This window comes from Sipha flava, unplaced genomic scaffold (assembly GCF_003268045.1).
Source record: "Sipha flava isolate LNK unplaced genomic scaffold, YSA_version1 250_pilon_pilon, whole genome shotgun sequence".
NCBI classification, from domain to species: domain Eukaryota; kingdom Metazoa; phylum Arthropoda; class Insecta; order Hemiptera; family Aphididae; genus Sipha; species Sipha flava.
The window spans coordinates 293,397-411,663 of NW_020272902.1; the positions used below are offsets into that span (position 1 = coordinate 293,397).

Sequence of the window (118,267 nt, forward strand, 5' to 3'; positions counted from 1 at the left end):
TTCTATTATTATTCTTTATTACTTACAAAGCTTAGTTAGCACTCCTCACTCAAGAAATATACATTAATGGTAAATATTTTTTGCAGATAATAAAAATATACTTCAACAAAAAATTTATAAAAATACTCTTCTATTTTTGTCATGTATGGTCTTGAGCAAATTTTTGAATAACATCTTCATAGCTTAATACTGTAGTAACATCAGCTTTTATTCTTAATCATAAAATTACTAATGCAGATAGCTTTTCTTCTTAGCTATGTTGGATAATAATAATTCATTATCATTAAATAAAATAGACACCAACAAGTATTAGAAGATTTAGCTAATTAAGCATTTAAGTTTTTTTTTTTTTTTTGTATTATATAGCTATAGAAAGCTATATTTAATTAGAAATTACTATAATATATTAAATAAGCAATTGATATCAGGACATGAAAATAGGGAAATAAATACAATAATAATAATAATAATAATAATAATAATAATAATAGTTATTAACTCTATACTAACATATAATTAGGTTTGCTATTCATTTAATTAAGTAACTACATTTTTTAGTGATTCTTACTAAACAACTAATTTGATTTGTGTATCAAGAATCAACTTTTTTCTTCTTTTTTTTTCGAGATTCCTATATGGCGGGGCTAACATTTCTTCAGCCTGACTGAACTTAAAATTTGATTTCACAGGGTTAGAAAGTCAGCACAAACGCGGGACCAAGTAGAACAAACGGCACTAACGTAGCACAATTGAATGAAATAAATAAATATTTTGGGAGGTGGTTTAGGTTGTAAATTTTTATAATAATATAATATATATAACAATTTTACTATATAAAAACATATTCAATTATTTTCTTGAATTTTGGGAGGGATTTGAATCCTTAAAACCCTCTTTGTGTACGCGCCTGGCCACAGGTGTAGTTTAACAGATAATTATTTGCATTTTTATTTATACATTCTCTTTATATATAAAAAATAATATTATTCATATATAATATTATATCAATTTTACTGGGGCTTATGTTGATAACATAGTTATACAATAATTGAAGGGTGGAAATGCAAAATGTGATATTGCCAAAAACCAAAATGTTCACAAATCTAGGAAAACTGTAACATATTTCTAAATATCTAATTGTAAACATTGTTTTTAATGCTTTAAAAATGTCGTGTCAGACCAAAACGTGATATTACCGGCAATAATTGACGTAAATATAAATTTATAATAAATAGTATAAATAATAAAAAAAAATTTAGGTAAAACGGTTTATTATAGAAAATATACGATAAAATACCCATTCGAACAACACTTTATTCATATGCTCCGATGGTATGTGGTACAGACCATGGATGAACCTAATATAATTAAATACTAATAATTTAATTATTAATTTACACTGTCTAGTGAATGGGTTGAATTGTAGGTGCCACCAGGATTTTTAATTGTTGGGATTTGGGTATAAGGGGCATGAGACACAAAACTTTAATTGGGCCACGTATATTTCAGTTACCTACACCATAATAATTAAAAAAAAAAAAACTGTGTAGTTTCATTTTTTTAAATGTTTTCTTTCGAAAATCAAGTGTTAAGGTACCTCCAGACTTTAAATGCTTTTGGGATCTTTAGGAATCTTTTCGACATTTCCCAACGTTACATAATATGCATTGTAACTGTAAAATGTTCTATGTCTTTAAATATGTATATTATACTTAAACAAAAATATACACACACGCGCACACTTAATAGATACTTATGTATATAAAAAGACATATTATCAAACAAAAAGAACATGTATTTTATTATATATATATATATATTTAATTTTTACTGTTTTTTAAAATATATTAAATTTTTTTAAAATAACTTAATAGCTTATAGTGCCTTATATCTTCAAAATTATTTTGTTAATTAAATTGCACAGATCTGTTCTAAATTAATTTTTTGAACACGCCTTCTGTAAACAGGTAAATAATAATTAATATCATTTATTAATTAATAGCAGTTAAGTACTTTGTGTGCACTACTTTGAGTATTCGAGTAAAAAAAAAATGAATTTATTCAATAAATTACTTGGTACTATCTATATGTGACATATTCAGTTGATTAATTATCTCGAAAAATATAAATATGAACCATTAAAATAATAAGCAATGATAGGTAAATTCTCAACTATAAAATATGGTATTATTATTAACCATTATTTTCACGTCAACTCAATTAATTTAAAAATAAAAATAAATAAAATTACAAAACATATGTAATAACCCAACATATATTCTTCTTATCAACAGCTTAGCGGTCCATGTAGGTCCATCGCTGCCACCATTATCTCATTCCATCGGATCCCATCTTTGGCATCTTACATTTTTACGTTTTCATGAATCATTTTAAGATGAAGCATAAATATTTATATATATATATATATATATATATATTTTAAGATAACGCAACTTATATATCCAAATTAATTAAAATTGGATAAATAATTGCAATCATATTTATTTATTTGATAATTAATATTTAATGTGTACCTTATACACAATACGCATACTTTAAATTATTATGTAGTTATATTTTAATAGAACCAGAAAGTACGTACCTACATTAAAATAAGATATATACGGATACATTATTGTTTGGAGATTATAAAGAAGTGGGTATGACATGTTTATACACAATTTACAACTATAATTTGAAATTTCGTGTAGGGGTACGACCCACGTTAGTAACGTAGGGTAGAAGTCAGCATTCAAGGTTATCAAACACCGTTGTTACATTTTTCTTAAAAATTATTAAATTTTTAAATTTTTTATTAAATATATATAGCTATTGCTTTGGCGCCATGATCTTATATAAATTATAAATATATTAACCATTAACTATTAATGGGTATACATTTAAAAAAAATGGAGTATATATGTCAAAGTCTGTCACGTTCATTGTTTATAGGGTACTATGACTAAAATGTGTACGTGCAGTTCTGGGCAATATTTACTATTTAAATAGTGTTGTTATACTGTTTTGTTGTTATTACAATCAAAATAAATGTACACAATATGTTAACAATATTATGTACATATAAATAGGATACGTGTTTTAGGACTATCTATATAGTACAATAATTATTGTATATTATTCAATATTAAAAGTTTTTGATACCGTCGGAAAACGTCGCACTAAGAAAAGGATAAGCTTCGATGTCAAAGGTTTTCGGCGAATTTGAAAGTTTGAAATAATGAGATGGAAGATTTAGTAGGGTGAAATCGGCTAGACTTGTACAGTATACTAATGTGAACAAATTATTTTAATATTATCTTGCGTTAAACATTAAATTTGATACGATGAGCAGACGCTATGTTGGTGGTGGTACGTTCTACATGGAGGCAACGGTGCACGGTGCGGCCAGCAGTTGGAAAGCAGGTTGGTGGCACTGAGATGGAAAGTTTATTTTTAAGCCAATCATATAAGCGTTTCGTTTTGACAATAGCCCATTAGTTTGGTTCTCACTGCCGTCGACCGAAGGTCAGTGGATATTCGTCCGCAGTAGTCGAACTGTATTCTGGTATGCGATTTACGATAATTGTTGCTCCCGTGATGCTCCCGTCGTCACCGTCGTGTGTTCGCCGATGACGTCCGCCGTAGTCGGCCACCGACGACCATTCGCGTTTTGCACGCGCCACAATCGTGCCGTCACCGCCGGCGCCTGTGCCTGTGCCGTCGTCAACGCGTCGCGTTAGATCGATACAATAATTTACGCGCAGAGAGAGAGCGCGATCGCCGTGTACACGGCCATCGTCTTCGTCTTGTTTTTTTCAGCGCTCCGCGGCAAGTTACGCCCGTAAGCGCGAGCTGTGGTCTCTAGAATAATCGCCGAACAGTTCGGTAAGTAGTAAACACGGTTTTTCCCTCGGGGCACCCGTTTGCGCGTTGACGATAATATTACGCAGAGGGGGCACCAGCGCGTCGAACCCTCCGTCTCGGTTGTTGCTGTTCGCTGGGCTGCTAGGGCCGCGATGACCCAGTTTTCGTCAACGGGGCTCGTCTGCGCGGCGAGTCGTCGGGAAAGCTAGTCGCGGGACTTATTATCATGTCCTATTTACGACGTATACCTACGTGTGTGTGTGTTTGTGTGTGTTGCGTATGTGCGTGCGTGTGTGTGTGTGTGTGTGTAATTACATTGTACCAGTGGGCCCGTGATAACGGCGAAGGAAGTAGTGATAACGACGGCGATGGGCCTAAACGACGAAGTCGCCGTCTCAATAACAGTATGTGACGACCCCCGGCCGCTCCGCGTGGGGAGGGGGGTTACGTTCTCGTTCTTCTCGAGTTCGCGTGTTCTACATCTTTGTTTTCTCTAGGTTTGCCGTGTTTATACTATTATTGCGAAATGCATATCTTTGCGATATAAGGGTTTTCTAAGTTTTTTTTTATTATTATTATTATTATTCGTGTTCCTCTTCGTCCTGCAATCGATATCCGTCTGGATGTATACAACACCGCTACACCTAAACAACACCGTCGTGTGCGTGCGCGTATGTGGGTGTATGTGTGTGAGCATTTGAATTCAACTGTAAGCGAATTCCCCATCGTCCCAGCGATATCATGATTAAATTACTAACCGACCCCTATATATTTTACCCCCTTCCCTCGTTCTTATCTTTGTTGTTTTCTCCATTTATATGCCACTTCTGCTGTTGAATCTTTCGCCGACGAGTATTTATAATATTATTTTCGCATTTGTCACGTAAGACGTGATTTGTTTATGTAGTTTTTCGTCCGTTTCCCCTCCATCACCCGGGTCCTCCTTAGATTCTGTTCAGTTATTAGTTTTCTTGTCAATTTTCTGCGATATTTAAATGAGAGAAGAGATTTTGTTGGTTATCTTTTTCACATAATTCTGGACAACTTCGTATTGTTTGTTACCATTTTGTGTTTGATTGTACACATTCTTCGATGACCTTGGTGACACTGAAATCAAATTTAAGTACCATATTTCAGTAAATTTGGGCAACTGCATATACATTAACTTCGAGTTTTGTGTATTATTTATTTTGATGCATTATCAAATACTTAGGAAAATCATTGATTTTGTATTTATGGTAATCATTCTTAACAAAAATGTTTTAAAATTATATTGTACTTAATTTAACACCTATGTATGTATTCCCTTATAGACTTTATGTTTCATTAGGGTTTTTATTATTTATACCATCTAAAATTGATTACTTACAGATATTTTAAATTTTTGACATTGAAATATTGGTCCCAGTTAATACATTTATGTTATGTATATAGGAAGTTCTTTTTCAATTGCATATTGGATTTATAGTAAAATAATATGAGTGGAGTTTTGTTTAGATTATCTTGTTTTTATTTTTATTAATGGTTTGGGTGTATTCTATTTCTTGCAAAGTAGTCATAAAAGGAGTAAATATTTATTATTGTTACTAATATAATTACACAAATTAATATAGGTTGATTTTATTATCAGGGATAAATGTATGTACATTTTTGTTTGGTAATATTATAATACTAAAAATATCTAAATTAGAAAAAAAAAGGCACTTAAATAAGTTTTTAATTAAAAATATATTGTGTATAAATAATCTATTATTAAGTAGTTATGTAGATATTTTATTATTAAAACATTACTGTAGGTGATTTTAAACTTTTAATACAATAATTAACTATTTGTCTGATTTTTACCACTAAGATATATTGTTGTTTATTTCAAAATATTCTCAAAATTGATATTTTAAATAACATTAATCATTATTTTATCAGCACTTCTTATTTTATCAAAAAAAAAAAAAAAAAAGTTTGTAATATTTGTAATAAGTATATTTTCCTCAATAATTTCTAAATTAAATATTTAAATGTGTGCAAAATACATAATAGTTATTTCTAATTGTTTATAATTTTTCATTGAAAATTTGTTCTAAACTTTATATGTTTAATTTTTCAGGAATCTAGCCTCTTATATAGCAGGCTGATTGCATTTACTTCATACGCTAGCTGAATGATTCTTAAATTAATGGATCAAAGAGGTATTAAGGATTTATATCCCATAGTTTTGTATGTAAATGGATAATTTTAACATACCATTGCTGAAGTTGAGTGAAATGGATAATAGCAATAATTGTTTTATCAGTGATCCATCTCTATTTTCCCACTTGGAAATAGACCAAGATCATGAATATCTAAAACAGTTCTTATTGGATCAAGATAAAACTACACCTCATCAACCTCTACATGTTCCAAACTATGATCCATTATCATACAATAATATGTTACATCCTAACAATAACATAATGCAAGATGCATATCGGAACAGACTTGATTCAAACCAGTCATTGAGTCAAAGTTTTAACAAAGATAACTCAAACTTCATGAATGATTCTTATGGTGGCTACACAGTACTAACACCAAATCCTTCACCAATGGCTTTTAATTACAATCCTCAGTCATTAAGTACAAACTTTAATTCAGTGGACACCACAAGTTCATCGATTCTACCACTACCTGGCTTTGATCCTACTACCATTTCAAATCATGTAGATACCTTCATGCCTTCAGTTACTACAGGGCCATCAACGATGCCAGACTTTAATAATAGGCAAATAAGAAATGATCAGTATTCTCCTGGTATATCTCCAACTATAGCTAGTTTTCCTACACCCGCTAGTGTATCTGATAGTCCTGGTGCTGGAGCCTTAAGTGCATCACCTATGTGTAATGGTGAGAATTCTAGTTTAAGTGACAGTGTTATTAGTCCTGCTACTACTCAAAGAACTGGTAGTGAGCGATCTGTAGAAACAAATCCACGATCAATTGAAAGTGTATCAAGTGATCTATGTTCACCAAGAGTTGATTTAGAATCTTTAATTATACAACCTCCACCCACTGCAGTCATTACCAATGGAGAGTTACACAAGACTACAGTTGTTCCACCCAAAATAAAACCAAAACCTATAGTTGCCAACGGTGTTACACTTACAAAATCCGGAAAACCTCGCAAACGACGTTCAGCTCCAAAAGAAAAACCAGTTAAACCTAAGAAACCTCCAGTAGGTTCAATATATCAAAGTGAAATTGCTGAAAATGGCGGTATTAAATTAAAAATATCATTAACTGCAATGCCACAAAAGAAAAAACGAAAAAGTAGAAAGAAATCTGATGATAGTAAAATTATGCAATGTGATGAGCCAATTGAACAAAGTTCTTGGGGTGATCGGTTACCAGAACCTATACTATTTGAAATCTTTCGTTTAGCAACTAAAGATGAAGGATGCATTCCATTTCTTGTCAGGTAATAAAATTAAAATAAATAATTTAATTAAACTTTGAATATGTTTAATAATATCTCAATTTATAAATCATTTGTATGTTCTAGGGTGTCTCAAGTATGTAGGCTTTGGCGTATTGTTGCCTCTGACCCCTTACTTTGGACTAATATTGATTTAGCTGGACGATGGGTTTCCAAAAATCCTATCAGAAATGATATTAATTTTAGATGGCTTTGTGAAAATCGACTTGCCAAAGTTCAGGAACTCAATTTAGGTAAATATTATAAATTGTATTAAATTAATGTGGTATTTAAATTTTAAATTATAAATATTTAGGTGGTTGGCAGTTTACTGGTATTCCAGCTATACTAGATAGAATTAGTACCTCTTGCTTGGATCTACGAGGACTGAGTTTAACAGGCTGGGAAGGTTTAAGTTTAAATAATGTTAGGTTTCTTGTCACTAATTGTCACAAACTAGAACGAATAGATTTATCAGGAATAAATGTAAGATTTTTATTTTAAAACAAGTAATTAATATTTATATAATTTTAATAAACTTATGTATTTATTTAGGCTCAACATAGCAGTGGTAAAAGTGGAGTTTGTTTAAACTCTCTAATGTTCCTGACACAACACATGGGTCAAAGGTTGACACACTTGAATTTAGCTGATAATCGGCTTTCGGGGATTACACAATTAGTCAATTCTTTAGCTGTAAGTTAGATTTATTTTAAAATTTATTTGAAAAACTCTCAGTTATAGTATTTAAAAAACTCCTTTAGTTTGCATAAATGTTCCATTTATTTTTCCTTTTCTGGTTAAAATAATTAATATACATAGTGTATTATGAATATTATAATCGTCATCAGTATTAAAAGCATTTGATAAATTTGATATTATATTAACTTATAGTTGATATTTTCAAGAAGATAGTCTGAAATAACCATTTAGGGTGATATAACTTTTCATAAATAAAAGTAATGTAAATGGCTTCTTTCCCAAAACATAAAAGTTAAAATCTTTAAATATGCTTGTCATGCAATTGACTTGAAATTATCCTTAGAGTTAATTATTATTTAATAATTATGAAATTAATAAATAAATAAATTAATTAATTGTATGACAGTATAATTATTAGATTTAAATTTTAAAATACTCTTGATTATAATAAAAAATTAGAATTTCTTTTGTTTAATTGCATAATGTACATTTTTGTTTAAGTTGTTTATAATTTATTATATATATATTTATTTTATTTCTTATATATATATTTATTTTATTTCAGACTTACTGCCCTAATCTTCAATCTCTAGATTTGACTAATGTCAGAATGGTTGGTAATACTGGACACCTTCATATTGAACGATTACAAGGAGGTTGTCCAAAATTACGTGTATTAAGAATGATCACTAGCCAATTGTGTCTTAGTAATGTTCCATTAAATGAACAAGCCTTATCCCCGGGTTTTCCATGTTTGGAAGAACTATGTGTTGCTACAATATCTAATGATCTAAATGCTTCTGGACAACCATTTATTGATGATCAAGCTCTTGAGAGAATTCTTAAAACATCACATAAATTATGTGTACTTGATGTTAGAGGATGTTCTAGAGTGACAGATTCAAGTTTAGTGAGGGTTCCTGCTTGGGATTTAACTCACTTATATTTATCAGGTAATTATTTACTATTAATAATAAAATATTATTTAGCTTCTTATTTTTCTTGATATTATTAATATTTTAATATTAATTTGTTTTTATTTTTATCAAGGATCATATGTTACTCGAGTAAGTGATTCTGGCCTTGATCTGATATGCAAAAAGTGGAGTCATAGTCTTGTGGAAATTGATCTTTCTTGGTCAATTAACACTAAAACACTTGATGCAGCTGTTCTTGCTCTTTCAGAACAAGGAGAAAAATCTATGCTTAGGTACTTTATAATTTTTGTAATTAGTTAATTTTTTATATAACTAGTAATTGTATTTTTTGTATAAATATGAAATCTTATTTATTTTTAGAAAAATGGATCTTACTGGTTCTTCTATTAGTCTTGAACCAGTAAAGGCTGTGTTAAATAACTGTCCTCTTCTCAGTTCTTTGAACTTGGCATCCTGTCGAGGTTTACCAAGAGGCATTAAAAGGCTGTACAAAGGTCATTCATTGGCTGAATTACGAGCACAGCTTAATCATAAACCTGATTCATCTCAAGAATCTGAAGATGGAGGTTAGGGTTAACTTTTAAGGTACCTTCCATTTCTTTTTTACTGTTTTTTTTTTTTTTTTTTTTATTACTTTTTTATGTGTTATGTTTAAACAGTCAAGAGATTGTTGTTCAATGTGATAGTTATAAATTTACTTTTTTTTTATTATTATTATTAATATTAATTATTCTGCCGATACATTAAGTAATAGTACAAATTTTTAATAATTTATTTCATTTTCAATTTTCTTCCTTCAAGAAAAAAATAATACCAGATATCAAAATTGTGTTCTGATATTTTATTTGTATGGCCCACTGAAATTTTATATCATGTTATAGATTGGAATCCAAAATCATTAAATATATGTATGTATATATATATATATATAGTTTATTTACATGTTCTTATATATATATATATATATTTCTAAAAAATAAATCAATTACGATATTGTCTAAAAAGCTATCTAATCAATTTTATCTGTATAAAAATTAAGTTTTCCTAATATTTGTAATTAGTATTACAGATTGAGTCTCTATGTTTGATATATTAGGTAGCTCTACACAATATCATAAATTATTATTTTTACGTGGCTAGACAAAAATTTGAAGTATATTTATATATAATATATACATTTATATTTTCATGTGGTTTTAGCATAATTGTACTAATTGGGGAGGTTCGCATAATAAATATTATAAAAGTAATGCAACACAAATGTTTGAATATTTCTCTTATAGATTTTTTAAATGAGAAAGTTATAAACATTCAAATTCTATTCTTTACATAAGACTTCATTGCATAATTGCATACAGCAATTGTATTTCTTTTTTTTTTTTTTGATGAATTTATTAAATCAATAAATTAACAGTTAAATTATATTCCTTGAAAATGAGTCATATTCATAATATATACTCCAAAATGTTTAATATTATTAATATTGTTTTATATAACTTCTAAGCTTGGATCATTGATAGATTAATTCAGTTGAAATGCATGTGCCAAGTGTATTATTGTGTATTGAATACATGTTAATTAGTTTTTTATGATTATTGTCTGATATATTTAAGGCTTAAGATGGCAATAGCATTCCTATGGGTTTTAAGACATTTACCTTCTACTATTATTTAAAAAAAGTAAAATAGAGTTAATAATTTTAATTTAAAAATGATTATTTTTAACTTATTAATATATTTTTATAAATAAAAAAAAAATTGTTTTCTGAAGTCTCACCTTTTTAACTAGTTAGCTAATATCTTTAAAAGAAAATAAAAATCCTGAAACTCTTAACTATGCATTATTTTCTAAGCTAGCTATATAGTCAGTTTTACTATTGATATTTATATTATTTTTGTAAATATTTCCGAATATTTTTCATAAGTTACCTTTATTTATTATATTATTTTTAGTGCTTCTGTTTTAATTTGCCTGAATATAAAAAGTAAAGTTATTTCTCAAACCCTTTCTAAAGCAAATTTATTACATTTTTCTAAGTTACGTGGTTTTAAATTATGAAATATTAAAGTTAATACATTTTATTTCGGATAGTTTTTTTTTTTTTTTTTGAGAATAACCTCATACATTTGTTTATGTTCTTTCTAAATGCATTTTAAATAAATTATCATAAATATGTAAATATTGACAAATAAATAAAATTCTGAAGGTTCTCATTTTTTTTTTTATTATAACTTATATTTCTGCATTTTTCCTCCCCAAATAAGTATATATTTTACGCTTACTAACCACTACTAACATTTATATATTGTTTAGCCATAGGTACCCATTGCATTTTACAAATATTTAATAACTACGCATAAAACTAAATTTTATATTTATTTAACATTTTAATATAACAGAATGTTAAAGATTTAGTGTGTCCAACTATGATTTTATCAAATTCAGTCTTTTTATTATTTTTGTATTAATTAATTAATAATTAGAATTTTTTTTTTTTTTTGTATTAATCAATATTACAAAAATTATTCTCACTTTTAACATCATACAATTATATTTATCTTAATATTTTGTATTTCGTTAATGCGCAAAACAGACTAAATATTTGTACGGATATACAGTGTTAAATTTTTTTTTACATTAAAACTCATTGGACAGAATTCATGTATGATAATAAAATATTGTATTATTTCTACCAATTGCCAATATTTTGTTAGGGTTATTAAAACATCGAACATTTTTGTAGTCATTTTTGTTATTGTTTAATTCATAAAATCTTTAACTGTAAATCTTGTATAATTATTAATCTTCAAAATGCTGTCTTTTGTTATAATAAAAACTAAATATGTAATTTAATATTGTTAGAAAATTATATTTTCAAGTCTAGAATTTTTATTTCTTTAATTTAAAATTATAACCACATTTACGTTTGGGGCCAAATCATTTTCTTATTTTTTATTTTCTTCACTGTACTCTGGTAAATAAAAAATGAAATCCTTAATTATTTAATTTCTTCTCTAAATGCCACTAAATTTGTATAAATTTATGTTTTGTTTGTCTGTTAAGATAGTTGAATTATGTTGTTTTTTATTATTATTATTATTATTATTATTATTATTATTATTATCTTTAATTTAATTTTCTATAATATATCTTATTACTGCTGTATATAATAAAGAATGTTCTAATATAGATTATTATATTTTGTCCATAAAAGTGTAAAATATATATTGTTGAGACTGTAAAGAGGTATGTAAATGTATTGTTTATACATATGAATATAATTTTAAAATTTAAATAAACACTTGGATTATCAAAAATCGTTTAACATAATGGTTTTCACATATTTTCATCTATATTCCAATCATTTGCATCAACTGCCATTGCTTATAAACATGTAGGTATGTTTCAAAATGAATATTGGTTGTGGTTATTTTATATTTGAAACTGCTAAAAGACGATATTTATCCCGGTGAAGAAATGTGAAACACACATCCTGTTTATTTGAAAAGATTTACTTAATTTAAAATGCAATGCTAAAGAATCAAAATAAAATTATTATATGATATTCTGTGTGCTCTGTATTGATATGTTTATAAATTACAAAAAAGTTCTTTATCCATCATCATTTTTACAATGTATGCTATAAATAATTAACATAGAATTTTGTGCTTCTTTTTAAAAGATAAAATAATTTTAAATTTGATGAAAGAAAAACATTATATTTTCTATTAACTAATTTTTGTAGGAAGTATAAATATTTTATTCTTATAAATATGAATGACTAAGATAGTTCAAGACAGCAGTATTGTTGATTCGGTGATTGTATACAAGTGGAAACCATTATGTTTTATAAATTTTGTAAAACAATGTGTTGTATTGTTAGGTTAAAAATATCATTAGGATTTTATGTTGTTAATATTTTGAAAATCCAACCTTTTTTTGGCTTATGAAAACTAATGTTTTTTTTTATGTATAAATAGAAATTAGCATCAATTTTTTTTCTGCTACGTTAGAACTATTATGACATTAATTTTGTGAAAAAAGTCGCTCTCTATTGAAAAATTGTTATTTGGATTTATAATATAATTATAATTAATTAAATTATTTGGTAAATTATTTATATGTATACCATTTGAAAAAGGAAAAATATGATTTTTGTCTAAAGCGTTAAATGGTATGTAAAACACTGACTATCATTCAGTAAAATTTATAATTTATGAAAGATGCTTATTTTTACTATCATTAAAAATAGAAGCAAGGATAAATTTCTTTTCATTATAAATTAATAAGTATATTTATGAAAACAATACATTTTATATAACATGTGAAATTCGAAATAGATTGAAAATAATCATTTAGCAATTTGAAAAAAGTTTATAAACTAAATTAATTTTTTGGCTAAACAACTTAAGTGGATCGGTGAAGTGCAGTTATTTTAGTCAAAACATACCCATCTTTTGACCATCCTACCAATTGACCTAATAATGCGAAAATATTTCTGAAAACTAATTTGAATTCTTTATTGCGTCTACTGAGATTGATCAGTCCACTTTTCCCAATTTCACCCCCCTAAAAACTATAATTTAATTTGTATATTTTGAAATTTTTGAATTTTGAAAAGTTAATTAATCAGAATTCTTAAAATGTAGACTTACCGATCTTAAGTAAACATAATAATGAATTCAAATTTGTTTTTAGAAATATTTTCGCATATTTAGGTGGATCGGTAGGATGACTAAAAAGTACATAGTTTTTAGTCAAATATAACACACGTTCTGAATCGTTCGCGCGCGCGACGATGCAGCATTGACTTGTACGGCGCGAAAACGTTCCTCCACCACTACCATTCCACCGCAAATATCGCATGTCACCGTCTGCGACGGATTACTTAGAAATACTAATAGGCTATTCAAGGTACTGGACAATTATAAGTATCTTATATATATATTAGTATATTAATAATTTGGTATGAATTAAAAATAAAGAAATATAAAATAAAAGATTGTTCTGAATAATTTATTCATTTGAGCTTCGCTTCACACAAACAAGTCACTACTAAAGTTGTTTCACTAATGAAAAATATTAAGACGTGTTTCCGTTCTTAGATAGTTTTTATACGCTGCACATGAATTGCGTCCCAACGTAAAAACATTAATTTCCTTCCCATTTCATACAGACTTAGAATTGTCGATAGCAAATTATGACTATCGGTAGGTTAAAAATATTGATTTTTATCGTTGTTATGCAATTATATATAAGTAAAATGAAATGTGAAGATTTAAATTATAGGAATGTAATATAATAATTAAAATAAACAGTAGTAAAGAAATTTATAATTATAAAATTAAAAAATTAAAAAACTGATATATAATCAGAAAATTGCTGTACTTTTTCATCTTCGGGTAAAATTGATACAATTTGATACAATTCCGTCCGTAAAACGATCCTCCACTTCATCTGATATTAAAAATGGAAGACCAAAAAAATATTTTAAGAAAATACTAATATCTGAATTTGTTTCCGTATTCTTGACTTAAACCAACCTTTTGAATTTTCCTCCACCAACTATGACCTAAATGAAACCTCCTTTCATTTGAATTAACGGCCAAACTTTTTTTTTTTTGTATTTTTAAGCTAGAGAATTGTACAATCTGTAAAATTACGGTTTATAATAAGCATAAGTGATAAGGGAGTTAGTATAGAAAAGACAAATAGTGGGTAAATTAACAGACAAGTCGAATAATTACTATTATTTACATCGATTCAGACGGAGGATTTGAGTGAAGAGACCATCCATTGATGGGACTTCATGACATGTTGTGGTGGGGGTTAGTCTAAAAGTAGATCACGACACCATGTTTGTTTTAGACGCCTTCTGGGGTCACCAGGAATAGCGGGAGAAGATAGTTTCGAAATCAAGGGGTTACGATGATTCTGTAGATTTGAGTACATACGTTTGTAAAAAGTTTTGGCAACGTTTTTTACTGTTTGGATGGATAGTATCATTAGAAAGTATCATTAGAGACATAAAATGGGGCTTTAGTTATTTGTCGTAGGCATTTGGATTGGAAAGATTGAATTTTGGTAATATTGGAAGGTTTGGCGGCACCCCATAATTGGATGCCATATGTCCATATTGGTTTGAGGAGTAACTTGTATGATAGAAGTTTATTTTTAAGGTTAACATGTTTTGATGTTAAGAGAAAATGTAATTGTCGAGAACGATTGTTTAGAGCAAGCCGTTTGGTGTGGATATGTGTTACCTAGGTTAGCCGGCGGTCTAGATGAATACGGCCAAATTAAAATTATAATATGCTTTAAAGCACGTTCATCATACATGTAATCGTTTAAACAAACCCGGACGCAATTCATATGGTAAATTAGATAAGGCCGGACGCAATTCGTGTACTCGCTTATCAATTTTTTTATTTCGGGACGCAATTCGTGTGTAGCCTTTTTATAAAGTGTGACTTTTTTTATTGATAATAATTTTGGTAAAATGGGAAATAAAAAATTAAGGTTACTCAAATTTAAAGAAATGGGGGAAATGTTTCATCAATTGTAAATTGGCAAAAATATCACATAAAATATACTGTAAATTAATAGAATAAATTAGTTTTTTTATCATTACTAGGGCCCGGAAGTTCATGAACGTAAAAACCATCAAAATATGCATGCAAATAAGCGCATATGCTTAAAATCATTAAAATATGCTCTAAATATGCATTTTATTTTATTTTGGCAAAGTTTTTATTATGCCATATTTTTCAACAAATAAATTTTGAAATATAGGTATTCAAAGTCTGACATTATCATAAAATTTAGTAAAAATTTATACAATTTAATAAAAAAAAAATAAATAACACACTGTAGTACAATAAAATATGCTGTAAAATGTAATTTTATTTTAATATATATATATATACATATCTTTTTAAAAAATCTCAAAATATATGAAAATATAAACACTAAAATTTAATTTTTGAACACTTGATTGTGATTCAAATTTTTTAATAAAATGAATACCTACAGCGTTTATTATTATAATATTTAACCCATTATACTTTAAAATAGAAAACTCGTATTTTTATAATAAATATTCAAATTTTTAAAGATTAAAACAGTGAAATTGAAAAATAACAAAATGTTGACGAGTAAAGAAATGTAGAATTAGTGTTATAGAAATAATGTAGAATAGACGGTGTACGATCATAATACAAAATGTGGAAGGCAGAAAATTATGTACGTATTGTTATTTTATGCGTAATGATTATTAATAATATATAATATATATAATAATAATATAATTATATATATATTATAACATATATAATATATAATAATAATAATAAGTGCGGATTTGTATGCACTTAAAAGTATCGAAATATGCCATATAATATGCAGTAAAAATCATGAAAATATGCAAAAAATATGCAAGAATTTTTTATTTATTTAAAATTTATAATTCAACTTAAAAAAATTAATTACTTAAATACTTAATACAAAAAAATTTAGGGAATTTTCTGAACTTAATTTATTTTCAAAATTTTATTTATTATTAAAATAAATAATCGTATGCATTTCAAGTTTATCTTCTGTAAAGCTGTGTCGTTTATCGGTTAACATATTTTTAAAGACTGAAAACGAACCCTCGATGTCAACCGAAGTTATTGGGACATATTTGAAGCAAGTGGTATGTCGATAATCGACTGACACAACAAGAGCGATTAAGTTTACGTTGTAATCGATTATTTATTTTTAATTTTTCTAGTTGACAAAATATTATTTTATACATTTTTTTTTAAATTTTCATTTCAATATGCAATAAATTTTGAATTTTGCCAAAATATGTAAAAATATGCAATAATCTCTAAATATGCAGAAATATGCAAAAAAAAAAAATTCACCATTAGCTTCAAATTATGACGATTCGTGGAGATAACTGACAAAAATCCAAAAATATTGAAACGAAAAAAAATATGCCATTGCATAGAAATCCGCGCTCTAATTATTATAGTGTATTACTATACATTTTTGTAGTTATTTGTAAATTAGCAGATGAGAAGTAAAGCGGGTATTACATGGTGTAGACGTGTAGTTCGGGACATGTACACATACTAATAACATTCACTGCACAGTCATAAGTAGGCTTAGGGACTTATAGCTCTAAAAAATACACAAATATGCATGCAAATATGCTTCTAAAATCATTAAAATATGCATTTATCTGCATTAAAAAAAAAAAAAATGATCACATAGTACACAAAATAAAACGTGTTCATCGGATGTAAATGTATCTTTAAACTCCGAAATAAAACTTTGTAGTCGGCTACTCATAGATTGTTGTACTTTCGGCATTACACAATGTTATAAAATATACGCGTACGACGTTTTACGTATGATTCGATGTTGTGTGGTTGCGAGATGCAAAAACAACGACGAATAATAACAATGCCGTAGCAACCAAACATTGCGTCCAGGACGAAACTTCAAAATGCGCCCTTACGTATTTTCAATTTGAAAATATTACGCTTATTAGATATTATTTTCGATGATTTTTTTGATTATAATATGAAGGCTGTTAAAGATTTTGTAAACAAAATATACGACATTGACCGTTGTAATTCTTAACATTAAACGCAAGATTTTCATTTTTGCGTTCTCTCAGGAATTGTGCCCGGGGCACCTCTCTCCACCCCCTAGCTACGGTCCTGGATAATAATCAACTGAACTGGACACTAAACAAATAATTTATTATTCTATATCAACTATTATCTTTATCGACATCCGGTCGATATCTAGCGGGTTATACGGTTGATACAGGTTTATAGTAGTATTTATACTTACACGAAAATTATAACAAGATATGAGAGGTAAATTGCAGATAGCCAGTGGCGGATCCAGGGGGGGCACAGGGGCACGTGCCCCTCCTGTCAAGTGGGATCTAAAAAAAATGACAGGGAAAATTTTTATATTTTTATAGCTTTCATAAATGTTTTATTTGAATAATTTTTTTATATGTACACTATTATTTAAATAATTTGAACTTGACATTAGTAAATATCTTAGTATAACTCTACGGTCTTTACTAGTTACTTTTAATATCGTATTTTTCTATTGTCGGACTCCGAAACTCCCAGCATATCACCATGCGTCGGACTGCCGGTGTTACCGCTTTTTTTCGATTGTTATAATTTAAAAATAAATTTTACAAGAATGATTATTGTGCCCCCCTGTCAAAATATTCTAGATCTGCCGCTGCAGATAGCATATTACTGGAAGTATTAAGTCCTCTTCACATATTTTTTTTCGATAGGTTGAAATATGTATTCATAGTTTTTAATTATAAATTTGGAAAATTTGTCAAAATATGCAAAATAAGAATAAACATTTTAAAATATGCACTCTCCTGCAAAATCTATAAAATATGCAAAAATATGCACATTCAAATTTTAGATCAGATATCATGGCACCGAGAAACGAATTTATTTCACACTCTGCTATATTTAACAATAATTAAAAAAAGGATGCAAATGCTAGAAGTCCTTAAGCCTAGTCATAAGTCACGCACGCACGCACTTAAAATTTACCTATACCCAACTTCTTAAATATACACCACCACCGATCCCCTTAATACATATTTTATTTATTTAAATTCATAATTTATTTAGTGTAATAATTTACAGTCGTAGCTATAGATGGGGGAAGGGGAGCATATGTCTCTAATAACTGAAAGGCTTTACAATTGTTTAAAACTTCAAGGAATAAATAAATAAATAAATAAATAGTTTATAAATTGAAATAAATAAATAAATCCATAATCTAGAGTATATATATATGTTATATATATATTATACATATATATTTATTTACGAGTATAAACCATTTATTAATTTTGGTTGTATTCTATTATTTAAATGCAATTTGTCAATTTTAAATCAGTGATTTGTTTTTAAAATAAAATTATATTTTTATAGAATTGGCAATTTTTACAAATTATAATTTACCAAAAATATTTATTAAGTATTATTACTTTCTTTAAATATCTACCTACTACCTACTTTTTACTATATTTATACATATTTGATCCAATTTTTACTCCTCTATCTATAACAGGCATATTAATTGTCAGTCCTTAACTATTTATGTTATTTATTAATTTTGTATCTTAGTGGGTCACACACAGTGGCACACACTCAAAAATGAATAGGGGTAGCATATTGAATGGAAAAATAACACCCATCCACTAAATCACTTTCAAAAACAGACCCGCGGGGGTTTCGCCCCCACACCCCCCTAACTAGAATTCTCTAAACTTGTTCAAGATTTAATAATAAAGTATTGAATGTTAATAAAATAAAATACAGGTTCTCGGTAGCTATTAGTTTTTATTGATTATTGTAAGTCTTAATAATTATGCACACTTGGAGTTAACATCAAACTTAAATTAATATAATAAAGCTTTTTGCAATAAGCTACTATTATTTGCAAATTTATTAATTACAGTATCTGTGTCAATTTTAATATCATTTTCACATGATAGTAACATTAAATTTTCTAATTGACTTTCACACATGTATGAAGTTTGTTTTTAATAATTGTCAATTTAGAAAACGTTCTTTCGGGTGTAGAACTAGCAACCGGTAATGTTACAGCAATTTTCAAAGCTATACTTAAGACAAGAAATACAGACTGCAATCTACTTATTTTAACTACCTTCAATACAGTAGATAAACTGCATTCATTTAAAGGCAGCTTGGTGAAAGAAACATTTTTTAACTGGTCTTGAGTATCCTGACAATCCTGGGGCCAGGAGGACCACCCACCCACCCAATTTTTCAGGGGTAGCAGCTGCTACCCATGAACCCTCCAGTGTGCGCCACTGGTCACACAAGTATATCTATTAAATAATATGCATTAATGCAGTTTATCCTTAGCTGGTTAATCATACATATAATATATATTGAGATGGGATGGTCTTGAAAGGCTTTTTTAACCATAGAAGAAGAAAAAGGTTAATCATACATTTTACAGTTGTACAAGTACCTACTTTGTTTAATAATTTATATACCTACTTCAAACTCAGTCATAGGTATAAAACAATTGTTACGAATGTACTCATACTATACTGTAATAATCATAGAGTGAGAATATAGTATACTAGCTGTCTCGACACGGCGTTGCCCGCGTATTAGTTGGTTTTTTAGCATTTTCGTAGGCCATGTATTAGTGTTATTATGTATGAGAAAATTTAAAAGTAATAGGTAAAGTATCTAAAAGTTGAAATTAAGTACAAACCAAAATATATATTTTCTGAATTTACATTTTATTCATCTTATATTAAATTATTGTTTGTAATCAGTGACCTACTTACAAAAAATACTATATACATTAAAAACATACAAAAATAAATTAAATTATTAAAACTAAAAATTATCTAAGTACTACTTTGTGTACAACATTCCTGGTTAACCTATCTTTCGCTAACACGAAGAGATTTGATGGTTTTCCTACACGTGAGCAGGCAACATATAGCTGTCCATGTGAGAAACATGTGTTTTCCACATCCAAACCGCAAATAGACATTGTTTGGCCTTGAGATTTATTTATAGTCATCGCAAAAGCTAAACAAATCGAAAATTGGAGCCTTTTAAACGGTATTGAAGATTCCGACGCTATCAGTGGAATACGTGGCAACAGGGCGATATCTCCTTTAAATTTTCCCGACAAAATTGTTGCTTCAAGAATATTTTCGGTCATTTTTTTATGACTAAACGTGTACCGTTACATAATTGAGGTGGGTTTAAATTACGTAGAAGAATAATTGGTGAACCAATTTTCAATTGAAGGTTGTGTGGTGGCATTCTTGGCAAATCCAGAGAATTCAAAAATTCAGTTGGAAAGTTTACGATTTCGTTTTCATCAATAACTGTGTCGATTGATTTAAAAGACATCAAATCACCGGGCAAAATCTGTTGTATATGGAAGTTAATTTCGTTCACATCAACATTTCTTGCTGCCAAAATAGCACGATTACAGAGCCAATTGTGATCTAAATAATAATTCAATATATCCGGAAAGACACTCTCAATTAGTTCATTTCTCGTTTCAACAACAGTGCAGAAAATATCTGGTAATTTTATGTATTGTGTATTTTGATGCAACTCAATTTCACCATTTCCAATATCCAGCAATTGTTTAGAAAATACTTGTGCTGTTGGATCATTTTGCAATTGTACTCGCATATTCATAGTCAGTCGAAGTGTCTCAACACTTGTCCATAAAAACGATTGTTTTAAGCATGCGTTGATCTCATCGGCAAAAGTAGAGTGAGGAATAACTGGTAAAGTCTGCCGGAAATCACCGGACAGTAGTAAAACAGTACCACCGAAAAGTTTATGGTTAAGATTTTAACTTTTGTTTAAACACACGTGTAACGATATCGTGACGATGTATTGATTGTTGGCCTGGTAATAACAAACTTTTTATTTCTTCCCAATTTGGATTACACGTAAATGTAACAAACAAATCAGGTCGACCGTAATGACGTACATAAGTCATCGCATCTTGTATGTATTCCTGCATGCTCCGTGGACTGCCGATGTAGCTTGAAGGTAAAATACATGCAGTTCCGATGTCATTGGCGTTTAAATTTTCATCGATGTTTCCGGTGATAGAAATACACCGAAATACACCATGCAATTATACACATTTATTAAAAAGTTAATTAAAATATTTAAAATATTAAAAAATTTGAAAAAAAACTATCCTATATTTTAAGTTGGACCAAATTACACACGGTGTAAAACATTTCATCAAAATCGGTCCAGTAGTTTCGGAGATTATCGCGAACATACATCGTGACACGAAATTTTTATATATATAGATAGTAGGTATGTAGTAATAATATAATATTTTCACATGGCAAATAACCAAAGCCAATAGTAACATACATACAGAGATGGAACTAGGAATAATTATGCCCGGGTAAAATGTTAAAATTACGCCCTATCCATAGACTAATAAACAAATAAATTGTGTTCTTATAATCAATATACAATCGTACTTATTGAATTTTAACCTAATATCAGTATTTAACGAAGTTAAAAATATCAAATTAGTTGTAAATAATTACGAAAATTACACCCTCTAAAATGTTACGCCCGGGGATGAATCCCCGTCTTCCACCCCATAGTTCCGGCCCTGCATACATATAATCAGTGGCGCACACAGAATTTTTTTTTTCGGAGAGGGGTCAAGGTAAAAATATAACACATTTTACAATTAATAAAATTATGCAAATCTTTTATATGTTTTGACTTAGATAATAGCATTGATAATAGAATAGACTATTCTATAATCAATGATACTAGGTATTCAATACAAGCTCTTCATATTTCAAACTTTTTGTAAACCAACTTTTATTTGTAAATTTTAACCTAGACATCGGAGAAAATTTCAGTGGTGGGGGGGTTACAACTCCTTAACTCCCCCCCCCTTGCGTGTGCCACTGCATATAATATAGATAATATAGAGCTACTCTGTCGTTTTATATGTGCTTTATGCGCAGCCTGTAGTGCGATTTTGTACTAATAATAATAGCACCTCTAGTGGCTTAATTAACATTAATTGTAATTTTTATAGTTTCATTATTAATTTCGTTTTAAAACATTATTATTTTAATATTGACTATTTTACAATATATTGAGATTTCAAACATCATAAATATTACAATACAATTAATAAAATGTTTCTTACAGCATGATATAAAGATAAATTCTGTATGTTTTGTATTAATAAAATAATAGAATATCTGAATAATTATAAAACAAAGTAAACAATACAATTTATATAATTTTTCACTTATATCAAATATGATACATGATATTTATGATCTAAGGTTTTTCACAACATACCATTATTATTATTGGTCATATATTTTACAGTTCATTTTACACGGGCAAAGTAATAAAATATACATTAATAATATAATAAAGTGTACAATGTTTTACCTATAGATTTTAACACATTTTATGGATACATCAATACATTGAAATTAGTTTTCAAAGTGTTAGTATTATAATACCCAGGAATGGCGAGAGGGTGGGTAGGGAGGACGAGAGACCCGGAGCCCGTACGTCCGATAAGGCCCGTCGTTTCAGCATTGTACATAATGTTTTTGTTGTACAAGTGGTCTTGGTTGGTGCATCTTAGTCAAACAATTGCAAAGAGAAGGGGGTCGGAACCCCCGCAACCCCGGGGCCCTCAGAAGTTCTTGTCGGCCCTGATAATACATACTTTAAAACAATATACATATGTATTACCTATATAACTTACAAATATAAGTAAAAAAAAAAAAAAAAATGAAATTTCATATGATAAATGATTGAGAGGAAATATTATAATAATTGTTTATTAATTTTAATTACATTTTTTCTGGTTCTATGTATTTTGTAATATTCACTGGTTATTTTTTTGGATTGAATCATTAGTTATGATTAGGGCTCGGATTTCCATGCATTTGCATCTTTTTTTTTTGGGATGTCTTACGCGATGCTTTCCAAGCTATAAATTTGTTTCAGGTACTCCGTGTTCTACCCACCAACATTTTTCAGCGGATTTTATATTTTTTAGAGTATTTTTTGACGTTTTTAATGCATTTTTTATATTTTAAGACATTTTTGACCTATTTTTAGAATTTTTAGAATTTTTAGAAAAATATACCAGACAAATCTACTTTAAGAAAAAATTACGTTTGTCAAATGTATGAAAACACACTTATAAAAATTAGGCAGTATATACAAAATAAAAATATTTGGATCTCTCTAGACGAAACAACTGATGTAGAGGGGCGTTACGTAACAAACGTTATACAGTACTCTTTCGTTAACACGAACTCGGTTAACACAAATTATTGGATAATGCGAACCGGTTTTTCGATCCCAAGAAAGGCTCTATGTATATGTATACTATAAGATAGGGTTTTTTTTTATTTCCTCGGTTTATACAAATTATTTCGGTTAACACGAAACTCGAACGAATTTTACTTACCATATTGTCGTTTTGTTGATTAACACGAACAGAAAAATGTCAATATGTATCTATTTTCGTTTTATTATGCCTTGACTCTGATCAACCATGTGTAAAATAGAATATTTTATAAGCGATGAGGGCAATGGCTGTATCGTGGAATGATGTAACTGCAACAACGATCAGTAATTGTTTTAAAAAAGCCTGGAACATTTAAAACGACGCAAACTTAACCCTGAAATATACATTGAGGATGTACAAATATTAGATGACGAAGATTGGAATACATTGTTAGGTTTAACTTCTGATGAAAATGCTCAAACTTTTTCAAGTTTTATACTAATGGATAATGATCTCAAGGTCTGCGATGAAAATGCTAGAGATGATGAAAACTCCAAAATCTCAGATCAAGAAATTGAACCTACAGAACCTCCAGTGGATAAACCTTGTCGAGCTGATGTGTTGGCAGCCTTTGATACACTCGTCAAATTTTCCCAAACCAGTGCAGAGTTAGGTTGCAAATTCGATGACCAGTTGAACAGCATCAGAAAACAGTGACTAAAAAACTATCAAGTTATATTCACCCAGAAACTCATCACTGACTTTTTTAAACCAACGTGTGTTTTTAATTAATAAAAAATTTTTTTTGAAAAAATGTATTAAAAATATTTGTTTATATGTAGTATGTACCAAAGTAATGTACATTTATATTTTGAAGATTACATAAATAAAAAAAAAAATTTATTTGAGCGTAAAATAACGTATTAGATTTAACCTTCTCTGATAATACGAACAAATTCGTGTTAAACGTATCGGTGTACACAAATTTTTTTAACACGAACAGGTTATTTTGTGGTCCCGTTGGCTTCGTGTTAACGAGGGAGTGTGGTAGTTAGAACTTTAGAATTAGATACGCCCAGAAAAGTATTTTTACTAAATAGCAATGTTTTAGAAAAGCGAACCATAGTACAATCGCGAAATTATTTTATAGATCTCTTTTAATTTTGTGGCCATTAAGAATAAAACATGACATGGTATTACTTTTTTTGGTTGATGTATTTCCATACATGGTCAAGGCTGGACAATCTTTAAATTCCTTGTATTCTAAAATGATTCATGTTACTGGTGTGGCGCATGTTTTACTCGAATATCAGAAGAAATCCAGGATCAATTTTCCGAAGTTTATCAGTTAATTTCAAATGTAAAGGAAATTTTCTTAAAAGTGCCATCCAGAGTGGATACATTTAAAACTATGGTTTCTGGTATTTCTTTACCCTCTCAACTTATAGTGCCATGATGGGGTACATGGTTAACTGTAGCATTATATTATTGTGAGCACTTTCCGATTATTCAAGCAGTTATAAACAAATTCGATAAAGAAGATGCAATTTCAATTGTCAACAATTACTTAGTGAAGGTATTTTAAAGAATAAATTAATATACATTAAATCAAATTTTAGTAGCCTTCCAGTTGCAATAACTAAACTAGAAACATCAGGATTAGCATTAACAGAGTCTATAAATGTTGTAGTTACGATTAAAAATATTATAAAAAAATCACCAAGTCAAATTGGAAAAAATGTAAATTTAAAATTTGACAACGTTTTAAATAAAAATAAAGGCTTTAATCAAATAAAAATAATATGTCAAATAGATATTAATTCAGAAGACTTAACACCTAACGATATGACGTTTTTCAAGTATGCTCCTATCATTTCAGTTGATGTTGAGAGGTCATTTTCAGTATATAAGAACATATTGGTAAACAACCGTCGATCATTAAAATTCCAAAACTTAAAAGAAATACTAATCGTACAGTGCAATTCAAATATGTAATTTAATTTTTAATTCAATTTTTGATTTTAATTTACTTTTATTTTTTGTAGTGTAATGTAAATTAAATTTCATTTTTTACTCATTTTTTAATAATAATTTGAATTTATTAATAAATTATGCATTTTTTGATATTTTTAGGACATTTTTTAGAGTTTTTAGTTTATAAATGCATTTTTTGAAACAGCATTTTTTTGATATTTTCAGGGCATTTAAATCCGAGCCCTAGTTATGATACTAACGCCTCTTAAAAGTTTATTGATATTTTTAATGTATGAAATATTAAAAAAAAAAATTCATAATTTTATCCTTAGTATTTTGTTTTAAATTGGGAATTTTACAGTTTAGTTAAATGGCCAAGTTCCATTTATTACATAGTTGATGTAGGTACTTTATGGTTGCAATCAAACATAGATTGATGAAGTGATAAAATTAATTTGTGGACACTTTAATATTGAATTAATATTTTTTTAAATTTGTCTCATTTAAATTATATATCCAGGGATCATACTTGCTTCTGAAATGTCAAAACTTCTCCTCAATTGATAAAACTATTATTTGATTGCCACTGATTTTTTATTAAATTTAACATGACCATCTTCTATTCAAGCAACTTTTTCAGATTTATTTTATTTAGAATAACATATTTAGTCGATTCCTTCAAGGTTTACATAAAAAAATTATAATTTTATTGAAGACATCATGATTCATGAGTTATCAACAAATGTTTTGAGATATTTTAGAAAGATATGTGGAAATTCAGCAAGAGGTTAAATATTAATAATATAAAATTCATGGTGCTGTATGTTATTGATTCAAAAACAAGTAATACTATTATTTTTACCAAGAAACTGTAAAGTATTTACGAACATAATTACAGCTTTTTATTGAAAAACGTCTATGCTTGAATTGAACAAAAAACACTTTTTATTGATTATTATTTCATTTTGACTTGTTTAAAACTTTTTCAACAATTATATTCAATGATTGCTTTGTTATAATAAACATTTTGGATAGTATGGATATTGATATAATTGGTTCATGAGACCAAGGCATTATTTTAATCAATGGTCCAAAATGAATTCAAGTAAGTTTTAGCTGCCGAAATATTTTCTATTTTCTTAGGTTTAAACTTTTTATCTAATCGAACTGAAATGTCTAGTTTTATCTTGCTGCTGAATCCGAATTCAAACATTTCAATTTGACGCGAAAAAACAAACTGCATTGTACTATCAGTTTTCTAACAGTTGGTGACACTGTTGCATCAATGATAACACTCATTGATAGCATACGCTATGCCGAAGAATTTTAAATATCCTTAGTCATTGCTTGACGCGAAAAACGTAATTGTTTTTGAGTTTTGTGCTTTTTTTTTCCTGTAATAAGTCGAAAGTCTTACCGAACATCGCGATAATCATGTCCGGAGGTTACGATAGAGCGATCACGGTGTTCTCACCTGATGGTCATCTTTTACAAGTGGAATACGCTCAGGAAGCAGTGCGCAAGGGATGCACGGCCATAGGCGTGTTGGGAAAGGACTGCGTCGTGCTCGGCGTGGAAAAGAAATCGATTGCCATGTTGCAGGAAGAACGGACCGTGCGCAAGATTTGCCCGTTGGACTCGCACATAGTTATGGCTTTCGCCGGATTGACGGCTGATGCACGGGTCATCATCAATCGGGCGCAAATGGAATGTCAGTCGCAGTACCTCACACTCGGTGAGACCGTTACAACCGAGTATATCACCCGTTTCGTTGCGTCTATCAAGCAGAAGTACACCCAGAGCAATGGTCGTCGCCCGTTTGGTATATCATGTTTGATTGCTGGGTTCGACAATGATGGCACACCGCACCTGTTTCAGTCCGAGCCGTCGGGCATATACTATGAGTGGAAGGCCAATGCCACTGGGCGTAACTGCAAATTGGTCAAAGAATTCTTACAGGTATTAATATAAAAGATTTTATCGTTGTACAGTAGTTTATATTTGTGTCAGTTGTAAGATATCTCTTGTTCACTTAAACAAAGCAATGTATTATTCAACAATTTGATTATAATTTACCATTTACTGTTCAACTTATCAACTATAGTACTATGTTGATTTGTTACAGGATAATTATAATGATGAAGCTGTTAGCACTGAACAGGGTACTATCAAATTAGCAGTTAGAGCATTACTAGAAGTTGTTCAATCTGGCCAAAAAAATATAGAATTGGTAGTTTTGAAAAATAATGAAAAAATGAGAATGTTAGATCCAGCATCTCTTGAAGAAATGGTTAATGTTATAGAAGCAGAAAAAGAAGCTTTAGAAAAAGAAAAAAACAAGCAAAAAGATAAACAATAAAATTATTTAATAAGTCTGGTGAATTTTGAATAAATAAATAATTTTTTTTTGTACCTATATTATTTATATAAGTAAAAATAATTTTATTAATATGGAGAAATAAATAAATAAAAATCTCAATATGGTAAACGTTTTTTTTTTGTAAAAAGTAAATTCTGTTGACAAAACATTTTTGTACGAGTTGTAACTGTTCAAGGTTACTTACTGTGTGTGATTACACTTTGTATTTATACTTGTTCTGTACTAACAATATGAACAAGTATAATATAAACTACATTATTTACATTTTAACTTGTAATTATAGTTATTTTTTTTTTTTTAATAATTATAAATTTTTAATATATTTCAATGTTATTTTATACATTTAAATCGTAAAGCGTACAATAAAAGAATTAGACAACGATTGCATTAAAATAGTAAGTTTCTTGCTATGCAAAACATGTGTGCAGTAAAGTATAAATCTTGATAATTTTAAGTAGCTTCATTACTTCAATTCAACTTTATTTGATTTTCATTTGTTATAATCAACAGTAATTGAAAATATTCTAAAATTAAAGAAAAATTGGTTTTCAAAATAATGTTATCTGTTGTGTAAAATATATTTAGTAGCATTTTAAGTTTTCTTGTACTATTGTATACTTTTTGTAGGAAAATATATTTAAAAAAATTGTAAAAAATTATCAAACACATATTTTCCACTTTAAATTTAGTGATATGACAATAACTATGATATTTGTGTTATACAACTGTATTAATTCTAAGATAAAAATAGAACTTGGTATTAAAAGAATGTTAAAAATTAGAACAATACACTAGTAAGAAGTAAAATTTCTTCTATTTATTATATAAACTATTATTTACAATCAACGAGTTAAAAAAATATACTGGTTTGGTTCTACCATAAAAGTGATGGGATTTTATTTCTAATGATTTTCACATGGAAAAAAAAATCTAATTATATTAATAATTTTATTTTAACGAATGTTTAAATTTAATTTAACCATAAAGAAATTGATTAATTACATAAGATTATGATAAATTAAATTAATGATATTCAGTTTAATTACTCAACCTCAATCAAAGTTTTATTATTTCATGTTATTGTAATTAATAATTATTATAAAGTAAACAAGTATTTAAACATTTTCTAAATAACTGAAGATTAAATTGATTAAACAATAATAAACAAGAAATAATGGCAGAAACTCACTTTACTACTAGTCCCTTCCTTTTTACATTTCTAGATCTGCAAATATATGATTACCAATTTACAATATCCAGCCGTGAGTGCCTAATTGTTATTCAATTGATTAGAAAATAAATAGATACAATATTATAGTTCCAAATCTAGTGAAACGAAAATAAACATTTAATTATTAATCAGCATAGATTATGTATAATTATGATGTGGATTGTACGTCGTACATTTGTATTATAGAAAGTTATAAAGTTAATATTAGTTTAGTTGGTATTGACAGCAGACTGATGTTTTCAAATATAAGTAATTACTAACTACAAATGCAATAAATATAAATGTTAGAAATACATAATTAAAAATATTTTTATTGAATGTGAATCGTAAACAGTAGTTAAAAAACAGATGGAAGAAATATATGCTTTTGAAATGCAGTGTTGGTGAAAGACACAAACAATTTCTTCAAAGGAATGAAAAAAATATCAATATAGGAGTTAATCGTGAAGGAAAGAATGAAATGGATTGAATCTCATTAGAAATGGTACAAGGATAACTGCTATAATTGAAGGGAAGACCAAATAGTCATACAAATAGTCAACTATTTTAAAATATATCTGAATGTGCATATAATGAATGCATGCAAATGATTTGTTGAATTGAATTATTACTATATCTTTTAATTTATCAAATATTAAATGTCACCTACTGGATCTGAAAATATTTTTAAAACGGCTAAATGATCGTTCCACATCTACCTACATCGGTTGATTAAAGCATATTTGAAGCGCATAATATCAAAAGGCAATAATTCCAAATTTTTAGAAGGGTGTCTACCACTCATTATATCATTGATTGATTTAAAATCAAAATAGCCTGGAACTTTCTTCTGTAACAGCATGCGTTTTCTTTTCTACAACATCTCCTATTGGTCCGTTTACGAGTTTTCATTTTGCAATCGTTGATTCGACAATTTGCATATTATCATTTGAGGACATATTTCTGTTTCTTATTTTGTAAATGTATGTGCAATAAAACTAAAATTCACTGAGATGAAAATAAAATTAGTTTTTAATGTTTAATTTTGCATAATATTTTGAGCTTAGAAGTAACTGGATCTAAATTTGAAATAATTTCTTGTACTTTTATACAAAGAAGATTTATGAATGATGAAATGATAAAATATGTTTAAAAATATTTATTAATTAGTGAAATATGTAAAAATATGTAAAATAAAAGTAGCATCATATTAATACGAATGATTTAATTCATGAACATTACTTATCGAATCTTAAATATCTTGTTTTAATAAAAATATGTATTTACATATAAATCCGTTCCCTATATATGAGTTTGTATTCAATTCTTTTAAATTTTAGAAAACAATTGCATACTTTATATGTTTGTATTAGTACAATTAATGATGGAATTAATATTAGTTGTAACATGAATTTTAACTAATAATTGAATGGGCTTTATCATACTAAGACACACAAATTAGTATAAATTATTGAAAAAAAGGGTATCTAGGAGTGTCATTTTTCATACACAGGATACAAAATAAAAACATAATACTCTAACATTGTTACAGATAGTTTAAAAAAATAAATAAATAAAACTTCACAGTTTGATTATTAAAAAAAAAACCTCTAAATATATTTCATATAATTATACAATACTTCTATTAAACTGTTATATTATAATGTACAATAAAAATTATGTATAAACTTAAAACAAAGTGTCATACATATTTACAAATTATATTTTTTTAGATTAACTGCGCAAAAGAGAAAAATGGAAAAATTTGTAGCAGTGATATAAGAGTGAAAGTAGTGGTTAATTAAAATAATATAATATTATCATCATTAATTTTTTATACATAATTCCATTTATGAAAAAATGTTTATTTGTATACATTTATTTTTGTATAAAATAGTATTATTTTAGATTTGATAAAATAATAAATAAATTAGAAATATTTATATTTAAATTATAAAAATTTCACACACTTATATCAGTATTAAGTAAATAATAATATTAAACTTACAATATATACAATTTGTGTATACATGATGTGGACAATAGAAAATGTTTTCATGGGATTATTATTATTTGAAGTTGACCACTGATATTTTTTATGTTATTTAAATTTCATAGCATAATTATAAAATATATATATTTATATTAAAGTCAACTACAAATTTAATTGAGAGCATTCAAAAAAATTGATTTAGTTCATTCAGTTTTGACAAAACATAAAGTTACAATTACGGAAGAATTTGACATTTTGAAAATGATATGTGTCAATATGTGAATAAATACATAATTAATTCCTATTTAATACAATTAAAGGGTAAAAAAAGTATTTAAATAAACTAAAATTTTTAATAAATTGAAAATATTCTAATTCTTTATTCGTTTTTATGGCACTGAGCTAACCTATGTGCAAACTTCATTTTGAAGAATACGACGGAGGTAGCATAGAGGTTGTAATTTTAATGATGGTTGGTGATAACACTATAATAAAATAATAATTTGGCATTAAGTAAAAAGCAATATGTTTTGAATGTTCAAAAATTAAAATAAAACCAGTATTATATTATCATTTGATAAATTTTGAAAAATATTAGTTTAATAAACTAAATATTATTTGTTATAAAGAGACATAGTACTATATCTATTAATACAAATAAACTTGATATGAGATTCTAATTATCTTTATACAGAAATCAAAGAATCCGTATAAATAAAACAACAACAGTTATTGAATAAGACATGTAAATCATGATTAAAGTTTCTAGTATATAATAGAACTATAGACTAGTACTAATAACATGTTGATGGATGGTATTGATCATTTTATTTATAGCACACATTCGGGTAATTTGTGAGATTGCTTCATTAATTAAATTTCAAATACAAATTATAAACACTATTTTATGATAAGACTTATTCAAAATTTGTGTTGAACATGTTCAGGTCTTCAAATGAAGCAGCAGCTGCACTTTGATCAAGCATTTGCATCATCATATCAGACAGTTCTTGCGGGTGGCCACTGTGCGGATGTGGTGGTACATTGTTTGCTACAGCAGTGGCTCCAGTTGCTCCAGCTTGCCAACCCCACATTCCTTAAAGGAATTAAACCAATTTCAAGTATACAATTTAGAACATTTTTATTTACAATAGAAATAGCAATACATTTATTATTAAATAAATGATTAAATGTGTACCAAGAATTAAAAGTATAACTACACTAAAAAGTTAATGCATTAGAGAGCCTAACCTGCTACCTACAGACTTTTTATAATAGACCTACAGTTTAGTCGGCTTATTATTATTATTATTATGAAGAGCGCACATTATAACAATTTGAAATTGCTTGACTGCTTATACAGTATGATTCTAGGGGTAAGTTTAGGGGAGGGCAGGTGTTCAGGTCAGCTGATCCATAGTTAATATTTATTAATAAAATTTGATTCTTAATGATTTCTTACATTTCTTAAATGTGTCAACTATAGGTTGAAATTAATACTAGATTAGAACAAACGTTAATATTTTCAATGATAATTATAAATTAACTCAAAAACAAATATTATATGATAAAGTTGTTTTTTTGTTACAAGGTATACATTTATAATCCAATTTCAGCCCTAATAGTGGTCTCTTCATCCATAGTTCTTTAACTGTAGATCGCCCTTGTATGACGCTTTTTTCCCACTTGCACACATATCAATTCATAAGATGACCGAATCAATCGATAGATTCAAATTGATATGGGAAGGCACTGTATGTCATTATTTCTTGAAACGTACCAAACTAGCAAAATTGTCAAGAGTAATTGACCGACTGTAGGCAGGTCTATGTAGTCATCACCAATAAGACTATTTAATTAGTTCAGTGTGTGGATTAGCAGCCCAACCCAGCTAAATTATTGGCTGATAAAAAGTCTATAATTTATGGGACTCTCTTAAAATATAAATTAAATTTTACCAGGAGATGCAGTGGCTGGGGATGGGTTGTGATAGGTTGTCTGCCTAGCGCCTCCACTTAATTGTGTATATGTTGGACCTGATGGTGAACGGGACGGACTCATTTCTTGACTGTATTGATAACCTTCAGTGACCGGCTAAACAAATAAATTTATTGAATTATTATCTAATAACTAAAAAAAAAAAATGTTACGAGGAAAATTCTGTTATATTTTTTACTTGACGCAATGTCCATGCAGTTTGTGCAGGCGTTGGACTTGACTTCGTAAGACGATTGATTAATGGGGATTGCACTTGGCTTTGAGTCCCTTGATTAGGCGAGTGGTAGCTAATGGGTGACGCATTTGTTTCATAAGTGTTAAAAACATTTTGAGTGCTATTTGGTCTTTGCGCAGTGTTATTGGCTATACAAAAAAATTATTAAGATTGTTAAAAAAAAAAAAAAAAAAATGATATGAAATTACTTACGTATCATATGTTGATTTGGTGTTGGAGCAGCAGTGATCATTGCATGTGCTTGATAAGGTGGTGCCGCAACATGATCCCTTCTTTGAACTGTATAATCTAAACCAGGTGCTTGTTGTTGGTAAACAGATTCAGTGGACGGATTGCTGATATTGACTCCACTTTCTGACGGAGAATGCATTGAAGATCTATTGTAATACAAAATAAAAAGTTATGATTTAATAATATATTAATTAGATTAAATAAAACTTACTTAGCAGTTGAATTGGTGCACACAATATATTCAATATCATCAGTATATGGATTTAAGAAAGCAAAAGCATTTGTTCTCAGCCAAATCCAGTCATGATTTTTACCTCGAAATCGATACATCACAGACATCATTTGGCCTTTCATTTTTAAAACTGTGAAATTATAAAATAAATTATTAAATTCTAACAATAATTGTTATTATGTAAAAACAAAAATGATTGTTTTTAAAATAAAATTTAACCTTGTTCAAAACTCTCTTTCATGTGTGTTTGGTCTTCAGGATGAAAGAACTCGTAACATGAATTGCTTAAAAGATCTTGTGGCTTATATCCAAGTATATGTATTACACGTTGGTCAACAAATGTAAATTTACCATCCATAGAATGTCTTGATATAAATTCTAGAAAAATATTTTGTATTAAATACTAGGTATATTAAAATATTAATGTATAAAGTGTTATACCAGCATTACTAGATCCCGCTAAATCAGTAGTGTTTGGTATGGAAGTAACTTGTAGTCGTCCAATAGCAACCAAGCAACAGTGGGTGCCATCTTCTTCAACAGCTCGTTCAATTTGGACTCCTAAATAAATAACACGTTAAGATTAAATCACAAACTATATAGATGAGAGTTTATGATTATAAACGGTAAGTGTCATCGAGGTGATAAGACGACAGATCGACATCATACCAGATAATGGATGATCAAACTGACCGGTTGGAGGCCAGTTCTTTATGTAGCCAGTGCAGTGGATAACAGCGAATTCATTGCCATCACGCGTTGGTCCTAATGTATTACGTTGTTTGAGGCGTTGATGTAGATTATGCCCTGATATACTAGCCATCATACCACCACTATTACCGATTTTCATTCGGCATATGAATCCACGACGAGAACCCATACACAGTCTCATTGAAGCTATAGTATGAAAATATGTAAGCATGATTTTTTATATACTACTAATTGACTAATATTTTTGGCATACATTGATGACCTTCTTTTTTCACGGTGCCTGTTTTCAAATCTAATATACGCCCTGAATTTTGAGGTTCTTGCGTAGATAGCTGTTCTCGCACTTTTTCTACATCTTCTAGATGTAAGTGGTCAAACATACTCGTGCCTAACCAGTCAGTCTACAATAATTATTAGTAATAATATTTTATTAAAATGCTTAAAGATAAAAACGATAAATTCATACTTGAGAGTAATTTAATACTGGCGCAACTGAGTCAGAAACGTAAATAACTCTACCAGTATCACATGTGACAACAAATAGAAAACCATCGGCAGCTTCCAGTATTAAGTGCTTTAATTCTTGATCCGTCAAAAAGCTAGGTTTGTATGTGCCGTCATTGTTTGTGTTACCAGTCCCTGTAATTTTCATATCAAAATCTAGATGAAATGTTGGAAAACTATTATCAAGCAAGTAAAACAGTCTAAGGCACATTTTTGCATTTTATAAGTTTTTAATACACTAAAAATCTAAATAATCAAATAGCTAAAAACAAAACCGATCAATCAAAAATAATAAATTTGTTAATCAAAAAATAAATTAATACTTTTTTTTTTTGTAAAATTACATAATTATTTATTCATTATAAAATTTTAATATTTTATTTGAATGCTATATAATACTATATGTAGAAAATATAGTATATATTTATTATATTAGTTTTAATTAATAATACATTGAAATTTGACCCAATCCGTATTTGAAGTAATTATAAATAGACTTCGCATAGGACATACTAAATTAACACACGGATACATCATGGCAGCAGAAAAACAACCCAGATGTAATACATGCGGAACTGAACTCACAATTAACCATATTTTCATAGAACGCCTCCAGTACATAGATAAACTAAAAATTCTCAACATCCTCAACACTCTAGACGCAGAATTAGAATAGGATACACACACACACCATCAACCAAGTCTTAGTATTCTTAAAAAAATGTAATTTATACAACTCAATATATATATATATATAAAAAAAAAAAAATGTAAATTAAAATGTAACTAATGGCCTATGTTGTCGAGTTAAATTTAAGATTAAAAAAAAAAAAAAAAAAATATTTATATTATACATTAATATATTAATATAAATATTTCAATATTATTAAAAATTTTGATTTCTAAACATAATATAAATTAAATCTTAAGTTTTATTTTTTTAAATCAGACTTAAAATTGGCAATGCGCAATAGAAAAAAATTTATCATTCACATCTCGCCCATAAAATAAAATAAAAGTACGTCAAAAACCGAAGGGTGAAACAGGAAATTGACAATGAACGTGACAATAAACAATGGAGTTATGCCGCCAGCGGGCAGACATAACGCTTAACCAGGTGAATATTAAATATTATTATTATACATTATTTCTAGCATAATAGTAATAATAGTCATAATAATAATATATTATTATAATAACTGGCTTTGACTTGACCGGGTTCCAAACAAACGTATTCCACCTATAATGCGACAATACTCATTCTCGTCATCCGCATACTGTTCGTATATTTGAATACAATTGGTTTTGTACCTACTCAGTATTTGAGGCAGATCCCCGTTATTATATTAAAAACGATGGCAAAGAAAAAAAGAAAATTCAATCCATTCAAGGTATTGAGTGAAAAATAATCATTGACCATAATAAAGCGAAGATAAACAAGATCAGTAAATACAAAATGATTTTATAGCAACTACTTATAATAGTTATGTCCACTGCATTATTTCCACAAACTGATACAAGAAAAATAATTATTATATTACATAAGAGTTAAATGTGTACTTGAATATTAACGGTAGTTCACAATGAAGACATAAATCGATTTATAAGTTTGTAAAGCAATGAATCTCGAATAAAACAATCGTTTAAAATATATATAACCGTAAATTACTTTTAATATATCAGTTTAGTTATCGGAGACTAAATAATACATTAACTAAGTTAACTTAAGTTTGCAAAGTCAACAGTTTATTTTATTACTTGTATGTCATATCACCGTGACGATTTACGTTGATGAAATAAAAAACTGCCAACAAGACATAAGTAAACTATTCGGGTACAATAACATAATTTTTGTTTTTACTAAGGTGATAATATTTTTTTCTAGAAATTAATATGCATGTATATATATAATAGGAAATAGGAATCAAAGGAAAGGGAAAAATAATTTAAGTACAGAGAAAAAGAAAAATGAAGATGTTTCATAATGTAATTCATGGCGGTCTTCGTCGTGATTCGGGGTATTAGATAGATTATGATAAAGCACACATACAATGTCCTGCGGAAGGAAATACATTAAAAAGGAAACACGCATCCTGCGACAAAGCATTCACGTCCAAGATAAATTTGCGAGTTCTCACGCGCCCTTTCAGAGGGTTATCATATAGAAGGGTAGAAGTAGAGATATGACATATATATATATATATATATATAAGAGTAATATGATACTTCCTATAAATAATTTGAAAATTAAATAAATACATGTAAAAATAAATAAAGTAATATTTTAATACCTACAATTTTTTTAAAAAATTTAAACAAATATAATACTGAAAATAAATAATGATGCATTTTTGAGAAATAAATTAAATTTATATTAAATTAATGTTAATGAATCATTGTAATTCAAATATTTGTAATAAAATCTCTAAAAGACTTGAATGGATAATTATTATTATAGTGTAAAATATATTTAACATTCTAGTATAAATTTAATGTAATTAGCAAAGTGCTATCGAGGCCGAGCAGGACTACCTTTCCAAGGTAAGAAATCTATACTAACCCTTGTCCACAATTGTTCAAATACGAATTACATCCAATTAAGTCTGTCTATTGGCAGTCGATAGAGCACCACGTTATCACTTTGTTGTTATTACTTTATTTCAATATAGTAAAAAATATATGTTAAGTAATATTTTTAAGTTTCAATAATTTTACTGAAGAAACTTATTAGTAGTACTATTCAATTTGTATAATTTTCTTTGGATTTACGATGAGGTCCATTTATACATTCATAATAAACATGCAGTTTAATTAAAAGGGACAGCTCATGAATTGAATTGGCAATTCTCCATGTTCAAGTGAAAACATGTACTCACAATTTTTTCGGCATAATTTATTGTTAGTATTTCATATTTTTAAATGATTTTAACCGCTATTTACAAATATACACATTTTTATATTAATTACCTGCATAGTTTATTGATTATTGATTTGGCTACAACAAAACTAAATTTTTTTGGGAACCTAATTCCAATAAATTTCTCGAGAATGATTTAAAATCATTTGTTTCCCCTTGAGTGGAAGTTTTATTAACTATGGATGATTTTTCTAAAACTTTTTTAAAAAAAAATATTAGTTTATATAAGTTGGGGACAAAAAGAAATATGTATATATAATAATAACTAAATATCCCATTAATATTATTTAGTCCGCAATAGAACATAAACTATAAAATTGAACAAACATTGGAAACATTTCATACAGGTGGTTTCAAAATAATTATATATTTAGATTTAATAGTTCGTTAATGTTATAAACTTCGTAATATGAATCAATAACTTTACTTTGTTTAATGTAGAATTTCTAATTTAAATTTATAGATTTCGTTTTTTAATTATAAATCTATGAGTATTATTTATATACTTAGATAATACATTTTGAGTAATAACAACTAAATGATAATGTGGTGCTCTAATCGATTGCGAGTAGCAAGAATTAAGATATACTGGTCTGATATAACGAGTCTATATTAACAATTACGCTAGAAGAAATCAAAGTGACTCACCAAAATAACTGTTGAAAAGTACATTTAGTGCTTGTTATCATATTAGTGACAATTTATACAAGTAGATAGACATCAATTTATTTACAAAAAAAATTGTTTATAATTTTATAAAATAATACATCGTTAAGATTTTTTTATTTTTTGAATCTAAAATAATTTTTTTCTGGATTCAAAATAATATTATTTCTGAATAGTTTATATAGTTGTATGTTCTTATTAATTACTGATATATTTTATCATTAAATGTTAATTTTATCTACTCGCAGCGCTGTAAGACATTTGCAATTAAAAAGTCGGTTTAAATTTTTATTATCATCGGTCTTTGAGTATCCAATATATATGACTAAGTATATCTTAATTCGTGGCGAATAAACAGACCCCCCAATTGATACTTGATATTTTTTGATACTAATTAAATGATAAGAGAGATCGAAATTGTATGCGTTTGCATGTTCATACTGATTGTAAGCACTTATACGAGGGTTTGAAATGCCGCCGGTTCAGACCTAACAGAGATCAATTTTTTTCGTAAATGCATATAATGTGCATATTTTTACAGTCTAAGTAAATAATTCAATTTTTTCTTGTTTTTATTTTGAAAAATTTGAATTTTTAATTACAGACGAAAAAAATTACTGTCATCATATGGTATTGTTTTATCTTATAGAGTTCGATAGTGTCAATAAACTGTTTTCTGACAAATTAAATTACTTTAAGTTTTGTCAATTTTAGCATTAATTTATTGGCTACACTATAAATTTGAAAAGTATTAATAGTGATATACTGATATTAATTCGCAACATTTCATGTATCAGTGTATCACTATCACATAAATATATTTATTTATATATTGTAATGATGATTTTTTTAAATTTAAATAATTTGATTATTAATATTTAGATGTCAAAAGGTACAACACTTCTATATAATTGTGTTAAGTTTTATTTTTTTAAATTGTTTTAAAAATATAAAATTATGGTTTTTTTTTTTTATTTCAATATTTTGTTGATTATATAAAAGTATAAAGTAATATACATTTATGATTTGAGTATATTTTTCAATTATTTGTCCATATTAATGCATATTTCGACCCTTTAGCTTTGTATATTTGCATCATATTTTTCACATTTTTAGTGCATATAACTCCTATTTATACTTATCATACAACACAACTTGTACGGGGGAGAGGGGAACTAGTAATCAAGGTTTATTTGCCAAAAGAGTTCCTTAAAGATAAATTTTAAAATGTATTTTTCTAATTGCTTTTTTATTGTACAAATAATTATAAATATATTTTTGTTTAAATTCATATAATTTTATATTTTGAATACATACCCCTAAGACTTTTCATATGGTTAACTGCCATTCGAAGAATGGTGAGTTTGTCTGGTTTCCGAGCTAAAGATTGACATGCCGGCACCATATCTGAAAGTTCAGTGATATACGCTGTCATCTTGTTCCGCCGCCGCCTTTCGATTTCGCAATGATTCTCCCTACAGTGATTTCACATGGAAAAAAAATCGCAAGATATACATAAATCGCCTAAAACATGTTCTTAATACTATAGTTTTTTTTTTATTTTTTTAATACTAATACTTAATACTATAGTTTTTTTTTATTTTTTTCAACATTTAGAAGTTACTAAAAATATAAATCATTATATTTATAATAGAACGTCGATTACTATTGTTGGACAGCCGTATATATTACGTAGCATATGAAGGAAAACAATTAATCGTAATTGACTTATGGGTTTCGTCTATTATCTATTATTATCAGTACCATAACAACAAAATATTGTGCCAGGAACGAAACTTCAAAATGTGCCCTCAAGCATTTTTAATTTAAAAGTACTATTATTATGAGATATTATTTTCAACAGTTATTATTAGGACATTGAAGTTTTTGCAAATAAAATATACAACACTGACCGTTGAAATTTTTAACATAATATTGAAATTTTTCATTTTTGCGCCCATCCAGGAATTGCACCTGGGGCATTGGGATCTCATCCTATCATTATGGCCTAAATTAGTATTTAATATTAATTTTTGATCTTCGGTATATATTATATTATTCTTTGAACTAAAAAAAAAAATGGTTAACAAAAGTTGTTGTAATATGGATATTTACAAAGTATTTTGAGAAGATTGAAAATACCTCCCAAGAAACATTTCTGATCTTATAAGTTTTTTTTATAGACATTTCGGTGCAGATTTATTATCTAACCAAAAGTTTGATCACAGAAATATATAAATATGAGTGCATAAATATCACTATTTAATTAGTATATTTCTTACTTAATCCAGAATCTGAAATTCGAAAGTTTAGATTTGAACAACTTTAAAAATTGTGATAACATTCGGCTTGGCCAAAAATAATGAATGTTTTTTGAATGTATTTATTTTTTAAAATTGAAATCCATAGTTAAAGAATCAAAATAGAATATTTAATAGTGTAGGTACATTGGTAACAGTAATTTTATTATATATTTGATAATTTTACATTTAAATTTATAAAATTGTTATGAATGACTCTTGTTCTGCAATAGCTGAAATGTAAATGAATTAAAATAATATTGTAACCGAATCAAAATAATAAATGTATTCTTATACAGTCAACCTATGGATTGATGTTAATTTTTCAATAGGCTCAATATATTTTACTATAAATATTTAAGTTTTAATATTTAATATGGTATAAATTGTCTGTGCATGAGCTAGTTTCATAATTGGACATTTTAATTAAGTGTTAAAATGAAAACGACAATAATTTACAATTATCGAGAATAGATTAAATCAAAGTTCATTGTATACCTAAACGATATATTTTATTATTTTTATAGATATTACAATATTCGACATGCCTAATAAGAATCACATTTTTTTTTTAATAATATAAATCATGTATAGATAGGATTTCATAATATTAGAAAAAGATAAGTTAGGTATTTTATAAGATAATAAAAAAATACTATTTAATAAAAATAATTGTTCCAACATAAGTTATTATTATAAGTTGTTATATTATACATACTTTACAAAAAAGTTATATTCAATTTTAAAGCTTTTATTTTAAAAAAAAGGTGTCACTAATCCCTGTACGGTTCAAAGTATATCTAACTTTCTGGGCATCTAATTGAGAACCGTTATCAGACGTATGACGTTATTAAGTTACTAGTAACATTCTAAAGTAACCAAACCAAAACGATAAAAATAAGTGTGCACGAGAAAAGAAAAAAAATATTAAAACGTGCAACATACGTAATGGATACCTAAAACATTCGAACAAGCAGTAACGGAAGGTTCACTCACTATTTATAAAATAAAATGTGAAATTGATTGAAAACTCGATCAATATCTTAGCATAAATAAAAGTAGTTGATTATATGATTTTAAAACCCATATAATATTATATTAAATAGATTTAAATAAATATAAAAAATAAGAGGTTAAATCAAAATTTGATATTATCTTTAACAATTCCTTTGGTCTCTCCACGAGTTTTTCTATATAATATGTATATAATATAATGCAATCAAAATATATATCAAAATATATAGCTTATATATAATCAAAATATTGAGGGTTTGATAAATAATTTAGGTTTATATAATATATTACAGTTATTTATCGATACATGCTAGAAAAATAATGTAAATTGGCATAAAATTAAGCGATTTAAAATTGTAAGACTAATTAGAAATAAATTAAATAAATAATTTATATTTAATTAAAATAAACTTATATGAAACGTTGAATAACCAATGTATTTTTAGAATTGAGTAGTTCTGTTTCATCATTATTATTAATCATTAGCAACGTTATGTTAATTTATCTTTGAAGTTACAGTTATCTATGAAGTTATGCATATATTGTTGTATTCCTTAAAGTTGTTTTTTAAAGTAATTATTGAAAAAAAAAAGTTAGAAAATGGTTTTAAATTTAACAATATTGTTATATGTTATCGTTTAAAACTTATAACTTCTGTAAAATATATCAGTTTATATTATGAATAACGAAATAAATGAGACATGGTAATATTGTTAAAAATAAAAATAGGTTGTATTAATAAACTAGATTACCCACTACATTTTTGATTAATTTAGTATCATATTGTAATTTAAACACATAATATAAGAAATGTATACGTGCAAAAAATACGGAAAGAACATTTAATCTTGAGATAAATGAGATAACAAATAAAGTTGAAATATGTAAACATGCATTTATGTAATTAGCTTATTGTAAAAATGAATGTTAGAAGGGTTACTTTATTATTATTTCAAATGCTAATACTTAAAAAATATCAACGATTGGTAAATTTAAAATATTGTTTTTAACTTGGCACGCAAGACAATGAGTAAGTGGTAAATATTGTATTTTTTTTGTTGTTATTTATTTTAGCTGATAAAAATACTGACATATTGTTTTAGTAACTTATAATTTAGAAACTTCTTTTTGTGTTTATTATCATCATACGAATTATCTATTATTTTAATATAACAATACATAATATGTAATATTATAGTACATTATACGTGTATACAATAAACATAAATATACTCTCATAAATTATTAACTGATCTTAGTTTATTATCAATTGTAGTGATTTGCAACATATTTTACATGGTTACCCATAAAGAAGTTATATCCTTAAAATGAATATGTATTATACATCTATAGGTCATCTTCAAGAAAGTAATTATTAATAAACTAAGTTGTAAAAAATGTAACGAACACATTTCTCTCATCACATTTTGAATTTGAATAATATGACTTTTATTTCTCAAAATTAGATTCATCTATATATTTATCACATGTGTGTAATAAATTTAATGCAAATAAGGAGAAACAACATGCATGAGTGCGTATAGCACAGATATCCGTTCAGTGATAACACTGTGTGCGTATTATCTACCCCGAGTACCCGTTTATTACAGTTTTCGCGTATACCCCAAGACATCGCGAGCGTGGTCAAGTGTGTGTGTGTGATAGTGGCGCGCGCCTGTACGTGTGTGAGTGTGTATCACGGTGAAAGGTTATTTATATAATAATATCATATCGTTGAAGCGGCGGCCGCCAACCTATGATGGGTGTGGGAGTGGGGTGGCTGTTGCGCGATGATCTCGCCCAGGAAAATCGTGACAAGCATCCGGTAGGCGGCGTGCGACGGGCGGGATGCGCGCCTTATTCTCACGGCTATATGCACAAGCAGCTTATATTAACTGTTGTATGTGAGTGTGTAGTTGTATGTGTGTGTGTGTGTGTGTGTGTGTGTGTGTGTAGGCATGTGCCTTGTTGTATAGTTCGCCACGGGGGTCACTCAACTCTCCTCTCTAAACTGTACTCTTGAATTGGCGCTCCGGTTTTTCTTGTTCTAATGTGTTTCGGTTAGAAATATTGAAAATATAAACATATACGCATACATACGTAAGTGGACAATATTTATTTAATATAGTCAATACGGAAGGGTGGGTGGTAGAATAGAAAATTGTTAATGACTGCGAAATTATTACGAAAGTTGAATAATAATTTCAAGAGATACTTTCACAAATCGTGCACCCTCCGCATGCATATACACATGTATGTTTGTATATAAACTCGGAGGAAGTTCAACGAATAAACTTGGGGCTGTTTTTAATGAATACTGTAGCAGAAGTAGGCGGTGAGGAGGAAAAGTTTTGGGTGTGCACGTGTACAATCACGTCTTTATTAGCAGTCTCCGTTCTCGAATAATATAACGAATTAACCTTCTTGTTGGAGTTTTGTGCAAAAGTGCCTTAAAAGACTAAACATAATATACAAAATGTTTAAGTTTGCATTGCTAAGAAAACTGATATTTTAAGAAGAATATTATTTAACATACTGTCAGTGCCGTGCCTAGTAAAATTAGCGACCAGTGCAAAGAATCATTTTTAACGCCCCCACCCCCTACATAAGAATAATCTATGTAATTTATATATAACTACTACTAAATGAATAAAAGAAATAATCAACAACTAAAGAACAATATAAGAAATATAGCTCAAACTGTATAGGAAGAACACAACATATAAATAATAACCTATCATACTAAACCGGTATAATTTATTTACAAATCGAATTTATTGGTTGCACAAAAAACAACTTAACTTTAAATAATAGCCGATGAAAAATAATTAGGTGCAATTTCTGCGTTTATGAACTATGATGTAAACACTATCAAAGATGCCATCTATTAGATGGGTTCAAAATAAAACCGTACAACTCGTTCAAGTCGACATTAATTTATGTTATTAATGTTATGAAATTAATAATATCAAGTAACAATAATAGAGTATACATGTTAAGGTACATGTTAAGACACACTATTCACACGCCACGAGTTAACACGCCGCAAATTATAAACCGCTTGTTAACCTATCAATTTTTAAGCATTTTTAATCAGTTTTGTGATCATATTTATTCCCACTCAATTCCACGCCACGCGTTTTAAACAATTTTGAAAAACGTGTGACGTGTGAAGAACAACAAAGTTAACTACATCATTTGTCATTTATCATTCCCACTGATTTAAGTACATTAAAATATGACATAAATTAATTATATAATTATATAATATTAATATATATGTTTATATATTTTGTATTTTATTCTTCCTCACTAATTTGTGAATTTTAAAATGTCTTCTTAAAATAAAGAAAATTTGATGATGTTTTTTCTTCGGACTAAAGACCAAAACGTTAGGAAAGCATACATTTTATATATTTTATTATACGTGTTATCCCTCGCATTGTATATAATGTGCACAGTATCATATAACACGTATTATCACGGCGTGGCGTGTTAATAGTGCGTATCTACTTTTATAACCTTTATATTATTGTTAATTTGTAATCGAAGGCGTCATAATTTAAGGGAAAAATAAATACCAATACTAAAAATAAACTACCAACATCGCCGATCAACAATGTTAATTATGCTGACTACGCATCGATACCATGGCGTTGATATAGTAAATATAGTAGAATTCGTTAAGACGCTCTCCAAGGGACCAGTTACAAATAGCGTCTTAAGCGGGAAATGATATTACGGGGGAACAAAATGATGTCAAAATCAAGAGACTCTTAAAAATGAGCGTATTAGCCGGGAAATTGTCTTAAGCAAAAGCGTCTTAAACGGGTTATACTGTATTATAAATTAAATAATATGGTTAACTTACAATAATACTACTTAGATTTTGAAAAAGCTTTTGACGCCCCAGTGCAATGGTTATGATGACGCCCGGTGCACATGCATCTCTCACACCCCCTAGGCTAGGTCATGCATACTGTTATTTATTGTATGAAACTGAAGTTAAACATGCACATTATTAACACAAATACAGTCATTAATGATCAATTGTTAATTATAAAAAACAACAGATTTTTAGTTCATTTTTCAATGATTATGCAGTATTTTTATGAGCAATTAATTTTTTTTATAAAGTATGAAGTATCCTCAATATATTTAGCCATTGATTTTTTAAATTGTTTAGTTTAAATAAGGTAATTTGAAATAAAATAATATTATGAGTTATATCATTCTTCAAAAATATTAATCATTAAAATTTATGATTTTAAAATGTATATATTTTGAAAATTCTTAGCTTTGTAAGGAGTTTATCTATTATATTTAGTTTAAATATAATGTATTTATAATACACTGTATAAAAAAATAACATTGATTACATAAAATGAGTAAATACAAATTTTAAACAAAATATATAAGTTATGAGGCAATTCTAACAAATCAGACATTTTCAAACTCAAGTTAAAAAACGTGGTATAATTTGATACGTTTGACTTTCGTACTTAACTTTTATGGGTTTGAACATTTTACAGAAAAATCACGAAGAAAAAGGAATTATACTATCTTATTTTTAAGTATTAGAGAAATGCCATGAATTTATTTCATTATATACGTATCGCATAACTAAGTAATTCAGCAAATGTATTCTATTTCAAACGAGTTATTGGTATACAAATTTTTCAATATGTATATCAACTTGAAATTTAGAAAAAAATGACTTCCAAATTTTCATTGTTTTGCCAAGAGTTTTGTAAATATTGATTGAGTCAATTTTAAAATAAATAAGTTCTGTTTTCATTCTAAGAGATAAAATGATTTTGAATACATTTCAAAATCCTTATTAGTTATCTTATAACTAAATCCATCAGAACATATGTAATAGAATACTTATAAATTATTATATTATGCACGGGGTATAGAGGTTGCTTATCAATGCAGCAAATCCCTTACTTTAATAAAAAAAAAAAAAATTTAACATGAATAGAAAAAATAAAATTTTACCCATAATTTATCAAAATTTTTTAATAGTAAATAATTAATAAGAAAACAACTCTATGTAGAATTTACAATATTACATTTATGTATTCAAATCCACCTCCAGTAGTCTTTTCTATGTTTAACCTAATCTAAGTTTCTTGAGAGATTTTAACCCACTTTTTTTTTTCTATTAATATATTATCCTAATTCGAATAACTGGATTGTCAAAATAACAAAGAAATTCGATTATTATTGACATCAATACTATTTAATCTAAATATTACAATTGCACAGTATATCTTATATTTAATATAAAATAATTATAGTACCACTGAGATTAATTAATTTAAAATAGTTGAGTAAATTTGAGTAAAAAAAGTGTTGATTTGATTGTTGTTTTATAAACAACATTCAATTGTATTAACTAATAATAATTGGATTTTGGAATCTAGATCAATGTATAGGATATAAAAGATTAATATAATAAGTAAATGGCCTAGTTGGTATATTTATAGTGTTTTAAGTTTAATACACTATAAATATACTACAGTTGTAGTTATTTAAAATTATGAACATACACTTAAGTAATGATTAAGAAAAAATAATATTTAACCATAATTTTTTTTATTTGGTGTAAAATTAAGACTGTTTTTTAATTTATGTAATACCATTCATCATCAAACATCAACTGTATTAATTTATCAATACAGTTTACTTGATACAAATTTATTTATCTTAGCTAATGATGTCACATTAACAATTTTTTAAATTTTTTTAAGAGAATTCTATATTATACATCATAATGTGAAAAATGATGATAGTTCACTTGTTTATATTTATAAAAAAAATTTGGTAAATAAATAAAATACAATATAGCTTAGTTAATAATAGTTCAATTATTTTCAGCCTTGAACATTTTTCTAAAAAAAATTTACGTTATTTTACACATGCAATAGAATTTCTGTAAAATATGCGTTATGTTTCTTCTGTTTAATTGGGTAAAATTTACAATGCAAATCATGTGACAAAATAACAATACAGATATTGTAGTGACACGTCATTATATTTCTGTTACTTAGATCAATGACTAATATTGATATGTAGGAAATTTAAAATAAATTTAAGGAATAATATTAATTACTTGTATTTATTTATTTATTATTTAATAAAAGTTTTATCTTCTTAAAGAAAAATGCGATAGTTAATTTAGAGCGTATTCACTCAAATATTGTACGCAATTCAGAATCTTGAATAACACTTAAAATCTGTACTCAATTAAATAGTTATATTTAATACTGTGGTTATAACAAAAATAAAAATAAAATAATTATTTGTTTATAAATAATGGACTTTCTTAGATTTTTTTTTCAATATTATTTAATAGATTTCGAATAATGATCTTCGACTTGACATTTTTAAACTTGTAGCTAAAAGTTTAACCCAGTGGTTTTCAACTTTTTTAACAATGCAGCACACTTCATCTCCAAAAAAATTTTCGCGGCACACCAATTCATAAATTATGTAAAACATATTTTATATATATGTACACTATTTATAGACTATTCTATTAGAGGGTTATTTATTGCGAAATATATTATACAATCGATCGATCGAGACGGTTGCGACGGGCATACTTACAATAAATAATATTACGAGTATACGTATCTACGATTAGTTCGATCAGTTTTTATCAAATATCGATAGTAATCAGGTAAATATATTTTAATAAAACAATTTATAAATTTATCGGGGCACACTTCAAGGGCGCTCGCAGCACACCGGTTGAAAACCACTGGTTTAACCAATGACTACTAAAATAATATTAATGTAATATAAAAAATTTATAATAAAAATGTATAGGACTATACGAGCACAATAATTTATTATAAGTCAAAACTACTAGATTCTGCAGAAACACAATAGAATCTTAAAGCTTTCCATAAATCCTGGTGAAAATGCATCCCTTCCTCTCTAAGTATATCCCAAACAATAATAAAATATAATCTAAAAATAGTTTCTCTTTTACGTAGAATATAGAAAAAGTATTAGTACCAATGATAAATATAAATAAATATGATGGCTAATAATAATTGAGAGGTAAATAATAAATACTCTTTCTGGTTTTAATATATTATGATTGATAGAAAAGAATCCAACAAAATTACAGTATTAAAGGGATGAGGAAGGTAGATAAGAGAGTTCTTTCGTTTTGCCAAGTAATAATTTTATTCCGTTTTTCTTTTCTTTTTTACGGTTTTAATTTTCAAGTGTTTTTTACTCCTTTTATTATTCTTTCGTTACAAGTACAACAAAATTAAATTTCGTTACTACCGCACGGTCATAAAATGTGGTACAAACTGGCTGGAAAAATCTCGAACAAAATTAACTTAAAGATGAGATAACGATCCTTTTTTTCATTGCATAAGGTAAGAGATAAAGCTTAAGTTCACCAAAATGAATTAATTGTGTTAACTATAAAAGTAAATAAATTGTATATTTTTACATTTATAAATACAGATGGATAATTTATTTAAATACCCAAATATTGTGATTCACACAGTTACAGATTAAGCTTCAAATATTTATCATTATTATATTTTATAAATGTTTAATGTTCAATATAAAAATAAAATACAAATACAATTTAATACTATTTCATTTATTGTAGTAAGATATTTAAAATATATTTTATGTTATTTGTACTAGTTGCCATTCGAGTTCATATATTTAAAAGTTCATTGTATGTAATTATAAATTTATATTTTAACATAAGAATGATAAAATTGAATAATACTTAACTATTGAAAAAATTAGGTATGTAATTAAATCTATCAAATAGCCAATTTTATTTAACACTCACCTGGCAAATCTTTCTTTATCTTGGATATTATCATCTTCCATTCTAGAATATTTCTGGTTAGAATCCTCTTCATCGGATCTAAAATAAAATAAAGAGTACTATTAAATAAAAATATGAAATTTTAAGCCAAAATATAAGACTGTATTTAAGAAATATGTATCTAGTATAAAAATTGTTTTCATGTTAATATATGATAATTATTGATTATGCAACAAGTATACTCGTATATTAGAAATATTAATGACTGTTTGGTATTTTATAAAAAATAAACCTCTTTGAGTATTATTGAGTACATTTTAGAATATTTTTAAAAGTCTTAAGTTGTAAAAATATGTTAAAAGTCAAAATTTATAATATCTAGTTTTGAATAGTATTTTGTTTATATTTCATAGATACTTGAATTAAATAATATAAATAGCATATGAGGCTATATATATATATATATATATAGGGTGTGAAGAAGCTATTTTTTTTAAAAATTATATTAATAATTAAGAAGTATTTATAACTAACGAGCCTATAAATTGCACTAAGGAGAAATACTATACAACGGCGTACTTTTTAACAGAAAAGTTTAGTCCTTCTTTTATAGTTATTATAGTTGACTTATGATAGTTGATTTACAAATTTATTATAATTATTATAGTCGAAAAAAAATTATTTTACATTGAGAAGAGCCAAATACAATAAAATATATCACAATACAACAAATTACCAAAGAAATCACTGATTTTATAAAAAAAATGGATTAAAAATTCAAAAAAGAAACATCGCAGTTTCTGTTAAAAGATACACTCCCCAATAAAGTTACCTGATATACTATATTAATGTAACTTTAATGAAATCTGATAAATAAAAAAAGAATATCTAAAAAAATTACTTCTAATAACTAAATGAAAATAGTAAGTACAAGTTAGTACTTGTTTGTGTTTCATATTAATTAAAGATATGTAGGAAAAAATTAACAATGTTTATTAATTTTTAATCAAAAATAAAAATGTTATCATGTATAAATCAACAATGGTTATCTTATATCTTAAAAAAACTTATTAAAACGATTATATTATGTATCCAATTAAAATATTAATGTGCCCCGAAATGTAATTTTCAAAACTATTTTTAATGAAATATTACATTTTTATTTCACACAGAAAATTAATCAACAATTTAAAATCATAAAATATAACTAGCATTATTTTAATACTGATTATGAAAGAACATTTATACATACATACATACATATATATATATATATATATAATTAATACATTTAATTATATATATATATATATATATATATATATATATAATTAATACATTTAATTGGTACAAGGTAGATAAAGAAAGCTGTTAATTAAAATCATTGACAGAAACCAACAATTTAATAGGTATGTAAAATCTGTTCAACCCACGCAGTCACATATACTATTATTAGTCTTCATATTGTTTATAATAAGACATAGACAATATTATAAAGCTTTTCAAAGAACATTTTATTGTTGGTTTTTATCTGTAACTTAATAATAATATTGCAACAAGTTTTAATTATATGATAAATACTTTCAACACTTCAAAATTAGTCCACATGTATAGTCGAATGTCTTATCAATATTTAATATAAATAGTGTATATTTTAATTTTATTACGAGTTATAAATAAGTGTATTATTTTTGTCTATTCTAATTATATTTCAGAATTTGAAATACGTTTGATATTTTTATATATTTAATTATTTTCATAAAAAGGTATACTGGGATATTCAAATATTATAAAATAAGTAACCATACAGATTGTAATAAGATCAATCTCAGGATTCAATGGCTGGTAAAATATAATTCTTCTCTGATAGTTAAGATCAAAAGAAATTATTATTAAAAAATTATATTTTAAGAACGTTGTACCCGATGTTCTATCTCATTCAATGGAGTTTTCACCATTCTAAGAATGTGAAAACAAGATTAATCATACTACACAAAGAAAATAATAAATTGTATAATATTACAAACAAAATATAAAAGATGATTTTATTTTATTAGTTGATCGAAAAATTATTATTATCCTCACGACAGTACTTTGTTATGTTAATTATAAAATAAAAATAACCTTTAAATTCCAAGATATTTTTAAACTATTTTTATTGAACAATAATTTCCTTATGATAAATATATTACTTATTGTAGTAATATTGGAATGTCAGAAGCGATTTCATTTTTAGGTCAATACGATAAAAAAATGTCCGGGGCCCGATTGTCTGCAAAGGTAAAAGGGACACCTGTCGTAGAACACCTGGCAAAGACCTCATGCCGAGGAAAGATGACTTTGATAAATGGTTGAAACCACAAAGGTCAGGTTAAATTCTACTATTTTTAATAAAACTTATTAAAAAATTTACAATTTTGCAACAAATTTGTAACTGTACTATAAACATTATGAAAATGATACTGAAAAATGTGACACTGACATATGGTATGTAAGAAAATATTGACTAACGCGATGTTAGTGGATATTGCGGAACTAATGTGTTAGTGTTCGTTGTCCTCTCCAAGCGTCATCCACTGCGAGGCCCGCACGAAGGCGTGACAAATGCGGTACATCAATCTGAGTGTTGATAAATTATTGTGGTTCAATGTTCAATAGAATAGGTACCTATCTACTATGAATTTATTATACTATATTTTTCTACACACACACACACACACACACACACACACACACACACACACACACAAATATATATATTAACGAAATTTTTATTTCAGTTATAAAAACAGTTTAGAATACTTCTGTTGTAATGTAACTAATTTAAATTGTTTTTACTAACTTATTTGATAAAATATCATAGGTTTATTTGTTTGTTTGGTTAATAATGTTTTAATCGTTTATGATAAGTAATTCATTATAATTTAATATGTAAATACATCTATATTATTTAAAAAAAATAAAAATAAATGAAATTAGATTATTTTCAAGTACAGTCAATAGGTAAACTAATTATATTTAATATACTATTAATAACTACACCGAATAATTTTATTAGTTGATAAGAATATATTGAACAATATTAAAGTCTACTTAAAAACCAATTTATACTTAAGGTTTTTTTTATTTTAAAAATCAATTATTTTTATTATTGTTATAAATAACTCATATTTTTTTTAATTTAGTTAAATATAAATAGGTACAGAAGTAAATAATCTTTATGAAGAGTTTTAAAGAAAAATAATTTACATAGGGTCGAATGTCTTTTTCATATTTGGATTATCGATATAATTGTAAAGCATGAGAAGTTTTACGGTAAACATAGTATACTTATTTTTAAATAATAATTACAATTAAAAAATACATTCATCGTTTCACCTTAGAATCTAATACGTATATAAATAAGTTAAAACTTCTTTTCTTTTTTAACATAATTTTATTAATCAATAGTTATATCTTGTAAAAAATTATAAATATAAATTTGTTTTACAATGACCTAAAAACATTCACACTAAAACATCAGTAATTTGTGTATGGTATATCATAATCGATCAAACATAAAATAATATTAGTGATGCATGTGTGTCCGGTACGTGTTTGTTTGATACAGGTCAATTAAGCTCTGAATTCGGTATCATTAATCTATATGAGCAATGTATTGTTTTTGGATTATAATTACTGGTTTACAGCATTCCACACGTGAAAGGCATTACTAGAGGCGGCTTCGAATAATAATTGTATTTTTAATATTACCTTCGAAAAACTGATATTTGATTGGAAATTTAAAGTAATTCAAATATGTTATTGAAAAAAATAAAAATATGTAGCACCGTGTTAGTGTTTTAAGTAATAAAGCAATTACATATTTTGATATACATTTGAAAAAGGAAAACGGTAAAAATAATTCACAAACTATATCCTACATAAATATTATTATAGAAATAATTATTTAAAAACAAATAACAAAATGTAATTATCTATAATAATTAACATACGAATATACCAATTATGGGAATAACGAAATAATATTTCAATACTAAAATTAGCTATCTATAATTTCAAATTCTGAGCGAAACGAGGAATGTATTATTTTTATTCAACAAGTTACAGTCGACAATTAACAATAATAATATGATACATTATATAATTACTCAAAATTAGTTTTTCAAATGATAATTTTAAATCTTAAAAACTTTTATCTTAGGATATATTTTAAGATCGATATAAGACAAGTATAAATTTATAACAATTATTATTATACATTAAGTATAAATTTCAAGTTTCAATGATTTCTTCTATAATTACTAATGATAAAATTAATACATTTGTCTAGGTTAAAGTTAACTCTTTCCCGATATACTTTTATCATATTAAAACTATTAAACCATTTTTCACACATTATTCAACAAAGCCTTGTTCTAATTATTTTTAATAAGCGTCCAAAAGTACATATAGTAGGTAAAGATAAAAATAGCTAACAACTATTGTAGTATTAAATGCAGCAATAGATGACATTTCATACAAATATAAGTTTTAATTGACTTAGTATCAAAGCAGCAAAATTGATACTAAGTAATTTTTAATTTTTAAGTAATTTTTTTTTTTTTAAGTTTTTCATGGTGAATTTTTTATATTAATAGTACGAAAAAGACTTATTGAAAACGCTGTTAGGTTGTAAATTAAAAATTGTCAGGAAAACATGGTAATTAGAGAATAAAATATGGAAAATAGACATTCAAATAACTGAATTATTTTCATATTTTATTTTTCTTTTCTGATAAGTTATTTTTGGTTCTTTAATTTTTTTATATATTTTTTTTAGCTATTTCTAAAACCTTTTGAAAATGTTTTAGAAAATTAATTGTTAATTACCTCGATTATTTTTAATATAATTCATACATTTTGACAAAAGTTACGGACTGAATAATAATCTATATACTTTGAATGTTATTTATTTTTAACAAGATTCTTGTTGAGCTAAATACATTTTAAATAATACATATTTAATTTAATATCATGTATAATATTACAGGAAACTGTGTTTAATTCATTTACGAGTACAATCACAATAAGCCAAATGGTTTTAAAAGTAGTTTTTCATATCCAAATCATAGTTTTCAACATATTAATTAATATATTTAAGTATATAAATTGCATAATAAACTTTTTAATGAACTATATCACAACTATTTTTCTTCTATAGTTTTTGAAACATTAACAAAGTGAATGTTAATTTCAATTGAGAGTTGTTCAATACCAGAAATATAAGTTTCATTAGCTTATAGTAAACAAATATAACAATGATTAACTTCCTGAATGATCTGACCCCATAACAAAATCAATTAATTTCAAATATGATACGAGATATATTTAGCTCTAATATGGTTTGAAGATAATAAATGATTAGACAGAGCAAAATATCTAGCTTTTATATGAAAGTTAAAGAAATTGAAAAAATGTCTATTACTTTCACTCTTACTTGTCCATTAATTTTACGTACAATTTTTGATGATGCTTATTGGTTGAAAACCAAAATATATCAAGCCATTTAAATTTTTTGTACAATAATTCGTTTAAATAAAAGGATCGAATACCCAATGATTTATAAATAATATACCTAAGCACTTCGTAATGTCATGCAAAAAACAAAATATAATGGAAATATATTGACAATTTCTATATATTTACTTTTTGATGAGAATAAATAAATTATCAAATAATACTTTAATATTTCTTTTATTGTCAATGTATTCTCTCAAACCAGTTGTAATCTTAACGATTAAAATGTATACATTTCACAAATAAATACTATTAATTATGTAAATATTTAGTTTATAGTTCTAGGCGTGTGGGGAAAAAAACTAAGAGTGGTTCTAAAAGGAAATCAAGAATTAATTACTTCGAATATTGTTATAAATATTAGGTACCAAGTAGTTACGTTTTTTAGCTACATTTATTAATTATTCTATTTAAATAATTAATCACAGTGAGTATACTCCTCAAATAAGCAGTTAAATTATACCAATAAGGTATAATACATTTTTTACTACTTACAAACTTACAAATCAAATGTGTATTATTATTAATAATATTACTATAATCTCGACTACAATGAAATGGTACTAAAATATAGTAAAAATATTTGTATAAGTTTAAATAAATTTCCAAAATAATAACAAAAATCATCAAAAATATGAAAAAATGCTCGTTTATTAAAGATACTTTGGAAAAATAATTTTTCAATTTTATTAATAATTAAATCAAAAGTTTTAAATATCATTCCCAAGACGTTAATTTTTAGTTTTAAAATCAATTATTATACGAGTATTAACTATTTCTAAGATATATATATATATATACTAAGACTTCTATATTTATAATAGATGTTTAATAATTATCAATAAGAATATATTGAAATCCGTAAAAATTATTTTAAATAAATTTTTTTTTTTAATATTCATTCTAAACTTAACTTTTTTTTACTGTTAATTTATTTAATTATATATCTATAATTTGGGCGACACTAACTTTGGGACTCGTTCTAAATTTTTCTAAATTAAATTAAAATAAACTTAATTTACAAATCAGTCTTTTACAAAGTTATAATTACAGGTAAATAATTAGAAATGTTTTAGTAATATAAAATCATTTAACATTAAATACAAAATTTAAATAATTTTTATGAGACTGTTAATAACAAAATATTGAAAGTCATAATAACTACGATTGGTATTTAATCTTAATAGAAAGTTAAGACGAGTCATGCATTGTCTGGTTAGTTGATATAGATAAAATAGTTATTCATCTATCGCATATTTTATAGTAAAATTTGTAAGAACTCTCTAAAAAAATTAAATTTTTTAAAATTCATTAACAAATGTAAGTACATAGCTTATTTAAAATAATAGGGGAAAAATTAGTAATTACTAGACCACCAACTGATAACATTCTGATTCATTAAGTTAACACAATATGTACACACTCATTTAACTACCGGGAATACATAAGCAAGAACTAAACGCATGCAGTCAATTAGTAAGTCAAACTACTCATTAGTGAAACAAAATCAACTGAATAAAATATTTTTTATTTTTTTACGAGATGCTAACATCATAGTTACATACAATTTAAAATATTTATAAATGTGACAAAGTTTGTAATTTAGCCAGTACGATAAATTATTAAACAATTGTCCATTCTGCAACTAATATGTATAAAGATATTGAAAATATAGATTTTAGTCAATACATATATTTTTATTAAGTTTATATGAACGAAAGGAAAAATATTATTTATTTAAAATTAAGTCCAATAATTTATAAAAAGCCAATCACATTAAAATATTATGTGGTGTAATGTTAATTCATAAACGAATCATTTTTATTCAATTTTATCTTAGAAAAGACAATTATAGATAATTTTTTTTATCATCTAATATTATTATTCAATGTAAATTTATAAAATCTAAGTTATAAAATATTCTATACAGATCTTTAGAGTAAAAATAATATTTTCGAACGTAAAATATTCGCATATCATTATTATGAAATATGAATACATTAAACTTCGGTAAATGGTAGTCATTGAGTTAGTTAATTTAAATTGTTTTCAAATTTGTACCGACTGAAGCAGTAAATAGTATAATAATACATACCTAGTTGTAATACATTTTATTTATTTAATATTTTTGTATTAAAATACACATCGAATTATATATTATTTGTTTATATAGTAAATATTACATGTTAGGATGCATACTTTTATCAAATCAAAAAAGTAGTTAAATTATTTTAACTAATTTAATCATTGTGCATTGAGTGAAATATGTCATATATCAAATAAAAATGGGTGGTCTATGATGTAATATTTGACAACACTTTCAAGATTCCTTTACATCCGCCTATATTATTATGGTTTCTATATTATCTATATAGTTTTCACGGAGAGAATAATGGGGTTATTATTGTCCGTAACTCATTCGAGTATAAAGTACGTAGGTACTCGTTATTTTTTACATAAAAATCAGACGCTTATTTCAACATACTAGACCTCAAATGTGTCGACCACATCGACCAATAGCATAGATAAGCTTCGTCGTGCGGCCTAAAACGTTGTTTGTATGAAAAAAAAACAATTATTAAACAAACAGGTTTAACTGTTATGTGTACAATCGAAAATATTTTTTTAACCATACACCGTTCCTTCCATAGGTTCATTAAATAGGCAATAATTATGATTGAATTGATGTGGGTTATTATGAACTGCAGTAATATAATAATTACAATTATCTATCATTGTGTTCTCTCGTTAGATTTTAAATACATAATATTGATATTATGTTATTATACCTTCGCCTTTTTTGTGCCACCTCGTCGGACATTTGAAGCGTCGTTGGTGGTGGTAGAGGAGGTTCGCAAACGGCCGGCATAGGCATGACCATGGCCATGGGTATGGGGCCGGGCTGAAGATAGCCTGGGTCTCCGGCAGGGGACTCGACGGCCCCGTAATGGGGCGGACCCGCGTATCCGTACATCCGGCTACTGTGGCCGCAAACAAATCATAACACGGGCGTCGCGACGTCTTCGCGTCCGGGAGTCGTCGCCGAGACGACATATATACCCAGAGACACCATAAATATGAATGGAAAATGAGAACGTGGAATTTTAATAAGAAAAACACGCGGCAAATATATAACTACAGATTTATTTCCCACGCACAAAAATCGAACAATTAACAAAGCATGTACACTCTCGTACCCAGAAACGAACAATAATATGTACACACGCACGCACGTGGACGGACATCACCGACAATCACAAAGAACAAACACGAACGCTGCGAGTACACTGAAAACTGAACCGGACGATCACGGTCGCCAGCCAATACCGCCGCCACAGGTACACATTATGCGATCGTGGGGGGAGGTATCCCCACCACCGCGCCCGCTTGGCGGTCGAAACGCTTAAAGAAAAAACAAGATTCCAACAAGCATTGCTAAGGTAACGCCGATAGCGCTCGGTTAATGTGTAGTGTCGGGGAAATCGTATATGATGAATAGTAGTAGTAGTGCTGAAGGAGGAAGGGAAGTAAAATGAATAAAAAAAAAATTAAAAAAAAATGAACCGTTTATTAGGGCGAGCGGTACTTTGCATTTAGGTACACTAGGGGAGAATAGGTCGACGACTCCAAAAGTATACGTTCGATTGGTGAAAATGTCAAAAGTTGGATACTTATTACTCATGAGTAAGTTTAAGATAAAATTTTTTTTTTAAATATGTATCAAAATATAGAAAGAAATGGATAGTAGAATCCAAGGAATTTTCAACAGCAATAAGAGAAATATGTAAAATTATAATTATCTATAATTTTCAATAGCGTAAGTAAAAAAAAAAAAGATTTGTAAGTACATTTTACTTAGATATTTATGTTATAGGATTAGGATGTTATACATCAAATAAGAATTATATTAAAAATATATTATAAGTACTGTTGTCGTCCCTTCATTTGGTACAATATGAAGCATTATATCCTTGTCAAGACGTCATTGTGACTGTACCCTACGTGATATATAGTTTCCTATGGGCTACGGGTTGGACTATTTTTTTTACTCGTTTTTTATACACGAGTATTGAGTATGAATATAAACCTTGCCAAGATTACCTCAAAATACTATACATATGTTATAAAAATCATTAACAGCAATTAATTTTTAAATAAGCATAGGGCCTTATAGAATGACTAAAACAATGGACCATATAATAAAATAAAATAAAATATTACATTATTTTCTTGAAAATATAATGAAGTGATACTAAGAACTAATATATATATATATATATATAGACTATAGATATATTACAAGTACACAGAACCATTATACATCAGATAATCATAGAAAATGGTAATATCAATAGTTTAAAGAATCCGCAACTGCAAAAGTAAAAGATATGTGTTTTTGAGATGACTTTTTTTTTAAAAATGTTTTTTAAACAAATTTTCGTTTTACCGTATACCTAACGCTATTTATAACTTAGGTTAAAAAATGACGAAATTATAGTTTATTATATATACATGTATGTATAATTAAATATATTATTAAATATATTCACAATTAGAACGACAAATTATACAAAGTTGTTTAATAGTATATTTTTTTTCTGACTGAACAGTTAACAACAAACGAATATTCATGTTTATATGATACTTAACAACAAAAGATTATTTTAATAATTTTAGGACAATTCCAAACCCCTTTTTTATATTTTATTATTTATTTACTTAGTGACATGTTTTGTATTTTAACAACTTGTACATTTATTAAAACATCAAAAGGTTTTCATTTGGTAGTTATAAATAACCAAATAGATCTTATCAGTTGTCCTGTACATCACGTACATCTGATATTCGTCAACCATAGAAAAACTACGTACCCACACTTTGAACAGAGGATTATTCTTTGCTTTACATAATAAATAAATAAAATTTTTTTTAAACATATAAGTATGAAATCACCGAAAATATTTAATAATAAAATATATTAAATAATTATAAATATATATAGATATAATTATATTAATTATGTTAAATAATAAAAAATATTAAGATATTTTAAAACTAAACAATATCTTAAAATAATTAACATAAAAAATATAAATTGAAAATAAAAAGCCATTAAGGTGCCGAGGTTATATAAATATTTATTATATATATTTCATCGTTATATAGATTTGTTATTTATTTACATTAGAAAAAACATTATATAATTGCATTTAAAAACAATTTTGAACGTAGATCAGTGTAAAATGTACGGAGGAGAATGTGTAACATAAATGAAAAAAGTCGTAACACATAATTTCCAACTTTGCTATTGATCAAAATTAATAATTCCGTTTTTTAATATTAATTTATCATTACCAGTTTATAAATTCATCATACTTAAGATATTATGAATGTATTTATATTTTTGGCGAAAAATATTATTATGATTATTTTTTGCGATAAGCATAATTGTTAGAGCCTGTATGATTACAAACGTATAAGACGAATTATTTCGTTGTGGCTGATGATATTATATAATAAATAAAAAAAATCACTTGACTCAAATGTATCACACGTTAAAGTAATAAAAAATATTTCATATTCATGTAATACAAATTACCTTTTTCATTAAATACTGAAGAATTATATTCAATATTATTTCCATAATTGTAAAAAGATGACGAACGAAATTTGATGTTTATTTAATTTTTTTTTTTTTAGTTTTGCTTAGTTGGTATAAAACTGCTTAAATCGAAAAAAATCAGAGAGATCTATTGAATTTCCAAACTATTAAAATATGAAAAACCAATAAAACTTTTAACTACAGTGAACCCAAATTTAAATTCATAAAAACGGCGAAAAAATTAATTTTTTAGTTTTTATATAAATAAATCAATTCATATATAAATAATACACTTTATATTTTATTTTAAAAACCAAATTTTTGATGACACAATAATTCACGGGATACCGGTTAAGAATTACGATTAAAATTATCCAAATATTTAAATAAGGGAAAAAGGATTCTATAATGGTATTATAGAACCAATTATTTGTTTATTTTATTCATTATACATTTTCAAAAGTATAAATAATTATAATTTAAATGAGAAATTAAACAATCATATTGCAGAATAGGTATTAATTTTTTTTTATAACATTTACAAAAACATCACGCATTAAAAAATATACTTTGGGCTAAGAAATAAGTATACATTTTAAATAGAGTAAGACCGATCTTGAGTATCAACAATTGATGTTTGATCTAACTTTTTTATTTTCTGTAATAACTGCTGTATGGACACAAATTTTTACAAAATTGTAGAATTGTTAAAATTTTAAATTTCCGTGATTATTATTTTTTAGACAAAAAATAACTGTGGCAAATTTCATACAGTATTTTTTTATACAATTTATTATTATATCAAAAATTATTCTGAGATTTAAAAAATTACATTTTTAAATTAGCAATCATGTGTCAACATTTCAAAGAAAAACTTCAAATAAATTTTAATATCTTTGAATTACTTAAAAATGTATCCATAGAAAAAATACTACTGTAAAATTAATTTATTTTTTTATACCATATAAAGTTTTAAATTATATAAAAAACAGAAAAGTCCTAAGGAAAAGAATGATACATTTATTTTTAATAATGATACAAAATTAATTACAAATAAATAAAAACTATATATATTTAAATGTATTATTGCAGATTAAAACATACTAATAGAACATAATCTATATTCCTTATTTGGATGTAACTAAAATGGATATCAATTGAATACAGTTCATAAAATGAATTATACATAATAGATTTAGGTTTGTCACTGCTTGTTTTTTAAACAATAATCTACAGAAATGTTTTTGTTTACTAAACAAACATACTCAACTAAGCAACATAAGATTTTGTTTGTGTTGTGTTATCCATAATATGGTAGGTATAGAAAGTTGTGTTGTATGTTTACTATCAAAACTAACATCTATTTACTATTGTCAAATTTAATTTTGAAATAATAGGCTAAAGCAATGGTCTATGCTGTATTTATAATTAATTATTTGTGGAAATAAAATAATAAAAATATTAATTTATTAATTTTTGAGTTTAGTAAAAACTAAAAGTAGAGTTATTGGGAATTTAACAAAACATTATGATGTAATAAATATAAAGTGTAAAAAATAAATATTGAATGTATTTAAAATAAATATATATACCTGTATAGGTATTATATGTTATACTAATTTATAAATAGATATTTTATGCAAATGTTTTAAAAATAAAATAACTAAAAAGTTATGTTAAGTATACTATATTTATTCAATTATACTCGGGAATGGTTAATTTAATACATGTTAATAGTAAATTAACTGCTTAAGTAGATATATTCATGCTTTAAATTGGCACATAAAAAAAAATTCAACAAATAAAAATTTAAATTAATATTTATTAAGTGCATTATGTATATACAAAATACATTCAATAATATGAATGATTAATTATAAATAATGCAATTTTATCAAATGCTTTTTCAATTATATACTGTACACACATGTGAAAGTTTTTATTTAATAATAAAATTAATAAGACACGGAACATAGATTTTGAGAATTCAGCTAAATGATTATATAATGATAAAGCTTTAATTTATAAGTTAATTTAGTAGTTTTAAAATACTAGCTTTTAATTCTAAAAACAATCCTCCCTTTCTAGTTTCTCAGTATTCTTGTGACTTAATTGCAAATAATTCAGAGTATTGTCTATTGAAGCATTGTAATGATATTCTTAATTCTAATTTTTGTTTTGACTCTCAAATTAAATTCAATAATATTGTTATGAATAATTATTAAACTACCAATTGTAATTTCTTATTATGATTTTTTTTTTTTATACTATACTACTAAATTTATGTATGCAAATTATTTTTTATACTCTTTTACACCTTTAGGATGTTAAATTTAAATAAATATATAAAAAACAATATTAAAAATTATATATATTTTTTTTTATTTAATATATAATATTGAAATAAAAACATAATAATGGTAAAGGCCTATGAAACTGAATATGTAATAATAGGTTATGTTAACCAGAAATAAATTGAAACCAAGAGAAGACAATTACTAATATTGTCAATTATAACAGTTGGTAGGTAGAAAAGTAATCACTTTAAAGAACCTAAGGCTATATTTTGATTTTAAATAGATGATAGGCATTTCTACTTTTCTCAATTTCATTCTCAATGCAATACTAATATAAAAAAAAATATTTTGTAAATCATAGAGGAAATTTTAAATTCTTAGAATATTGGTAAGATATCTCAGATATAACTTTTATTCAAAAAAATAATAATTGAGTTTTAAAAGAACACAACTAAATTTTCTTGTATTTATCATCTAAATTTAATACAAGATGTACTCTAATGAAGTGTGAGTAATGCAACTGCAACTGCTATCTATTCTTAATTATTTGTAATTCATGACTATTAAGGCACTATAAATTATTATAAAAATGAAAAACAATAATATTATCAGAGGTTTAATCAATTAGATTTTCTAGAAAATAATAAAAAAATTTAAATGGGTACTTAAAAACTATAAAATATTAAAACTAAAAATAAAACACAATTAATTTTGTTCTTAATTAGTTTTGGAGTAGGACAGTGCTCCCCAAACTTTTTCGACTCACAGAGCCCTTTTTGATCTAAGATTTTTTCAGGCCACACTTCCCCAAGTCATAACATGACTAATTATAAGGAACAATTTAGACTAAATAGTATTTCATGATGGTGTGGCGTCCTTGTAGAGACATTGGGGCGCACCAGGACGCCACGGTACACACTTTGGGAACCGCTGAAATAGGGTATGGTACAATTGTAGGTAGGTACTAAATTTAAAAAGCCCAAACTAAACATTAATAACAAAAATATAAGTATTCATAAATTACTTATGTTATAAATTTATACATATTATTAACTAAAATTTTATTTGTCTATAATTTTATTTTATTAACCAATTAAAAATATAAAAAAGTTAATAGTTTATTAAAATATAATATATATGGATGATTAAGAAAGTATATTTTAATCTTGGTTTGTTTATTTTAATTTTAGTCAGTTAATTTTGACTATACACACATATCTTAAAAGTATTTCACATTCTTTATAATCATACATTGATTTACTAATATTTATATTATATTAGGTATGTTTTAAAATTAAAATTGCTATTATAATACTAAATGCAGTATTACCTACCTTATAATTTAAATATGAGCATATCAAATTTATCAATTTTATTTTTTCATCTAATGATTCATAATCATTAATATAATTAATATTTTACTATCTTTAGGCCATAAATTTAAACCTAAAAACTCAATACATAGGCCCAGAAAAAACATTTTATACAAAACCCTAATATTCATCAAGCTGATCCTTGTTATAAGTATATATCTATATATAATATATGTAATATTAAAAAAGTAATGATAAAAAAATGTTAAATTGTCTAGTAATAAATTTTTTGATTTAATCCTCAAATTATCAAACGTTGGTTATAAAAATTAATAATAAACTTGATTTAAAAGCAAAATATAGAATTCATATTAATAATTATGTCTCAACGAGTAAGGAATATTAATATAAATATGTATTATTATTATTTTACATAAAAGGTAGAAAATCATTAAATAAAAAGTTGAGAACTTATATATCTTATTTTTAATTAATATTTAATTAAAAAAAAAAAAAAATGTTATTTATGAGTAGATGGACTAATAATATGATAATGTATATATTAATTCTACACAATTTCTAGTTCAAAAAAACTATACTGTGATGTAATAATAACTTGTGATTAAGATATGAATAAACATATTGTTTAAACACTTAATTCTTACCCTATAGAACCAGCTCTTCGTTTTTGTATGACTTTGCTCAAGTCGGTACCTACAACAAAAATACAAATAAAAATAAGTTCATAGACTTATATAGATATTAAAATAAAAATCAAGGTTTAGAACAGTCAAAGCGATGTTAGAATCTAATAAGGAACCGTAAACTAAATTATTGATTTTCTGTTCATGTTTAACTAAGATACTATGGGCCACATACAAGCAAAATGTTAACTTTCAATAGTGTATGAAATGAGAATCAGTTATCATCATAGATAATTTTAATGACCAGTCGGCCCAATTTCTTACCAGGCAATGAATGCGTTAGAGTTGTCATTTAAGAATTCACTAAACACTTACACACACGACACTATAGCGCATGCCGTTAGAACGATAATTATGTTTAAAACACAGATTACTGATACTCTAAAAACGTATTCACATCTGAAATTGTCTAGTACTGTAACAATTTAATATTTATAAGGCATATCTTAAAATAATAGTAATAATATTAATAATAATAGTAATAGTAATAATAATAATAATAATAATGATAATAATAATAATAATAATAATAATAATAGTAATAATAATAATAATAATAATAAAAGAGAAACGAAAGATTTGTAGAACCAGAGATATGATGCCAGAGAAAGAGAGGGGGAGAGAAAACTACACTTACACTCAAATATATGAATACACAACACTATGACAGGTAAATACATATAATGATTACTCAAATATCAACATTCGGCCATTTTGAATTTCTTTAAATATTTACAAAGATATTAGAAACAACGTTCTTGAGTTATTTTAAGATTAATTAATATTATTGAAATTACTTAATGATTAATATATATAATATTAGAATGTACATTTTTTTTTCTATATTTTAAAATTTAAAATTTCAACATTACAAATATTATACATATTTGGGTGTATTCTATTATAATAAAACTTGGTTAAAGATATAAACCTTGGTATTGCTTTTAATGATTGCATTGATAATAAATGTTTTTATTGGGTCTCTGAATACATATAAGTAGATGCAAAAAAAGCCGATCTTCTTTAAAGTAGTGATAAATGTAGTTAATTATTTTAGTTTATTGCATTAGTACCGATACGAAATCATAATTTTGATTACTCTAAATTCATTTTTAATATTTTCACTATACATTATTAACTGTGCTAACATGGCGGCAGTGTTAAAAAAAAGAGCACTAGCCGAATACAGTACACAAGTGGTAAGCATTAATATGCCATTGTGTTTCTAAATAATTATAACGTGGTAAATATTATTTGTTTTCATTAGTTAGAGCAGCAACCACCAGTAAAAAAATTAAAATGTTTAGTAAAACTATCCGCTCTGACAGCTGGGGCTACCCTATCATTAGTGAACACTATTGGTGGCCGTAAAACGCCTAATGAAATTATACAAATTTTAATACAAATCTTAGAACAACTTCAGTTTCAGGTAAATAGTGTAGGATAATAATAATATTATAGAATTTGTAACCATATAGTTATCACTTGGATTAATATCAATTTGAATTAAAAACCATAAAATATTAAACTACTATAAGCAACTGATATATTAATTGAAACTTTTAAAATACTAAATGTACATATATATTTGGTGATGAGTTATTTTATTGAAAATCAATTTATTTTAATTATTTTAATTTAATAATTTTATTGGTACTAACTTAGTATATCACTAAAAAATATTATAATTTAATGTATTTAATTAAATTAATTAAATTTAAAAACCATTTTTTAGTTGATTTTTATCTGTATAAATGTAAACATGCTAAATGTTTTTTACTATTTTTTAATTTTCATTCTAAAAATCAAAATATTTAAATTTTTTATACAAGCAATTGTGTAATTTAACATTTAATTTACTGATCTTATATTATATTATACATTTTATGGAAATATAAATTAAATATTTTTTCCAATAATTTTTATTAACATTTTTTCTAGATACTAGCCTAATTAATAATCTTGTGGTTCTTATTTTAATTTTGGTGTAGGTATAATAATTTAAATCTATATTACATAATAACATTTTATTATAAATATTTTATTTTATGATTTATTATAAAAAATAATAATATTTTAGTAGTATTGTAAATATTAATATATTTTCATTATTATTAAGAATTTTGTTTTTTATAGGATTCCGATGTGTCCAACATTTTAATAAAACTCAGTGACCATTTTAAACTTCAGACTGATTCGACTGTGAAAATGTTAATATTTTCTGTTTTATCAGCCATTGGATCTTCTGATGAAACTAGTGAAATTGTAAATATATGTATAATTTTAGCACCATTATTTTATTTAACTAAAATTTTTTTTTTGGTCTTAGAATGTTTACAAAATTATTGATGAAATAATAACCTTATTGAAAGAAGTTAAGTCTCAAAAAATCAAAACCAGTGGTCTCAAAACATTATTGGCACTTGGAAAACGTATGAATCATGATATGGCTCTACATTTAAGACTTACAAATTATGCTAAACAAGTTTGTTGCGATCAGTATTTTGAAGCTATAAATATTTAGATCTGTATTTACTTTAGACATTGGAAGATTACAGACCAAATATAACATGTGGAAGTTTAGAGGTAATAGGTGAATTGATGCCAGTTAAAATTCCTCAAGAATCTCTAGAAATTCATTCTGAAATGCTTAAATTAATTGGAAGTTATACTCAACATTATAATGCAAAAACTAGAAGTAATGCTTTTAATACAATGGTAATAACAATGTTTTTATAATTTATCTTATGAACTAATTATACTTACCAAATTCCAAGCACAAAAAATATATTTGTACTACAATATTTAGACCCTCCTCACACGGGGATACTCAAAAGAAACTGTAATTACCACGATAATAGGAGACTAAGTGACTACACATCTACAGTTGCCAGATACACTCACTTACAGTATTCCAAATTTTTAGTGTCGTCTACAATTTCGACAGCACAGTTCAGTTTCTTATATTATATGTGTACATTAATATTTCTACAGTAAATAAATTAAAATAAGTACATTTTTTATAATGTCCAGTAGTGATTTGAGTAGCGGTGAAGAAATTATTCTTTATCAGTATTATAAACACCACTTAAAAAAATGCAGAAGAAAATTTTGGATCAATCCTTATATCGAAAAAAATATTAACTGCAAGCTATTTGTTACTGTTTTTTCTGGAATAGCTTTTTAATGTGTAATTGTATAGCTCAGGATAATTTTTTATTTGTTCCACAAATTTTATATTAAAATCCATATTATATTATATTATTATACATAAAATAATATACAACTTTCTTTTTATGGTATGTATAATTGATGATTATCAAACTGAAATTTCTTTGTTGCACAGCAAGTAGATTTACGGTTTATTATATAACTTATATATTGAACATATTTAATGTGTTTTACCCATATCTATACTTGATTTAGTGATATAAATTTTTTGACCATAATTTCTAAAGAAAGTTTGTCCGACTTTTTTTTTAAAGTACCATCTGATTATACATGCAAAATCACTTAATTTAAAAATAAAATTGCTAAAAATAGTTTTGGAGGTAAACTTAATTCATTAAATTTATAATACTAATTACTTATTTAACTTAGCTAATCCATTGCTATTTTTCTAGTATTAACAATTTAAAAAATTGGTCAGTCAATTTTGTTTTGTATAATGTTTAAAATTTAGTTAAACATAAAGATTATTTTTTTAATATTTAAAATATTAATTTAAATATGTAGGTTCGATTGCATGACAGAGGTATTAGATTGAACCCAGCTGTATACCTTGATGTTTGTTCAGTTATAAATGATGACAATGAAATAGTGAGAGAAGCTGCTTTAAATGTGATTTCAGTTTTAGGAAATTATTATCCTGAAGAGTAAGTCTCTTGAAATTATTATACATACTTTCAAATTATGAACAAATATATTAAATATTATATTTTAACAGAAGAATTAAAGGTACCAATGGTGAAGAAATGGCTCGAATGTCTGATGAAGCATTTGAGAATATTTGTAATTTTATGACTGATATAAGTTATCGGATTCGTACTCAAGCTGCAAAACTTCTTGGAACTTTTCTTTCTGTCAGTACAAGTGTTTTGTTGAAGACTCTAGATCAAACACTTATGTCTAATTTACGTGTAATGTTAAATTTATATATACAAGATCCTTAAAAATTAGAAAATAAAAATTTAGTGATATAGTGCTTTTTTCTTATAGAGAAAGAGAACTTCTATTGAACGTGTTTGGGAGTGTTTAGCTAAAGGCACAGCTATGATGAGTGCATTAAGTACTAAAGATACACCACAAGAAATGTTGGATGCCCATCAAGTTAGTTTAGTTAGTACTGGAGCTAGTGGTGCTTATCTTCATGGTTTAGAAGATGAATTTCTCGGTAAAAAAGATATATGCATAAAATAATAATTTAATATTAAATTTAAATATTTTTAACTTAGAGGTACGCATAGCTACAATAAGTTCTATGTGTTCATTAGCAACACGCCATTCAGAATTTGCTGTTGTTGCAATGGAGTTCTTAGTTGATATGTTTAATGATGAAATTGAAGAAGTACGCTTAATTGCAATTGAAAGTCTTGTGAAACTTTCATATGCATCTGGTCTTCGTGATGATCAAGTGGAAATTATATTAGCTGTGATTGAAGTATACTTGTTCATTATTTAATAATTATTAATTAATTTTCATTATGAAATTATTCAATTTAGGATTCTTCAAGTGTTGTGCGTGAAGGTTTACATAATATTTTTGCATCATTTGAACTATTAAATCAAGAAGGATTAATGATGTGTACAAACAGATTAATTGAAAGTCTAAAAAAATATCCAGAAGTAACACCTAACATATTGTATAAACTAAAAAGTTGTATATATTTATTAAATTTTACTTTTAGGATAAAAAATCTATATGGAATTGTATGAAAAATTTGGGACTAAGACATCCAATATTAACGTTGGCATTAGTACCTGAGTTGTTGGCTATTCATCCTATGTTTGAAACACCAGAACCCAATGTAGAAGAACCATCTTGTATCCTTTAAAACTTATACATATTTTATGTTTTCTTTTAAAATATATGATTACATTTTTCTTTAACTTATTAAATAGATGTAAGTGTTTTGATTTTAGTATTCAATGCAGCATCCAAATGTAACTCTATTATATCACTACTTGAAGATAAAACTATTAAACATTATAGCTACTTAAAAGATATAATGCCTCATTTAGTTCCATCTTTGCAAGTATGAAATCATTTAAACATTTTTTAATTATAATTTAGTTAAATTTATTAATTATGAAATTGGTTTAAATAATTTTTTAGTAACATATACAGGGTGATTATAATTGATGAGATTAAAGTTTGAGAATTAACTCTTTGTATTAAATATATTAAAAACTTTAATTTGTATTTTGAAAATGAAGAATTTTTTTCAGATTATTTATGGTAGTTAAATTTAATTAATTGCAAAACAATGAATAATAATAAAAAAAAAATCAGAAAAGAAAAGATTTTTTTAGTAATTTCAAATGTAAAGTAATTTTTAAACTTGGATCAAAGTATTGACAAAGCATTTACTAATTTTTATTAATTTGTTTTGTTGAAAAAATTCTAGTCAAATTACATTCTCAATAACAGTTCATTATTATTTTTTCAATATTAAAATATTCAATGCTGTTAAAAAAATTAACAAAAACAAAAAGCAATTACATAAAAAATGTAAACAATATGTGTTAATAACAGAATATTAATTATTATCAGTGATTATTAATAATAATCAAAACAGCATACTGTGATTTTTATTTTGTATACTCAATTGTTATTTTCGTTATCTAATTTTTTGTTTTAGCTTGGTGGGCGTGTATCAATTAGTCTAGTAGAATTGAGACCTACTGCATCAGATTCATCTAAATCACTTGAACTTTTACAATCATTAATTAATCAAGTATCTATTGTCAAAGGCAGCACTAAAGTTAAAATTAGTTTGCTGGAAACTTTCTATCAAAATCTTATTAGCTTAGCTCAACTTGATCATTCTGTGAATGGAACAGCAGAGCTTAGTGCTTTATATATGCATAGTCAATTGTTATTAAATAAAGTATTAAATAATAACAACAAAACATTTTATTCAAATGCTGTTTCAACTCATCAAGCAAATAATGTTCGTACAAATATTTCACAGTTGCTACAACATACTTTGAAGTAATTTTATATTTATTATTGAATCAATCAGTTTTCTAATTTCATGTTTTTTAGAATGCAGTATTTATTTGTTGGCTTAAGTGTTCAAGAATTAGCGAGCATAAAACAATTTAAACTAAAAGTAATATCTCTCCTTCTTGTTTATATTGTAAATGCTACTAACCAATCAGCTAGAGCATTATGCCATTATTTTTTAACCCAGTTGGAAGATACTATTAAGTAAGTTATAATTTTATATTGATTTATTATGACTAGATGCTGATTGTGTATGATGTGTTTGCACTATGTGAAAAAAAAATAATTTTAAGAAAAATGAGGGTTACAGAATAGAAAATAGTTATAGAAATTATTAATATATAAATGTATCATATAATTTTATTTGTTTTTAATTATATTATGTCCAAAAAAATTCCCCTGATTTTACGCGCATTAGATCAACAATTGCGTTGCTATTTTGGGAATGTATGATGTGTGTTTGTGATGTTATTGGTGGATCTATAAATAAAATAATCATTTATTTACAATTTTTTAGCTAAAAAGCCATAATGAATGAGACAAAGATCATTCACAGAAGTAGTTCATTTTTCTGTTAAAAAGAAGATAACATCTATGATGTAGTGTTTTTATTTTTTTAATTACTCTTTTCCAATAATTTTTATAACAGAGCCTCTTTTATGAATTTACATTAAATGATTTTCTTGTGTATAATATATTTTTATGCTTACATTTTTGGTATATTTCATCCTCTTGAGAAGATTAATTATTAAAAGATCCATAAAGATATTTCTAAATTCTAGTTATTTGTTCAATAATATTATGTAAAATATTTATTTTTAATTTTAATTTTAGAGTTTATAAATGAACACTCATTGGATTTATTAATGCTCTGATTTTATAAAGGTAGCCTATTTGAATAGTATTTTCAATTATTTACCCTGTTTTTCTTAGATTAAAGTTGAAAAGTGATGAAAAAATATTTTTTATTATTAATTAACATGGAGATTATGAACTAGTACTGTTCATAGCAACTATAATTATATAACATAAGCTTAACCTCCTATATTTGTATAGTTCTCCCAGATTCAAAATGATGAATCTCAAAATTTGTTGTTTGGGATTGAGATAAAATCTTATAATCTATTTATATAATATTAAAACCCGAAAAAATTATAAAGTTGTTATTCGGTATATTCGGTTATTCGGCTTATGTTTTATTTAGGCATATCCACAGTCAAAATTTGTTTTACAAAATCATACTTTTTCATATTACTAAATTATTTTACTAAAATTGGAATCGAACCTATAGTAGTGAGTAGTGAGTAGTGACAAATTTTGTCTATATATAAATTAGTAGATGGCGTGTGTGTGGGGGCATAGCCATTGCAGGTTAGTATTACATAGCCCCTCTCCTCCAAAATATAGGCTCTAGTTGTGCCTATTGTACTGTTCATTCCTAAGCAGTGATATATACTCAATTAATATTTAATATTTAATTTAATATTTAATTGTAAATAATTTTAACATTTACAAATTATCTTTAGGTATATTACTGAACATGAGTTACAACTTGAGACATTCACGTCTATTGTTTTCAAAGAGCTATCTCAATTGGAAGAATCTAAACCAGGAATTGTGGCTAAACTACTTCTACCAATATTGCAGAATTCTGAACCTACTCCACCACCTAAACCTAATACAAATGTTTGAATATAATTATAATTAGTGAAGTATTATTAATTTTATTATTTAAAATCAATTTTATTTTCAGATCAAAATGTGTAAAGTCATTATTAATCGACCACAAGGTGGGCCGGATACTACTCATAAGTTATCAGCTGGCTTGATCCTCCCTATTCCTTTAAATGCAGAATTGTATAGTTTACAAACAGATTCATCTTCTTTGTTACGCTTAAAAATTAAATACCCAGATCAACAAACTCATTTAATCATGCCTTCTAAAAATCATTTAAGACTTGTTAATCTAAGTAGCGGTTAGTAAAATTTTTATAAAATTACATTTTTTATTGTGTAATATTTTTATTTATTTATTTTTTAGAACCATATTATCTACTTGATACAAATGCATTAATATCACATCGTTCTGAGTGGTCTGAGCCTTGTTTTGTTGAATTGAGTTTAGCATTTGACTTAACTGAAACCGAAGGGGCTTTGGCACATGTATTACCTCCTACACAACCATGCATTGTTGATTTATGTAAGCCGGTCAAACTTAAAGTGCATCCTAAACCTGTAAGACGTGGGATGTAATTTGGTTAAGTTTTTATTATTAATGTACAGAAAGAAATAGTCGTTAATTATATAAACTAGTTGATTTTATAAAATTATTATTTGTACAAATTAATGTTTCAGAAGTATCGTGAAAATAAATTATTTACAATATATTTTTTTTTAAATAATATTCAGTCACAACATTTACTAGGTTCAGTTATATGTTTGAGCATATCATTATTGCTCTTAATATCAGATACAAGGTCATCAATATCACGTAGACCTCTTAAACTGGCTCTAAGTGCCTGAATATCTTGAGCACTTATTCGACCAGCGTGTTTGGCACCACTTGATGTAAATTTCACCTTTGCAACATTAATAAGACCATCATGAAATGATGCATCTATATCATTTGCACGTTCTATAAATCCTAATAGGCGGTGCTCAAATGTATCAAAATCCTTGTCCAATATTTGTGCCTGTAAGTAGACCGTCTGTGCCATTTTGTACCAATCTGCCATACAGTCAGCTAACTGAGTAACTACAGGCTGAACATCCGTCTCAAGTAAAGTTCGAGCTCTACGGCTGGTCTCTGTTATCTAGAAAATATTTTTTTAATTATACTAGGTATTGATTTAAAAATTTTAATTATGTTGTAATAACCACATTTCAATTTTAAAATTAAAATTGCGGAATACTGTAAGAATTCAAGATATTTTACATTAAATTTGGTATTAAAACATTTAATGTAAAATATAAATAATTGTGTACACTTCATTTTGTGTTAATTTTTGTATAGTAAAATATTGAATTGGTTTTAAAATTAATATACCTTAATTATTTCTAACACATGAAATTGCTCATCATTATATGTAAGACTACGTGTGGCACGATCTCTTAATAAATGTTGCCATGAATCTCTCAGTCTTTCAACAAGTGTTTTGATTCTTGCAGGGGCTCTGTTCTTATTTGGACATTTAAATGTTCTAGTAGCTGATTGCCATTCTCTAGTTAATGTTTTTTCTTTGACATATCGTTGGTACAATTGTTGTATAGCTAAACTTAAACTATTATTTAATTCATCACTTAATTTTTCCAATTCATCTTTTAGGTCAGTAGAAATATTTTTTATTCCAATCATGTTGTTAACACTTTTTTGACCTCTTATAGAAATCTCAACAAAATATTTCGTACACTTAAATACACTTTGTAAATGATCACTCTTGCTCAAAACAGATTTAAGTTTTTCAGTAACAATTTTTGTAAAAACATGCACACATTTGTTAATCAGTTGACTATTCTGTGATAATTTCTCTACACGTTTTTTACATACATGTCCGACACTACACGCTGTTTTAGCTAATCCGGCATCACTATCTACAGATGTCAGTTTTGGTAGTGACATATCAGGAAATTTTGGAAAATTGGGTATGTCTCCATCGGGTATTAAAGTAACATTATTATTTTCTTTGCTGAAAAGTAAAATAGGCTTATGAATTTCAGTTGGTTTATAAGATCTACCAGGAAGGTCTAAGCCTACTTCACATAAAAGGTAGGTAGATTTGTACAAAAGTATCTGATTAACTGGAGATATTTCAGTTTGTTCTTGAATTAAACACTGAAGTCTTTCGTATGTTTCATCAGGATGTAAATATACACGTATATTTTGTACACGATTAGTGTGAAAAATATGTAGTAACCTTCTATCTAAAGTTTTAGTTACTTCAGCAAAAAATTTATCAAAACTCCATATTCGTTGAGGCTCTAATTCTAATAGGCCAGCCAAAATTGGTGTGATAAGCTTTTTACAGCCATCACTTAATTGACAATTTTTTGGTAAATCTCTACTCCATGTTATAGAACCTTTTTCAGATGTTTGTACTCCTGATAAGACTCCAGATGCTTTTTCTGTTGTTATATAATGCATAGTTTCTTTATTTCGTCGTCCACCATATGGTCTAAATGGTAAATTACCAGTAGCTACATGGTATAATGTAACACCAATTGACCATAAATCAACAGTAGCACCAAATGTTTTGGCTACAGGTTTTCGCAAGACTGCCCGCTCATACCTAAAACAATTTATTAATAAAAAATACTCAAATATAAAAATATTAAATTTCATACATGTGAGGATGTAAATATTCTTCAGTTCCATATAATGACATGAACTCTTGATCTTCATGTAATTCTCTTGCTGCTCCGAAATCAGTTAGTTTATAAATTGGTTTTCCATCGTCACTGAGAAACTTCATGATATTACCAGGTTTTAGATCTCGATGAACTAAATTATTATCACGTAAATGTTTCATGCCAGCTGTAAGATGTTCTAAAACTAATAAGAACTCATCTTCCTGTAATCCATATGTATTTTCTGGATCATCAAGTATTGTAAACAAACTCCCTCCTGTACATAGCTCCATAACAATGACCTACAATAAGATTGAATAAAACAAAACTATGAAGACCAAAATTACAAATAATTATTTACTTTTCCACGACTCTCGTGTTCTTCTTCAATAGCCAACAGCTTGACTATGTTTTCATGCTTAACCTTCTCTAGCACTTCAAACTCACGCATTTGTACATCTAAAGGTCGCATGTGACTTAGCTGATTGAAAGTTTTAACAGCCACTGGTTCTCCATTGTGTTTATTAACACCTTGATAAACTGCACCAGTTGCACCTTTTCCAAGCACACTTGTAGTACACCAAACATAATTCGTGGATCCTCGTAAAAATGACATGATTATTTTAAGACAACCGTGCTAAGAACACTGTTCACTTTCTCTTGAATCCGCGCGCTATAGTGACAATATCATTGGTCACGGTCTGCAGAATTTGACGTTCCTAGAAGACATACAAATGACCTTCTACGGCTTGTATTATATTCAATGAAATATGAATAAAATTAGTGAAAATAACCTAGTGTTTCAAGTTTCAATAATAATTGATGTTCAGTTAGTTGTTTATAAACATTGTAAATCATGGAGGACTCTTATTTTTTTTTTTTTTTTAATTATATCATAATTATGTTAAGAGTTTTAAATGTTTACTGTTTATATTTCGTTATCATGAAGTTTTATCATTCATTATCATTTGGAAAAATAACATGTGTGTCAATTACGATAACAACACGGTTGTTCGGGCCAGGGTTTTCAGATCACAGCAGATCGATAATGGTAAATTGTCAGAAATTAAACGTACTCTAATAACGCGCACAGATGTCTATAAAAGTGCCGAGTACTAACTAGTGCTATAACCGTGACACTATGTAGCAGCTAAACGAGTAATTCTTTGCCAAAAACGAGATCAAGAACATTATACAATTTATTATATTATTTGAAAAAGCATATTTGTAGAGCACACGGCCAGCAGATGGCGCGCGATTCGATCGACTCTATTCGGTGTGTGCTGCCGATAATATGTTTTGTTTACACATTTACGCCACACGCACTCGCGCTCACATAGACTCGAACGTCGTCGTACTAAACGGTGGCGACGTCTTCGATTCTGTCCGCAGTCCTTGTTCGTGTTGGTCGTGTAGTGTACGGTTGTCATCCGTGGTATTGCACGCATTGTGCGGTGAGGAGAAACACAATAGAAGGGAACCGAGTAAGGAACATACGGTATCTGTAATTGTTTCTTTTTTTTCGTTTTATTTTCGTTTTCATTTTCCCCGCGCAATACATTAATTATAATTTAATCCGACGAGTTAAGTACGAATATTCCGCGACAATGAACAGCCGTCGTGTTGGCGATATTATCTCCAATTGCTGTAGTCTCCGTGAATAAGTCGTAACGGGATAGTAAAATACAATATATTTTCGTTGTTATTGCCCGTTTGCGTTTGTGCGCTAGTGGTGTTTGTGTTTTCGTGTGACCATTGTGTTTGCGATTGTGAGTGTGTGTGAGGACAGCGCACGCACGAGATGGAAGGTAACGGGGTCGGCAAAGATTGCAATGCCCTCGGCGGACTGTTCCAGCAGATCGTCATGGACCTGAAGGTAATAATAATAATAATAATAATAATATTAATTCACAAGCCCACAAATAATGTCCGTTTAAAAAATTGTCACAGACGTTGACTATCTACCACGCATACTATATTATTTTATAATACGTGTATCAGTAACTTTAAGCCGCAACTTGACCTATTGAGGCCGTATTAAAATGATTGAAATATAAAAAAAAATTAGTACGTGTGTCGATTCACATATGTAATATTGCGTTTTGTTATCGAAAAATAAATTAAACAAGTTACATTGAGAAAACTGGATTGTTATTACATTTTTAAAGTTCGGGTTTTTCACGATCTATAATGATACAAAAACGAAATTGTATAATTTTAAACGATAAAATATTCCATTCAAAGCACCTATTTACATGTTTTTATCAAATTTAATTACAATCGAAATCACTACGGAGATTTTCTTCTTAACATTTACATTTACAACGAATTAACTATATACGTAGAATCTGAACATTTTCTTGTTCCGTGAGATTTACCTTAAAAGCGAAAACCGTTCGTACCACAAAATATTACATTGGGTAGAGCGAGTTTTCTGTGTTGAACAAGCATCGCTTTATTTGTTCCGTATTTAATACGTCACGCGATTTAATACGTGTTTTATTTTTGTTGTATCCATTTCGTTTAATATTATACTTGTACTATGCTTGTATTTCGTCTCAACATATCCATTAAACGACAACTGTTTATAAATTCCACCCACTCCCCATGTGACTTACATTTAATATTCGATATTTTTAGTTGTAATAACGTTTACATACTGTTGCCATACATATTCTACTTAAATGTAAATGTTTTCAGAGTGACGTTTATTAGTTTAGCAGGAAATATTGATGAACTTGTATTTACCTTTTAGAATATTTAGATACCTAAACGAATACCTCTATCGAAGTATAAATAAACTTAAAGTTACAAGTTGGATGTCAAGTATTGTTTTTGATTAATGTGACAACATAATACCTACTTATATTATTTTTTCGTTCGAAGGTATTATATTTTAACACATTTTTTCATATATGTTCAATATTTTAATTTTTTACTTAGAGTCAATGAATGCCTTATATTAAGAGTTGTAAAAAGTAAACCAACTCTATTAACAAATAAATTATATGATTAAATATTTTCGATATCGTATTTTGTAAAAACGTAAGAATGAGAATTTTTTGTCAAATGTTACTGTTTTTATAATAAGTATATAAAATTTGGAATGTTTATAACAAAAAAATCATACTGTTTACACCTTAAAATAATATAAAATGTATGCATGTGATTAAATATTTAATATAACCGAGTAAATATTAAAATGTGTGCTTTTATCTTGTTAAATAGATAACAAGTCTTGCAATTTTGCAAAGTTGCTAATTATCTAATTTAATAATAGTATTATCAGTTTATACTAATTAATGTTTGTATTTTGTGCTGTAACATTTTGATCCCGATAATCTGCGTTAGACTTTGACTATTATAGGATCATTAAAGTTAATTTTATGTTTTTCTATATATATTTACTACATAAAAGTCGAACAGCAATAATATATTAATAAATAAGTACAATACATTCTGGTTTTCCAAATTTTATTAAAAATTATAGTACCTTATTTAGATTATAAATCAATCAAGTAACTTGTTAGATTTTTATTGAAATGTATTTATATTTCTGCGATAAGACTTCTGGATAGTAATTATGGACTATTTTATATAGTATATTTTTTAAAACTGAACACAAATTGTTGTATGTAAAGATCGATTTTTAACTTGACAGTTCATTTTTTTCATTATCAATAAAATCGATGTTTAATATATACCATTGTGTATACTAATATTTTGATGAAATGTGTGTTATTGTGTGTTATGTGGCATTATGTTTATACCTATATTCAGGTAACACCTAAGCTATTCTACTTACATATAAGTAAATATCTAAAAAAATTATATTGTTAATATTCTGCTAATATTTTATTATTATAATATGATTTAAAGTTTGAAATACAACAGATTGTTTTCATGGCGAATTTTCAAGCGTTTCGATAACAAACTAATCTTCGCTTCGAAACATTTTTGTGAAAACGATGATTTTATCATTACTCTTAATTTTACATTAATTAATAACAATACCTACTAATGCTCTATAGTCTAACAAAAACAAGATGTGAATTACTGCTAGTTATAAGGATTTTTTAACTGGATTTTTATTTTTATGATGAATTCATAGTTAGGGGTTTTCCGACTATTTCTTAAACAACTTACTAAACTTTTTTAAAATTTCTTGTTTTCAAAATAATAATATAATATACAATTAATATTGACCTTTAATAAATAAAATATTTTATTTTAATACATATTTATTTTCATATTTAAATTTTATAAATAGATAATCATTAATCGTTTTTTACTTTGAAAATATAATTTTAATTATTAATAAGCTTACCAATTTCTTAGTAAATTTTTAATCATTTTTTTTATTTAGTTGAATTTACTTATTTTACATGTTTGGCGAGAAACTTTTTCAGTAAATTAACTGGTATCTAAGTTATAAATTAGTTACACAATATCTTTAGTAGGTAGGGGTATATTGGGTCTATTGGGCAATAACTATTTTAACATTTATTTTTCAATATTGATATGAGCTATTAATGCTATTATGATATTTTATTTAGGTTAATAGTTTATTGAATACACAAAAAAATTAAATCGACCAATACATCAATTTGAATAGATACTTGTTTTTGACAAAATCTTGACTATTTTTTTTAGTTAATTGATTCGAATTATATTTGATTTTTCAAATATTTTATTGCTTAGTTCTTAAATTAAAAGAATATAAATTAGATTGTGAATCGAGATAAAAAAATACGTGTATTTTATTACTATTTTCTATTTCCCTTTTTTGTTTTAATATAAAATATTACAGATGATTTTATAATTTTTTATTTACACGATTTAGATACTCATACACATTGAGTGATCTCATGTTAGTCAATGAAATACGAGATTTTTAGGATAATCATAGAAGTTATATCACTTTATTTTAAATTTATTGCTCAACTGACTATAACCATTAGAATAGACTCCCCCTCTAAGCTGTTTTGTTACATCACAAGATTATAAGATTTTTAAATACCGGTATGTTATAAACATTGAAAAATAACAAAAATCATCTAACATATATCGAATTAGAGAATTTTAGGGAAAATCCACGTATCTAATTAGGGAATTCCAGGGAAAATCCATTGATAGGGTTTGTTCTTAAATAAATGAAAAATCAAGTTAGATAACTACCGTAGTCCATTAGTAAGAGCATTTTTAAGTCCCGCATTTTCAAACATTAGATAGATTTTCGATTTCTCTCATTAACAAATCCAATTACAATTTAAGTTAGTGAGTTTCATTCCCAACACCCTGATACATACCTATATATATATATTAATAATGAATCAATTCTGAATAAGTTATGAGGTAGAAAGTATTTAATTTTCTACTCAATTTGTTGAAGACAGAAGGTATACCCTATAACTACATCCTAGGTCAGTGGTTCTTAAACTATGCGGCGCGCATCCCTTGAAAGGCACAAATGCTTATTGGGAGAAACACAAGTCAAATATTTATATTATATATTACACTATCATATATTTATTTATAAATCTACAATAATTTTCTTATATTTAAATAATAAAAATTGTTGTTTTATTCATTCATGGGAGGTGGAAATAATTTTTTTTGTTCTGGGAATGTATGACCCAAATATGTTTAGTAACCGCTGCCCTAGGTCATGGTTTTAGTCAGTTTGTTTTTGTATTATTTGGTCAGTTAAACCAAATAAAGGTGCAAACCGTTAATTTAATTCTAATGGTCTCTGATAATTTTTTAATTCATTAATAAAATGTCAGAAGGTTTAATTATTTATCTTTTTTAATAAAAAATATGAGTTTTACAAAAAATGTTAAAAGTTCTTTATCATAGTAAAATTAACCTTACAACAGTTCTATTACTAAAATCATTTTAAATTTAAATAAATATCTAGTTATATCATTCGTTATTTTAATTCAAATTATATTCCTAATTGCTATTTAATTGTAATCAATACTGTGCTTACCCATTACTCTTACCTTTTATATTCTGTCAATCACCTTTATATCTGATTTGTGATCCATTATTATGTTTCAAATAACTGAATTTAACAATGCACTTAATCAATTTGTTGATGGTTTTGTTGTGGTATATCGTAATTAATTTGAAGTTCATAATAAAAAATTATAGATGGCATATGTTTCATATTTCATTAATAGAATATGTCATAGGAAAAAATATCAATTTGAACTCTTTGAAACATCATTTATGATCTATTACGTTTATACTTAGTAACTAATAGTATTAACTCTTATTAGTTTCTCTTAGTGGTCACAGTTAAATGATAGGTAGCCATAAATGGCCAAGTAACCGGTTTTTTCCCGTATTTATTGTATTATATTATTATATACAATGTTACAGCAGTTGTATCGTTTCAACTCTTAGTCGTCTTTATTTTATTTTTGGTTTTAATAGAATCTAGTAATTATTAAAATGTAGAAACAAGATTATTAGATGATAATATAACAGATTTTAATTTGGAAATATTTAAATTATGTTTTGAAATATAAAATTTATTTTTACATCAGCATTCATATACATATATACATATATAATTTAGAATGGTACATTTAACAATGTTTTCGTAAATTTACTAATAAATATAATTTATGTGTGTTTTAATTTTCAATCCATAAAAGGCTTTAGTTGTACTAAATTTGTATAGGTACTTTCTGAATTTTTAGAAATGATTGCCCATTAATAATTAGTTTAAATCCTATTTATCTTCATTCTTTTATTATGTTATGTTCATATTTAAATTTTTATTGATTCTTTTCAGGTTAAAATAAGTACTTTGGATAAATACCTAACAGGAAGTTAAACTGGTTTTGTTTTACAGGTTCATATTTACTGGTATATATGTTACTCTTTAGAATTATCTCGTTTATGTTTAAATGAAAGCAAATTATAATAGTTGTGAATATATATTTATGTATACGTTGTTCAAGGTCAGTATTTTATATATTTTATTAATTTGCTCTTTGCTCCGCTAACCTACTTAAGACTCTGTTCATTGATATAAAAATTTGCAATTTCATGTTTTTCATTTTTATTATTTTGAATTTTTTTTTTCCTTAACTTTGTGGGTACAATTAGTTTCAACAATTACAATTAAAAATACAATTACAGTTACAAATACCATAGAAACAGTACAATATAAAATTAGATTAAAAAGCCTGAATGGTTAAAGAAAGATTTTTAAGAAAAAGATATTTTTTTGTTGGTTTGAAAGTATACTTATAAGGTCGAAAGGGATGTTGAAGGTATTCAAAATATATAATAGGTGGTCACGATGTGTTGATAAGCTGGGACAGATGAAGAGTAGATGATTAATATCACAGACCATTGGGTCATTGTGTAGTGTACAGAGAGGGGAATCGTCCAGTGACAGTTTAAAGGAATGAGAAGGAAGTCGTGTATGACCAAACCGGAGGTGGGAGTACAATGTTATGCATTTTCGAGAAAGATTGAGGTTTATGAAACCATGGTAGTGTTGGTATGGTTGGAGATATCTTTCTGTACCAGGTGGCGAAGTATAGAGGAAGTGAACCCCAGTGTCTAAGCCAAAGATTAGATGTACAGTTCCTAAGGATGGAAATAAAATCAGACCATGGAATTTTCGTACTTGGAGGGCATCTGAGGGAAGCAGAGGATTTAACTAGCTTGTCAACGAATTCGTTTCCCGCAATTCCAGTGTGGCCTGGTACCCATATGAATTGAATGTCCGAGCCAGATTTCGTAAGGGGAAATAAAAAATGTCTGATAGTGATTATGAGAGGAAAGAGATGTGATTTGAAAACGTTAGAGGAGAGGGCTTGAAGACAGGACAGAGAGTCAGTGGCGATGAGATATTTATTTGGAGGTAAAGATGAGATTGTGTTGAGTGTTTCAGTTATAGCGAAGCATTCAGCTGTGAAAAAAGATGCTGTGAGAGGTAGATTGTTAGAGAAGGAAATGTGAAACTCCTTTTTGAAAAATTTAATTTCAAATAAAAGGTATCTGAATAGGTAGATATTCTAGTAAATTACATCTCTTGTTTTAAGAATATTATAAATATTGGCCCGGATATTAGTGATATTTAGGTAGCGAGGCAATTAGCTGTTCTTTTTGTAAGAAAACATTTTTCTTGACAAAAAAAAATTATTTAACTATTAGTCAGTGTTCGTTTTCGTTTTATGAAATTACGTGTTAAAATTTAAAATTAACAAAAATAAAATTATTAGAAATGGAAATAATTTTAATTACGTTGACATGTAACACTAAGATGAAGGTGTAATAAACGACTAGAATATCCTATTATTGACGTTTATTTTTCTATTATAAATTAAAGTCAAATCACTAAAAATGCTTTTAAAAAAATATGTCCCGTTTTAGGTTTAATGAATGCGAGTCATTATGAGTACGAATTTGTGATTTTAATATGCTTTTCATACTTAAATATTTTACTTTTATATGTGTATCATGTAATTATATAGAACTATTTGGATATATTGATTTTATTACATTATATTATCAATGCTAAAAACCTTCATAAATTTATCTAAGTACATATATTCTTATATATATCGTGATTACTAAAACATGATATAATATATAAATAAAAATTAAATACCAATGTAATCCATTAAATTAAGTTACATCATCTCGAGTTTGAAAAGTATTGACAATTTGTGTTTGAAAGAGGTTGAGGATATCTATGTTCCTTAAACAGTTTGATAATTTTGTTTTTATTTAATATAATACATATGTAGGTATCAGTGGCGTTCTCAGGAATTTTTAATGGGGGCTCTGAAAATGTATTAGAATACAAAAGTGGGGGCTCTGCTTCCCACACCCCCCATAGTCATAATAATTACAAATTTTATACTGTTTTAAAAAACCACATTATTACAAATTATCACCAAATTGTTAAATTGATAGCGCTGTCGTGTCATAGAACATATTCTATTGTCGTGCTCCAATTCAATTTGATAACCGTGATACTGGTAACTAATGACGTATAAACCACTAAATTATAATCAATAAAATCAATAATCAATTATTATTAAACTATTGGAATAATTTTAATATAAATACGGCCAATGAAGGGGGTTCAAACCCTATGCCCCCCCCCCGTGAGTATGCCACTGGTAGGTATACATATATATCATATATAATAAATTATATTTTTTATTCTTTATTATCACATACCTTAAATAATTTATATTTTTATTCCTTCAATAAGTTATATTGCATAATTTTAGATCAGGTGTAACTCTTAATGAATTTAGAACATTGTTCATTGTTTAAACTTCTAATGTAGATTTTTTTTATTAAATTATACCTATGGATTTATTAGTTTTAATCAATATTATTGCTTCTGTACAAAAATTAATTAAATTTAATTATGCATCAATGCAAATACAACTCATTTAAAAAATAATTTTTAAAATTGCTTTTAATCGTGGGACATATCTTTACCAGAATAATTTGGATAGCAATTTAAATATTTACCGCCTTATTGACAATAGTTTATCGCCCCCGAAAACCTTGCATTAACCCATCTACTAGCAAGAATTTTCATCTATTTATTTTTAAATAATTAATTGAAGAGAGATTATTTATCAAATCGCCTAATTGTTAAAAATACATTTCAAAAATAGAACTGATATTTTAATGCATTTTTTTTTATCTATAGATAATTATTCATATATAAGCTTAAAAGATATATACATATAATAGGGTTGTAATCTATTTGCTCTGATGATCTACTAAGTTAAGAAAAAAAATCCTTATTTCTTTTCCTCGACTAATAATATATCCCGATATTTTATTGAAGTCTGAATTTTCTCAATCACTACTATACATATTAACTTCTAAAAGTTATTGCTCATAATTAGAACCCGAATTTATATACATTTAAAAAGTGTCAAATATGATGCAAATATGCAAAGAAAAAGTGGCTAAATATGCAATTATGTACATTATATTACATTTTATAAAATGTGTCTTTTTTTTAAAAAAAAACCCCACACTTTTATACCAAATAAAATTCTAAATATTTTATCAAATAAAAAAAAAAAAAATGATGATCCACTGCTTTATATTTCAAATAATTTAAATCAATCTAAAAAATTTAAGAAACTTAAAAACGAGAATATAAATAAAAAAATTAAACTAAAAATAAATATTTTAGATCATTTGAAGTAACTTATTCTCAAAAAACTAATAGGAAATTAAAAAAAAAAAAATACAAATCTTTTAAAATAATATTTTTGAAACTTAATACCTATCATGTCTATTCGTGCTCTATTCGAGGCGATTGCAAATTTACTGTAAATTAAAATAGTTCATTTATTAAAAGCCTGTTAAATATCCATGTTAGATGTATTTATGGATAAATATGCAATAACCCTCGAAGTATGCAAAATATGCAATATAATAAATATTTGGTGTTTAAATTTGGTGTGATATGAATCGTGGACATTTTAGACCTCTATAGACATATACACTTAGTATAAATATGCAAATGTATATAAATCCGGGCTCTACTTATAATCATAGAATGTATATTAATCATATTTTGTTTTTCAGAATGGAACTCCATTATGGGAAGATTTCATGGCAAAAGCTACAAAACTTCATACTTGTCTTCGGTTAGTGTTATTATTCAAAAGTTAATGGAATATTTTAAACCTAGTGGCAGAATCCATGATTATTATTTATTTGACCAATCGAAAAAAATATTGAATAATATATTATATCCGTACATTATAAATACATTTATTATTTTGGATTGCTATATTTTAGTTTATTTAGTGTTCTACACTGCACATTCACATTAGTATTTAATAGTACGGGTATATTTTTATTTATATTACAATTTATCAAAGATATTTTTGTTTTCATTAAGAAAATAATTGTATTAAATATCTTACATTGATTTTGCTGAATTTAGGATCTCCTAGTGACTTATACCAGTGTACCATGATTTATTTAGTTATGTAGAATAAAATGATTTTGTATGTAGTTGAATTCTAAAATGCGAGTTCATATTTTTTCATTTATTTTACATATATACGTATTAATTAATTGATATATATATATATATATATATATATAATATAATTTATTATATGTACATTATAGAATTTAATGTCTTAAAGCAGTTTAAAATAATATAATTCTTCTTATTCCTAGTATCGTTGACTTTTTATTTTCAGATAGTTGAATATTATTATGTTATTTAATGCAACTATTTTTAATTTATGTTCTTTTAAAGTTATAAATATATTTTATATTTACATGGACAAATTTGCTTATGCTAAAATTAATATTAATATTTATTTTGTATTACATATTCTCATCAACTTCTTACCTGTAATTATTTTTAAATTAGCAAGTGTATGTATATATTCATAAAATTATTAATCTCCAAAAATACATTCTAATTTTATATCCTGTACAGAGCTGTAGTAAGAGAGGGTGGGCAAGAAGTGCTTTCGTCCCGCGTGCAATTCTTGGGAAGACGCAAAAATTAAAAATTTGCAATTTATATTAAGAATTGCATCACGTCAATGTAGTGTATTTTATTTACTAAAACTTCAAAATCCTTTATATTAATTGATACAATAGTTGAAAAATAATAAATAATAATTATAATATTTTTAAACTAATAATACATAAGAGCGCATTTTTAAATTTTTCACGGAGCTAAATATTTGGTTGCTTCGGTACTGATCCTGTACAGAATAAATAAGATTTTGAATTTTTTGGTTGATTTATTAATATATCTAATAGAGTTTATACTTAGTTCTGTATTATTGTTTTTAAATTTAAAATGTATTATGATCAGATTTAAAATAATAATTATGGATTATACTTTTAGAACATATCTTTATGGAGGAATTATAGAAATTCATTATTAAAATTGAATTATATTCAACCCAAACAATTTTATAAGTTTTAGGGTATTTTACTGTACTTACGAATGTATATATTTCCAATTTTTACTCATTTATAATTATTATTTATATTAATATAATTTTGCAGAGCAACTATTCATGCCATTGGAATTTATCTTGATGCTTTTCAAAAAATTGCTGATGCTGCTACCAATGCTAGAGGTATTTTATTTTTTTAATTTATTTTAAAATATAATATTATAAAATCTGATATTACTGTTAGCTAGGGATGAAATATAGTTTTTCTTTTTAATTATTATTAATTAATTTCCTATTCATTCTATTTTACTAAAAGAAAATAAAAATCAATATCAAAGTTAGAAGGAAAATAAAAAGTATTATGGAAACATTATAAAGTTTGTATTGCTTAAAAATCGAAAAGACTTGATTGCGTGAGGTTTCGGTTTTTTTTTTTTTAGTAAAACTTTAGATGTATGTGGGAATATTACAAAAATCAATTGATAAAACAATTAAAATAATTTTGCCTGTAAGGAATATATTATGACTTAGCATGCTCCTTCGGATAGTTTTTTAGTTTTCAGCATCTTACAATCAAAACGATTGTAATATTTGTATACAGACTATGAATTTTTTGCAATTAAACAAAAATGTATTTATTGATATAACTATATACTACATCTGCTAAAATGGATTATTTAAAAAAAACGTGATGAAACACCCTTTTGCTTTCAGTTTTTTTTTAACATCATTTCGTTTTGATTTTTGGCAAAATTGTTAGTAATTTAAATATTTTTTACTACTTAAGGTTAAAGTAGAGATATGTTATTTTTTCCTAATACGATTAGCTGTTATATGAATTATATTTAGTATTTTTATTATAATGTAAATTAATTTTAGCAGTACCTATATTTTGAAGTATATGTACTCGTAATTAAATAAACTAGTGATTTTTCTGATTTGTATTTTAATATAATCAATATAATACATTATGATAAAAATAAGGGTATTCATTATTAAAATAATATTCATATAATAATTGTATGAAAATAGTAAATAATGATAGAAAAGTAGCCTGGGGAAATAAGTAAAAAGGTTATCGTTTTTAGGAAAATAATTTATAATAATTTGATTGGCAGTTTTATTTTTAGGTAGAATATTTCTAACATTTTCTAGATGAAAAATTTTGTAATATTTAGTATTATACTTTATAGTTATATATTCTATATGCGTATTGCAGCAGTTTCCGTACTGTATTGACGTATTTTATATGTATTAATTATTATAGTAAACTTTTTCTGCTTTAAAATATATTTCACATTATGTATTAAAAAAAAGAAAACTGAGAAAATCTGGTCAATAAAAAAATGATTTTATCATCCAATAAAACAAATTATACATTTTTACTTACTATTATTTCTACTATTAATGTTTGCCTGGATGAAATATTGCTGTAAATATTACTGGTAAAGTATACAATATTTAACGGTGTTTAAATTATCTTATTTTTTGATTCTTCAGTGTTTAATTTATGTTTACAATTAATGTATAACATAATGTAATAAGTTTTACAAGTTAACTGATACAAAATGTATATTCTATCATTTAGTTAGATTGTATAGATACCCATAGTATACTTTGTATTTAACTATAACTGCATCCTATTTTAGCCCTTAAAACAGAAAAATCGATATATTTCTGTATATGCAAAAAAGTGCAAAAAAGTAAAATAATTATGAACAAAGGATGAACAGTCATTTTATTGTGTGGTTGTATAACCCTGAAATAACTTAACCCTTGAATGTAAATACATATTTATTGTGAACTAAAAACTTTTAACACATTATTTATTTTTAAAAATATTAACTTTTTCAAATTAAAAATTCCGATAATTGCCATTATTAATCAGTTTATGTTTTAAATATTTCATATTCTGTGCGAAGCATTATATATAGTATTAGTATTTTACTTATAAGATTATTATATGATATAGTGTGATTCATTAGTGTTCTAGATGTAACAATTTTCCGCTTTTTCAGATATTTGTAAACTAAATAATAATTTGATTACCGTTATTTTATTTAAATTCTAAGAAATTATTATTTTGATATTACAATTAAAATTTTCAGTATTAAAAAAGACATTTTTTCATTAAATGTATCATTTTAGTTTATGCAATTGTTTAGTACTGTTTGGAATTTTACTTCTATGATTCAAATTAGTGTAATCATATGGCATTTTAAGTTTAATAAATTTAATATATCTTGTATTTCGACAAAATTGGAATCATCAATTACAACTAAATGGTTTATAATTACATTTATTAATAAGTTCTATCAAATGTTCGGTAATCTCATTCTACACACACGCAACATAGGAATTTCGATGTTTATTTATTTCCAATAGTTCTAAAAATTATCGTTATTAATTTTTTACTATGCGTTTTAAAAAAATGGCTGTTAATTTTTTAAATTTAAATTGATTTTGGTAGGATTTATATGGGTAAAATTTATGAAGCGTATGAATAAATTATTCCCAGGTAGACTTCATAATTTGTTTAAATCAGTTTACATATTTTTTATCATATTAAGAGATGAATCGATACATTGAAAAGGAACACTAGAAAACAGCTTCCAATCCCTTTTTGCGTACTTCAGTAAAATGTGTATATTTCTAAAGGATTTTTATAAATTAATAATATACGTCATGAATTACCTATTCATATACTTGTGCAATGCCATCGAATTTTCTTTATTTTATTTAAATAAAATTATTTTGAAACAATTTCAAATTAATAAACAATTTTTCTAAAACGTAAGTGGATATTGAACGGGTTTGATAAATACTGTTTGTTTACTTAATTAATTACTATATTAAATGCCTCAATAATTTATAATAAAATAAAAGTATATTATAATATTTTGATACTTATTCATTGGAGAATTAAAATAGTTCTAGCTTAATTAAACCATTAGAGCAAATCATCAGCTGTAGGTACAATACATATAAAATAGTTTATTATCCACTAAATAGCATTGTTTCCTTTCCGGAAAGGATTTCCATTTGAACGATCGTTATGCATAAGCAACATCAGGTTTTAAGTTTTTATGTTTTGAACTCTTCGGATTAGTCAGCCGTTTCAGCCCTAGATAGTCACCCTCGATTAGAGGGCTCTCAGTATATTTTCCGGGGGATTCTAACCCTCCCAAATTAATTTTACGACCTGGAACACCCCACTACTAAATGTTCACATGACCCTCAAATAATTATGCAAGTACACAATGCTCATTTTGAAAAAATATATCAAACAGTACCCCAAAAATGATAATCGTATTTCTTATTCTTAAATGTTTCAGTGTATGATCTTAATACGAATTGTTTAAATGTTTTATTATAAGTATTATTTTTAATAATAATTTACTTAAATAATTTTCGTTATTAAATTGTTTTATATATTCTTCATTATTATAGGCAGATACATTAAAAGTTAATTTTTATCATATTTTAAATAAAAGAATAGTTAATGTGAAAATAAATTATAAATAAAAATTGTATTACAATTTTAATGATTAACAATTTTTTTGCTATTTTTATGGACCAAAATTTAGTAAAATATTATTTAATTATATAATAATATTGTTATTAGAAACACTGTATTATAAAACTCTAAATAATAAAATAAAATAATTTAGCATAAATCATTTTTTACGTCTTATGAATTAGAGTATGTAGAACCATTATAACTAAATATCTAGACGAAAATAAATACAAATTGATTATGTATTATGTATTTTATATTTTCTACTTAAAAATTTACTAGATTATATAAAACGTTTTTCAAATATAAACACTTCGTATTCCAACTAAATATCTAGGGGAAAATAAATACAAATTGATTATATATTATGTATTTTATATTTTCTACTTAAACATTTACTAGATTATATAAAATGTTTTTCAAATTTAAACACTTCGTATTCTACCTATCGTACTATCCAACACTAGTTTCAGTAATTACAGGTTTCCTAAATAATAGAAATAATCAAACAAAATTGTTTACTTTTTAAATACTTATTAAATAAATACATTTAAAATAACTATAGCCGTTAAACTTAGCAATACAATTACATTTAATATTACACTTAAATCTACAAATAGGTATGATTTATGTTTATTTGTACAAATTTGATCATTATGTATTTTAATTATCTGGAAAGTTGTGATTGAGTCTAGACTTATAACCTGATTAAGGTGGGTAGAAATTAATGTTTCTTCTTATTCTTTCTGTCGTTTGAAACATTCGGCTAACGTGCTTGACTGTAATATGTATACAATAGTAAGTTCTACCATTTTTAGGATCATGAGATGGCCGTGAGTGCTAGCTGTATTGTGTGTTATCGAGAATTTTTCAAAAAGAAGAGGCCACCCTAAAATTATTAACCTTTTTATTTTATTTAATATGGTGTTTAGTTGAAATAATTTTCTACTTTTTATTTAGTTTTTAGATTTATGTTATGAGTTTGTTAATTACGTAATGTTTATTTTTATAGGAGCTACTAAAGAAATTGGAACTGCGTTGACCAGAATGTGCCTTCGTCATAGAGCTGTCGAAGCTAGAATGAAAACATTTTCAAGGTAAAATATATAAATAACATATATTATATAATATACAATGCACGCTCTGAATTGTCTGGTATTAAGTTACATTTTAAACATAAAAATTAAACATTTGTTAATTATAATTTATTATTAATTATGAGTAGGGAACGGATTTATACGGGGGCGTAATTTCAGCTTTTGAAAGAGTGGGGCAACTGATTAAATTTGCCGACTTCATAATATTTAAAAAATTATGGTTACCTATATATTTAATATTTGTGGACGATAAACCAAGGGCGTATTTAGACTTACTTCTAGGGGGGGGGGCTCAAATTTTTTTCTTTAATTCAGGTTCAAAATTTACAAGTAAAATTGTTGGTAATATTTAAATCAGGTGAATCCTTAATATTTGTGGTTTTTCTTTTTTTTTTAATCTAATGCCGGATCTTATTAGAATCGACTTTTGTGTAGTCATTTTTAACACCTGTCTCTGTTTTGAAAGTTACACTTTTTATTTTATATTTTATTTGATTTTTCACTAAGTATGGACCCGACAAAAAGCCCAATACAGTATTCACAGCCACGCGTAATTTGATTTTGTTATAAATGATCTACATAAAAAAAATTTGAATTGTGTATCTTTATATAATCAATTTCTTAAATACGGATTCAGGAGGGTGGGCGATCGCCCCTTCGTCCCCCCTTAAATTCGCCCATACGATAGACTATCAATAAAATATTTTTTTGGAACAAAACATGCAAGGATTAGTAATGAATATTGATGTCATGTTGTAAATAAAAAACATAAAACGTTTCATTTTACCCAATTAAATAATAACATTAAAGATAGTAAAACATTAATTAATTTACTTATCCTATAGGCTATAAGTTACCTATTAATAGGTTTAATGGAATAATAATATAAATCTAATTAAATAAATACTTATAATTTTATATTTGTATATTTAATACTTTACAGAACTTATTTATAAAAACATAAAATTGTATCTCAAATACAATGTACCGTAGTTTGGGGTGAATAGGAACGATTTTAACGGTTTTTTATTGATTATGATCTCAATTTTTATGGTATCGATATCACGAAAATTGTTTTATAAAGATCATATATATAAAAATATATAATAAACCTAAAATAAAGTTTATAAGATTCGCGTAATAACGATTGTCATAAACTGGATAGGAGTTGTTTCCAATGTTTTCCAACTTTTAATAAACCGTAAACGTGTATTTAAAAGATAATATCAGGGGCAGACTGGGCCGGTCTGTTTATTTATTCAGGGGCGGATCTAGGGGGGGGGGGGGTTCAGGGAGTCAGCTGACCCACAGTTAATATTTGTTGACAAAATTGGCCTCTTGGGAATTTTTTTCTCTTTTTAGACCTTAATTTGGACTCTTGGACAGTTGGCCCATCGGAGTTACTTGAAAAATGAATGCATGTATATTCAAAATTTAAAATTTTTCAATTCATAATTTATTTTTTAAATTATATCGTTTTAGTAGAAAGTTAAGTAAATTATATTTTATTCCGTACGTTTGTTGCGCCGATAAGATTGGATTATATTTATTAATCGTAAATAAATCATTAACAGTGGTATCACTAATTCTAAAATGTAATATAAATATATTTATACGCTTTTATGAGCATATAGTGTTTTTTTTTTTTTTATACAAGGTATTAATTTCTAATTCAGTTTCATCCCTAATAAATTGCCTCTTGAAATGGCTTAACCCACAGTTCCCCGACTCTGGATGTGCCCCTGTATTTATTGTGTATTTTTTGTTATTGAATACTATGAAAATGGTTAAACACTACGATATTTAGTAACAGATTACAGATAAATTACTAGACAAGAACATAGGTTTATGGACGATAGACAATATATGTATTTTTACAAATCAATAAATTTTGTACATATCACTTAGATAACGCGGGCCTTTACTTCATTGGACGGCCTATAACATTTTATAATTAAACCGTTATGACCACATCGTGGTAATACCATTGATTATGGATACTATCCATAATCAATGATAATACGAAGCTAGTCCATGCTATCTGTTTTAAAAACTACAAATAATAATTACAGGTTTCCCTAAAAGACGGTCAGCAACACCACTAATGTGGTAATTTGATAATTTTTTTTTTTTATTAATCGAAAAAGACACAAATACATACATTATTATTGAGTAAAATTTTCGATTATCTTTCTCCTTTAAGCAAAACTTATGTTGGAGAAAGTGAGTTATATATATATATATATATATATGATACAATTATTTATAATTATAGAATTTATTATATAATATTATAACACTCATGCGTGCTTCAATAAGCAATAAATAATCGACCTATAGATTTAAATAATTACCTTGTGTCAGTGGCATATTTATGGGGAGGGGTGCCGGGGGAATTCCCCACCCCCAGAAAAAAAATAGATGAAAACGTCAAATTTTAAACATATATTGATATGTCATATAATAATTTTAGTTTGATTATTCAATAAAGTATTAAAGTATAATGAAAATATATATATATAAAAAATATTAATATTGCTAATAATTAAATTGTAATCGGATAATAATAATAACAATCGACCACATACGTATGGTATATAAATAATCTGATGCGGGGAAATTATCGGTAGATAAGAATATCCTAGTCCTATAACGTTTTGTCAGTTGTCAGTATACACTATGCATCTATGCGCAACATAAATTAATTTAAAATACGATTAATACGTTTAATTTAGTTTGATTTCATTTATTTATTTTCATTTAATTGTTGAGTTGGTATTGAAAGAGTACTAAAATGGAGCCAGTAAAAAAAAAAAAATTAAAAACATTGGATTCTTATTTTAAATCAATTGAAGTGAAGCCAGTGAAGGTGCTCAGTATTAATATTATATTTAAACTATTTGTTACGTACACATTGATTTAATTCGATTAAATCGGTAGGGCTTGAAAAGTTATAATAATGATTATAACGTTATAAATGACAAGTTGTTAAAATTTGTAAATGTAATTATAACAAGAATCGATTTTATTATTATCGATATTATAAAAATATAGTTAAAATATTAAATATAAGTATAACTTTAAGCATATGTATAAAAATATATGTTGAATTCTTGTAGTGGCGTATTTTCAATTTTTTCTGGGGGGGGTCCACAGTTTATACATAATTAATATAAACTATATATTATATTGTATAGTTACGTCCCTGTGCAGTTTTTGGAGGAAGTTGAACTAAATATATAATGTAATCGTATAGTCTTATGTAATATTATATATATGTACCTATATATTGTATTTAGCATAATATATTATAAAGTATTGTTATAAAATAAATTTCAGTTGTCTCAATTTTTTGGCCAACTCCTCTATCACTTCATCAACAGTAATTTTAACTTCCCTGTGAATGTTTAACATAGCCAATTCTGCAAATATGTAAGAATTGTTGTTAATTTTTTATTTTTTGGAGAGGTTCTGGGGGTCCAGTACCCCTGGACCCCCCCCCCCCCGTAAATACGCCACTGAATTCTTGTGTTCTATGTTGTAGTATGTCAATAGTTTGATTTCAATCAGTTAATAAAAAAACCTAACATTAAGTTGATAAAGAACATTTTGTACTAATTTATAAAATGATTTCACTATTAGGTATGACACCCCCCTCCCCTCGAAAAAAAATTTCTAAATACCCCACTTCCTTGTGTAGTTGAGTATGTAGTTCTGTGCAATGTGTAGTTTTTTTTATGACAGTAATTATTAGTTTTGAAAATCATAGTTTTAAAATACAAATCTATTCATTTTTGAAAATGAATACAAACCAAAAAAAATCTAAGGGAGGAGTAGAGAAACTTCGACTCAAAAGAAATGCTGAGTTGAAGACATATGCTAATGACCCAAAACAAAAAATGTGTATAGGACATTTTTCGAATGCAGTGAGAGCTATTTTTTTATGTCTTAGGCCACTTTCTAAAATTTGCCCACTGGGCTAGTGCCTACCCAGGCCGCCCCTGAATTTATATGCTCTAAAAAACCTTGAAATATGCTCTTAAAAATATGCATTTATAATACAAATATGCTTTACAATTTATATATTTATCTTTTTTATTATTTATTTAATACATTAGTACAGAAATATATGAAGGTAAAAAAAGAAATTAATTAAGAGTTAAAATATATACTTTTAATTTACACTTTTTAAATATTACACTTGTTGACGGTTTTCACTTCACACTAGTGAATACTACTTCATCAAAAACATTTAGAGGTGTATAGTCGTTGCCAGATAAATTGGAACGGCGGCGGCGGCGGCGTGATAAAGGAAAACCAGGGATTCATTAAATTAATTTAATTAACCATTCAATACTTTATCGAAACGTCATTCTTGTGTAGATGAGTCGTGTGTATACAGAACACGTGCGTGCGTATAACTTAATGGTAGATATTAGCTGTGTAAACGAAAAATCGGTATAAGGCGGCGGTATAAGAAACGTTTAAAATACGATAATCAATGAAGGTAATAAAATATTAGCAATTTTAGCAAAAAAAAAAAATAATTGTTTTATTTGCAATAATATGATTAATATATATTAAAATATTAAAATATGCATTTATTAATAAAAATGCCCAAATATGCAAAATAAAAGTAGTGCATTTTTAATCTCCAGTATGTGAAACGGATTTCTATCTCACTTAGCAATCTTTTGGACTAACCAAAAAAATTTGCAAAATGCATAGAAATCCGTTCCCTAGTTATTAGTATAATATTCATTTCAAAATATTTAAAAATTTACTACAATAATGTATTTATATTCGTTATTCGTATAACATTTCGATTATAAATTTGTTAGAATTGTAATCTCAATTGAACGAATTATTCAAAGTAAGCGTGAGTAGGTGTAAGTTTTAAATTTTTTTTTTTGTCATATTATAAATTGTACATATTATGTTTGTTTTTTTCTTTATTGATTAACATAATTAATATTAGCAAAATATAATTATATTAAACTTAAACGTTTTGCATTTTTATCATAAAAATAAAGTTCAATTTAAATTTACATAACAGTATAATATAATCTACCAAGAATCTTATCTCACTACTTACATGGAATGTGTGTTTCATATGACAGGAGTTGAGCGTAACCGGAACTAACTTGATTTTTGTTAAATTTGCAGTGCAATAATGGACTGTCTGGTGGTTCCGCTTCAAGAGAAACTAGAAGATTGGAAGAAGACTATTGTCAATTTGGACAAAGAGCATGCCAAAGGTAAATAAACCCAATGCTATTTCTCCATTTAAATATATGATGACATTTTAAAATCTAGACTTTATAGAACTTATTAAGTATACACACGCTAAAAATATGTTCAAAATAAAAGAAAAAATGATAAAATTTATTTCATCTGTACCTATGAAAACTATGGAAAGAAAATGTTTGATTTAGATTTTTAAGTCATGGCGTGATTAATAAATAGTCGCATTAATAATTAATTAGTAGGTATATTAAATAAAAAAAAGTATAAAGCAAAAATTATTGATGTTGAATGAGCTGTGTAAAATGTCATCTATGTATATCAAATATACTGGTTTTGTTTTAATTAATTTTATATTTTAATGAGTTAATATATCAGTATAATAATTGTTTGAATGTTATGCTTATGGTCAGTTATGAAATTTATGTGCATTAATATCACATATAATAATGTGCGCATTATTATTTTGTATGCAACTTTAAATTGCAAATAGACATACGCCAAATATACGCGTTAAAATATGAGTAGTGAAATAGATTATTTTAATTGAATAATTATTAATTTAGTATTTCTATTACTTTTTTTTTTTTTAATTTCTCATGTACGTACGTCCTAATGGATAATATATAATACTTAATAATACATTATTACTTGTAAATGATTTAATAATGTATTATTAATATTGTTTGGTATGTATAAAATCTAATTTCTCTGTTATCTCATAATCGATTAGAGGATAACTACAAACATAATTTATCTATAATAATTCTTGTATTGTTATTGTATATAACATTTTGGCTACTTTACTTATTGTGTTCCTCAATTGTTGTTGATCTCAAGGTAAGAAAAAATAAAAATGTTAAAAAGTCGATCTGAAGTTGAGACTTATTCTTATCGCATCAATGTAATTCATCAATTGGTAAAATAATACATATTTATAAGACATTATTGTATAACGACAAATCATGGATCCAATTACCTTATTTTACATGGAAAAATCTTGGGCACAATTTCTTTATAACTTATTTTTATTATTCCTCTATAATAATAAAAAAAAAAAAAAAGTCGGGTTGCAATTATATATATGTGTGTGTGTGTTCACTTCACCATGTGTACATAAGTTTAAATTTTGTCATCACATGAAAGTTTTTAGTTTATTTTCTACCCATTAAAAAGAAAATGCGTTAATAATACTACAACATTTTTTCAAACATGGTATAACATCCAGACGAAAATTTATGTCAAACAAAAGAAAATGTCGAAATAAATTCGTTATTCATATTTTTCATTCTCGTTGATTTAAAGCACTTGTTTTAGAGAAATTTATTTATTTTTTATTTATTATTTATTATATTATTTATATATTACATAAAGTTATCTAAAAATTATTTTATTTTTTTTATTTACACTTTTCGATTTATAATATATTTATGTATATTTTCTGATTTTATTGATTTTTTCCATTAATAAAACTAAAACTTATAGCTAGGGCTCGGATTTAAATGCCCTAAAAATATCGAAAAAATGCCTTTTCAAAAAATGCATTTATGACCTAAAAACTTTAAAAAATGCCCTAAAAATATCAAAAAATGAATAATTTATTAAATAAATTCAAATTAATATTAAAAAATGAGTAAAAAATGAAATTATATTTTCATTACACTACAAAAAATAAAAAAAATTAAAATAAAAAATTGAATTAAAAATTAAATTACATATTTGAATTGCATTGTACGATTAGTATTTTTTTTAAGTTTTGGAATTTGAATGATCGACGATTATCTGCCAAAAAGTTTTTATATACTGAAAATCATCTCTCAATATCAATTGAAGTTAGTCATAATACGAGAAATAGGTAAAAAATGTCCTAAAATATAAAAAAAATACATTAAAAACGTCAAAAAATGCTTTAAAAAGTATAAAATCCGCTAATAATGCAAAAAAAATGCAAAAAATGTCCCAAAAAATGTTTGTGGGTAGAACACGGAGTACCTGAAATAAATTTGTAGTTTGGAAAGCATCGCGTAAGACATCCCAAAAAAAAGATGCAAATGCATTGAAATCCGAGCCCTACTTATAGCTAATCAGTTACTCAAAATATTGTTTGGAATGATAATAATTGTGATTTAAAAACCGTATTTATAGAATGTCTCGAAAATAACGCAGGATTTAAATCTGCTATAAATTAAATATACTTATCTTAAAAAAACATAATAAATATGTCTTTCTCTTCAGAAGTTAAGATTTAACAGTGAAAACGATATCGGGAATATGATCCTCCCTCCTAGCACTACAGGTGATTAATCTTTTCATAAAATTGATCATCACTCGATCACACATTGCCCCATCAAGTTCATTGAGGACACGACGAATTTCTTGCTTAAATTCCAAGACGTTTAGAATTTTATTATGGTAAACATGTGACTTAGTGTATCCCTATAGGAAAAAAATACGGTGTCAAGTCGCAAGATCGAGGTGGGTAGCTTTGGTCTCCACCCAACAAGATTAATCTGTCTTGGAACTTCTTACGCTGCAAAGAGATTGTTTTTTAAGGAGATACACTAAGTTACGAGTTTACCAAAATAAAGTTCGAAATGTCTTGGAACTTAGTAAGAAATTCGTTGTGTCCTCAACGAACTTGATGGGGCAATGTGATCGAGTGATGATAAAATTTACGGAAAGAATAATCACCTATAGAGCTAGTAAAGGGGGAGAGGTCATATGCCCGATATTGTTTTTCACTTTTAAACCTTAACTTCTGCTGAAAAGAATGATATATTAGTTATGATTTTTTAAAAGAAATAAATTTAATTTATAGCAGATTTAAATCATGCGTTATTTTTGAGACATCCTATATAAGTTAAAAAAAACTAAATTGTTAATCTATTTGCTTCTAAAAAGTGTAAATAACATGTAAATTATTTTGAAGATAAATTTATATAGTTTATTTAATTTAATTTGCATACATATACAGACTAATTTATGACTAAGGTAAAGTATGCTAAGTATTTTATATTTTCGTTTTATAAAAATTAAAGGCGACTGGTAAATTGTTTTTTTCTCATAACAATGAACAACTGACTGATCCTATATTCCGTTTATATAAATTATTCCTATTAATACAATTTAATTTATTCAGTTTTAAATTTTTTTGGAATAGTATTTATTTATTTAAGATAGTGAAATATATTAGTTAACTAATTCTCTTGGCACATTTTCTTTCATTTTAATAATCAATAATAATAACTATCATAAGTTTTCTGTATTATTGATAAATATATTCGATTAAATGTACTTATATAATCTTTTGATTTCTCTCCTAAAACAAACCATTATAAATTGTAATAGTTTAAATTCTGAGCCCGAGTAGGTGTAGCTAATCAATACAATTAAATCTCGGCAATTAAAAATCCATAGGGGTTAAAATTATTTATTATTATTAAATTAACATCTGTATTATTCTCCTTGTATAGATAATTTATCCACTAACTATACATTAATTTTTTTTATACAATTTTATATACTCATAACTTTACGTATAATAATAGCGAATTTTTTTTTTACAAACTGACTTGGTCCATACATAAAAAATTTTACTGTCCAATTAAAATTTCTGAGTAAAAATGAAAAATATCTACAATGATATTTAAAAATTGTGCTATGTTGCTATGTTATGTAATTTTTTAGATATGCTACTAGACATAAAATGATAAATTAGTATGAATAGTTTTTAATATTTTTTGTTTTATTCAGATCATGTCTGTCCCAGAGAGCAATAATGAATTTTCTTTATTTAGGTAAGGGCCATAGCCCTTACGTTCATATATAATTATTTATTTTTCAATATGTGCAACAGTTGAACGAAAATTAACTAATCAGCTTCTGTATTATGTATGTACTTTAAAAATCTAAAATATAATTTTGATCATTGAAACATTTAATATAATTTACTTTATTTCACTACTACATAAATTGATTAAAAGAATCTGAAGTCTACCACTGAATTATTCTTAGTATCAATTTTACACTATATTTTTTATATTATTATCATTTTTATATTGCTGACTGTCAGTTAATTGAAATTATTTTATATTTATTACTTAGATTTTGCAACAAACTTATTATAATTTTTTTTTTATCATACCAAATAAATGTGTTAATTTAATCGTTCGTTTTCCTCCATGATAATTCTATATATGAACAACAAACATGATTAAATGTGCTTATTCTATTATTTTCTGCATAGATTATGAATATATTATAATGCTTATGAATATAAAATATTACGTCATTTCGTAATCCGCATTCATTTTTGCCGATGTTTAGAGTGTTCAGATCGATTGTTCTCATTGCATTTTGTATCTAAAAATACGATGATCGACCATGAAGATAACTAAAAATTAAATAAATTACTTTCTCCTTAAGTATGAAATTATCATTAGTTCTACCTGTACTCTAATTGGACATGTTCTCCTCAGTTATTATTAAAACATTATACTGAGGACGTATGAACGAGAGGTCAATAAGATTTACTCATATTATAAACATATTAAAAAAGTATACTTGTACAAAAACACTGCTCACATGAATTTTAGTCGATCCTGCATATAAATGCGTGTACGTTGGTAGCATAGTTGTCTACCGACATCTGTGCGTCGGCGAGACGCTTGTTGTAGGCGTACTGTACCGGTCGGCTATACGAAGCCATGGTGGCAACCTTGTTTTCCGTTTAGAGTTTATGTATTACCACATGTCTAGATAAAATTTCACACTGTTAAATAGGAAGTTTATCGATTTTTTTCTTGTTGAAACTGAATGATAATATTATTTATTTGGCTTTCTATCCTCAATAAAGTAAATTACCTGACTACCTATTTTTATATAATTGTTTTACACGAATACGTCTAAAAAAGAAAGCAAATATATCGTAATCCCTTAAACGTTAAAATACTTACACCCAAAACAAAATATATTTGACGAAAAATTAAATTATATATTAATTAAAATTAATCTAATTGTAAATAAATTATGCATAATTTAATTTATTAACATAAATATAAATATTAAAATATTTATTTAAATAATTAATTCAAACCCATTGTACTAAATTCATAGTACTAGTATACATACACTAGTAGAGACATTAACTCAAATAGAGAGTCAGGAATCCATAGAAATTGATTATTGAGACTGGATCTAGGAAAGAACTAAGAATTTAAAATGGAGAATGAATATGGATAACTTTATAAGTATATGAGTTTATCTTTATCAGATTTAAAATACTATTTATAGGAGAGGGAATTGGTAACAATGAAATAAATATTAAGGAAAAGGAAAGTAGCAGACTTAATATTTAGGCAATAAATATTGCATAACTTTTTGCTAAAAAAGAAATGTTCATGGTGAAAATTACTTATTCATGGATTTGAAAATATCTGATTAATCATTTGTTAAATTTTGTCTAATTGTAAAAAACTATATGTTTGATTGCGAAAAATCAAATCAAAGGTCATTGGAAAATTTATTTTTGCTAGAAAAGAATATTAGAGAATTAATTAAAAATTATTTAATTAATTAAGTACATACTAAAATATTTTTATTTTCAAATATGTAATAAACCAGAATGTCATTATTTTTATTTTAAGAAATAAGACAGTGGTCTAAGAACAAATCAATTTCAATTCTAAGATTTAAAATTATGTTTGGAAAAATTATGTAAGAATTATGAAAACATAAATAAAACGAAAATAATGTATTTATAAAATTATGTAATTACTATTGCACACTGCTCTATTTCTCATTTATTGTTTCTCGAGTAATCAGGTCACCTGAGTCGCGTAATCTTCATATTCGTTATCAACTCAATTTTTTAATAATATATTTTACCTATTCATAATTATTGATGTAGCGTTTGGTCTTTAATGTTCCTGTAGTAAATAATACTCATAAAGACACAAATTATGTTAGGATTTAATAGATTTTTCAAAATACTTATATTATATATACTTTTTATTTAATATTAATATTTTGGTATACAGTAAACCTTATCTTAGGTGGGACTCTGAGTTCTATAGAAACCGACTTCACTTGACCCTATAATAGATATTATAGTAGAAACTTGTATAATCAGAATAATTTTCTTTAGTTCACTGAGATTCTGTCTTAGACAAGTTTTACTGTATTAATTTTAAGTAAAAATTAATGGGTTTTTATAATCATATACATTTTATCATTTATAAATTTTTAATATTTACAATACCAATCGCAATAAAATTATTACCAATTATATACTTAACTCCTTATTTACTTATTTGCTTACACAAAATTTATGAATTTATGTATTTAAAATATTAAAGTTTGTGTTATGATGAAAATATACATCATACACTAATTTAATCAATTCTACGATATATTTTTCTTATGTCGATAAGATTCTAATAATATTGAATTAATGAACAATTATTATTCAATATATTTACTTTTTATTAGTAAATTGTAAAATAAAACATAACAAATTTGTTGGTTGTGTAATATACTATCTTGGTTTATACAAGGATTTGACTACTTAACATTTATTTTATCATTCAAATAAATATTAAATCCTATTAATTTTTTGATTAAATAATTACGCATTAAAAATATTAAACTAAATTTTAAAGTATTTGTGGTTGAATGATAACTAGGTTTTTGAGGAGTTCCGCATTATCATCTGTCTTGTTCTAAATATAATATCTAGGACATAAATGAAAAATTTGCTTTTTCTTATTACTATTATTATTTCTGATGTTGTGTCAGGCCACAAATCTGATGGGTTTTTTTTTCGACGCGTGTATATTTCATGTGCTGTGCCCACTCACTTTTGTTCATAGCATAAAAACAATTCAAACCAACGACACTGGCACTCATATAGACAAACAATGGAAATGTCATGGTTTGCTAAATTATATACTATTACTAGTATTGTATACCTATATACATATAGAATTCTCTCTGATGACCATTTTTTGATTTCTCTTAGTAATTTAAATAAAATTATTGATTAGGTTAGGTTTACATGTTTAAGTAAATTGTAATATTTTTTAAAAATATTATGAATTATTGACCTGAAAATTATACTCATTTATGTATTTTAATGCATATATAATTTTATATATATATATATATATATATATATATATATAAAACCTAGATATTTTTTTCGAATGAAGTACAATTCTTCTTTATTAATCTGATAAGATGAACAAGTTAGCAACATATCGTTAAATGTTAAGATACTCGTATATTTCTAAACCCTCAACAAATAAGATTTTATTGATATTATTTTTTTAAGCATTATTTATTAAATACTGCCAGAATTTTCATCAGTATTACTACTTATTATTCACTTAAGTAGTATGATATTTGATTTGTATTTATTAAACACCCGTAATATATTTTTGTTACATTATAGTAATTGCATTACATTAGTAATACATTACACTATAGTAAGTGTATAAAGGGTTTTGTATAAAAATAAATGTATTATTATTTTTATTGTAAAAAAGTATTCAAATAACTGACTTTTAACTAACTTTTTTAAAAAGTTATTTTTCATACTATAATCTACTATAGTCTTCCGATCAATTCTTTGCACACACATATAATAATACACATATTTAATTTCTTATTAAATGAATTTAAATAGTCATTATTGCAACTAACTTATTAATCTTGATTATTTAGAATATAAAAAAGCAAGGGCTGAATTAAAAAAACGGTCTACGGATACATTGCGTTTGCAAAAGAAAGCACGAAAAGGTTCAAAAATGAATGAATTACATAAAGCATTGCAAGACGTTTCGGACAGAAAAGCTGTTCTGGAAGAAACAGAAAAGAGAGCTGTGCGCGAAGCGTTGATTGAAGAACGAAGTCGTTATTGTATTTTTGTTACTTTTTTAAAACCAGTACTTGTAAGTTAAATATTATTTATTTTACTTTGTTGAAAAATTGTATTTATTTATAATATATTATATTAATTGTATTCTTAGGAAGAAGAAGTGGCCATGCTAATGGAATTGTCCCATTTACAAGAAGTTATGGATAAATTAGAAGTGCACACTGCTGAACCATATTCATTACCACCTGCTAGTGAACAGGTAAAATTAAAGTATTTTAAAAATATTCTTATTATTTTTTCAATGTATGTGTAATTTAACGTTTTTTTTTTTTTTTAATCTAATAATAAATAAAACTATTCCACATTAAGTGTATTATCTCATTTTTAGTTTGACATTTTGATGTATTTTTTTGTTTTTAGAATTCAATTCTATAATTTATATACATTAAACACAGTTGTAAATTATTCAATTTTTATTTTTATTTCATTATTGAATTAACACTGAACTAAGAAGATATTAGTTTTTTAGTACAAAAATGATGGGTTTTTTAAAATTATGTTTTAGGAGACGAGAAAAGCTCTTATATTTTTATATAGTTTGCTAAAAAAAACAAATTTTTCTCAGTATATTTTTAAAAAAATGAATTGAAAATTGAACTTTGTGCAATGTAGAAAAAAATTTAAAAATGAATATATATATATATTTATATTTAATAAATAATAATAATATATTTATAATAATAATATATAAATAATAATAAATTTATTAGTTGTAAGGTTTTATTCAAACCATCCTAAATATTGGTTAAATATTCCAGTTGCATTTTATAAATTTAAATATCCTTACATATTTTTATTTTATGATAAAATTTATCATTTAATAATAATTTTTTATGTATATTTTACGTAACATCTTGTTTAGTTAAAAATGAGATGATTGATGTAACATTAAATATAAAGTTTTATTGAAGATTAAACTTGAATTTATCCTGTGATATTAATCTCTATAATATGCACTAAGAATTGTTTTATAAATTAATCACTTATTTTATCATTCATGCAATTATGTTGAACATTTAGTTCAATTAATATGCTGTGCATTAAAATTAACAAAATCAAACAAAACATTACTTGTCAGTTAATTTATCATTCATTATTATATGACATTTTTTTATATACTTGACATAACCTTTTTTTATAATAAAATACTTAAAACTTTTTAATTTCATTAAATATTTATTTTTATTTTTTAAACTTTTTATAAAATTAATCCCCTGCCTATTATTTGACTAATGTTTATTAGGTGTTGGTAGACTATAAAGGTAGTGATATGTCATGGACACATCAAACACCTCCAGGCAGTCCCAGTTCGTTGGGTTCACGTAAGTCTAGTATGTGTTCTATCAACTCAATAAACAGCTGGTCTAGTGGCAGCACACATTCACCAAGTCATCAATACTGGAGCCGCTCATTGCTTCAGGTATTAACTTCAGAGACAAACATTGATTTGCAAAAAAAAAGTTTGTGTCTTTTCTTCTTGTGTTACTATCATTATCATTGTTATTATTTTTAATTAAAATGCACTGTGTTTAATTAGGTATTTTTGATCTGTTATTGCTTCAGGACATAACATAGTTTATGAAATTAATAATATCAATTTTAAATAAAAATAACAGTGATTTATTTTTAATTAATGCATATGAGTGTTAGGGATTAATTAAAGGAACTCATTAAAAATAAATAAATATGCGCATTATTATTGTTATTTGATACTTATATCAATTTCATTTGTTAATGATATTTTTATGACTTCAATAACTAATTATTATTAAGAATACCATTATCACATATTATGAAAAAAATCATTATCCTTGATTCAGCATTAGTTGTTAAAAATACGTTATCACCATTATTCTTGATATAAAATTTAATATTAAGGTTCAAATTGGTTTAATAATTGTATTTACATTTTTAACAATTGTAAGCAATTTTTAACATAAGTTGTGTTTGATATAAAATTAATACAGAAAAATGTTTTGATTCATATTTATGGCGCATTTTTTATTTTTGCTTTTAATATTGTATAAGTAGTTATTATTAAAAATATCCAACACCCAACACTTTTTTAAGTTTTTAGAATTTTTTATTATATGTAGTTTTTTATTACATGCATGATTTTTATATATGTTTATGGTAATTTAGCCAGTATCAAATGAACTGCGTTGTAAAGGACCTTTACCTCCTAGTAGATTATGCAGTGCTTCATCCCATGATTCAGGTTTTACATCCCAAGATGCATTATATACAAAACAACAATCATATAAGATGGTAAGTGCCTGAATGAAAAAACAAATGATGTATGAATTTGAATCTTTTGTTAGATATTTTTTGTATTTTTACACCAGATCTGCATTTTTTACTTACTCATTATAATTCGCGATAAATATATACTTATGTATAAACATTTTTTAGGCGCCTAACTCTTCTGATTCCAATAGTAGCAGTGCGGAAAGTAGTACACCATCTACACCATTTGCTAGTTCTGAGGGAGGATGTGGTACATGGCCAAATGCTCAGGAAACATTGCAATTTGAACGTGCCGCATCAGCTATTATGAATGATGCAAGGCCACATACAATATCAGGTGGTGCCCATTATCAACGGCCAGCACTAAGTGCATATACATTTCAACCTGATTCTTCTGTTGATAAAACTCCTGTTGTTTCACCACAAGATGATTATGCTCGTGTACCCGATGTTCCATCCAGAGATATGCATAAGAGTTATAAACCAACTTCATTAAAAACAATTGGTTTGTAAAAATATATTTCTTTACTTTATTAATGGGTTTTAGTTATTTATACATTCATTTTTTTTTTCCTAGAAAATTATTAAAAAATTATTTAACATTTTATTGATAGTATTTTATAATTTATTGACAGATATGAAATTTCTGAAAAACAATTATATTATTAAACCTCTAAAAGTGTTCAAGAAAAAAAAAAGTTAAACTAACTTTCAATAACTATCTTAAATTTCTTGGCATGTATAACTATTGACTATTTCATAAGTTATAGATTTATATTTTTTAATGTTATGATTATTTTAATATTTTGAAAGCTATTTCATGTGTGTACTACGCATAAGTTATAGAATGTATAAATTTATATTTTATCAATAGGAAATTTGTTTTACAGTTAATTTTATGCAAGTTTATTTTTTACAACTATCTATTTTTTAACAATCCTTTAACAAATTTGTATGGTTTATATATTGAACAAGTTCACAATTGTATTTATTTAATAGTTAAAGTATAAATAAATTATATTTATTAGTTTTTAAGTGGAGTGTAAAATATTTATGCAGGTATATGTTAAATAACTACATAATTAGTTGGCTAGGATCAACAGACTATTTAAAAATTGTATTTACATTTTACTTCTAATGAAGAAAAACATGATTTACATTTTTAGGAAGTTTGCTATTGTCATTTTCAGATCTTAATGATGGCTATTATTCCTTTTGAAGTAGGATATTATTAAAATAAAATTGAAAGACCTAATATTGGATTTAATAGCAAAAAGAAAATTATAACTTTAGTTGTATTTAATTTATTACATTTTCTCTCTAAAAACAGACTAATCTATCCATATTATATTATAATAAAAGGACTTAACTTTGGTAATATCATTAGTCAGAAAGTCTTATATTATTAAACAATAATAAAATATGGTTTTACAATATTAATAGTTTATTTTTAAATGGTTTCATTTTATAGTTTTTCAATTATTAAAAGATTTAAAAGTATCTTATAATGGAAAATTAATCAAACCTTTTTAAATTAAATTTAAATTTTAAATATAATATGGAATAAAATAGGGACCGTAATGATATTACTATGTATTTTGTAGTATATTAACTGTTTTTACTTTATATTTTATTTTTGAAACAGCAACTAATGATTATTTGTTAGTTTGACTCACATACAAATGTTTGTTACTATTTAATTTATACTTATAATATTTGTAATCTATTTTTTAGAATATATTCAGCCCACATATGTCAATATGCATGAATTGGCTAGTATGGCTGCCAACAAAGCTCAAGAAAGAAATGCACAACACAGTGAATCTTCATCAAATTCGAATTTGAAAGTAAGTTTTTTTTTTATGGAAGGCTAAAATTAATAATCTTTCATATATATTTTTGATACGATAGATGGCATGATTTTTATTTATGGGTTTTTTGGATCGGCTTGTAATGTATACTATTCATTGGGTGAAAGGGATAGTGCTAGTTATCTCTCTTAAGGCAATCACACCACCTGAAAAGCACAACCATTATTGGCAATTTGATTTCAAATGGCAACTGTATATTAAGTGACTGCCACCTCATTATACCATTTGGCCACGGTATTCCTATTTAATGTTTTATATGGTGACATTTAATAAAATTCAGAATTTACACAATAATGATACAAATAGTTCAAAACAAAATATTCATTTACGAATCTATTGAAGTTACCTAAGTATTAATTTAATATCAATTTTTCATTATCTAAAAAATACTTACTTATTGTACAATTTTAAGTCTATACATACTAAATTAATGTTAATGAATATTTAAATAATCATAATTCATCACCATTGTCATATTATTTTAAAGGAGTATAGTGTAGCGCATTGGTTAGTCAAAGTCTTTATAAGTTCTGTGTTAATAATATTTCTCAACTTTACTAATTACTTGATGATTGACCGTATAGGGTTTTAGCAAAAAAAATCTATTCCCTTAAAAACATATTCCAAAAACCAGCATTTATATTTCTCTTCTACAAACCCATCATCATTGATGTCAGTCAATGGCCAAAGTTGCTAAATCTTAGATAAATAAAAAATAAAATTAATATTTTACATTATATAAATTTATTCAGTATATGGTTGATATTTTAGAAAAAAAAAAATTACGTTTCAATTAAGTTTAATTTTTAATATATGTAATATATAATTATACTCCAATACAATTATTTTTGTATCTATTTTTCTACATAGATTGATGGTGATAGAAAGGAGAGTACCAGTGAAAGTTCTCTAGAATCTTCAAGTGGTTATAGTAGCCAAACTGCATTATCAACTGCAGCTCCCGATGAAGGTGAATATACTTGTTCAATTACTGATTTCATATAGAAATAAAAATTGTAAAATATTTGTGTTAAGTTAGAACTAGTATATAGAAAACGTATGTTGTTTTTCTATGAATATGTATAACATTTCATCTTTACTAGGGTGTTTATGATGAAAATATTTCACTCTTTATGATAATTGATAAATTATTCTCATATAAAATTAAATTCATAACATTATATATCATTTCATATTTACATCATATAATTTTAAATTAAATTTAATGTTAAAAAAAAGTTCTGAGTAGCTTAAAAAAAAAAACAAATAATCATAATTCAATATTGTAGGTTATAGCATTGTAGTTACATTGTTAGGTTATTCACTATAAATCTGGTTGTACACTAGGTGTTTTAGATGGTAACATACTAAATACTGCTAAATTTGTGCTATTGCGCTATAGTATGTACACCTGTATGTGAACTATAGTCTTAATTTTCAGCGTTTAAATGCTGTGTCTTTAAAACGCATATGCTAGTATTTAAAATACGTAGTATGTAACCGATTTAAGAAGAATACAATATATTCTTTTGATGATGCTATTAAAAAAAAAAATAATAAAAATATATTATAGAGATATTTATTTTATTTGGATGTACTTATATTATGTAAGAGTAGAATGAAATATTTTCACTTTTTGTGCAAAGTTAAAGTGCTCATATCTTGGATTACCACTATATCTGTAATAAATACTATTGCTTCACAATCACATGCAATTTTTATGTTCTTTATTTCATCTAATTTTTTTCTGCATGCTTGTGTGTGTTTTTCTTGTTACTACATAGAAGTGGAAAATACACTTTTGAAGTACTGCACATTGAATAATCGAAATAGTAGTTCCATCAAAGAACGCATAAGGCCTGCATCTACATTGGGTATGTAATTTTAATACTATAATTTGTATTGGTCTTAAGACTCAAAGTATTAATTTTGTGTTATATAATATTCATCATTGATCTTATAAATGGTGAATATCAGGGGCATATTTATGGGGGGAGGCTGAGAGGGTTTCACCCATCCCCTTCTTAAAATTTCAGGGAGGAGGAAATTTTAAGTTTACTTTTACCCTATAAAATTTAAATTTTTGATGCTCATATTATCATTGTTTTATGAATAATTAGTTTCAAATTGTTCTTGCTATGTAGTGTACTTATTTATATATCTGATAATTTTGGTCATAACGTTTAAATTAAATATAAATTATATAAATTGTTTCATTATTATTGTGTTAATTTTCTATTATTTTGAAGGTATTTTATTTCATTGATTTTGTAAATAATTAAAAATTTTTACTAAAATTCTAATTTTTGTTTTTAATTAGTTGAATTGTAAAATTTTGTTTAAAGAAAATTCCCCAGCCCCTTACTATAAATTAAAAAAATTAAATACGCCCCTGGTGAGTATATATTATATTATATTGTATTGTACTTATGTAATTTGTTTGTATAATTTGGATATGTAATTTGTATGTTTAACTCATTTCCAAATATTTAACAAATCATTATACTAAAGATGAATTATATTGGTTTGGGTATTTTATAAGTTTAATTATAATAATATTACTTCAAAACACTTTATTATTATTAAGTTCAGTTAAAATAGGTTTAAAGTAATTTATTATAGTTATATAGTTTATTTTATCATAAATATTAATATTATTATGTTTATTTTAATAATTAATTTAATTACTTTCTTTATAAATATTTTTGTCAATTTTTTTATTATAATTCAGTTTTAAACAATTTATTTTATTTCATATATATTAGGTTTTTTTTTTTGTAGTTAATTATTTTAAATTGAAAACATTTGATTAATATTTTTTTAAACTGTAGGTTATTCCAGTCTCAAAAGTGGTACTCTTTGTCGTCGTTCTTCAATTCAAAATAACAAGCCACCTCCACCAATACGACGTACACCATCCATCCTCAACAATTCAGTACATAATCTACCTCCTCCACCACCCTTTTTGTTAGATATAGCTACTGAACAACACCAACAAAATCGTTCACAAATTTCTTTAAGTTCAGAAAAAGTGTATGCTGAACCATTGACACATCAACGAAAATCATCTGGTGGTAATGTGGCTGAAACGGTTCGTAATCTAACACAGCTCAATCACACACCTGCAAGTCCAATTTTGTTACGCCGAACACCTAGTAATCGTTCTACTAGTGCTGATCGCTGTAATAGTCGTTCATCTGAGCCAGTCACTGGGTTTATAGCTGCATTGGGTTCTAGGCTATTACAGCAGCAGCCTAGAACAACTAGTGAATCTCCAAAATCTACCAGACGTTGGATTGCTCCATCCAGACATTCTGTAGTTGATCCAGCCACATGCCATGATTCATTGATGGAACAGATTAGGAAAGGTATGGTGTTGAGAAGAACTATTACGGTCAATGATAGATCAGCACCTAAAACCAATTAATAGTAATACAAATATTATTTTTCTATCAGTAGTTAATTTTCATGATTTTTTTTTTTTTTTTATAATATCTAAACAATTTATTTTATAGAAAGTTCTAATATATTCATAATTTAAATATTTAAATAGTTATTAAATTTGGACGAATCTAAACATTATTAACCCCAAAATCTGAATTTCATGTTAACATTATTAATCTAATAGTTGTTTTGTGTTTCAATATCTATTTTATCATCAAGTATAAATATTAAAAACGTTCAAATCACTAATTAAGTGGTTTTTTTCTTCTTATTTCATGTATTTGTTGATTGACAAAAGTGTTCGACTGTTGTTTATACCTAATAAATAAACTCCATCAATTCTTGTAGAGAGAATTAGAACTTGAGTTATGTATATTTTTTTCATTCCAAGCAAGTATATATTTTACCAATACATTCCTTAGTTCTTGATTAAACGTATAACTGATCTTCGATGAATAAAAAAGAATCTCGTTTTTGGCATATCAGAATTATTCCAAAAGTCTATAATTTTAGATATCATTCCATCTCCTGATCTATTATATGTCTACAATTGTTTCTCTTGATAAAATAAATTATGTTAATACATTATATTCACTTTATACTTCATTCTAATATTCTATATTAAATTAAAAACAATTATTATTATTATATAACAACAAAGTCAATTTGACATCCGTCTATACTTATAATATCAATATTTATTAAATATTAATGTATTATTATGTAAATGCATTAAAACTATTAATATATTGTATAATCTTTATTACTATTTTTTTTTCTTTGTAGTTGATTTTTTATGTAAGAAATATTTATTTACATTCAGATGTTTTTTTTTTGTGTATAGAAAATTGTGGATTTGTTTTAAGGGTTCATAATAACCGTTTGTTGTATGATAATAAAAAATAAAAGAGATTATATTATTTGCCTATTTTTTGTCGCCTTATGGCTGAAATAATGTATAAGATTTATTGAAGGAAATATTCACGTCTAGAATTTTTGACTAGAAACAAAATTTATATGGTAAGTCAACATTAAATAATCAATATCTGATAAATATATCTTTTTATAATTTCTATAGCTAAAACTATAACTTTGTTATTTTTATATAATTTTTATATTTACTGATTATGTAAAACATACAATTTAAATACTATGAAAGTAAAACAATTTAAAAAAAAAAAATTACTACTTTTTATTCAAACATGGGCCCCAAATTTAAGCAAAAAGCGCGAGGCCTAGGGCCTGGGACCTGCTCTCTCCCCCTAAGAACGGCCCTGCATAGGCTACTAGTGTGTGCGTGAGGGACTCTTGATCTTAAGTCGTCAGTGCGTGTGCGCCAACCAGTGCCGTCCCGAAGGGGGATTTTGGGCAGGGTGTCTTACCACCTCCCACCAACTAAAACATCAGTCGGCAATCTGACTTGTATCATTATAGCAAAGAAGGACCTAATTTTACTTACTGAAAACAAGTATTACATATTTCGTAATACAGTGTATACACGAATAAAATTTTTATAAATTATTCATTCACTCTACATGCTGTAGAGCAATATTTCATATTCATATAAAATATAGGTGGTGCGCGTGCTCCTGTGCTCTATAACACGAGCCGCCACTGTTCTAGACTAATAATACATTCGATGATAGGTGTTAGTATAATGGCGTAGCCATCACGCGAGCTGAATGTAAAACCTAAGTATGTTGAACATAATTGAAAGGAATGCGTTTTTATTTTGAAATATTTATATTATTTTTAATCATAATTACCAATATTATCTAATGTTAATTATTACTAGATCTAAATAAAAAAAAATTAAAAAAAATACAACAACACGTTGTATTTTATAAAACCGAATGAATAACTGATCTTATATTAGACAAGTAGATTTCTTAAATTATAATTTATGTTAAAAATAAAAAAATTGTCGTTAATATGATATTTGTATTATTTATATACTACGTTCATATAATAATAAATATTTAGGCAGTGGCGCACACAGGATTTTTTTACGGGGGGAGGGGGGGGTCAAGGTAAAAATATAACACATTTTACAATTAACAAAATTATGCAAATCCTTAATATATTTTGACTTAAATAATAGCATTGATAATAGAATAGACCAGGGTTCTCCAAACTACGACCCGCAGCACCCATAAGACGGTAAATAAAATATAGATATCTAAATATATGTGTAATTTAAAAAGTCATTATCGCGGGCACGTATCATAATTTATGACGACAGACATTGCAATTTCCTTTTATATTTTTAGTTTTAACGTCGATAACGGAGAGATTAGTCACATAGACGAGCGGTACGACGAAATAATTGCATAACGTTTGTACAGTTACATGTCTAAGTTTGCAGTGCCTTTATTAATAAATATTATTCTTTACCTATTAATTCACCAATTCGACATGTCAGGAAGAGGGTTGAAAAGAAAAATAAATTCAGAATGTCGTATTTTCAATGAAAAGTGGTCGTTGGATTATTTCGTAATTTATTCAGGCAGTGGCGTATTTACGGAGGAGGGGATATGGGGGATAGATCCCCCCCTTGACCTTTTTTTTTTCCTAGGTAGCTATAAGTTGTCTCATTTTCTCTAATATTCTTCTCTAATATTCTTAATATGATATTACTTTCAAGCATGTATGTTTTCTGTTTTCTAAATGTTCTAGTCGTGGTAATTGTACCGCTCTGATAGTCTGATATACTAATCGCCACTAATCGTTTATCGTTGGCGGCATGTACGACTATCAGGCAACAAAAACTATACCTATATTATGGTGTACTGTATTTTGTACGTTTCTGCGAATTATTTTTCATGCAAGAGTGTTTATAATAAACCCGATAAGCAATCGGTAAACAAAACAAAATGATCATGAAGACCGTGGATTAACCATAGGGCGGCCGGGCGGGTTTATTTTTAGAAAATTTGTTACTAGTAGATTTATGGCTAATGTATAGCTATATATATATATATATATATTTTATCGTATGATATCGTGATTCGTTAAAAGTAGATATGTACGGTCGTTGGACGTTGACGGATAGCGACGCCGCGCCATTCCGAGTACTGACTTACTGCCGAATTGACTATTGTTCGAGTTTATTTTTTGCGTCTTGTAAGTTGTAACTGTGAAGTTTTAAGACAATATGAGTAATACTCAAAAACAAAAAAAAACTTTATTTTCTTATTTTAGTACAAATAAAAAAATTTGTTTGGAAAATGATGAGGTAATTATAAAGATTAATTCTTATTTTGCCTTGATCCACACTAACCTCAATAGGTAACAAGTTAGGGGATTTTAAAAATGTTTATTATTTACGAATTTATGGGTGTTAGGATGTATTATTATATATATGTCATCCCCCTCCCTAGCAAAATTCCTAAATACGGCACTGTATTCAGGTGACAAAATAATTTGTTTAATATGCAAAGAAAGTATTTCTGTACTTAAGGAGTACAATATTTGAAGGCATGAAACGAAACATAAGACAACTTTTTCAAAATTTACTGAGAAATTACGGTTAGATAAATTGCAGTCACTTCAAAATAATTTTTCATCACAACAATTATAATTTAAAAAACAAAAAAATATTAATGAAGCTACAAAAACTAGTTTTCGTATTTCACATCTATTGGCAAAAAGAGAAAAAGCGTTTTCTGATGGTAGTTTAATAAAAGAATGTATAATTTAAGCAGTTGAAGAAATTTTTCCAGAAAGAATTGATACTTTTAAAAATATTAGCCTTTCTGCTAACACAGTTACCCGTAGAATTGACGATATTAGTAATAATTTAAATTCTCAGGTTAGTAATAAGACTCAAGAATTCATTTCGTTTAGTATAGCACTTGACGAATCAACAGATGTATCTGATACGTCACAGTTACTTTTATTTATTCGAGGTGTTAATAAAGATTTAGAAATTTCAAATTAACTACTTTCTATACATAGCATGCATGGAACTACGACAGGTATCAACATATTTAAATTTAAATCTAACTTAAGTTATCGAAAAATCATTTTTAGAATATAATTTGAAGTGGGAAAATTTGAAATGTATCACTACTGATGGCGGAAAAAATATGTGTGGAACAAAAAAAGGTTTAATTGGACAGATATTTACGAATTGTGAAAAGAAGGTTTTAAACCAATGACTTTGCATTGTATTATACATCAGCAAGCATTATGCGGAAAAACTTTAGACTTGTCTTGTGTTATGGATCCTATAATATCAACAGTAAATTTTATTCGCTCGAGCGCACTTAGGCATCGTCAGTTTCAAGGTTTTTTGAAAGAAATAGAAACAGAGTACCCAGATATACCGTATTTTACAACAGTTCGATGGCTTAGTCGCGGAAAAGTCCTATCGCGATTTTTTGAACTAAGAAATGAAATTGAAATATTTCTAATTGATAAGAATCGACCATTACCCTTAGTGATAGTGAATGGGTTTAGAAATTAACTTTTTTAGTGGATATCACAAAATATATGAACGACTTCAACCTAAAATTACAAGGTAAAGATGTTCTAATTTGCGATGTTTACACATTAGTAAAAGCATTTAAGCAAAAACTTATTTTATTTGAAACGCAAATTTCAAAAAATTGTTTTATTCATTTTTCTATTTGTGATAAATATAACAAAGAATCAAAAACACAATTCCCAGTCGATTTCGCTCAAAAAATAATTTCTGAACTTAAAATCCAATTTAAACAACGTTTTTCTGACGACGTAAAATCGGAAGAAATAAATATTTTTCAAAACCCGTTTAGTTGTGATATTGAGAAGTTACCTCCTACCCTTCAAATGGAAATTATTGATTTATAAAATAATGATGCACTGAAAATCAAACATCGTGAGAGACTTTAGTTGATTTTTATAAATTTCTCCCAGATATACAGTATTCAA

At 26.2% G+C, this 118,267-nt stretch overlaps 8 protein-coding genes and 1 long non-coding RNA gene across 16 annotated transcripts; 5 read left to right on the forward strand and 4 right to left on the reverse strand.

Annotated features, from left to right (window-relative positions):
* Positions 1 to 3,499: 3,499 nt before the first annotated feature.
* Positions 3,500 to 9,746, forward strand: LOC112684475 (F-box/LRR-repeat protein 6). Its single transcript, XM_025556027.1, has 8 exons — positions 3,500 to 3,885; positions 5,969 to 7,312; positions 7,397 to 7,563; positions 7,626 to 7,795; positions 7,865 to 8,005; positions 8,577 to 8,964; positions 9,062 to 9,221; positions 9,310 to 9,746. The coding sequence occupies exons 2-8, from the start codon at positions 6,087 to 6,089 to the stop codon at positions 9,518 to 9,520; spliced, it is 2,463 nt and encodes an 820-aa protein (XP_025411812.1). The 5' UTR covers positions 3,500 to 3,885; positions 5,969 to 6,086; the 3' UTR covers positions 9,521 to 9,746.
* Positions 9,747 to 20,382: 10,636 nt separating this feature from the next.
* On the reverse strand, positions 20,383 to 20,709 carry LOC112684487. Its single transcript, XM_025556041.1, has one exon. The coding sequence runs from the start codon at positions 20,707 to 20,709 to the stop codon at positions 20,383 to 20,385; it is 327 nt and encodes a 108-aa protein (XP_025411826.1).
* LOC112684488 lies at positions 20,706 to 21,200 on the reverse strand. The gene has a single exon (XM_025556042.1). The coding sequence runs from the start codon at positions 21,198 to 21,200 to the stop codon at positions 20,706 to 20,708; it is 495 nt and encodes a 164-aa protein (XP_025411827.1).
* Positions 21,201 to 27,097: 5,897 nt separating this feature from the next.
* LOC112684462 (proteasome subunit alpha type-7-1-like) lies at positions 27,098 to 28,178 on the forward strand. The gene is made up of 2 exons (XM_025556006.1): positions 27,098 to 27,753; positions 27,920 to 28,178. Exons 1-2 carry the CDS (start codon positions 27,229 to 27,231, stop codon positions 28,151 to 28,153), a joined length of 759 nt encoding a protein of 252 aa, XP_025411791.1. The 5' UTR covers positions 27,098 to 27,228; the 3' UTR covers positions 28,154 to 28,178.
* A 4,008-nt stretch (positions 28,179 to 32,186) lies between these two features.
* On the reverse strand, positions 32,187 to 65,949 carry LOC112684466 (aryl hydrocarbon receptor nuclear translocator homolog). Of its 6 annotated transcripts, none has more exons than XM_025556019.1 (14): positions 65,741 to 65,949; positions 65,438 to 65,486; positions 50,023 to 50,100; positions 40,189 to 40,346; positions 35,251 to 35,423; positions 35,038 to 35,185; positions 34,743 to 34,970; positions 34,515 to 34,634; positions 34,293 to 34,451; positions 34,053 to 34,203; positions 33,803 to 33,987; positions 33,554 to 33,738; positions 33,336 to 33,471; positions 32,187 to 32,473 (listed from the first exon to the last, which is right to left on the reverse strand). In XM_025556019.1, exons 1-14 carry the CDS (start codon positions 65,766 to 65,768, stop codon positions 32,295 to 32,297), a joined length of 1,977 nt encoding a protein of 658 aa, XP_025411804.1. In that variant the 5' UTR covers positions 65,769 to 65,949; the 3' UTR covers positions 32,187 to 32,294. The 6 variants fall into 6 exon arrangements, with proteins under 6 accessions (XP_025411804.1, XP_025411803.1, XP_025411802.1 ...); XM_025556018.1 differs by having other exon boundaries at positions 40,189 to 40,349; positions 65,741 to 65,948; XM_025556017.1 differs by lacking the exons at positions 65,438 to 65,486; positions 65,741 to 65,949 and adding an exon at positions 58,350 to 58,857 and having other exon boundaries at positions 34,767 to 34,970.
* Positions 65,950 to 66,624: 675 nt separating this feature from the next.
* On the forward strand, positions 66,625 to 74,032 carry LOC112684467 (integrator complex subunit 4). The gene is made up of 17 exons (XM_025556020.1): positions 66,625 to 66,675; positions 66,744 to 66,905; positions 67,613 to 67,741; positions 67,806 to 67,961; positions 68,018 to 68,194; positions 69,212 to 69,351; positions 69,423 to 69,615; positions 69,695 to 69,869; positions 69,931 to 70,136; positions 70,199 to 70,321; positions 70,384 to 70,519; positions 70,598 to 70,731; positions 71,338 to 71,690; positions 71,745 to 71,909; positions 73,232 to 73,391; positions 73,459 to 73,681; positions 73,747 to 74,032. Exons 1-17 carry the CDS (start codon positions 66,625 to 66,627, stop codon positions 73,956 to 73,958), a joined length of 2,895 nt encoding a protein of 964 aa, XP_025411805.1. The 3' UTR covers positions 73,959 to 74,032.
* Positions 74,033 to 74,036: 4 nt separating this feature from the next.
* Positions 74,037 to 76,874, reverse strand: LOC112684468 (serine/threonine-protein kinase TBK1). Its single transcript, XM_025556021.1, has 4 exons — positions 76,411 to 76,874; positions 76,047 to 76,351; positions 74,752 to 75,991; positions 74,037 to 74,518 (listed from the first exon to the last, which is right to left on the reverse strand). The coding sequence occupies exons 1-4, from the start codon at positions 76,663 to 76,665 to the stop codon at positions 74,111 to 74,113; spliced, it is 2,208 nt and encodes a 735-aa protein (XP_025411806.1). The 5' UTR covers positions 76,666 to 76,874; the 3' UTR covers positions 74,037 to 74,110.
* Positions 74,181 to 74,696, forward strand: LOC112684469. Its single transcript, XR_003148698.1, has 2 exons — positions 74,181 to 74,273; positions 74,357 to 74,696. It is a non-coding gene; the product is annotated as an uncharacterized LOC112684469 (long non-coding RNA).
* A 475-nt stretch (positions 76,875 to 77,349) lies between the features above and the next one.
* LOC112684463 (MTSS1-like protein) lies at positions 77,350 to 114,025 on the forward strand. Of its 3 annotated transcripts, XM_025556007.1 has the most exons (14): positions 77,350 to 77,925; positions 86,649 to 86,710; positions 88,107 to 88,180; positions 92,527 to 92,611; positions 97,778 to 97,869; positions 105,578 to 105,804; positions 105,883 to 105,990; positions 107,035 to 107,211; positions 107,934 to 108,059; positions 108,204 to 108,543; positions 109,773 to 109,885; positions 110,780 to 110,879; positions 111,694 to 111,783; positions 112,741 to 114,023. In XM_025556007.1, the coding sequence occupies exons 1-14, from the start codon at positions 77,851 to 77,853 to the stop codon at positions 113,334 to 113,336; spliced, it is 2,265 nt and encodes a 754-aa protein (XP_025411792.1). In that variant the 5' UTR covers positions 77,350 to 77,850; the 3' UTR covers positions 113,337 to 114,023. The 3 variants fall into 3 exon arrangements, with proteins under 3 accessions (XP_025411792.1, XP_025411793.1, XP_025411794.1); XM_025556008.1 differs by lacking the exon at positions 111,694 to 111,783 and having other exon boundaries at positions 112,741 to 114,025; XM_025556009.1 differs by lacking the exon at positions 107,934 to 108,059 and having other exon boundaries at positions 112,741 to 114,024.
* Positions 114,026 to 118,267: the final 4,242 nt, after the last annotated feature.

Coding starts and splice junctions, on each gene's coding strand:
- LOC112684475 (XM_025556027.1), top strand. CDS start 6,087: ATGGATAATTTTAACATACCATTGCTGAAGTTGAGTGAAATGGATAAT. Junction 7,564..7,625: donor AGTTCAGGAACTCAATTTAG/GTAAATATTATA, acceptor ATAAATATTTAG/GTGGTTGGCAGTTTACTGGT. Junction 9,222..9,309: donor GGAGAAAAATCTATGCTTAG/GTACTTTATAAT, acceptor ATTTATTTTTAG/AAAAATGGATCTTACTGGTT.
- LOC112684487 (XM_025556041.1), bottom strand. CDS start 20,709: ATGACCGAAAATATTCTTGAAGCAACAATTTTGTCGGGAAAATTTAAA.
- LOC112684488 (XM_025556042.1), bottom strand. CDS start 21,200: ATGAATATGCGAGTACAATTGCAAAATGATCCAACAGCACAAGTATTT.
- LOC112684462 (XM_025556006.1), top strand. CDS start 27,229: ATGTCCGGAGGTTACGATAGAGCGATCACGGTGTTCTCACCTGATGGT. Junction 27,754..27,919: donor TGGTCAAAGAATTCTTACAG/GTATTAATATAA, acceptor GATTTGTTACAG/GATAATTATAATGATGAAGC.
- LOC112684466 (XM_025556014.1), bottom strand. CDS start 58,534: ATGTACGGATACGCGGGTCCGCCCCATTACGGGGCCGTCGAGTCCCCT. Junction 40,350..50,022: donor GATAAAGAAAGATTTGCCAG/GTGAGTGTTAAA, acceptor GTGAAATCACTG/TAGGGAGAATCATTGCGAAA. Junction 33,472..33,553: donor CTGCATGGACATTGCGTCAA/GTAAAAAATATA, acceptor TTATTTGTTTAG/CCGGTCACTGAAGGTTATCA.
- LOC112684467 (XM_025556020.1), top strand. CDS start 66,625: ATGGCGGCAGTGTTAAAAAAAAGAGCACTAGCCGAATACAGTACACAA. Junction 66,676..66,743: donor CCGAATACAGTACACAAGTG/GTAAGCATTAAT, acceptor TGTTTTCATTAG/TTAGAGCAGCAACCACCAGT. Junction 69,870..69,930: donor TTTAGAAGATGAATTTCTCG/GTAAAAAAGATA, acceptor TTTTTAACTTAG/AGGTACGCATAGCTACAATA.
- LOC112684468 (XM_025556021.1), bottom strand. CDS start 76,665: ATGTCATTTTTACGAGGATCCACGAATTATGTTTGGTGTACTACAAGT. Junction 76,352..76,410: donor AACACGAGAGTCGTGGAAAA/GTAAATAATTAT, acceptor ATCTTATTGTAG/GTCATTGTTATGGAGCTATG. Junction 75,992..76,046: donor GAATATTTACATCCTCACAT/GTATGAAATTTA, acceptor AAATTGTTTTAG/GTATGAGCGGGCAGTCTTGC.
- LOC112684463 (XM_025556007.1), top strand. CDS start 77,851: ATGGAAGGTAACGGGGTCGGCAAAGATTGCAATGCCCTCGGCGGACTG. Junction 77,926..86,648: donor AGATCGTCATGGACCTGAAG/GTAATAATAATA, acceptor TTTGTTTTTCAG/AATGGAACTCCATTATGGGA. Junction 108,544..109,772: donor AACTTCATTAAAAACAATTG/GTTTGTAAAAAT, acceptor TCTATTTTTTAG/AATATATTCAGCCCACATAT.